The 144,179-nt window shown below is 43.6% G+C and overlaps 1 protein-coding gene across 1 annotated transcript; it reads left to right on the top strand.

Annotated features, from left to right (window-relative positions):
- The first annotated feature begins 41,003 nt into the window (after window positions 1-41,003).
- Window positions 41,004-108,465, top strand: COL6A3 (collagen type VI alpha 3 chain). Its single transcript, XM_058533281.1, has 43 exons — window positions 41,004-41,107; window positions 42,634-43,251; window positions 49,822-50,424; window positions 55,036-55,620; window positions 57,335-57,934; window positions 59,217-59,789; window positions 61,109-61,717; window positions 63,867-64,472; window positions 66,106-66,720; window positions 67,624-68,223; window positions 68,846-69,183; window positions 70,294-70,372; window positions 71,386-71,531; window positions 72,924-73,016; window positions 73,562-73,615; window positions 74,623-74,694; window positions 75,516-75,542; window positions 75,653-75,697; window positions 75,817-75,870; window positions 76,331-76,393; window positions 77,028-77,093; window positions 77,528-77,581; window positions 79,827-79,862; window positions 80,516-80,578; window positions 81,095-81,157; window positions 82,469-82,531; window positions 83,413-83,475; window positions 85,235-85,285; window positions 85,481-85,516; window positions 85,974-86,036; window positions 87,106-87,168; window positions 88,487-88,519; window positions 88,605-88,641; window positions 88,744-88,755; window positions 88,852-89,345; window positions 90,908-91,004; window positions 91,595-92,293; window positions 93,639-93,741; window positions 95,929-96,326; window positions 97,801-98,064; window positions 99,152-99,250; window positions 107,081-107,245; window positions 108,020-108,465. Exons 1-43 carry the CDS (start codon window positions 41,020-41,022, stop codon window positions 108,058-108,060), a joined length of 9,531 nt encoding a protein of 3,176 aa, XP_058389264.1. The 5' UTR covers window positions 41,004-41,019; the 3' UTR covers window positions 108,061-108,465.
- The last annotated feature ends 35,714 nt before the right edge of the window (window positions 108,466-144,179 follow it).

Below are 144,179 nucleotides of genomic sequence, written 5' to 3'. Positions count from 1 at the left end.
GGCCCACCCGTCTGCTCTTACTGTCTCCTCTGCTTGGGATGCCCTTCTCCCCGACTGCCTCCCCAATTTGGGAATCTCCTACACATCCTTCCACACCCAGTTCAGGCGTCTTCTCCAGGAAGGCTTTCATGACACCACTATCCTGGGTGCTTGTGAAGGATGCAGGTCCCCAGAAGTGAGTGACTGAATTACATACTCAAGGATGGGGGTGGCGTTGAGAGGGGAGCTTGCATTTTTAATAAGCTCCCAGGTGATTCGGCCTTGCAGCCAGCTTTATAATCACTGCTCTGCTCAAAGCAGCCTGCAAAGGCCATGCCTATTTATATACTTATTTTTTGGGTAAGCTTCATCAGTTCTTCAAACTTTCTCCCTGGAAATGAACTTTCCAAATCAACCTCAGATGCTGGATAAGACACCCCCAAATGAATATGCCTGACATGAAAAACAGGTCCTCGGCTGGTGTGACTGCCATGGTCTATAGGAGGATGAATGGACGGGCCTTGGGTGTCTGACATGTGGCTCAGAGAAGACCGCCTACACATTGCAGAGTGAACACAACTGACATCTCAAGGCGCTTTCTATGGGCCAGGGTTTGCTCCAACCCATCTTGTGTGTTAAGGCACACACATGATCCACACAGCACCCGTATGGGCAAGTATTCCCATTATCCTTACTTTACAGAGGAGGAAACTGAGACTTGGGCAGGTTAAGGACCTGGCTCCGGGTGACTCCCGGCAGTGGAATTTGATGAAGACATTCTGGCTCACACCTGTTCTAGGTCTGGCTCCCTGGAAGCAGAGCCTGAGATGATTCTCCTGCATATGACTGGTTAAGGGGTGCCCCAGGAGACATGTGTAAGGGAGGGAGGGAGGGACGCAGGAGAGGACAGGAAGGAAGGGAAGCCAGGGTGGGTTCGGTGACAGGCAGCCATGCTGGCTCTCACGGCAGCTCTGGAGCGCACATTGAATCTGTCCTGTAGCGCTTTGCACCCCTGCCTCTGCCAGTCTTTGGCTTTGGGCCTCCCCTCGGGAGGGGGGCACAACTTCCCAGCACTTCTGGGGAGGTGGCTCCCATTAATCAAGGACAATCATGCAGAGAAAGTTGCAGGTGAGAGCCTTTATCAGCTGCACCTGCAGCCACGGGGCGATGGGCTCCCCTGAACTGAGAAAGGGATCCCAGGGGCTGGGTGGGGAGCCCAACAGTGTGGCTGTAAGAGCCCTTATCCCTAAGCACTAGGCAGAAGTGTAACCCATCCTGACAGGTCTAAGGCTGGCCAGGGCAATTCTTTTTTTTTTTTTTGTGAGGAAGATTAACCCTGAGCTAATGTCTGTTGCCAATCTTCCTCTTTTTGCTTGAGGAAGATTGTCCCTGAACTAACATCTGTTCCAATCCTTCCTCTATTTTGTAGGTGGGACTCTGCCACAACATGACTCAACAAGTGACATGTAGGTCTGCACCCGGGATCCGAACCTGTGAACCCTGGGCTGCCGAAGTGGAGCGTGTGAACTTAACCACTATGCCACCAGGCTGGCCTCTCAGGGCAATTCTTGAAAGAGGAGTGATTCTGGAGTTTCTCCTGGGCTCCAGCATCCTGACGATGGCAGCCACCCATAGGTCTGATCACTAGGCGTCTGTCTACAGCTACCTGCAGGGGGTCCTTTCCTTGGGAATCAGAAGGTGACAAAAGGATGTCCTGAGAATGTGCAAGCCCTTCCTTTGCGCTGAGAACCATGTACATCTGTCTGGGTGTTGTATCTTTAGCCCCTCGCAGGTCCTGGCAGGTGAAAGCCCTGAGGGATGGCTTGGTTGTGTGAATGAATGAAGGAAGGAAGAAGGAAGCAATGCCACCAGCCTTGTTGCCACCAGGTTCCTGGCCATGCCACTGTGTGGAAGACCAAGGCTTCGATTTCTGCACCTTCTCAGTCTCTCTAGGACACAGGCTTGCAGCCCATCCACCACCTCTCCCAGAATTTGGCTGGCAGACTGGACATACATCCTGTGTGTCTCTTCAAGTGTTCACTGTTTCCTCAGGACGTAGCTGCTGCTGTGTGGATGAGAAGCGATGGGGCAGCTTTGGCATCCCCAGTCACCACTCAGGAGAGCTAGAGAGGTGGGCCGAGGAGAGGGCGTGGTGGGGACCCACTGGCATGGTCACGGTTACTGTTTATAGCATCTCGGCTGTTGCAGCCAGTGGAAAAAGGACTTCATCGTTGCTTATTAATCATGAATCAGTGGCCGCCCTTGCTAACGGCTTCCTCAGTGAATATCCCATTCACTTTGGCCCTGGAGGGAGGGCTGAGGTGGCAGCTGAAATGGGTGTGCCTGTGCCAGTTCCTATGAATGGCTGCCTGGCAGTCGTCTGCTCCTCTCCAGATGCCTCATCTACCCCAACTCAGCGCTCAGCCCCTCCCGGTCTGTGGCTGCGGTGGGTGGGCAGGAGGTGAGCTGGCTCTCCTTTGCTTGCTTCCATCCTTACTCATTGCCATGTCATCTTCCGGGTGCTTCTCCACCCACCTGCCAATGTCTCCCGGTGCTGAGCAGCCCACCTTCCTCCCTGCCTCTCCCAGCTTTATCCACCCTCCCTCTGAAGGGCACTGTGGCTCCTTCTCTCAGGTGCTCATCTTCCCCTGCAGGCCTGTTTGTCAGCGGGGTGCTGGTGCAGAGGTGAAAGCCAACGCCAGATGCATAGAGGTGACGACACAGTAGTCGAGAACAAACCCACTGGTGACCCTGTGCCAGTACAGAGGAAGTGATTGTCAAAGGTGCTCTGGGCAGAGAAGAAGGGAGAGGGCATTCCAGGCAGAGAGAACAGGACAAGAAGCTGTGAAATGCCAAGGCCCTTTACCTGTTCCATCTGCTAGAATGTTCTGTGGCCTTCAGAACTCTTTCATTTACTCCTCTCAACCAACCCCCATGACAACCCTGTGAGACCAGAAAGATGGGAGACTGCTTCTCGTTTTACCAGAAAGAAAACTGGAGCTCAGATGGAGTAACTGGCTCAGAGTCCCATGGCCAGTCACCAGGGAGCTGTGTCTACAATCCAAGTCCTTTCGTTCAAGCCAGAGGTGGTGCCACCACCCCGTGCCCTGCCCCTCACTTATTGATTGCTTGGTTGATACAGGTTCTGTGTTCTGTTCTGTTCTATCCTATTCTCCTCCTCCACTTCCCCCAGCTCTAAGTAACCACTATTCTTTTCGTTTCTATAGATTTGCCTCTTTGGACATTGCATATAAATGGAATCATGCAATATGTGATCTTTTGTGTCTGGCTTCTTTCACTTAGCGAAATATTTTCAAGGTTCTTACATGCTGTAGCATGTATCAGTACTTCATCCTTTTTAACACTAAATAATATTCCATTGTATTGATATGCCACATTTTATTTATCTACTCATCATTTGGTAGACAATTGGGTTGTTTCCACTTTTTGGATATTATGAATAATGCTGCTACGAACATTTTGTGCAAATTTTTGTGTAGATGTATGTTTTTATTTCTCTTTGGTATATACTTAGGAGTGGAGTTGCTGGCTCTTTGGTAACTCTATGTTTAACTTTTTGAGGAACTGCCAGACTGTTTTCCAAAGGATTCGCCAAAATGGTGCTTTTTACGTTCTCACCAGTAGTGTATGAGGCTTCCACTTTCTCCACATTCTCACCAATATCTATTATCATCTAAGCTATCCTAGCGGATGTGGAATGGTATCTCATTGTGGTTTTGTGTTGCATTTCCCTGATGGCTGAGGATGTTAGGCATCATTTCATACACTTATTGGCCGTTTATATAGCTTCTTTGGAGAAACTGCTTTTCAGATACTTTGCCCATTCTGAAAATATTGGATTGTCTTTATTATTGAATTTTAAGAGTTCATTTTGTATTCTAGATACAAATCCCTTATCAGATATATAATTTGCAAAGATTTTCTCCCATTCTGTGGGATGTCTTTTCACTTTCTTGAAGGTGTCTTTTGAAGCACAATAATTTTACAATCTGATGAAGTCCAATTTATCTATTTTTTTCTTTTGTTGATTGTTCTTTTAGAGTCATATCTAAGAAACCGTTACCTAATCCAAGGTCTTGAAGATTTACCCCTAGTTTTTTCCAAGAGTTTTGTAGTTTTAGCTCTTTCCTTTAAGTCTTTGATTCACTTTGAGTTAATTTTTGTATATGATGTATATAATGTGAGATAGTGGTCAAAGTTCATTCTTTTGGATGTGGATATCCAGTTGTCCCAATGACAATGATTGAAAAAACTATTCTTTTCCCTTGGAATTGTTTTGGCATCTTCGTTGAAAATCAGTTGAACGTAAATGTAAGGATTTATTTCTGGACCCCATTCTATTCCATTAATACGTCTATCCTTATGCAAGACCCATACCATCCTGATTACTGTTGTTTTTTGTAAATTTTGAAATCAGGAAGAATGAGCCCTCCAGCTTTGTACTACTTTTTCGGATTGATTTGACTATTCTGGGTCCCTTGCAAATCAATATGAATTTTATAATCAGCTTGTCAATTTCTACAAAGAAGTCATCCGGGATTCTGATAGGGATTAAAGTGAATCTATGGATAAGTTTGGGGAGTAGTGCCACCTTAACAGTATTGTCTTCCAATCCATAAACATGAGATGTCTTTCCATTTATATAATTCTTCTTTAATTTCATTCAACAATGTTTTATAGTTTTCAGAGTTTAAATTTGCACTCTTTTTGTTAAATGTATTTCTGTGTTTTATTCTTTTTGATGCTATTGTTGATTGTTAGAGATTTTCTACTTAGATAATCATGTCATCTGTGAACAAAGACAGTTTTATTTCTTCCATCTCAATCTATCTTTTATCTCGTTTTCTTGTCTTATTAGACTAGCTATGAATTCCAATGTGATGTTGAATAGAAATGGTGAGAGAGGACATCCTTTCTTTGTTCCTGATCTTAGGGGCAATGTGTTAGTTTCTCTCCACTAATTATGATGTTCTCAGAGGATTTTAGGTAGTTTCCCTCTATGCTTAGTTTGCTGAGAGTTTTTGTCCTGAATGGGTGTTGGATTTTGTTGAATATTTTCTCTGCATCAATTGATATGATCATATTATTTTTCTTCTTTAGCCTATCGATTTTCAAATGTTGAACAGGCTTGCATTCCTGAAGTAAATCCTACTTGGTCATAGTGTATATTGTTGGATTCAATTTGCTAATATTTTGTTGGGGATTTTTGCATCTGTGCTCATGAGAGATATTGGTCTCTAGTTTTCCTTTCTTGTAATGTCTTTATCTAGTTTTGGTATTATGGTCAAGCTGGCCTAATGGAATGAGTTCCAAAGTATTCCCTCTGCTTCTATTTTCTGGAAGAGACTGTGGAGAACTGGTATCATTTCTTCCTTACATGTTTGGGGGCATTCACCAGTAAAACCGTCTGGGACTGGTGCTTTTTTTTTGTTGGAAAGTTATTAGCTATTGTGTCCATTTCCTTAATAGATATGGGCCTATTCAGACGATCTGTTTCTCCTTGTATAAGTTTTGGTAGTTAGTGTTTTTCAAGGAATTGGTCCATTTAATCTAAGTTATCAAATTTGTGGACATGGAGTTGTTCAAAGTATTCCTTCATTATTCTTTTAATTTCCACGGAATCAGTACTGATGACACCTCTTTCATTTCTGATATTGATAATTTGTGTATTATCTCTCTTCCTTTTCCTGGTTAGCTTGGCTAGAAGTTTATCAATTTTATTGATCTTTTCAAAGAACCACCTTTTGTTTTGATTTTCTCTATGGTATTCCTGTTTTCAATTGCATCTATTTCTGCTCTAATTTTTATTATTTCTTTTCTTCTGTACTTAAGAAGAAAATTAAATTGCTCTTTCTCTAGTTTTCCAAAGTGGAAACTTAGATTATTGATTTTAGATTTTTCTTCTTTTCTAATATATGTATTTAATGCTACAAATTTCTCTCTAAGCACTATTTTGCATTGTATCACTCAAGTTTTTATAAATTTTATTTTCATTTAACTCAAAATATTTTAAATTTCTCTTGATACTTCTTTGAAGTATCTGTTATTTAGAAGTGTGTTTAATCTCTAAATGTTTGGAGATTTTCTAGCTATTTTTCTGCTATTGATTTACAGTTTAATTCCATAGTTTGTATGATTTCTATTTTTTTTTAAATTTACTAAGGTGTGTTTTAGGCCCAAAGTGTGGTCTATCTTTGTCACTATTCCATGTGAGTTTGAGAAAAATATTATTCTAATGTTGTGCAATGGAGCATTTTATAAATGTCAATTAGATCAAGTTTATTGATAGTGATATTCAGATGACCTATATCTTTACTGATTATCTGTTTGATTGATTTATCAATTACTGAAAAAAGGGGGTTGGAATCTTCAAGTGCAATTGAGGATTTGTTTATTTCTCCTTACAATTCTATCAGTTTTTGCCTCATATATTTTGATGCACTGTTATTAAGTGCATATATGTTAATGTTATTATCTCTTCTTGGAGAACTGACTCCTTTATCATTATGTAATGCTGTCTTTATATTTCTGATAATTTTCCTTCTTCAAAAGTCTGCTTTGTCTGAAATTAATATAGCTACTCCAACTTTCTTTTTTTTTTATAATTTTATTTAATTATTTTTTCCCCCAAAGCCCCAGCAGATAGTTGTATGTCACAGCTGCACATCCTTCCAGCCGCTGCATGTGGGATGTGGCCTCAGCATGGCCGGAGAAGCGGTGCATTGGTGCGCACCCGGGATTGAACCCGGGCCGCCAGCAGCGGAGCGCATGCACTCAACTGCCAAGCCACGGTGCCGGCCCTACTCCAACTTTCTTTTGATAAATGTTAGCATGGTATATCTTTGTCTATCCTATTACCATCAATTTATCTGAGTTTTTAAATTTAAATTAGGGTTCTTGTAGAAAACCTCTGGTTGGGTTTTTTATTTTTGTTTGTTTTAATCCACTCTGACAATCCTTATCTTTACTTGGTATATTTAGGCTATTCCCATTTTAAGTGATTATTGATATAGTTGGATTAATATCTACCATGTTTGTAACTGTTTTCTATTTATTGCAGTTGTTCTTTGTTTCTTTTCCCCTCTCTTTTCATGCTTTCTCTGGTCTTAATTGAGCGTTTTATGTGATTTTATTTTCTCTCTTCCAAAGGATATCAATTATACCTCTTTTAAAAAAAACTTAGTGGTTGTTCTAGAGTTTACCATACACGTTTACAAATAATCTGAGTCCACTTTAAAATAACGCTATACTGTCACACAGACAGTGCAGGTATCTTATAACAAAGTATTCCCAATTCCTCCCACCTGACCCTTATAGCATTGCTGTCATTCACTTCACCTCTGTATGCTATAACTACCTAACGCATTGTTGCTATTATTACTTTGAGCAGTTATCTATTATATCCACTAAGAATAAGAAAAATAAAAGACTTTGTTTTGCCTTCATTTATTCCTTCTCTGATGCTCTTCCTTTCCTTATGTAGATCAAAGTTTCTGAAATCCTGGCCTTCTTAAGCCGGAGGGATGATCTCAGGCTGGTGCTGGGAGAGGGTTAAGAAAGCCAGGTGCTATGGAGACAGAGGGATGGGGAACAAGGGCAAGAGGTGAGGAAGCAGAGTGGTCCAAGGTGATGGACTCCAATGGGGCCTTGGGGCTAAACTTGCTTTGGTTGGGTGCCTTCCTCTGGGAACTTGGGTGGATTAAGGGCACTGACCACCGCCAGAGTCCAATGGAGTTGTTCAATAGTCTTTGCTAAAAGTTCTTACCAATCTTGGGACAAACACATGGCTGTTTTGGGGCTAATGGGAGAAGAGAATTTTGCCCCCAACCCTGTACTTATTCTGCCTTTAATTTTTGTACATCAGAAGTCGATTACATACATATTCATTATCTTGGAGACTTGTGACCCCAAACAATTTTCTTAAAAGCTGTATTGAAACTTCAAACATTCTAATCTTAGATATGAACCCTTGGCTGGAAAGCTAGCAAGGAAGGCCAAAGGAAACTTGCTTCTTTCCCCATGAGGGTTGCAGGAATGTGACTCAGAGCCACTTAGGTGGTGTGGATGACATGAGGGAAAAAGCAAGGTTGAGTTGTTACGTGGAAGAAAAATCTCATTTCAGTGCATCTTCCAACAAAGATCGAAAGAATGAAGAACTGTCTATATTTTGAGGCTGAAAATGGGCAGAATAGACAAAAACTGAATGTTCTTTTCAGGAAGTTTGTGGTTAAGGGCGAGAGAATGTAGCAGCCCACAGGGAGAACTGTATAAAAATGAGAAGGTCATCAAGAGGGACCCTGTGAATCACAGGGCTGGGGAACCGGGAGGCTGAGTTCCGGTACTGAATCTGATGCTAGATCTTCCTGTGGCCTGGCAAGTCATGATCGTTTCCGGCCTTGGTTTTCTCGTCCGCAAAATGAAGAATTTGTAATAGATGTTCTCTCAGGAGGCCTTCAATTCTCAAATCCTCAAATTCTATGGATTGACACATTTTGACATGATATGAGGTTCTTGTTTTTCTGTTGCATCAGTGGTTTGAACAGACTCTTGGGATAAGACTGAAGAGCACGTTGAGAGTTAGCATTTGTCTCCTTTGCTGATGGACAGCATCCAATTAAACTATGAGGAGAAGTGGTTTAGATTGGCATGCATTTGTTCGCATGCTAGGAATTGAGGAAGCTTGATTTCCTTCCAGCTCTCTCACTGAATTAATCTCGGCAGATGTGGTATAGACGTGGTATTTTAAGAGGAGGGAGAAATAAGGAACATTGAGAAAGAATTCTGAATTGAGGAAGAAAGCAAAATGAGGGGTGGGTTGTGGGACTCTCTGTCCGAGCCCGTCTGACTCCCAGCACCTTTAGGCCTGAACTCTGGGTCTGGTTGATATCTTTCTTCATCTTCTTCTCTTGGGAAGACATGCAGGGTTCAACTGTCTGGGTTCAAATCATGGCTCTACCATTTATGAGATGGGTGAACTTGGGCAAATGTCTTCACTGCTCCAAGCCTCAGTTTCCACATCTGTAGATGCTAATGTTGACAGGGGTATCTCATGAGGTTGTCCTGAGGTTAGACGAGGCAAAGTATATGATGCCTTTGGTATTGGGCCTGCACTCAATGCTGGTCATTGTCACTTGATAAGGGTGACAGAAGTCCTCGCAGAGTGCTCAGATCCTACAGCAGATAAGGCTTCCTGACCTTGAACCCCACCTTTCAGGGATCTGACCTCCCCACAGACACTCAGAGAGCTGAGAACTTGATGATGACTCAAGGAGGCACCTGATGGCAGAGAGAGTTGGCATTATTGGGTGATGGAAAAGACCAAAATCAAAACCAAACCTCAACCAGAAGTAAGAGGTGAAACTCAGCCTGCCTTGTGTCCTGCCTTTACCAGAGCAGAGCAGGCAAGACTGTGTCTTTGCAGGAGACCCCCTAGCCATGCTGAGGGCCCAGCAGAAGCTTCTGGGACTGGGGGGGGATAGCCACTTTGGGAGGAGGCGAGAAAGGGGTTTCTAGTCAAAGGGATGAACAAAAACCACCCTAGAATGGCCAGGAAGGACCACTGTGACTAAGAGCTGCAGAACCTTTAACTGCCAAAGTACAGCTGTCTCTAGAACCAGGTAGGGCAAGTGGGAGGGTCTGGTTGGCACAACCTCACTGACATCTGGAAGCTCAGGTGTGGGGACTGGCATTGGGAAGTGATGAGCTATGATTTGGTGGTTTTCAACTGCTATGTCCTAACTCCCTCGGAGCTGAGCAATGTCCACGTCTGCGGAGTGGTAGTGCATGACAGAATGATTCCTTGACCCGCCTGCCTTTCAGGACTCTTAAAACTCATCCCAAATGTCCATCCTCAGTGGGAGTGTGGGCCAGTGAGATGCAACCCTGGCCTCGTGTCTCTGAAGGGTGGTTCTGGGGCTCTGCTCCCCTCCCCTTCCACAAGGATGGTTGTAATTTTTATGTACTTTATTCTCTTTCTGTATTCAACTTGTTTAAATTGATCAACAACTACAGAAGATTTGTTCATTATAACTTTTCTTGGTGACCACATTTTTAAAAAAATGGCAGATTAAATCAAAAGAGAATCTGAGCTGTATTGTGATATGTCGATTCTCTGGAAAGTTACTGTGAAATAGAATGACAGGTAATATCATGTGAGATACCAGGAAGAATCATTTCTTTTAGTAAATAGGGTTTTTAATAGACATTTTCCAAGAGCTCGTCCAGAACCTGGGGTGCAGATAAAAAGTGAAGGGCAGAATTTGACCCCGAGGAACACAAAGCTGGACGTATTTAAGGAAAAGAGGGCATGGACAGATAAGACACTTAGATCTTATGGAACTATCTTCCATTATCTTTGCAGTATGTAACTGCTGCAATTACTACAAACCTAGTCTCTTAGTCAGCTCTGCTGTGATAACAAACAATCCCCAAATCTCAGTGGCTTTCAACAGTGAATGTTTATGTCTTCATCATGTACATCAAAGTGGCTATGGGCTGACTGTTGGAGCTTTATTCCATGCATCCTGCAGTCTGGAGAAGCCTAACCTGGAAAAGCAGCTCTATTTTGGACACAATGGTTTTGTAGCAGGAGAGGAGAAAGTTAGAATTTTAGAGAAGTCTGTGGTGCATTTCTTACATATCACATCTTCTCACATACCATTGGCCCAAGCTAGTCATGTGGTCAAGTCTGACAGTGGGGTGGAATTATAACGTACATGAAGGTAGATGCTGTACGTTAATGGCAAATGGAGGGAATGTGTACTCTTCTACTGGGAAAGAGAAAAACATTAGGAGGACAAGAATACACTCTACCACACCCAACATGTTTTCCTCTCTTCCTTGTAAACAAGGGAAAAGTGGAGAATACTGGAACTTTCAGATTGACTTTGCATGATGCAACCGGCAGATCATTAGTGGGAATCCCTACATCTAATGCAGTGCCTACTGCTTAGTAGGTGTTTGTTGAAAGACTGAGAGAATGAAAAAAAGTAGACGTCGATGAGATTATTGTGTGTCCTGCTCTTCAGTAGCTGTTTCACGTGTGTTTTCTCAAATATTTTGAAACACAAAAGCTGCAGTGAATTTCATTAACAAAACAAGGTGCATTTGGGAAGCAGCTATCAAAATTATCTTTTGACCTTCTTTTCCAAGCAGAAAAATTCCTTGGAACACAGAAATGGCAGTTCATTTAGAATTAATGAAAACCAGATATTTACGGCAATGTTTAGAAGTGTTTGGAACCCTTCCCTAAATCAGCCCTTTGTCTTAGAAGAATGATTAAAAACACTCTTTGAAGGCATAGTGGCATGGCACAGATTATGGCTGTGTAAATATCAGGAACGATTTGTAAACAGCGTGGCTCTCTCTGGTGTGTGCCAGGCAGCATATGCAGAATCCCACACTACTCCTCAAACATCCGCTTCAGATAAACCACGGATGAAGTGTACTTATCAGTGTGATAAGGTTGGAATCTGTTTCACAAAACACAATCTGCCTGTTTTAATCGGGACAGAGACTCAGCTGTAGAAGAAAAGATTTAAAAAAAGCATTTTATTTTATTTATTTATTTTTTAAAATTTTTTGTTTATTGCAGTAACATTGGTTTATAACATTGTAAAAATTTCAGGTGTACATCATTGTACTTCTACTTCTGCATAGATTACATCATGTTCACCACCAAAATACTAATTACAACCCATCACCACACACATGTACCGAATTATCCTTTTCACCCTCCTCCCTCCCCCCTTCCCCTCTGGTAACCACCAATCCAATCTCTGTCCCTATGTGTTTGTTTATTGTTGTTATTATCTACTACTTAATGAAGGAAATCATACGGTATTTGACCTTCTCCCTCTGACTTATTTCACTTTGCATTATACCCTCAATGTCCATCCATGTTGTCACAAATGGCTGGTAAAGTGTTCTTTGGTTCCATTCAGGGTATTACTCACAATTACCTGCGAAGGCCGTTTTGAAGGGTATTGTGGATTTCAAAAAAGAGCATCAACATTTTTTTTTTTAATGATGGAAATATGTATATGAATTTATGCCCAGAAGTTTTTAATTTTAAGCCAAAAAATCCATTTCTCCAAATTGAAAAGTGGTGCCTTGGGACCTATAAACTTGAAGCTGTTATTGGGGACTTCTCTCCCAATTTTCCACCCTTTAATCATCTTCAGGAATTTTGGAAACTGAGTATCAAACCCAGAGCTAAGTTATGATTTTCTTCCGGATTTTGTTTTTCTTTCCTTTTGAAAGAGACGTATATTTTTTTTATTAACTAAAACTTAGCACCCTCTGTCCCACCCTCCTCGAAACCATTTTAACTGTTTTCATTCTTTCTTCTATTATTTGTCTCCTCTGTCTTTGTGAAATGCTTCTACTGTGCTCAGCTTTTTCAGTTGCAAATATCTTCTGACTTCCTTCCATGGAATCGAGTGCTCAGCTTTCTTATGTCCACCATTCTCCTCTTCCTATTGATAATTGTGTCACATGTTTTGGTTAAATAATTCTTCCGTGTTTACCTTATTATGAGAGTCACTAATGACCTCTTCTCTGGTTTGCTTGTCTATGCATATTTCTTCCTCAAACTCCTTTCAATAATCATCAACCACGGCGCTCATCTCTCTGTTTTCTAAGTTCCTGTGGGTCTCCCTTTTCGAACCTCCTCCCTCTTGTTCTGGTCCCAGCTGCACAAGCTGTGGTCCTTCGTCATCTTCTTGGAAATGCTGTTTTCCTGCATCTTCTGTTGGATTCCTGTCTTCCAAAGCCCTTGTTTTTCTCTTTCTTAATTTTTTTTCTCAATTTGGTGTAGCACATCCTTTAGTGGACTCCTGAGAAAAGGTACCAGGAAATAATTTTTTGAAATTTTGCCTAACGATGTCTTTATTCTACCCATACATTTAATTAATAGTTGGTTGGTTGTAGCAGCCTAGGATCCTAGCATCCTAGGAAGGAAATATTTATTTTTTTCCAGACTCTCAGGGCGTTGCTCCATTGTCTCCCTGTTTCTAGTATTGTTCTTGGGAATGTGTGGTAAGTCTTCTGACTTCTAATCTTTGGGTAAACCCTGCAATCTTTATTCTTTTTAACTTTCTGTAAGTTTTTAGGATCTCTTTATCATCAGTGTTTTGTGAAATGTCTCAGCGATGTGCCTCAGCAAGGATCCTTCTTCATTCATTGTTTCACTGTTCAATCGGGAAACTCAGATCTTCCAATTCTGGGATTTTTTCATATTATTTATCTGATAATTTCCTCCCTATTGTTTTCTGTTCTTTCATTCTGAGAACTCTATTTCTCAGATGTTCGACCTCCTGGATGGGCCCATAAATTTCTTGTCTTTCCTGTTTTATTTTCTCTCTTTGACTTTTTGTTATACTTTCTGCGGGATTTCCTCTAGTTAATCTTCCAAAAACTTCTAATGAAATTTTTAGTTTTGCTATGGTATTTTTTCCAGATTTATTGGAGCAGAATTGACAAATAAAAATTGTATATATTGAAGGTGTACAATGTGATAGCTTGATATACATATATACTGTGAAATGATTACCACTATCAAGCTAATTAACTTATCCACCACCTCACATAGTTATTTTTTTTTTGTAGTGAGATCACTTAAGATCTACTCTCTTGGCAAAATTTAAGTGTACAATACTGTTTTATTAACTATTGAAACCATGCTGTATATTAGATCCCCAGAACTTATTCAATTTATAACTGAGTTTGTACCACCATCTCCTCAAAATCTTTGACCAACGTCTCCCCATTTCCCCTTCCCCCCAACCGCTGGCAACCACTATTCTGCTCTCTGCTTCTGTGAGTTTGACTTTTTTAGAATCCACATATAAGTGAGATTTGCTGTGATATTTTTAATTTTTAAAAGATTTCTTATTCAGTAAATATTCTCACTTAAAAATAGCATCCTTTTTTTGTTTCATGGGTGCAATATTTTTTCTTTGATTTCTATGAATATTCATTACTACTCTGTAGATGTTTTCTCTGCTTCCTGCATTGTCTCTGTTTCCTCTAAGTTCCTTAACTAACAAACTAACTAATTAATTAATTTCTGTTTATTATATCTAACTAATTAATTAATTACGTCTGTTTCTTATTTAGGGGTTTTCCTAGAGGGCTAGACTAGTTGTTCGTATTTAAAGATGGGACATGAAAATCTAGTTGGAAGCTCCGTGTTCATGGATGGGGATTGCTGAATAACGGGTAGGGTGAAGACCAACCCATTTTTCTGTGGGACCCTTATATATCAGCATCTGAAGATGTTTTCTTTTGGTCCCATGAGTTTCTCCATGGAGGAACTTTCTGCTTTTCTGCTAGGAGAGTGTCACGTGTTGAATACCTCCCAAAAGAGGTATGTCCAAGTCCTACCCCTAGTACCTCCGAATGGGACCTTATTTGGAAATAGGGTTGTTGCAGATGTAATTAGTTAAGATGAGGTCACGCAGAATTAGGGGGGACCCCTAACCCTACATGACTGGCTTCCTTACAAAAAGAAAGCAGAGATACACAGGGAGAATGCCACATGATGACAGAGACAGGGATTGGACCAAAGAATGCCTGGAGCCACCAGAAGCTGGAAGAAGAAAGGGAGGATCCTCTTCTAGAGGATTTGGAGGGAGCCTGGCCCAGCTGACACCTTGATTTTGGACTTCCAACCTCTAGAATTGAAAGAGAATAAATTTCTGTTGTTTCAAGCCTCCTGTTGGTGGCACTTTGGTACAGCAGTTCTAGGAAACTACTCCAGAGAGTATTTCCCACTGCTGCTTGCTATGGGAGCTGAGGGGGCGAGGGGCGTGGAGGGGACACGTCCTCTTCAGTACAGAGACTTTACCTAACCCCTAACCCCAACTTCCATTGTTAGTTTAGGGTCTCACCCTTGCCCTATTCTGTGCCCCGTGTCCCCAGGCCTGGGGCATCTTTGGTTTCATTGCTCTTGAAGTTAACCTCCGAATTGATCCCTCTTGGGGTGAGGAAGGATCAGCATGGGGCAGGGATCTGGGGGCCTGCATCCTCCCCACTCAGCTTCCCAACTCATCCTTGTGCTTTCAGCCACAGCTCACTCTTGAAAAATTACCAGAACCTCCTGAGCCCAAGAGACCTGTGATAAATAAATGAAAAGCAATAGTACATATTTGAGTATATGAGGAAACCATTTGGTTTAAAACTAATTTGACCTGACCTTGTTTTTCCAAAAGGCCTTGCCGTGGCCTGTTGAGCATGCATTGTACACCTGCTTTAAACATTTACTATGTCCCAAAGACAAGAATGATGCTCCTAAAGATAGGGATGTAACCTCCTCCACATTGGCATTTCCTTTAGGATAAGCATCTCTCCCTAAACTAAGGATTAATTACTGACCTGCTGTGCTCACCTTATGACCACTCACCTTGTGACCACCTACCTGCTGTGCCAGCAAAGCAATCTCGTGACTATTGTAAATGGGACATTCCTGTCATATGTGATGTATGCTCTTTGTTCTAAGATGGTATATCACCACTCTGTACACCCCACTTTTTTGGTGCCCTTCCTTCCTGGGGAAAGGAAGGCCCCGAGCTGGACCTCAGATATGGCTCATAATAAACTCACTCCAACTTTGCTGTATAGATTGATTATGGATTATTTGCGTTGACACCTGCCTGCATATCAAATTTCTAGTTTTCAAGTCCCTCAGCCAAAGGTCACAGCGTCTAGAAATCCCTGAATTCTCCCAGAAGGAAGTGAGGGCGCCCTCTTCTGGCCTCCCCAGATTACTCTGTGCTTCCCTCAGGCCTCTTCCTTTAGCCTAAATCCCACCTGGAATATGCGATTCCGGAGGGATGTCTTCACGTCTGATTCATCTGGACATCACTTCCACTTCCTAGCACACCTCTTTTCCACACCATAGCCCCTCAGTGAACGTCTGCCGAATACATGAAGGAATTGAGACAACATTGAAGCTAAAATTAGCAGACATTTGACTTTATACCTAAGAGAAAATCAATTCTATGGCTAAAGTTGTTAAAGAAAGAATCAATCCACCCATTCTTTACAAATGGAAATTTATAGTTCAAAGTTAAGATAAAAAATGAGTCAAAATTGGAACTTCAGTGTAGTCCAATAATTATAAAACCAAACAAGTCCTTGCTAAAATTTCTGAATTCCAATCAACTGCAAAAAGTTTCTTGGCCCCTCTCACATTTGGGTTTGACATCCTCAAAATTAATCGCTGAGCATGGTTTATAGCTCATAAAATTCTAGGAAGAATGCTATATTTTTAACTGGGCAACTTTACACAAATTTTCCTAGAGCCAGCCTAGGGCTCGCATGTTATTTCTACTCAATGTGAGCTCCTCATTCCTCCAAATGGAGGGGGTAACATATTCCCCCCAAGTTACTAATTCAAGATAGATATAAAATTTCTCTTTTAGACATTTCTATGCAACACATTACAAGTTGTTTCCCATATACTTAAAGTCAAAAGACTCGCTTTAGGACTCCAAGTCCTTCCCCATGTCACCCTGGGTGCATGCGTTAGTCTGCATCGAATGTCTGGTTTCCATTGTAGACTTTTGAGTCCACGTGCCACTCAGTGACTTAACTTCCTGTCTGTTTGATTAGAAGAATGGATTGAAGAAAAGTCAAGGAAAATTAAGATGGGGTACATTTGTACTACAGCAGAAGTTATCATAGAATTACAGTGGTTGAGGCCGGCCCCGTGGCTTAGCGGTTAAGTGCGTGCACTCCCCTACTGGTGGCCCGGGTTTGGATCCCGGGCGTGCACCGACATACCACTTCTCCGGCCATGCTGAGGCTGCGTCCCACATACAGCAACTAGAAGGATGTGCAACTATGACATACAACTATCTACTGGGGCTTTGGGGCAAAAAAGGAGGAGGATTGGCAACAGACGTTAGCTCAGAGCTGGTCTTCCTCAGCAAAAAGAGGAGGATTAGCATGGATGTTAGCTCAGGGCTGATCTTTCTCACAAAAAAAAAAAAAAAAAAGAAATTACAGTGGTGACTACTGCAATGGCCTGCCTGATCTGCTAGCCCAGGATTCATGTTAGTAAGTTGCCCTGTGAACAGTTTTTATTAGTTTATCAGGCAGGACTCCTTTGGTGCAAGTGTCAGCAACCTAACTCGAATTAGTGTAAAAAAGGAACAATTTTTGGCTCCCATGATCAAAGTGAGAGTTGAGATGGGTAGGGAGGGACCAAACTACGGGGCAGGCTTGGTCTTAGGGCGTCTGGACCCAGGAAGCTGATGTTATTCTCTCTCCTTCTCTCCTCTGCTTTCGTCTCTCTGGCTGGCTTCCTCCCAACGGTGGCAAACATGGCAGTTCCTGGGATCATGTCAGAGAGGGCTCGAGGCTGACTGGCTCTGGATGAAAGATATCAGTCCCGGGGAAGGGCTGTTTGGACCGCTTGTGTCACATGCCCATCCCTGGATCAACCAGTAGAGGTGGTGCTGGAAGGTTCTGCAGGGAGATGGCAGCTCCCTGTTGAAGGACATGATGAAAGTAGAGGAAAGGTATTTCCTAAAAGAACGGAAATGCTGGACTAGACAAATGACCTAACAGACGCCCATCCACCGCCAGCACTGTATTTTTCTTCATCGTCTGCTCTGCTTTAGTGATTGGAGATGAAATGTCATTTAGCTTTAGACTCTCAGAAATTGCTGTAGCAGCATTATTTGAACAGTAGACTAGAGCAGAGGAAGGATTGCATCAATGTGCATATACCAAGTGCATGGGGAGTGGAGAGAAGGGGCAGCTAGCCCACCACATGTTTTCTGTTCTTGTCCCTGAGACTGGGGTTGGGTGGGGCTGGATCTAGAGGTGGAGAGTCAGAGGTTGCAGCCTGGGGCAGGGAAAGAAGTAGAGGCTAGGAATCAGGCAGAGGCAAATATGGTTGATACAGCCCCGGCTCCCGGGGGGGGGCAATGCTGGACCTGTCCTGACATTACTGCGCACAGCTACCGCTCATTCTGCAGGTGAGGAAGTTGAGCTGCAGAAAGCTACCAGAAAGCTGCCCAAGACCTGTGGTTCGTTAGTGGCAGAGAAGGGCCTCACTCCCAGACAGGCAGCTCACTTTCCACCAAGCAGCTGGAGGAAGCTTAAAACAGGCATGGGGATGGAATGAGGAATCCCAGCTGCTCTCCAGCTGTGGGGTCAGTGGAAACCTCAAATCCTCCTCCTTGGTTGGGCTCACACTCCTTCTCTTGAAATAATAGAGTTACTTCTTTAAAGCATTTCACTTTAAGCTGACTTTGGGATCTCACAAACTCCGTCTCCAATAAGATGAAACTCCGGCCTCACAATAACAAGCAAATCTATGAACATCATTGCAGATGAAGATGCTTGCTATGAGCTCTGGATGTAGCCAACTCTGCAGGCAAGCAGAAAAGGCTAGAGACTCTGCCCTCCACTCCCAGGCTCAGCCACTTCTAGGAATTTGATTTTTATCTTAAAGGCAGATATGCCCACTGACTTTTTTTACTTCCTTGCTCAGTGTTTCCTAAGCATTGGCCAGTGTAGGATTTAATGCACAGGATAGTCTGTGGGAACTCAGGAATAATATACTTTATTGGCACATGAAGGGACACTCAGGATAATTTTGATGGGACATGCTCTTTGACTGTGTGCTCTGACTATGAAATTGACCCCTCCCCACTCTCACTCAAGGGAGATGCCACTATTTCCCCCTTTGGTTAATGCCTCTGCAGAAATTAATGGGCAGCTGATGACAATGAGCTTTTCCTTTAACTTAGGCATATCACCATCTTTTAAGATTGGGGCATAATTATATAGAACTGGAACTTTTCTTTACCCATAATGCTGTAGTCTTCACGTCTGCTTGTTAGTTGCCTGTTTTGGTCTCGAGCGGTATCCTTGGGGCTGAGCAGTTGGGGGTGCCGACTGTGACCCAAAAAAGGTCTTTAAAGTATGCAAGGCCGTGGGACACCTCTTGACTCATCAAGGAATCATGAGCTCAGAAGGCTGAGCCCTTGCTGCACATATCTCTGAACTGGGGACAAAGGTCACAATGGTGGGCTCTGGCTTCCGTCAACTCTGTTAGTGCTACCAGTGCTTATTACGGGATGCTGGTGGTTATGGCGACGGGGATGGGGGTGGTGGTAGGGAACTGATCTGGGAGAGGATAATTATTAAAGATGTGAAATGGAAAAAGGCTTAGCTCATGTGGACTTCCAGAAGCTGACTCCTGTGATCTGGTTGTGAATCATCCAATTCTCTATTCCCAAGACGTCTGCCAGTAACATTTCTTAAGATTCCCCTGAGGTGGATCTCCATCTCAACTGACATGCTATTTACAATTGAAATGCGAGTCATCGAAATGGATCATGTGAGTTGTGTTATCTCTGTTCTCTTCTCCATCAGCATGGACTTACTATGTTGAATTAAAAGGAAGTGATGGCATTTGAGGAGAAATCATTTCACATGTCTTCTAAAAATGAATTCAAATACCATTGAAGTGTATTCTTCCATGTTATATTATAGCATCAATGAGATGTTGCAATTCATTGTAATAGTCTGTCTCTGTGTAGGTTGACTCTGTGTGTGTGCTAGTTTGATGAAGACTGCAAATGGAGATGGAATTTATCACAGGAAACGCCAAGAGAGGTGTACGAGAAGAACAGCAATAGAGGCTGTCTTATCAGGAGAAGAGACTCAAAGGCAGAGAGGCAACCAGGTACAGAAAAACCCATGTATGATTGAGCTAGAGACTAATTAAATACAATATTGCATCTGCAATCCCATTTAAGCCTAGTATTATTTCTATTTTGTCTGTCATAGAAATATATAAGCACAGGCTGTTAGAACTGAAAGAAACTTTAGAACTAATGTAATACACCTGTGCCAGTCGGGGTTCCATGCAGGAAAGAGAAACTGCTCTAGGTATTGTGAACAGAAAGGGATTCATTGCTGGGAATTATTAGGGAGGGCCAGAGGAATGGGCTTGAGACTGGGCCTCCGGGAATGACTCCCAGGACATCCTAACATGATCCTCTGGCCCTTTCTGGAAGGTGGGGAAACAAGGGGGCTGCACTAGAGAGGCTGACTTTAGGAATATACTGCACAGCTGCAAACCAGGGGTTAGGGAATGGAGACGGGGGCTCCTCAGCAACTGCGTGGATGCTGGAATGCGGAGTCTGGCTGCTAATGCCTTCCCAACTTCGCTGCAACTCCCTGGAGCCAGTGATAGGGCTCTGAGATGCTGAGCCAGCTACTCCTCCCCCCACTGCCCCTTAGCACTTGGGAAGCTGGAGTCACCCTTAGAATTCTGCCTACCATGCACACCTCAACATCTCCAGAAGAGGTAGCTCCCAGAAGCCAAGGGCAATCCTCCAAAAAGGGTGCAGAGTGAGCCAATAGCGGCTGATACCCACAGTGGCTGGGGGTGCGTGCCCTCAGCCCATGAAGGGGTCTGGGAGACGCTCCCCTAGCACCTCCACACCGTGCTTGCCAGCAGAGAAAAGATGAGCCAAAGTACAGAACAGTCAACCGGTGCCTTACGTCCACCTTCCATGTATCACAGCAGGGCATCTAAGGGGAAACCTACTCCCCACCCAGAGCCCTAACCACAAGGATCCTGGGAAATGGGGTTTGTAACTTTTTAAGTTGTGCAGAAGGAAATGAGAAGAGGTGCCAGGGCCAGTTCAGCCCCACATTTAAGGGGAAACTGAATTGAGAGATTCTGTGGCTCATAAGTTCCCTCCGGTGGGCCAGGCTTAGACCCGGGACCCTCAGGGTTTAGGTCAGGCTGACACTTGAGATGGTTTCCTCCTGGAACCAGGTGGCAGAGAGGAACTGGACATTTCAGTGAGAATCCCAAATCCCAGGGATTAAGTGAGAAAACCAGAGGAGCCAAAATGCTCTCTCTAGTGAGCACAAGGAAGGATATGGGAGGTTTGCCACCAATTGCCACCAGCTTCTGGAAGTTTCTGGAGCCACAGGCAGTGTTGGAGAGGGTCTCTAGATCATCAATGATTAATTACAGTTAAATATTATAGAGTACAATTCCTGATTGATCAGGGCGTTTTTATTTCTTTAAATCTTGTCCTAAATGATATGCGAAGCTTGTCATTTAAATAATAGTAATTGCAAATACCAAGGAGTATATATTCTTAGCTATTTTGAAAGAAAATAGTTGTATTTGTTTTGTGAAAGAGAACACACAGAAAGTGCTTGTTCAGTTGACCTCTGATAGCTGAGCTGCTTGGAACAGAAAGTTGTAAGCCAAGGTTGCCTCACTGGCAGTAGGTGATGTGCCTTGGAGAAATGGATGTCCCCACTGCTGAACTTGCAGACGCCAACCAGTGAAGTGGCAGAGAATGTCCCAGCTCCAAGGGGCCCAAGTCCGTGCCTGCCCTGTGGAGTGGGGACGCAGGTGGGAGAACTTGACCCCCCTCCCTGCATGGGGATGTCGTCCTCCCACACACCACATGGGCAATGTGGTTCCCACTCAGAGCCTCTGCTCATCTCTTCTCCATCACAGGCATGCACAGGGAAATGCCACAATCCAGGTCCCCATCCCTGTTCCCTAACCCGACGTTCTGAAGGGGCAGAGAAGGGGCGAGTCCTTTCACATACGAGTAAGGAGGCCTTGGAGCTGCAAGAGGCGAGCAGGCATTGCCACTCGTGTACTGTCTCCCCTTTTTCCCCAAATTGAAAGGAAATAATCCATGAAAAGGAGTCAATGATGTCTTTACTCTCCAAACTTGGCTTTGGAAGGATCTTAAAGTCAAAAGTACCCTTCAGATGTCTCTTGATATTTTGCCTTAACCGACTTTTTCTTTTTTCCTGAGGAAGGTTAGCCCTGAGCTAACACCCGTTGCCAATCTTCCTCATTTTTTGCTTGAGGAAGATTAGCCCTGGGCTAACATCTTTTGCCAGTCTTCCTCTACTTTATATGTGGGTCACTACCACAGCATGGCTGACAATTGGTGTAGGTCCGTGCCTGGGATCCGAACCTATGAACCTATGTGCTTGGGCTGCTGAAGCACAGTGCTTCGAACTTAACCACTACGCCACAGGACAGGCCTCTAACCAACTTTTCCCAGGGGCCACGTGATGGGAGAGCAGTGAGAAGTTTGGGGGTGTCCAAGGCCAGGGTTCCAACCTGAGCTCCACTATTCACCAGCTTTTTCTCCTCTATAAAGAGGGGCCATATCTCACCTGACAAAAAAATGAACATATTAATTTAAAAGGGCTTGGAGTGGTGATATTTGTGGTAAAAGAGATAACGTACATCAGTGTCATGGAATGGGCAAAGAGAGAACTTGTGTTAGAGAACTTGTGTTAGAGAAACACAAGTTCTTTCCCAAGAATCTCCTCAAAACTCTGAGCAAGACAAGCACACTCATTCCCTGTGTGTGTGTCCTTGAATGGGACCTTCAGCTTTGCAATCAGAATCATTAGATATAGAATCTAAAAAAAAGCGTAATCTCTTTTTCCTGTCTTTTCACTGGCAAACGGAGCTTTGGCTAGCGGAAATTCGAGGCAAATTTAATGGGTGGTTTTTATATTTGAAAGGGGAATTTATTAGGAGAAGTCTCAATTCAGAAACCTCAAGAAGAAATGGAAGGGTGTGGAGAGGGTGGAGGGGGGAGATCGCATTTCCTGTTTTCCTTTCAGATGATGTTGGAAAACATTGCAGAAAACCATGGATACCCACGAAAAAATTCCAAAATTCATTCTCTTTGCCGCCGAGGGCCCAGCCCAAAAGGTGATGAGTAGAAGTGGTGGATTTTTTTTTTTGAAAGAATTGGGGTTTGCAGGAGTCCAGCTAAATGCTTGTAGGGTAAAGACAGCATTCAGAGGGTGACATCAGCCTGCAGCGGGGGCCAGAAGCAACAGAGCACAGAGAGTCTGGTTTTCATTTACAGTTTCAGTCAGTCCCGCAGTGGGGAGGGGGAGAGGAGGGTTCGGGGGGAGGGGAGGAGGAGGAGGAGGAGCTGGAGGAAGCCCTGACTGTATCCCTGGATCTGGTCCAGTTTGGAGCTCGAACTTCCACCAAGGACGGCTCAGTTCTCCTGGGCTCCAGCCTCCTGCAGGGACCGCAAGGGGACCTTTCCTCCTCCACGCACGGAGTCCACTCTCCTGCAGAAAGAAAAGGAGACACAGCGATTGGGAAAAAAACATGCATCAGATTCCAACATAATTGAACATAGAAGCCCAGGGACATACACTTCTCCAGGTTTGCTCAGGGTAAGTGCGATTTCCCCTCTATTTCCCCGAGCGTGTGGGCGAGAAGCAAATGCTTTAAACCTGGGGACCATTTCTAGGTGGCTCTCACGTTCACTCTGTTAGAATCTGTACATGTTTCAGGTCTCCGGAAGATTCAGCTGGTTTTCTTTTCTCAGTTTGGGCAACGGCATTACTTAACTCGGTTAAAGCCGTGGATTGCCCAAGAGTCTAACTGGGTTCTGGGGTGTCACTGGCTGTCTCCGCTCCCCCTGTGCCGTCCTGACTGCAGTGTTGCTGGGCTCGTGATTTATCTGACGTCGTCTCCTCCTTCTAACACTCAGTTGGAATCTGCTTTGTTAGCAGAAGTGTCTCTGCCGAGGATTCTGAGAGCTACCTGTTGAGCGTACTTGGGGGGATTCTCTCCGTGCTCTCCCAGGTCAGCGCATCAGGCAAGTTTTCTGCCCTGGGGCTCACAAGGGCAGGGGCTGGTGGAGTACCACATCTGTTGCCTTTAGGGGACTAAGTGACTTTGGTGCCCAGGCTCAGGGCCAAGTCAAGAGTTACTCAGCCATGACCATCAGGGCCTCATCTTTTCAGGAACCTGAAGTCACTGCTGGAGTCTTTGTCCTCTGGGGTTGCTTAAAGGAGCTCAGGGGTCAGAGGCAGAGAAGAAAGTTGGTGTCTGGGCAGCATGCCCAGTGGATAAGGCAGGGCTCCTGGGGCCACGGTCTGGCCTGTATTTCCCAGATGTGGTGTGGGTGCCAAGCTGGGAGGCCCAAGGCCTGTTCCCTGGCCAGGAGGGTGGGGCTTGGGTCCTCTCTCGCCCAGGATGGAAAGTATTCCCTGACAGTTGCCAGCCTGCCTTGGGGACCTGTTTCAAGGGACTACTGTGTTAGAAAATGGGCTGGGATTGCAGCAGGATGGGGTCACTGAGAGGGCCCAGTGGGGTGTTGGGGAATGTGAATGAAAAATCAGCTTTTCACAGCAAGCCCACAGAGCTTACTGGTCTGGATCCCGAGAACAAACTGCTCTGAGCAGAGGAGAGTGTCCCGTGCCCAGTGGGAATGCAGGGGTGTTGACCCATGCCAGTGAGCTTCTCTCCCTATGCACAGTTAACTCCATACGAGAACCGTAGGATCTCAGAGTTGCAAAGGTGCTCAGAGCCTCTATGGACAGATCATTCTCAGCCTGGGGTCGCCCAACTTCCCAGGGAACCCATTCTCAGTACTTCAAAAAACTGAACAGAAATGGCTTTGAAATCAAGTAGTCTTTGTTCCTAACCAAAATTATGTTAAAAACCAGTTGATTGCTGGACGTGATTGGAAATTCTGAGTTCTTTGCTGGGCTAAAGATAACGGAAGTGATTCTTGGTTGGAAGCCACTCAGGCACGGTTCCCTGCTTTTAAAGATGAAGAATCGGGGGCTCTGACATGCAAAATTACTTGCTGAGGCCACAGAACCAGTAGGTGGCTGAGATGGCAGTGACATCTTTACCACTGCAGGACAGCAGATGACTGAGCAGTGAAGATCCCAAACTGACTGACATCTAGATTTGGAATATGCTATTTGATTTGTTCCCCCAGAAGATATTGTCATCCTGCCGCAGTCTATTAAAAGTAACGGGAAAATTGGTTTATGATCCCTAAGAGTCTACCGACTAAATGGGGAAAGGAGTGTGGGACAAGTGAGCTGGCCCACAGGGACGGACATTGGCTCTGTCCGTCCAGGGCACCCAGGGCACCTGAGCAGGTGTCTCTCATTCAGGCCACCTCTCGGGATGGGGGCTCAGGGGATGGGGGCCTGCATCTAGCTTAGTTCTTGTGTGGGCTGATTGCTGAGGGTGAAGGCATAGGGGTGGGGAGGTGTGGGGCTTTGTAGAAATTCAAGATACAGGAACGGTCATGTGGTCTGGATACCTTCTTTGTTGAGGCAAGGGTTTTCCATTCCCACAAGATTTATTTGTCTCTTTCCTCACTTACGGTAGTGAGAAAACCATTAAGAACCTTGAGTGGAGATGAGGACTTGGGAAAGAATAGCACAGCAGGGTGGTGAAGTGTGGCCATCTTGCCTTTTTCCTACAGGGGAATTGGAGGGTGTGGCCACTGCACCTCCCTGGGAATGGCCGGGGAAGCCTCTAGAACGTTAGTCCTTGGCCCTGGCTCTTCTCCCACTTGGGAGAGTCGGTGCCCCACCTCAGCATGCTGGTGGCTCTCAGGTGATGGGATATATGGCGCAGTCCAAACCGCCGGTTTTTAAGACACAAGATAAGCATCTTTCTGAATAGGAATTGTTTTTATTTCTGCACCTCCCCTTATTTCCAAGGTCTTTGGGATTCACTACATCTCATTCTGTTATCATAAGTGCTTTTTGTGATCTCATAGCTTAGCATTTAATACATTACTGATAACAAGCAGGAGGAAACCCCTCTATTCGGTTGATGGTGGATTTGTGGCTCCAGTGAGGCTCCCCTCCTGGCCTGAGTTTAGGGCTAGGAGGCCCCAGCCGCCGCTGCTCACAGCCGGCCTGCGATCACTCTCCCGCGCCTTCGATCGTTGGGGTTTTTGCCACCGAGGCCCCCTTAGTCTCCTTGCTCGGAGCGTTTAGAGGGCAGGATCAAGCACAGTCTTTCCCAGCAGTCTGTCACCGCCCACTTGTACGTGACATTCCACGTTTAGGATTTAAAATTCCCCGGCAGCTCACGAATTCCGCCGCAGGAAACTTTCTTGCAGGCATGCTAACAGCTTTAGCCAAAACTTTTACTTGAGACTTGTTTTTTGTCGCCGTTCTTTTTGGAAGAAGCTGAGGATATGCTGTCTCTTGGGGAAGAATCCCAGGCGGTGTCCCTCTGAATGGGACGTCGTGCCGCAGGCGGCGTTTCCACAGTGACCTCCAGGAGCAAACCTTTCAAGGAGTCTTAGCTGTGGAAAGCAGGCAGTAAAAACACATCACGGCTCCATAAATAGCTGACGATTTGAGGAGTAACCTGACGTATTAAAAAATCCTATTAGTAGCTGTAGCTAAGGAAATCAAAGCCCCAAATGAATCAAATTTTAAAGCAGGGAAGCTTAAAAAAGTTCCTGCTAATTCAGACAGTGGTGAACTAGACAGGGGTGGTTGTCTTCATCCCCGCATTTCTAGATGCGGTTTCTCTCTTCTCCATGCAAAAATTCTGGGAGGTAATCCTACCCTTTAAAGAAGAGACGCTGACTTGTCCCCTCTAAACCGTGGATAATGACCGTCTCAAATTCAGCGAGCGCCCCAGCGTCCCGCTTCACAAACAGGGGATCTCTTCAGGAATTCATTATGTTAACTTTTGAAAACATACTTTTTAATTCCTTCTGGTCTCGTAGGTCTATTTTCGGAAGGAGATGAAATTTTGGGTTAACACGTTCATCCTGGTACTAGTCTTTTCCGAAAATGCTGTCAGTTTTCCTTCCTCTAGAGGGCAGAGTATCCCTCCGCGCTCCAGACAAAACTCCAAGTGGGGCTGAGGAGTCGCTCAGGGTGGGGTTTTGGGGTTTGCAGGGGGTGAATTGATGTATGCTCAGAGGAGCTCGTGGGTGACGTTAGGACTGACCTAGAGACAGTTTCAATACATTAAAAAAATGACTGTTTCTAATATCTGAAGTAGACGTAAATTTAGTTTTGTTTTTTTTCCCTGCTCAGGTATGAATGTACTGAGGCGAAATTACCCCTTGAAACGAGGCATTCTGCACTCTAAAATAATTGCATTACAAGGGCATTAAGCAAATTAGAACTTTTAAAGGAAAGATTATTCACATATCTAATAAGAAAAGTTTAAATTGACATTTAATTAATGTGGTGTTTCAGAACCAAAGCAAGTTTGCGTATTGATATCATGCTGTATCCGTGTAGAATTTTAGAACTGGAATGGATGTTATAATGAACTAATCTAGAAACTCCCCAACTTTTCATTACCTGCCCTTTGCTATTTTCTTCTAATAAGCAACTTGTTTGAACATATTTTTTAAAATCCACACAAACTAAATGTCCCATTTTAAATATTTGTTAAAAAAATACATGACTGACCCTCAGACTTAGGATTGTCAGCCTGAGATAGATAGACATTGTTAGGATCTGGAATTACAGAATTCCAGCTCAGAGCAAAGAAACCCGACCCTCTGCTTGGTCTGGGTGTTTTTTAAATTTATTTAAGCTTAATAAGCCCTATTAGGTTCCATGGCATGGAGCTTTGGGGTCTAGGGAGGGGACAAAAATGACTATAGGCCCTGCCCTCTGGTTGGCAAATATATGATTTCCATTTGGCTATTTGAAATATCAAAAAATTACTGTCTTAGTGGATGCCTTCTCCCCACCCTTTATACTTCATATGGAGAAAGGGAGCCCAGGGAGTTGAATTACTGGTCTGAGGTCACAGAGCTAGTGGTGGAAGGAAAACCAAGGTTTCCTGGGCTCTCCCTCACATGTCAAGGTTTTGACATCTGGGACCCCCTGGATCAAGAGGCTACAAGTCTTTAAGAGTGTATCTTAGTGGGTCATGTGAAGAAAGTCACTTCTTTCCATTGACCAGTCTTCTCTGGAGTGGCATATTTTAAGTTTATTTAGCAGAGAGGTAATCGTTGTTAAAAAAAATCTGGAAAGAAAAAGGAGAGAAGAAAAATAAGACAAATATGAGAAGTTCTGCCAAACCCTCTCCCAAAGGCAAACTGTTTGTCTTTAGTAGGGGGCTGGCTGCGTTCAGCGTAGAGTAAGCCTGCTGTTCTCCTGAATTTTAAGATGAAATACAGAGAAAGATTTGCGAGTTTGGAGGGGCCTAGGAAAAATACAATGGGAAATATTTCTGTAAAATCCCCCTGGTTTGTGCTATGCATTAGGTTTTCATGGACCCAGAGCGTGGAGAATTGGCCACTGGAAGAAAGAACTTGTGGTCACCTTAATTTCAAAATTAAAAATTGAACAGCAGCTGGAGATGACTCAGGTCTCGAGGGAAGCCCATTCCAGGAAACTGGTTTTTCTCTTCTGGAATCTTCATCAGTTGTGTTAGTGGCCCAGCGTCGGTACCTGGAGATAGAGCCAGCTCAGCTAAGCCCACAGATTGCCCTGACGTGCACCAGGGGGCTCTCTGTTACTTGTGGGGGCAGCAGGAAACCTATCACCCGTCAGAGCCTTGGATAACAGATGGAAGAAAGTCGCAGAACCACTGCCTGTTAGAGCGTCAGACAATTAGCCTTATTTTACTCATAAAATAAGTGAGGCTGGGAGAGATTAACTGACCATTTCTCATAGAGACAGTAACAAAGTAGAATTTTTCCAGGCTGTTTCACTAAATCCAGTGATGATGATATTTTATCAGATGTTTCAACTTAATTTTTTAAAAAGTCTCTATTTTAAATAATTTTCTCTTCTAGACTTGATCACGAATCAGACTAGAAAACAAACAAATGTTTAATTTTTCCTTACAATATGAGAACATTTTAGCTACTTCGTCTGAGTGATTCTGCAATGGAACACCATGGTTCTGGAGAGGCCAGTAGCCCCGAAGTCCGTGGCCAGGAAAGAAAGAGAGGAGGATGGCTGCCAGGCGCTAACCTGGGGCCAACAGCACCATGTGTCACGGGGCTGGAATGAAATGAGCGTTTGTGCAATTTCTTTTGAAGCATTTTCTAAGGCACTCTCTTCCTTCACATTAAATCTGAACTAGTCTCTGCCTAGTGTTTACAATTAGCAGTATAAATGGAGAAAATGCCTTGTCTGGCTGCCTTATCTTTAAGAGGGTAAAATGTTTTTTACATTTGCATGCTGGCGTCTAGTTTTTCCAGCTACAGCAGATATGGAACTTTCTGCTTCATGGTTATTTGCTTGGACCCAAAGAATATATCTTTAAATAAATTTCCTAGTATGGGGGCAGTTAATTTGGAGGTTCTTCAGGTTGCCTTTGTCGGGTAAGGAAGCTACCCGGCAACAGTGCTCAGCACGTCTTCCCACGTGACCTCATTCAGGGAGGAGGCTACATGAGAGGGGAGGTCTCAACCCTCTCTTTCTGTATGGATCTCTTCAAATCATGAGCTGCTGACCAGGTATTGTTTTACTTGCTTTTGCTGGGAAGAGAGGAGATCTTGAGTCGGCTCCTCAGTGTCTAACAAGGACGCCAGTAGGTGGCAGCAAGGCCAAGTCAACACACACCATCAGAAGAGTTAAAATTTTGCTATCACAGAAAACATGTTCAGAGCCTAGATCAAATAGATAATTAACTGTTTACAGACATGTGTGCGTGGCTGATATTTTCTTCTCCAGTGCGTTTTAATAGAATGGAAATGCAAGATTCAAGAAAATGGTAAAAAACCAGCTTCCCATGTATTTCTTTTTTTTTAATAATTTTATTTATTTATTTATTTTTTCCCCCAAAGCCCCAGTAGATAGCTGTATGTCATAGCTGCACATCCCTCTAGTTGCTGCATGTGGGATGCGGCCTCAGCGTGGCCAGAGAAGCGGCATGTCGGTGCGCACCCGGGGTTCCGAACCCAGGCCGCCAGCAGCGGAACGCACGCACTTAACCGCTAAGCCACAGGGCCGGCCCCCATGTATTTCTTTGGAGGGGTTTTCTTGGAGTTATTCTAAATCATTTGCTTGTGAGGATTCCACCACAGCTCTTTCAGACAGCCACAACACGTAAAATTCCATTCTCCTCTTTCCCTAACCAGAGGACCTAATAAATCCTCTCTTAGCTCCTCTCTGGGGACAGAAATGGGGACTCCTTTCCCAGGATTCAAGCAAGAAAGGGGAGAAGAGAAAGAAAAAGAGAAAGAACTAGGGCAGTGGCAAGCTCAAGACCCTTAGAGTTTACTGAAATGGGACTTTTCGTTTCACAGAGAGTAACAGCTCTCTCGCTGTGGTCCTCCACTATTTCTGCAGCTCCCATTTCAAACCAGACAGTTAGGCGTTAACAGAAGTCATAGAACTTGATAGGAGAACCAGCCTGATTTTAAAAAGCACTGTTAGGAGAAGACCAAACAAATGGCTTCAAAATGAGAGCTCTGGATGTATTTAAGCCTTTGTTTTAAAATGATTTCCTTGTGTGCATGTGTGTGTCTCTTTTTTAAAAAAGATTTCCAGACATGGAAAATGAAAAAGCTTTTGAGTAGACTTAATGAAAACTAATTTCATGGAGTTGCAAAATCTCTTGAGAAAGTCTTTGGACTATGACTGAATACAGTTTAAGTCAAAGGGCCGTGTAAAGCAACTTTTGTGCAAAGAGGTATCTTTTTAAGTTTCAAGTGGACAGTTATGAAAAGGAAAAAGGCACCTCAAATCCTTTTTAGAATGAGGCAGAATAAAAAAAATTACTAGTGCTAAATAGAAAGATATGAATGAACATTTCGTGACGTTCTATTGTTGAATCTGTTGCCTTTAGGACACAGCATCTATGACACAAAGCAGCAGCCCACCCTACCCAACCCGAGGGTCTCAAGCAGGCAGTTCTGACTTGTTTTTTGTATTTGAAAGAACAGCAGCAGACAAATGGATTCTGTTGACACAGAATCTGTGGTTTGTCACCACCAAATAAGTCTATTTTTTCTCCAAAAGACATGGGGAGTTTCCTCGAGACTTGGGCCAAATCTGGTTCAGAATCCTGGGGTTCTTCCTCTGGGCTTTGGATAGACAGACTTTGTTAGCACTCTGGTTAGGATTCTGGGTCTATCGCGTTTTATCTAAGTGGCTTTGAGTAAATCACTTGGCCTCACCTGGTTTCAGTTTCCCAGCTATAAAATGGGGGGAAAAGCCATTGGGTTGCTGGGAAGAGGGTATGAAATCTACCTGTGAGATAGGTGCCCAGTAAATATTGTTTGTGCTCTCTTGTTTCTCTTTCCTAGGGGAGGGAGGAAGGAAGGATTTGTCAGAGGATAATGAGGGGAGTTGCTGCCTCCTTCCCCCTTATTAAAATGGATGAGCTGGGTGACCATTTGGGGAGATATTTGGCATCTTTTATTTTTATTTTTTATAATTTTTATTTATTTATTTTTTCCCCCAAAGCCCCAGCAGATAGTTGTAGGTCATAGCTGCACATCCTTCTAGTTGCTGTATGTGGGACGCAGCCTCAGCATGGCTGGAGAAACGGTGCGTCGGTGCGCGCCCGGGATCGAACCTGGGCTGCCAGCAGCGGAGTGCACGCACTTAACCGCTAAGCCACGGGGCCGGCCCGATATTTGACATCTTTTAATTTTCAAAATGAAAATATTCTCCAAAATTTGCTGCCAGGAACTTCACTTTTAAAAATTGGGACTCCAAGACATGATAAACAATCGAACAGATTTAATCACAAACAAAAACATTAACAAATATTTAACAGCTGGGCTAGGAATCCTTGGGCCACATGATGGGCTCCTAAGCATGATGGCAGGAAAAGTGTGTGGAGTGTTCTTCCCACCTGGGAATTCAGCTCAACCAAAGCATGTGTGTTCATTAGTCATCACTGGAGCCTGGATAACTCATTATTCCACAGACATTATCTCTTGCCCTTCCTTTACAGAGTTGGTAGACCTCCTCTCCTCTGCCCTCCCCTCTTTGCTCCTCCTCCTCTCCTTTCCCCTCCCCTCCCCTCCATTCCCTTCTCCACACTTCCCCTCTCCTCAATTTCTGGATAGATTTTGGAAAAGATAATTCCTGTGCATTGTATATTTATTTGATTACTTTATGTCCCAAAGGGAAGCACTTCATTTAGTGAGTTGCTTTTTTAAAGATTGGAAAATAAAAATCTTGACATATAATTTTCAACCTATTTAAAATTCATTTTCTCCTTAGAAGTAAGTTAAGTAATGCCTCGGAAAGACGTTATAGATTTCATCCTATTATGATTTAGATTTTATTGAGCTCTATCAAAGAGTAGAAAATTATGTTGGAATTTCTCCACAGGGAGCCCATTCCATGTTTAATATATGACAGAAGCAGTGGATCTGACGCTGTATGAGACATAGGGATGGTTAAAATCTCTTAGCAAAAACTGCTCAGGGTGCAACTCACCTACGTTCTCTGTCAAGGTTGTCTGAGAGGCGTCTACAGCTCTTCCCATCCCACACTCAGCAGTGGTCAGACAGGTCTCAGATCATGTCTTGTTTTTTTCCCTGTGGATTACATAGTCCAGTGCTTTGCGATGAGGCTCTGTAACATTTTGCTGTAATTCTCAAACCAAAATACTACTTAAAATCCTGCATGGATCAAATATTTAAAACGATTGAACTGGATCCCCCAGAAGATTTGCATTAAAACTTTTGATTGAAGCAGTGGGGACTTTAGTGGGGCATTAGCATAGATGCCTTTTAGAATCACATATGGGAACATGGATCCTATACCCAGAAAAACACACATATACAGATACAATTTTGCATACATTTGTGTGAGGTTCACAGATCCTTTGAAATCTGTGGATCCCATATTAAAAAATTGTTCTCAACCAATTATAGTATTTCTGGTTGTTCTGGAAAGGACAGCCTATAATTCTGGAAGGAATTTCAGCAAAGTTAAATAAAGTGGACAATTGTCCCATCAAATAGTTTTCTAGTTGGATGCTTATTGCTGATAGAAAAATACGATGTTTAATTTTAATAGAAAGAATCAAGAATAGCACATGTACAATACACTTTTACATCATTCTAAAGTGTATATCATCAATTGATGGAGAACACCCACAAAAATCACAGACGTTGCATTTGATTTTGTTTTTTTTAAAGAAAAACTTGGGAATAAGTCTAGCAGAGTGTGAGGGAGGAAAGTATGGCTGGATGGAAAGATCTGGAAGATTCTTAGCGTAGAACATGGGTTTGAGGGATTTCTAGAGAGCAAATGGTACAATGCTGGGGTTATGGGTGTGGGAGGTCATCCTCAATGGAGACAGTAGACCAACCAGCCAAGCAATGGGTTTCTACACTGCCCATGGTGTGACTTGGGCACTGGCCAGGACATAACTAGGACTTGAGGATACTGTGGAACCAAAGATGCTTTTCTGTGTTATCTAGATCCATGTCTAACACATATTAACCATTTTAAGCCAATAAGATTGGACTGTGCTTTGGGAATGTTGCCATCATCACCACTTGCACTCACTTCATTGCAGCAAGAAATACATTCTCTTGATGATTGGCCTCCTGATCATCATTAGAACAGCATTTCCTTCTCTCTGTTGATACGTTTCCAAGAGAAAGTTGTATTGACAGGTGTTTCTGTTTTAGCTGCTGAGATTGTGTCTTCAAGCTCTCAGAATTTGAATCACGGGGTGGATTTGTTTCATCATAGGTGATACTTTTTGTTGACTTTCCTTGGAAATCCAAAGCCACAGCGGCTCTTGGAATCCTTTCCCTAGTTTATGGTTTTATTTTTCTCTAGCTCACTAATTTTTGGCAGGCCAGCCTAGGGCCCACCTCTGTCCTGCTCTTCCTCACGGCTGGGCCACAGGATTCGGACTCTACCTCCTCCCTCTGCACCTGACCTCAAGCAGAAGGGATTTAATGGCAAAGCCCCGGGACTGAGCTGCAGGTTTTCTTTGTGCCCATTTCACCCATGTCCTTGGGTGGAAGGCTCAATGAGGGGCTGCTCCTTTGTTCTCCTTGGCCCTCCATGCCATCTTGCTAAGTAGTCCATCTGGACGCTAGTCCCCTGCCTCATTCATGACAAATCCACTTCTCTAATTAGCCGGACAGACTTTTCTCTGCTATCAATCTCTAGATGGAAGGTTGAGAACATTAGACCAGTAGAACATCGGCTTTATTAGCAATAGGGGGAAATGGAATTCCTACATTGTACAATGGACGACCATGAATAAAATCACTGGGCCCGTGGAGCATCTATTGGAAGGAAGATCAAGCAAGCTTAGGGCTTAGCTGGAGCTGATTTCATAGCTCAGATTATACCAGCGGGGGCAGAAAGAACATTTGCACTAGATCTCAATGTTTACCTCAGATTCTTCTTCACTTTGGTGAGACTCAAGTCTTCTTCCCCAAACCTTAACATTTTGCTGCCATATACTACTTTTCTTCTTCCTTTCCAAATATTATTTAGGAGCAAGGACAAATATTGTGCTATTTAGTTTTAGGGGCACATACACATGCTTTAAGAATATGTTTAGGGGCCGGCCCAGTGGCACAAGTGGTTAAGTGCATGCGCTCCACTGCGGTGGCCTGCGTTTCAGCGGTTCGGATCCTGGGTGCACACCAATGCACCGCTTGGCAAGCCATGCTGTGGCAGCATCCCATATAAAGTAGAGGAAGATGGGCATGGATGTTAGCCCAGGGCCAGTCTTCCTCAGCAAAAAGAGGAGGCTTGGGGGGCCGGCCCGGTGGCGCAAGCGGTTAAGTGCGCGCGCTCCGCTGCGGCGGCCCGGGGTTCGCTGGTTCGGATCCCGGGCGCGCACCGACGCACTGCTTGGTAAGCCATGCTGTGGCGGCGTCCCATATAAAGTGGAGGAAGATAGGCACCGATGTTAGCCCAGGGCCGTCTTCCTCAGCAAAAAAAAAAAAAAAGAGGAGGATTGGCGGATGTTAGCTCAGGGCTGATCTCCTCACAAAAAAAAAAAAAAAGAGGAGGCTTGGCAGATGTTAGCTCAGGGCCGATCTTCCTCCCCCCCGCCAAAAAAAAAGAAGATGTTTAGTTGCACTGTTTTCCCATTTTAGCTCTTAAATGCTATCACACTGCAAAAAAGAGATGCCACATTTATATCATTCCTGTTAAACCAATGGCTGGATTTTGGGGGTACATAGTTACCCATACTTTTAAAAACCATGAGTGATTTTTCCTGTCCCTTTTTTTTTGTTGTGGTAAAACACATACAATGTCAAATTTACCATCTTAACCATTTTTAAGTGAATAGTACAGTAGTGTTAATTATATGCACCTTGTTGTGCAACAGATCTCTAGAACTTATTTGTTTTGCAAAACTGAAACTCTGTACCCATTGAATAAGAACTCCCCATTTCTCCCTCCCCCTGTCCCCCTGGCAACCACCATTCCATTTTCCATTTCTAATAGTTTGACTATTTCAGATACCTCATATAATTAGAATTATGAAGTATGTGTCTTTTGTGACTGGCTTATTTCACTTATCATAATGTCCTCAAAGTTCATCCATGTTGTAGCCTATGAGACAATTACCTTCCTTTTTAAGGCTGAATAATATTCCATTGTATGGATACATCACATTTCCTTTATTCATTCATTCATTGATGGACATTTAGGTTGTTTCCACCTATTAGCTATTGTGAATAAGGCTGCAATAAACTTGAGTGTGTATATATCTCTTTGAAATCCTATTTTCAATTATTTTGTATATATACCCAGAGGTGGGATTGCTGGGTTATATGGTAATTCTATTTTTAATTTTTTGAGGAACATCCATGCTGTTTTCTATAGTGGCTGTACCATTTTACATTCCCACTGACAATACACAAGGGTTCCAATTCCCCTGCATTCTCATCAACACTTGCTGTTTTCTGTTTTTTTCTTCTTGGATAGTGGCCATCCTAATGGGTGTGAGTTGATATCTCATTATGGTTTTGACTTGCATTTCTCTGATGGTTAGTGATATTGAGCATCTTTTCATATGCTTGTTGCCATTAGTATATCTTCTTTGGAGAAATGTCTACTTAAATCCTTTACCCATTTTTAATGAGATTACTTGTTTTTTTTTTGTTGTTGAGTTGTGGGAGTTATTTGTATATTCTGGATATTAACCCCTTAGCAGATATATAGTTTGCAAATATTTTCTCCCATTGCGTTAGGTTGTCTTTTCACTCTGTTGATTGTTTCCTTTGCTGCATGGAAGTTTTTAAGTTTGATGTAGTCTCATTTGTCCATTCTTGCTTTTGTTGCCTGTGCTTTTATTGTCATATCCAAGAAATCATTGCAAATACAATATCATGAAGTTTTCCCACTTTATTTTCTTTTAGGAGTTTTATAGTGTCAGACCTTATTTTTAGATCTTTAATCCATTTTTAGTGTTTGAGTTAGGTTTTTTTTTTTTTTTTTTTTGGTGAGGAAGGTTAGCCCTGAGCTAACACCTGTTGCCAATCCTCCTCTTTTTGCTGAGGAAGATTGGCCCTGGTCTAACATCTGTGCCCATCTTCCTCTACTTTATGTGGGGCGCCACCACAGCATGGCTTGATGAGTGGTGTGCAGGTCCACGCCTGGGATCCAAGCCTGTGGACCCTGGGCTGCCAAAGCAGAGCATGCAAACTCAACCACTATGCCACTGGGCCAGCCCCTGAGTTAGTTTTTAAATGTGTCAGCTAAGGGTCCAGCTTCATTCTTTTGCATGTGGATATACAGTTTTTCCAGCACCATTTGTTGAAGAGACTATCCTTTCTTCATTGTGTAGCCTTGGCACCCTTATCAAATATCATTTGACCATACATGAGGGTTTATTTCTGAGAGCTCTGTTTTATTCCACTGTCTATATGTCTTTATTTAAGTACCATACTGTTTTAATTACTGTAGCTTTGTAGTATGTTTTGAAATCAGGAAATGTGAGTTCTCAGCTTTGTTTTTCTTTCTCAAGGTTTCTTTGGTTTTTCTGGGTCCTTTCAAATTCCATATGAATTTTAGAGTTTTTTTTTCTATTTCCACAAAAAATACCATTGGAATTTTGATAGGGATTGCATTGAATCTGTAGATTGCTTGGATAGTATGCATATTTTAACAATAGTAAGTCTTCCAATCCATGAACATGGGATGTCTTTCCGTTTATTTTTGTCTTCTTTAATTTCTTTCAGAAATGTTTTGCAGATTTCAATGTATAAGTCTTTCACCTCTCTGGTTAAGTTTATTCCTAAGTATTTTGCTCTTTTTATGCTATTGTAAATGCAATTGTTTTCTTAATTTCCTTTTCAGATTGTTCATTGTTAGTGTATAGAAATCCAACTGAGTTTTGTGTGTTGATTTTGTATACTGCAACTTTGCTGAAGTTGTTTATTAGTCCTAACAGGTTTTTTAAGCGGAATCTTTAGAGTTTTCTACATATAGGTTCATGTCATCTCCAAACACACTTAATTTAACTTCTTTCTTTCTAATTTGGATGCCTTTTATTTTTCTTGCCTAATTGCTCTGTCCAGGACTTCCAATACTATATTGAATAGATGTGGTGAGAGAAGGCATCCTTGCCTTGTTCCTGATCTTAAAAGGAAAGCTTTCAATTTTTTCACTATTGAGTATGATGTTACCTGTGAGCTTTTCATATATGGCCTTTATTATATTGAGGTAATTTCCTTCTATTCCTACTTTGTTAAGTATTTTTGTCAGGAAAGCATGTTGAATTTTGTAAAATGCTTTTTTTCTGCATCAATTGACCTGATCATATGGGTTTGGTCCTTCACTCTGTTAATGTGGCATTATGACATCGATTGATTTTTGTATGTTGAACCATACTTGAATTCCAGGAATAAATCCCACTTGGTAATATATAATATTTTTAATATGATGTTGAATTCAGTTTGCTAGTATTTAGTTGAGAATTTTTACATCAATATTCTTCAGGTATATTGGTCTGTAGTTTTCTTTTCTTGTAGTATCTTTGTCTGATTTTGGTATCAGGGTAATGCTGGCCTTACAAAATGAAAGTATGAAAGTATTCCCTCCTCTTCAATTTTTTGGAAGTGTTTGAGAGGGATTGGTGTTATTCTTCTTTAAGTGTTTGGTAAAACTCTCCAGTGAAGCCATCTGGTCCTGGGCTTTTTTGGGAGGTTTTTGATTACTGATTCAATCTCCTTACTCATTATAGGTCTATTCAGATTTTTAATTTCTTCATGATTCAGTCTGGAAATGGTATGTTTCTAGAAATTTACCCATTTCTTCTAGGTTATCCAATTCATTGGTGTATTCCTGCCCTCACTTCTTCCAGGTTTCATGAAGTCTTGTCAGCATTCTCTTCTCAGTAGTGATGATATTTCACAAGCCATTTCACATGGCTGATTTGCTCTCATTTCTCCTTGCCTCTCTCAGCAAAGACTCAAATCATTTGTGAGGTGGAGGTTATAAAACCAATTTAGAAGCATTTGGACTTTTAGGATTGTAAGATAGAAAAAAAAAATCTCATTTGAATATCTGCCATATACTTGAAAACCAGAGATAGATGTTTTTGATTGTCATTTACACTGATGCTGAATGTCTTTTCATGTTGTAATTCACTACAAGTCCTTATTTTTAACCTTCAAACCCTAACAATGAGCTATAAATGAGGATATAAATGAGATAACACAATCTCTATAGATTAAACCTATTTAGATTTCTTAAACCAAATAGGATTTCCCCCTTAATTGTAGTCTATACTATTTTCCAATATAAAATAGTACTTCCTGAAACTAAGCACAAGAAAAAATACCCAATAATATTAATTAGCACCCTGAAAGTTTATGTTGATGTCAGTATTGGCTCTGGCCCCTCCCCAGAGCCTCTTTGGAGAAACTTTGATCATCTACACATTTGAACCCTCTTACTTGGTCACTGGGAGGTGGTGAGATCTGCCATCAAGGGACATGGATTCCCACTTGTAGTTCATGGTGTCCAAAGGAACAGACATCCACAAACCCCCTGGCCTGGGTTGGGTAGAGACCTGGGCAGGTGGAGATGCCTTTAGCTAGTGCTTTAGAGCAGCAAGGACTTAACAAAATCAGACATCGGAATGAATAGCCCACTGCTCCTAAAATGTGCAACTTGTTTCACTGGATGTGAACAGTTGTTACTGAAGACAGATTTTGTGAAACATATGTTTGGGAAATTCTGGGTTAAATAAAGTGCAACAGGTTTCTTTACTTTGTTTTTTTACTTCTCAGAGCTATTATATGTTCATGTATATTGTAACCATCCCAGAAGGGACAGTTTAGCGCTTCCCAAACTCTATTGCTCATGGAAACCCTTCCTTTTTTCCCCTAGAATGTTTCATGAGTGTTCTATGGAATACACTTTGGGAAATGCTGGAAAAACCTACCTTGGAAGAAAATGGTAGTTAGAATTCACTTATTATCCATTCTGTGTCTGGCCTTTAACAAGCAGCCGGCTACACAATCCTCACAGGAAACTGGCAAGAGAGGTATTATTATTATTGCTCCCATGTTTGAGATGAGGAAACTGAGGCTTAAAGCAATTAAATGACCTGCCCAAGGTAGGGTATGGTGGATCCAGGACCCAGCACCTTGTCTTTCTCCAACATCATTGGATCCTTGTTTGATTTCTAAAAAGCTCCAAATTCAGGCTATTGAACTTGATTGATAAGTCATCATGGAGTATAAAAAATGTTTTTCTTCTTATCCTCTCCTCTTATTAACCTTCAGAGTGATGAGTGCCATTTGAGTGCCAAGGTGTCCCTTAATAGCTGTGTGACTTGGGCCCATTACTGTCTGATCCCCAATTTCTTCATTGTAAGCATGAGGATTAGCATCTACCTGGAAGGATAATGCAAAGATAAATGAGATAAATTATGAAAAATGGCTCTTGACACATATCAGGAGCTGAATAACTTTTGAAGAAAAAAATCTAATATAAAGAATTATTAAATAGCAGCAAAGGGGTTGTCCACTAAAGGACAAAGGAACATGAGGTCCAGGACATCAAAACCAGCAGTTTTATAACGCTCTAGCCAATTTCTTTTGGCAATGTTCCTCTCCTCTAACATTGTCACCCAAGTCCCTGGCCAGGGACCCCTGACCAGTCTGGGTAAGTGTATAAGAGTCGCCGGTATACACACCCAGCTGCAGCCAGGAGCAGCTCCGTGATTTGCGGGCCCAGTGCAAAATGAAAATGAAGGGCCCTGATCCGAAAGTTATTAAAAATTTCAATATAGGTACAGGAAAGCATTAAACCAAGTGTGGGGCCCTTCTGAGCATGGGGTCCTGTGGGACTGCACAGGTCACATACCTATGACCTAAGAAAAAGTTGGAGGGAACCAGAGCCTTGGGTCAAGAGGAGGAGAAAAGAGGTGCTGTCCTGGTAAAAGGACTTCAGCCCAGAAAGAGAACACCTAGGCCAGCTCTCTGAGGAGTTTTAAGGAGGCCTCAGCCCCCAAACTGATATCATTGGATTGGAGATTGGAGAATGAAGAGGCTGACATGAAGGTTTCGTGGGGGTGGGTACTTTCTGGTTTGGGGTGGGGAGAGAGTGCTGTTTGCAGGGAAAAGGTCTTGTGACACAGCCTTCTGAGCCCATCTGAACACTAGCCCGGCTGGTGGAGGTCCTGTTTGCAGCCACCAGCTGGCACGTGGGTGAGGGAGACCATGCAACAAGGCAGTTAGCCCTCAGGCCTAGCTTCACAGTCTTGCTAATTCAACATCCCTAGGCTTGTTCCATTCTTAGGTTGGGGATTGGCACACAGCAGGTTTTTGTTGGAGCAAAAGTGCTCAATATTAACAGAGAATGGCGAGATGCAAAATGGTCCCAGCTGCTGTGGTTGTGTTTGCACACGCTGTGCTTTGGGCAAAGCCTCCTTGCTCCCTGAAGCTGAAGCTGTCCTGTGGGATTCCTCCAATTGTGATTCACGAAGTTGAGCTGGGCCTGGCAAACCTGCAGCTTTCATGCCTATGAGCCGCTTACTCCCGACCCCTTCCCGTTCTGCCATTGGTTTAGTGACACCCTATTGTTGCCCACCTCGATTTGAGAGGAAAAAGGTTCAGTTGCACAGTTTTTAGCAAGGGTCAAAGTAGTACAAACACTAGGTTCAAAGATTCTCGTTTAGTCAAAACGATGTTTCATAGGAGAGATAAATTCTTGATTCATTAATTAGTGATCTGAGAGTCAAAAATCGATCATCCTCCTTTGCCCTGTTCTCTCTTGCAGGTTTGCACTTGGTGCTTAGACAAATTCAAAATGAGGAAACATCGACATTTGCCCTTAGTGGCCATCTTTTGCCTCTTTCTCTCAGGCTTTCCCTTCACTCGCGCCCAACAACAAGCAGGTAAGATCCAGAAACGTCTCTTAATGTCGTTAAAAGGAACAGAGTTCTCTGATTTTAGACCTTAGACGTCATGAGCTTGATATGGACTTAGATATGCTTTTAAGAGATAGCTGAGCCATTTATTACAGGATGTTCATGCAGTTTATAGATCTTTTCAGATTCTTTTTATCCAGTGAGAGATGGCTTATTTTTTTCTAAAACTCAGGTTTGATATCTTGGACTTGGTTTGCATGTGGTTTGTTTTTACATTGGGTGTGAACAGAATGTTTGTATCACAAATATTTTCCCATCTGAAGAGCTCTTCCACATTTCTGGCATTGGTTGGTCTCTGAGCACATACAATCAGGAGAAGGTAACTATTGAGAGGAAAATTTATTTTCTCTGAAAACAAACAAAGATCACCCTCTCTCTCTCTAACTCTGGACACAGAAAGACATTTTTCATCTAGAATCATCAAAACATCAGTTTCCCAAAACTGTTTAAAAAATCGATCCTGATTAACCCTATCAAGAATTTGCTTGCAGAGTTTTCGAAAAGTGATAAATGCTTCATGCATTATGAGCTCAGAAGGGTTGACTTGGGTCCCTTTCCTCCCCTGGGGAGCTGGGCCTCTGACATATTCTCCCGCCAGACCCGTAGTTCTTAGAAGGTGGGGAGCTGAACGCCATCTCAATGGAAGGAGAGCACTGGTTGGGGCGTTTGGGCAGCCCGAGGTAAGCAGAGCCCAGGAGACTGCTGTGTACAGCTAGCCTGGCCCACAGCTGCAGAAGGACATTTCCCAGCCACTGACAGCCTGGTGCTCTGAGCCTCCTGCTTTTACTTTTGAGGGAGAACTGGATTCATCTTTGAAAGAGATAAATAATGTTCCACATCTATGAAGGCTTTCCTGGCTCTGAAAAATATGCAGTAACTAGTTAGGGTATCTTTCTTCATGCTAAAAAGTCTGAAAAAAATGAGACTTTGTCCTTCTTTACATTTATACAAGTTTTCTTCACTTAAAGAAGACATATTTATTACATTTATTTTTTCCTTGTAAATTACACAAAGCATGGGATGTTAGTTCATGTAAAACAGTAGTAGTTTTCACTATTCCTTCCTGTCAAGGCCCAGTTTCAGACCTAAAACTGAAGAATGATTTCATAAAATGATAGTTGGTTATCTGTGATAGGATATCCTTCCAGTCTGATCAGGTGGGTCTTGGGGCTCAAACTGCCAAAAAGAATCAAGCTTGAGTTAAAGGACACCCCAGGGGATGTTTTTTTCCCATCTGGGGCTTCTACTGGTTCATGTATGGTGGTCATTGCATATGGAACTTGGGTCAATGACTGGGCACCAGCAGCTCTTGAGTCCATGTGTCCAGGTCCCTGCTTCTCAGGTAAGTCAGCCTACCTACCTGTATTGCTAGTGAGGTGCACATTATTTAGTAACAGCATAGTATAAACTGAATTAGCTTAGGAAGGCTTTGCACTGATAGGAAATAATTGCTTGAACAGGAGAAAAATCTAAACCAATGTCTTTTTTTAAAGATGTCAAAAGTGGTGCCGCTGCCGATATAATATTTCTAGTGGATTCCTCTTGGAGCATTGGAAAGGAACATTTCCAACTTGTTCGAGAGTTTCTGTATGATGTTATAAAATCTTTAGCTGTGGGAGAAAATGATTTCCATTTTGCTCTGGTCCAGTTCAACGGCAACCCACATACCGAGTTCCTGTTAAATACGTATCGTACTAAACAAGAAGTCCTCTCTCATATTTCCAACATGTCTTATATTGGGGGAAGCAATCAGACTGGAAAAGGATTAGAATACGTAATGCAAAATCACCTCACTCAGGCTGCTGGAAGCCGGGCCAGTGATGGAGTCCCTCAGGTTATCGTAGTGTTAACCGATGGACACTCGGAGAACGGCCTTGCTCTGCCTACAGCGGAACTTAAGTCTGCTGATGTTAACGTGTTTGCAATTGGAGTTGAGGATGCAGATGAAGGAGCGTTAAAAGAAATAGCAAGTGAACCGCTCAATATGCATGTTTTCAACCTAGAGAATTTTACCTCACTTCATGACATAGTAGGAAACTTAGTGTCCTGTGTGCATTCATCCGTGACTCCAGAAAGGGCTGGAGACACAGGGACCCTTAAAGACATCACAGGTAATGGCGACCTCGCCAAGCTGCTGCCTGCCTTGCTATTCTTTGGAGATAAGCTTGGCAACTGCTAGCATTAAAGCTATATTATGGCTAAAAGATGGCGGGTGGATAGGGAAGAGATGACTATTCACAGGTTTAAAAACAAAGGTTTGGATATTCTCTGTAGTCTCCTTCTAAAATAGAGCATTCACCTACAGCTGAGAGGAGTTCTTTGTTTTTGAAGCAATTAGTATTCTAACTCTAAAAAAACACATTCTGATATTATGATCCCACAAGAGTTGTTTCTACCTTCCTTGAAAAGAAAGCCTCAGCGTGGCTAGGTAGGCATCTGACAAAAACCTCTCCATTTGTTATTGGAACAAAGGGCCCGAGTCCTTTACAGAAAGCTCCATGTCTGGGAAAGCATGAGCTGAGGGGGAAAATGTGTGTCCACTTTTGTGTCCAATGGGATAACATACAGAGCTCCTCTCTTCTGCTCTATGGAATTTATTTCAGAGAATCGATGGAATTAGAATGGTAAGAAACCTTAGCTATGATCCAGTTCAAGTCTATTTTGAAGAAATTGAGGCATGGAGGGTAAGTGACTCGCAGCAGGTGACAGAATCGGAGCTGGAGGCCCTTATGTTTTTGCTCTGGGTCTGGTCTTCTTAATTCGCCATGTCATGGCCATGGCTGTGCCCATAGAGACTCTTCTGATTCAAATGACCCTCATCAGGGCCGCTCTGGAAGCATAGATAACGCATGGACATTACATTGATGTGTCATTGCACAGTGACATGTGAAGAACTAGTTGGCTGGCAAGTTATTCAACCAGTCAAACCCATTAGCCCTCTTTCCAGTGCTAAGTGCCTAAAAGACTGAGAGGGGAGAAATTTGACAAATAAAACAGCAAATGTATTGTACCGCAGCATTTTGACCAATGCCCAGGGCTAGGCTTACTCATTAGTGATGGGCAAGGCAGAAGGACCTCCCTTTGTCGGGAAAGGAGTCCAAGCAGCCATTTGACAGTTGATAGCAGAGAATTCTAGGAGAATGGGCAGGGAGTTAGGGTAAAATCAAGGATCTCAGGGGAGAGACGAACTCCTGAAGGAGAGACGCATGTCCTCTGAGATGGAGAGAAGGGAAGAGAAAGGGGCTGTGTTTCTAAGATTTTGAGGTGGATAGGAGGGAAGTTGAGAGAGTTCAGGTTGAGTTGGCATCAATCATCTCAACAAGAGATGACAGAGGAAGAGAGGCAGTGGTGTTTGGGACCTTGGAGACATTGGAGTTATTTTTGAACAGCTGCTGCAGGGCTGTGATGAAGGGATCACAAAATGTTCAGGAAGCAACTGCTGACTCGCAGTGATATTCAGTTGTTGCCAGAGATTATGAGCCTGTGGTCTTCTCCATTAGTGTGGCACCTGACCTTCTGCAGATATCTCAGGCACTCTTGGAATAAAAGGAGTTACCAGGTTTGGAGCTTGCAAAGAGAGAATAATAGAGAGGCAAGAAGATCTTCTTGGGAAGGAAATCCAGTATGGTAAATTTCTGAAATAGCCCGCCCTGGCTGGGCAGGGAAGTGGACGAGAGCTGGAATGGGTGGGGAGACTTCTGAAGAGCCAGAGGATGAGAGGCCAGGATGAGGGGGAAGAGCCCTAGAGGCAGCTGAGTGCGTAAACAGGGGGACACTGCCGTGTGTATGGAGGGAGACTTTGGAGGGCAGGTGGTGGGGGTGGAGGAGTTTCAACTGATGCTTGCAGAGTGGCCCTGATGTGCTTAGGGTGCAACAGGCAGAGGACCATTGGGGATGAGGAAGTTGGAGTCTTGAGAGGCTGGTGCTCAGGAGGGTTATCCGTATAGACGTTCGAGTCTGGAGATGACCACAGGGTGTGTGGTTGGACGCAGGCTGAGCGTGGTATAACTGAAATCATTTAGGAAGGTTGGAGAATCCCTTCAGTGTACAACAAGGAAGTGGATAATTTGATGAAAATAGTGAACGGACAAGCAGGCTAAGTAGGCATGCATGGCACAAGGTGATCATAGGGAGCAGGATTTATGGCCCACTTTTCTCCAAAACTTTTGAAAGTGGTTACCACCATGAGGATTTCAGAGACAGGAGGCAGGAGGTGAGGAGACAGGTGGAAAGTCAGTCTCTTGTTAATTCAAGATGGTAGAAGAAAGAGTTGGGATTTTGAGGCATAAATCAACCAATCTAAAGGACCACATGGGAGAGACCTATAGAAGGACAGAAGGGGCAGGAGGAGTCTAGAAGAAGGTAGAGCTTTCTAGATTGTGATCAGAATAACGGGGGAATTTTAGGTAAATAGTACTAGACATCAGTTTTTCATAACAGAGATTCAGAAAGCAAGGACAGGGAGTGAGATGACTAGATGTCAGGGGAAAGGAACCAGCTGTCTTAGGCAGGGAGAGCTTGGTTAAGAGAAGGGTTTCAGAACTAACCAACCCCAAGATATTTCAGAAGACTGTTTGTAAAATGGTTTCCCCAATGGTTGCTCACGATTTCAGCTCTGAGAGGAGTGGGAGTGCTAATGCCCTTATCAGTAGGTCTACTTCTAATAGAGAGGAGTGAATGACAGTCTGGATTATTTATATTTAACACTGAAAATGTTCCCTACTTCAAATGACATGCCTCACCTCTGTGTTACGACACATGTGTCAATTCTACCAGATTACAGGAAAAGGAGGTGGGACCCTTGAGAGCATCCCAAACCAAACACTCCAGGTTACAAGCAAATGACAAGAGCGTATCTATAATGACCTACTCTAGTCACTACAATATTTTTAGTATCAATAATTCACTGATCACCACATTTCTGAATATAGGGATAATAACTAACCCATGCCAAAAACAGTGAAGGGGGATCAGTGGAGAAATGGGACATCTTTTCTTTATTGATGTTTCAGCCAACTCAGGAAAAAGACTGGATAGTTGGCCTTTATGTTTAACCATTATATGAATAAACAAACAATCAGATTATCATATGAATGCTAAATGAGCCTATCAACATAGTGTGTTTCCATACAGATGATAAAACCTTTGTTTTTATGCCAGGAAAGCATCTCTGTCTTCTAGTGTCCAAGCCACTAGCAGCACCAGGGTGGAATATTAATCTGTTTATGTTGTCTTTTCTAATTAACTTCACTCTGCAATTCCTCTAGTATCATGTCCCACTGCATGTTTCACAGGAAAAAAAAATTCTCTGCTTATAGTCTTTGGGAAAGGTAGTTAGGAGAGCATTATAGAGATTGCTAATAAGTCAGGGCCATTTCTTCCCATTACCTGTCCACTAGGTAGCTTTTCCCCATAAATATATACAGTTATATGCTGCATAATGACAATTTGGTCAATGACGGACCATATATATGACAGTGGTTCCATAAGATTAGCACCATATAGCTGAGGTGTGTAGTAGGCTATATCATCTAGGTTTGTGTAAGTACACTCTATGATGTTCGCCCAATGATGAAATATCCTAATGATGAGTTTCTCAGAATGTATCCCCGTCGTTAAGCGACTCATGACTGTATATACATAAAATGTTAATGATCGCCACTGTTCTGAATGAATTCTACTCAAATAATCAACCTCTAAAAGCTGTGTTTTTTAAAATCCCCTTTATAAATGGATACAAGATAGGAAAACTTTATAGTGAAGTGACAGCCAAGGGTGATCTATGCGCAGTGAGGATTTCAGTATGAGCTCTCTTTTCTTTGCAAAATATATAGATTTCATAAACTTGTAATACCTATCCATAATTTTGTGTTTGTATAGGAGATACAGATGTGATATTTTTGATTTTTCTTAAAAAAAGGAAGCATCCTATGAGCTAAGGAAGGCATTGTGCCCACACTAATGTGCTCAGGAAGAGTGTTTCCAACGGTGTTGAGGGAGCTTATGATTTTTCCACGGACACTCCGAAACTGTTCCATAGAAAATGCCACAGAGGGTGTGATACATGAGCCATAAAAGCAGAAAACCAGACAACTTCACATTTTTAAATTTTAGATAGAGCTGATTATTCTTAGAGTTAATATTGATCATTGGTATGCCTTGCTGTATACAAGAACCCGTGGCTCTTGTGTCTATTTGAGGCTTCAGCTCTCCTGGATAACACAGCATGCCCTTGTGTGTCCCATCATTGTGTGCATAAGAGGACAATGTTGTTTTTTCAGTGATGACAAATTATCCAACATTTTTCTATGACTTGCTACTGTTCAGCTTTTTAGAAGAGAAATAATCAAGGCTTTTCCCTCAGGGTTCATTTATCTTATTTATACTATTGTAAATTACAATCAGAAAGTAAGTAATAAATGAATAAGGAATGTGTCATCCTATGATTTAGGTATCATTTTTCTATTATTGACCCTAGGATAATTGTTAATCCTTCTTTTAAATGTCTCAGTATGCTAAGTGGCAAATCTTCATTTGTCCCTTGGGGTCATTGGTTTAGGCCTGGGAAATGTTGAGGAACTTTGTGGTGTGATCTGCAGAGCCTCTGGTTCATGAGATGATGTGAGCATTTCTATGGCCTACTATGTAATTGACACTGCTGGTATTGCACCCTCCCGAAGATTCTTCAGGAATCTTATGTTTTAGCTAAAGAGTGGCAAGTGCTTTGGGATTCTTAGCAAAGGCCCAGTCTTACTTTTGCATGACAGTTATTAAAAACACAAGATCTTAATTACTGTAGCAAAAATTATCCTTCTCATAAGACCTTAGAAGATATTTCCAAGTTAGTATCTTATAAGATCTTACAAGATATTTTCAAGTTAATATCTTTCCCTGTGCAAGGAATTCATCTGCAAAGGTGTTGTCAGAGATTTTGTGTATGCAAGGGAGGAAATCGCAGTTCTGATTCTAGCAATCCCTGGCCTAGCTTGGCTAAGAATGTAATTTCACCATAGCAAAATTCTTCAATTTTGTATTCTGTTTTCATAGTAAAAATAAAAGCAATTTTGTTGGTACAAGGAAAAATTAATTTTAAATATAAAATGTTCAGTGTCATTAAAAAGACCAGAATGAATGCTCTCACATGTAGTGTTACAAAGATACCTCAAATATAGCTTCCTAAAATCCCAAAATATAAATATTGTATGTGCTCACATAAAATCTGTTCCTAACACACACTTAAGCTATTAAAAAACGTTTACTAGAATAATTTTGCTGTTCCTGTAGTTTAAATCAGTCTAATTTAAACATTCTAGCTGAGCCTGTGAGATATTCTACTCAAGTTTGTAGATTTATTGATGGCTGTTCCTCACTCAGTGCTTCTATGAAAACCCTATTCTCAGTAATGGAATGGAAATTTCATGTTTGCCTTTGTGGGGAGAAAAGAGATCTTGGTCATCTGTTTTTATGTCCATTTGTATAACCCCAGAGCTAATTCTGATTAAGGGTTTATTAGATGCTCCTGGTCTCCCTAGGCAATCAGTTTAGGATGTCATAAAAATAAGGTTGGATAATTATGTCATGACTGGTTTCATATCATCCTGCTTAACATCGTTCTGCATTATGTGATTGAATATAGAGGCAAAAATAAATGAACAAAACATCTAGCCCAGTCCCAGACCTGCAATTGAGTTTCATGCAACTAAACGTCATATGTGAAAAGAAAATCAAACCAAAAATTTATCAGGGTGTTTTTTAAATTAACTAATTTACTATTAATTCAATTAATTAATTAATTACTTTAAGTGTAGTTTGAATTCTTCCTTTCAAATTCAAAAAGTTGTGTGTATGTCGCCATTTTGGTTTTTAAAGAAAAAAAGAAGAGGGACTGGCCTGGTGGCGCAAGCAGTTAAGTGTGCATACTCTGCTGTAGTGGCCTGAGGTTCGCCGGTTCGGATCCCGGGCACGCACCGATGCACCGCTTGTGGAGCCATGCTGTGGCGGCGTGCCATATAAAGTAGAGGAAGATGGGCACGGATGTTAGCCCAGGGCCAGTTTTCCTCAGAAAAAAGAGGAGGATTGGCATCAGATGTTAGCTCAGGGCTGATCTTCCTCACAAAAAAAAAAAAAAGAAGAAACAACAGTTGCTCAAGGAATTGAGTGATTAACATCCTGGGATGATGAGTCACCAAACCCTGAATCTGAGATTCTGTTTTGTAGCAGTGGATTTGGACAAAAAAAATTCTTATAATCACTTGAGGATTGTAAAGGAAATGTCCAAAAATTAGAAGTCATCTTTGGACCTTTGTTAATGTACTCCTTTATTTTCTTCTGAAGTTATGGTAATGCAACTATATTTCTTTCCAAATTTAGTAGAAATTTCTAGAGTATGTACCCATGATTTCTCCCTTGGAAGTGTTTGGAAATTTAACTACTAAGATGGCACAAATGAAAATTTGATGAACACATTCCTGTTTTACACCATAATTTCTAAGAAGTTGCCTCTTATCCATTCAGAATGCAGAACTAAAAGAGAATTTCACGTTCCTTAATCAACATGTGTTTTGTTTGTCCATTTTTCGTGTTTCTTATTGGTTTCCAAAGAAACATGTCAGAACACTGAACGATGCATGTGGTTACTTGTTCTAATGCTTTCACATTTTTTGCATTTCTTTCTTTTAAAGCACAAGACTCTGCTGACATTATTTTCCTTATTGATGGATCAGACAACACCGGAAGTGTCAATTTCGCAGTCATTCGCGACTTCCTTGTAAATCTCATTGAGAGACTCTCAATTGGAACTCAGCAGATCCGAGTGGGGGTGGTCCAGTATAGTGATGAGCCCAGAACCATGTTCTCCTTGGACACCTACTCCACCAAGGCTCAGGTTCTGGATGCAGTGAAAGCCATTGGGTTCACTGGTGGGGAGTTGGCCAATGTCGGCCTTGCCCTTGATTTTGTGGTGGAGAATCACTTCACCCGGGCAGGGGGCAGCCGAGTGGAGGAAGGGGTTCCCCAGGTGCTGGTCCTCATAAGTGCCGGGCCTTCTAGTGACGAGATCCGCGACGGGGTGGTAGCACTGAAGCAGGCTAGCGTGTTCTCCTTTGGCCTCGGAGCCCAGGCCGCCTCCAAGGCAGAGCTTCAGCACATAGCTACCAATGACAACTTGGTGTTTACTGTCCCGGAATTCCGTAGCTTTGGGGACCTCCAGGAACAATTACTGCCGTACATTGTTGGCGTGGCCCAAAGGCACATTGTCTTGCAACCCCCAACCATTGTCACACAAGGTACGTATGCTCTTCTTGCCATCTGTGTGGGAGTGGGGTGTTTTGTGTGTTGGTTTTTTAAAAGTAAGGCGGGCACCTTACAGAATGATTCGCCTCAGGAGAACCTGTAAGTACCCACAGTCGAGCTCTTCTGAGATGAGCTAGCTCTTGGATGCAATGATTGTGATTGTTGCAGTGTTCGAAAAAACTAAAGATCTACGAGTTAGTGGAAAGCTCGTGTGAGAGCATGAGTCAAGAAAGCATACTTTTAAGGTTAATTCAACAAACCTGTTACTTTGAGATTATTGAATACCACTGTATTATATACTTATAATGCAGTCATCCTAAAAATGGATCTCAGGGCTCACTATAGTTCTGAGAAAATTACTCCAGAATAATGGCATTGGCTTCTAAAAGTCAGAATGTTAGGAGTGTGCTCATAGATACATGAGGGCTGCCCCCCCAGAGTCGCTTTTGTGCTGAGCATTGAGAGTTGCACTTCTGAAGGTAAGAAATAGCAAAGCACCCACTTGGTGGAATATTTACAAAAAACTCTTTTCCTGTGTTTATCAAATTTAGGAGTAGTTCTTCTGAGACATATACTCAAAGGGAGATCCCAATTGGAGTCATTTAAAAAACATAAAACTAACCGAGTCATGTAACAAATATACTTTTAACAAATGTGGGAGGTAGGATGTGAATTTCAAAATTTAAATAAGACTACAGTGTGCTTGATGCTGTGGCAGCTAAAAATCAGTCAGATCCAGTTGTACCAAGTTATGTTAACTGGTGATCTCGTCAGTCCATCAGAGATTTTATTACCAATGGTATTAGGCCTTTAGTTGGGTGAGGTAAATTAGGATTGATGTGAAATTACATCCTGAAAGTTCTCTCGATATTTCTAGACATCCCTCTGATTGGAATACAAACTGCTAAGATTTCTCCGGGATTGCATATTTCTGGAAACAAGCAAACAATTTCCATAGGTTTTGTAAAGGTTGAGGAAGCGCCAAGGCTGTGGTGGGAAGAGCTGGCCTTTGGTCCTGGGTCTTATGTTAACCACCTGTGTGATCCCCGGCAGGTCACACAACCTCTCTGGGCTCCAGTTTCTTGCATTTATGACAATGGAGTTACACTAGATGAAGATATTTCTCTTCCAGGAGAAGTCTCAAATTCTTTTTTATTTACGGGCAGCACATTGCCCTCATTTCAGTTTTCCCCAGATAACTGGAGTGTTCACTCCTCATTTACAAACATCATCTTTAATCTTTGTGATTAATTTGTAAATATTCAACAAATATTCTTGGCTATCTGGTATGTGCCAGACACTAAGCCAAGCACAGTGCTGGTGGATGAGACCAGCGGGCTGCTAGCCTGTTACAGTATAACGCGGAGATAGATAATAAAAATATAAACCAACGACCCGACAAAATGCTCCCCGAGTGTGATAAGTTAGATGAGGACTCTGAAGGGACTGTCGTGGGAAGAATGGGGGAGGAGAGCTTTGGAGACGGTGACCATGGAAGGCCAGGCTGAAAAGCTGCAGGATAGGAAGGAGACAAGTAGATGAAGAGCAGAGCGAGAAATATTCCAGGTGTGGTGGCCCTGTAACACGAGGACCCTGGCCCCCTCTCAGAGCTGCCGGAAGGCAGCAGGGCTGGAGCTCACTTGATATGCGGAAGCTGCAGAAGCAACTAGTTTAGGGGGCGCGCATCAACATCTTTATCGTGGGTACGTCAAGTCTGAGGTGAGCCCGAGTGTTGGGTACTGACATTCGCATGTGGGTTGAGAGGGGTGGTCTGGGAGTGTGGATGGGGAAGAACGAGGCCTCGGGGACCAGGCTGCAGGAACTGTACTGGTACAGCTGGGTAAGGAAAGGAATGTCCTGGAAAGGAACTTGGGGAGGAGCAGTCAGGGATCTGGGGAGACAGGAGTGGGTGGAGTGTCAGAAGCCAGGTGAGGACAACATGTCTCAAGGGTGCTTGGGCCCTGAACTGCTGAGAAGCTGAGTAGGATGCAGCCCAGGAGCACCCACTGCATGTGTCCATGTGGAGGTCACTGGTGGCCCTGGCAGATAGTCTCACTGGAGTGATGGTGGTGGTGTGGGGAAAAGGGATGGGAGAAGCATGGCCAGGGAAGACAAGTCTGACACTGGAGGTTGTGGTGTACGTGGTGGGTATTCACCTCTAGTGGTTTCTATTTTGTCGGTGACCTGAGGTGAGGTGGTTGTGTGGGAGGGGGAGTGGGAGAGGTTTGAGCAGAGAGCAGAGTATGAAATAGTCCTTCTGGAGGGTGGGAAAGGCAAGCTTGCCGGGGAAGCCCTGCCTGACCGCAGGCTGGTGTTGGTCACCCCTGTGCAGTCTGGGGGTTCCACACACCTGGTTCTGTGATTTTCTCAGGAATCTCCAGCTGCCTGCGTGACACAGGGGGAGGAGAGAGGAGCAGGGTGGAGGCTTTGTCAGGAGCGTCTGATGGAGGGAACAGACAAGGGAACTGAGGGCAAAGCCATGGAGATGGACCCCGTAGTGAGGGACCTGAAGCTGGAAAGGGGCAATTGAGAGTGAGGGGGAGGAGATTTGGGGCCTCGGTGTGGCTGAAGAAAGGGTGGAGCATGAGTGAGCTGGAAGGAAGAGGCCAGGCAGAGGGGGAGGTAAGTGAGATTTCAGAGGTGGGGCCATTTCTGGAGACAATAAAGCCCGGTGTGGCCCTAGAAGGAGGTGCTGGGGGGGCAGGGGTACATGCCTTATTGGAGATCATGGTCCCCAAGTCACTGAGAAGAGCAGCCTAAAAGTAGCCTCCAGTCACCCTAAGAGCAGAATGGAGAGGAAGGCAACACCAAGGACGGGTGACAGGGGTCTGGGGGTTTGAGGAGAGTTTGCTTGGAAAGAGTAGTGTGAGAGAGCGAGGACAGTCACTCCAGTCCTGGGCTTGCAAGGGCTGCAGGGGAAGTGGTGTCATGGGGGATATACTAGCGTTGGTCAACAGGGAGGTGAGGGCTGAAGCCCACTGATTAGCAGGACCTTCAGGCTCACCTCCCAACAAGGGTATTTCAAACCCAGTCAGAGCAGAACCGTGTGAAGGAGAGAAGACAGCTCTGTTTGGGTTGGTATTTCATGTCAGGAAGAAGGAAGTCTCCTGCTGGAGGGGAACGGGGGGTGCCACTCAACCAGATGAGGTGAGTCAGCCTGGGGGTCACGGGGAGAAAGGTGATCTGTGTTTCTATTCTTCTATCATATATGTTATGTACATCTTGTTAAATATAGGAATCTCTGCATTTATGGTATTAACATCAACTTCTACCTCTATGGTATAGAAGGGATGTGTGTGTGAGTGCATGTATCCAGGCGTGCTTACTGTCCTTGTACATGCATAAAAAGCACACATGTAGTTGACTGTATAGCAATACAGATGTCTTTTCTGTACCTAGGGAGAGAAGGAGAGGGAGAAGAAGAAGGCAGGGTGTGTGGTACTCATCGTCTTTCAGCACGCATGTGTAGTGAGAATTCCACTGCAGGTCTCTACAGAGAGTTTGAGGGCTTGGAATTCATTGTTTACAGCACAACTTGATGCCAAAGCAGTGTCCCCAAGTGCCTGTCCCTGGATGCTTTGAGTCTATGTGCTCATTTACAAGTGTTCACTTAAAGGGGAAGAGATGATGTCAGTAGAGTCAAAGGTCCAATGAATTTAAGTGTTATGTACAATCTATCTGACTGTATAGAGCAATGGAGGTCTCTTCGCATCCAGATAATTATTTAATAGATTGCAAACACTCCTGCCTCAGCTTTATTTATGTTCTCATAAGTCTTGGAAGCCATATCGGGTTTCTGGACTGGGTATTGTGGTCTGATACAGCTCTTTGTTCTGGAGACCCAGGTAGGCTACCTACACGTCGACACAGCAGGTGGACAGAAATTCATAATCACTTTGAGGCAGCGATCTTGTCGAGTCATTTTTGCTTTGTGGTTTGTCTTTAAGTTATCACAGTCTTAACATTTAACTTAGGACCCTCACCACACAAGTCTCTTAAACTAAAATACTCCTGTGCCACCTGCCGGTTTTGACATCAATCTCCTTTTTATAAGTTTTATGAAGCCAAGTAATTGGTGTTTTATCCTTCTTTGCCTGAAAAATCAAGTCGTGGAAACAGAACTGAAGGGAACGGGGACGTGTATGCTCTTTTAGCTTTTGCGCTTGGCGATAGGTGTTTGTAAAATCAAGATCGTGCAACAGAGGACCTTCTGAGCAGACACTGATCTTTAATTATTTGAGTTATGGCTTCATTCTGGCCTCTAAAATCCAAGCTGTAGATTTATGGTGGAAGAGAACTTCCTGACTTTTATAGTGACAACATGTTAAACAGGTGGCTACTAAAACTAAATTTGTTTTTGTGCAAATATTTTGTAAAAAGTACTAAGAATGCGTGGTGGGAGGAGGCCCACCTGCCATCCTATAGAGAGGGGTGCAGCTGTCACTAATGTGTATGTTGTGACAAAGTCCTCAGGGGCTCCCACTGACATCACATTGGCCAGAGCAAATGGGTGTGCCCCTTGACCGGAGTTAGCTGTGTAGAGAGTCCTAGTTGAATGTGATTGGTAAGGCCTTGCTACTCACCTTATAACGTTGTACCTACAGTCGTTGAAGTCAACAAGAGGGACATAGTTTTCCTCGTGGATGGCTCATCTGCACTGGGACAGAACAACTTCAATGCAATCCGTGACTTCATTGCCAGAGTCATCCAGAGGCTGGAAATCGGACAGGACCTTATCCAAGTGGCAGTGGCTCAGTATGCAGACACCGTGAGGCCAGAGTTTTATTTCAATAGCCACCCCAACAAAAAGGAAGCCGCAAATGCCGTGCGGAAAATGAAGTTCCTGGAAGGCCCGGCCCTCTACACGGGCTCTGCTCTGAACTTTGTTCGGGACAGTCTGTTCACTAGTGCGGCCGGCTACCGGGCCGCCGAGGGGGTCCCTAAGATTTTGGTGCTGATCACAGGTGGTAAGTCCCTAGATGAAATCAGCCAGCCTGCCCAGGAGCTGAAAAGAAATGGCATCATGGCCTTTGCCATTGGGAACAAGGTTGCCGACCAGGCTGAGCTGGAAGAGATTGCTTTCGATCCGTCCCTGGTGTTCATCCCTGCCGAGTTCCGAATCGCCCCTTTGCAAAGTATTCTGCCCAGCTTCCTGGCGCCTCTCAGAACCCTCTCTGGAACCACTGAAGGTATGATGGGGAGGGCGTCAGACACAGAGCAGGGTGGTGTCCAGGTACAGCCTTTGAGGAGCAAAACCACAAAGTTTTATTTGTGTTTAGCTAAGACAACAACTCTTAAATGATGGAAACAACAGCAACAAACAAGATTTATCTCAGGTTTTCTTTTCCCCTGAGTTGGGAATGGGGTGACTTAAAATGCCATAGGATATAATTGTGTGTCTTAAAATGTCAGACGATAAGAATTGTGAGACTTCAAATGTCATAAAACAAGAAATGTCTGACTTAAACCATAGGCCCAGGGGCCACCAAGCTTCTGGCCGTGGAGGTCACTTCTCAGTTCTTATCCCTCGTCAGGTCCCAGAGTTCTGTTGCCTCTTGTGACTCCTGCCCAGCATCCTCCCACCACCAAGATGTGGCCAGGTTCTTTCTTTCCTGAGTCCACTTCTAAATGGCCCAAACCTGGCCAGCATAGAACATTAACCCTCTATCCTCTCTCTTTAAGTGACTTCCTTCAACGGGATAGCATAGTGGGTGAATGGGTATGAAGATAGAAACCCAGTGGTTCTTCAAATCCCTCATTTAATATGATTATCAGTGAAAAGTTATTTTTAAAGACATTATAATGGTCTGTGAGCTTATGAATTGAATAGGTACAATTCACTGTCCTTATGAAGATGAATATCACGGAAACACGCTTTTCTGCCTCACACACTTTACCACTGGGAGATTGTTCAATGCATGACCCATGTTGCACGGATGCATGCTGTCTCAGGCTCTCTGGTCTTCTAAAAAGCCCACTTTCTCTCTTTTCCTTTTATTTCCTTAAAACTTCTAATCTACACTTTCATAGCCAAAGTCCCCTTTTATAGAACATAGGATAAAATTAGTTGTTAGGTTTAAATTTTGGTGAGACACCAGGGAAGAAACGGGAAATAATTTTTTTTCAAGGGCATATAATAAATATGTTGGGAAAAACTCTAATTTGAGAATTATACTTTTGATTCTTCTTATGTATGACCTCAGGCAAGAATAGCAAATAGTATCTTTGTGTTTTAACGTGTTTCTCTGAACCTCTAATCTCACTCTGGAGGGACTCCCATGGGTTGGATTCTTTCCAGGCAATACTGTGACTCCTGAGAAGAGAAGACCAATAGAGAGTGACAAATGGGTGATCCTAGGACTATTTTGGGATGAGAACAGCCTAATTTTATTAAATTTTTTTTAGCCTTACGGAACTCATGTTCTCATGTTAGCTTGGGCTAACACTTCTAATCTATCTCCAAGTGGAAATCTCTCTGTAAATGTCTAGAAGTGAACCCCAGAGGACCCAGTCTCGCACATGTAAACCTGGCTGTGACTGTGGTCATAAACACGAGTAATGCAGAAAGGCACAGCACCCTTGTAGAATTCATTTCCAGGGAAGAAATATTCATTTCAAGGATTCCCATCGTTTTTGTTGGTTGTAAACGTTCTAGCTTTTCACTGTGTGTCCGTTTGAGCCAACTTGGTTTTGTAAACTTGGCTATGAATATGCCTCACCAACACCAGCTGCCACTAGAGGAAAATATGCAGCCTTCTGCCATATTTTATGAGATGGTCGTGCTTTGCCTCACTGATTTTCTCTGTGTTCTGAATGTTGGCATGTGTGCACAGGTTGCAGGCACACATGATATACCCTTTGGGGTTGTGTATGTCTCACTTTGTTTTCTGTGCTCCACTGCAGTTCGCGTAAACAAAAGGGATATCATCTTTCTTTTGGATGGATCGTCCAACGTTGGAAAGACCAATTTCCCTTATGTGCGGGACTTTGTAATGAACCTAGTTAACAGCCTTGATATTGGAAGCGACAATTTTCATGTCGGTTTAGTACAATTTAGTGACACTCCGGTCACAGAGTTCTCCCTAAACACATACCAGACAAAGTCAGAATTGCTTGCTCACCTGAGGCAGCTGCAGCTCAAGGGGGGGTCGGGCCTGAACACGGGCTCAGCCCTAAGCTATGTCCATGCCAACCACTTCACCGAAGCTGGAGGCAGCAGAATCCGTGAACGTGTTCCACAGCTCCTGCTCCTGCTCACAGCCGGGCAGTCTGAGGACTCCTATTTGCAAGCTGCCAGTGCCCTCGCACGTGCGGGCGTCCTGACCTTTTGTGTGGGAGCTAGCCAGGCGAATAAGGCAGAGCTGGAGCAGATTGCTTTTAACCCCAGCCTGGTGTATCTCATGGATGATTTCAGCTCCCTGCCAGCTTTGCCTCAGCAGCTGATTCAGCCCCTAACCACATATGTTAGTGGAGGTGTGGAGGAAGTTGCCCTCGTCCAGCCAGGTAAAGCTCCCCGGACTGACTGCGCGGGGCTCCCTCTCCCCCTGACACCTCTCTACGGGCAGGTGGCCCAATCTGAACTCAAGAGCATGGTGCGCTGTAGAAAGACGATTGGCTCACTTTGGTTGAAGTGTTTTGAACGGGGGCTTGAGACACTGTACCAGCAAGCTTTAGATTCACTGTCTAAAGGGTGTTCATTAATGAGAGAAACTCTAGAAAATCCAGCTGATGTTCTGCCCATGTTATCCTACCCTTTATTTGGGAGCTTTACTTTTTTATTTACCCCAATACCTGTGAAGATTCTGGAGTGCAAATCCAGATGGAAATAGAGAGAGAGATAGAGAGAGATTGATTCTCTTTCATACATGAATACGCTTTGGGAGCATTTAAAATTTGAAATTACTTTTTATATGATTTTTTTATGTTCAAAATCTGTCATATCTAGAAAATTATTGATTATAAACCCAACAAAGGCTATATCTTTATGTGATGGTAAAATGGTTTTGAAAGGATGTCTGGATTATTATTATTATTATTATTGCATGTTATATAGCAGTGAGATATGAATGTATTAGGTCTACCAGCTTGATGACATCACATGATGGGTGGCAAGACTAAGCCAATTGAAACCTAATCAAAATAGTTCTAAGAACTGTTTGAACTGAAGGTAACGTTCATGTTATATCTCATACCCCTCGATGGGCTCTCATCTGTGTTTTTGCTGTCTAATCACAGCAGGTTGGAGAGCCTGACCCACAGAGTGATGATGGGCACTATTTTGGGTCCTAACCCATAATCTAAAATTTAAAGAAAAGATAATCCAATTAGAGCAGATGTGTGTCAACTCAGTTATCCTTGAGTGGTTAGCCCACATCAGCCTTTGTCACTAGAGACAGGTCAATTTTTAGCAAAAGGACAATAAGGACCACATTTTCAATAGTTTTATTCATAACAATTTGGAAACACTGTTCTCCTAGAGTGATTGCCACCTGATGCAGGAACAGATCCCTCTGGGGCTTTTCGTTGGCTCGCTTTGTTGGAGAAGCATGATGATGCTAGATTGGAGAGAATAATCTAGTTGTTATAGTCCTTTGCAAATATGCACTGTGTTGAAATGGGACATTTTAATGACAGCTGGTGTGGGCTTTCTCTTCTCTTGCTGGTACAGTGATCATCAGATGAATTTCACGAACTCCCGTTACTAAATGCTGGTGGTACTGGGCTGAAGTCAGTTTGGTGCTTATGTTCTCGTCCCTCATTGTGTCCTAACCTACTTTCGTTGTAGAGAGCAAGCGAGACATTCTGTTCCTCTTCGACGGCTCAGCCAACCTGGTGGGTCAGTTCCCTGCTGTGCGCGACTTTCTCTACAAGATTATCGATGAGCTAGATGTGAAACCCGATGGGACCCGGATTGCAGTGGCTCAGTACAGCGATGATGTCAGGGTGGAGTCCCGCTTTGATGAGCACCAGAATAAGCCTGAAATCCTGAATCTTGTGAAGAGAATGAAGATCAAGACAGGCAAAGCCCTCAACCTGGGCTATGCCCTGGACTATGCCCAGAGATACATTTTTGTGAAGTCTGCTGGAAGTCGGATCGAGGATGGAGTGCTTCAGTTCCTGGTGCTGCTGGTTGCGGGAAGGTCGTCTGACCGTGTAGACAGTCCAGCGCTCAACCTGAAACAGAGTGGTGTGGTGCCTTTCATATTCCAGGCCAAGAACGCAGACCCCACGGAGTTAGAGCTGATAGTGCCATCTCCTGCCTTTATTCTGACCGTGGAGTCAATTCCCAAGATTGGAGACCTTCAACCACAGATCGTGAACCTCTTAAAATCAGTGCAAAGCGGGGCACCAACACCAGGTATGGCATAGAACTTCTGGTTGCCTCTGTGGCCCAGTTCTCCCATGAATGAGTTGATGGTAGGCTGCTGGCTCAGGTCCTCAGATGGAATCAGGGTGATTATTTTTAGGGACATTAGAATATTTCATAATAAGATACATTATAAAGATTTAGACATATCAGTGGTTAAAAATCCTTTTAAAAAACACTATTTTTACTATATGCATAATAAAGGCCACATAACATGGTTACATTGTAGTTGAAACAGTTTTTATTTTCGTATTCCCCCAATGTCTTATTTCAAGTGGGTATCACTGTGTTATAATTCATTCGCTACATTCACTAAGAATATAAGGCTTTTGAGAGGCAGGTAAATTCCCACAATAAATGCTACATTAAAATTTCCAACTGCTAATCTACATTACCTTGACTTTGTGTTTGACCATTTTCCATTTGCTGATAAAAATGCAGTGAAAAGAGTAATTAGTTTCACTTAAAATCCTTTTGATTAAAAACTGAGAATCCAAAACTTCTACACTGACTATTGGGCCCATTCACTGTTTGTTTAGGATTGTAATACAGACATCTGGGTTACGTTTTTTCCTGTTAATCCACTGTGACTTGCAGCAAATCATTTGAAATCGCCTATCTATAAAATGCTAATGGTTATGCAGACTTTGCCATCCCACATCTCTGTCTCCCCAACTTTTTTTTCGTGAGTGCACCTTTGAAAGTTGACAATACTGCTCGAGCATTGAAAAATTCCAAAATAAAAGGGCTGTCTATTGGTGTATCAGTTTCCTATTGCCACTGTAACAAATTACCGCAAATTTAGTGGCTTAAAAAAGGATGAATTCATTGTCTTACAGTTTTAGAGCTCAGAAATCCAAAGCCAGTTTCACTGGGCTACAATCAATGGGTCAACAGATTTGCATTCCTTCTGGAAGTTCTAGTGGATCATCCATTTCCTTGCATTTTCCAGCTTCTAGAGCCTGCCTACATTCCTTGGCTCATGGCCCCTTCCTCCATCTTCGAAGCTAGCAGCGAAGCATCTTTTCTCTTCTCTGACCTCTGTTTCTATTCTTGTATCTTTCCCTCCTTCAGAATCCTCGTCTCCCTCTTACAGTGACACAAGATTGATTCCCCCATCCACCTGGATAATTGAGGCTAATCTCCCATCCCCCACATCCTTAATTTAATCACACCTGCAGAGTCCTTTTCACAAGTTCTGGGGATTCATAATTGGATATCTATGGGGCCCATAATTGAGCCCACCACAATTGGTATGAAATTGTTCCTCTTATGTTCTGTATGAGTCACCGAGGCTGTCTTCCTCCCAGTTTCAGGTGAAAAGGATGTGGTCTTTCTAATTGACGGCTCTGACGGTGTCAGGAGTGGCTTCCCTCTGTTGAAAGAGTTTGTCCAGAGAGTGGTGGAGAGCCTGGAGGTGGGCCCGGACCGGGTACGTGTGGCCCTGGTGCAGTACAGCGACCGGACCAAGCCCGAGTTTTACCTGAATTCATACATGGACCAGCAGAATGTGATCAGTGCCATACGCAGGCTGACCCTGCTGGGAGGGCCGACCCCCAACACGGGGGCTGCCCTGAACTTTGTCCTGAGAAATATCCTGATTGGCTCTGCTGGAAGCAGGATAGAAGAAGGCATCCCCCAGCTCCTGATTGTCCTCACGGCCGAAAGGTCTGGGGATGACGTGAGGGGTCCTTCGGTGGTCTTGAAGAGAGGAGGGGCAGTACCCATTGGCATTGGCATCGGGAACGCCGACATCACTGAGATGCAGACCATCTCCTTCATCCCAGACTTCGCCGTGGCCATTCCCACCTTCCAGCAGCTGGAGACCGTTCAACAGGTCATCTCCGAGAGAGTGACTCAGCTCAGCCGCGAAGAGCTGAGCAGGTTGAAGCCAGTTTTGCTGCCTACTGCAAGCCCAGGTAAGAAGGGGATTCTTTGGATCATTGTTATTTAAAACATCTGGGGCTCCTTGTTTGGACTGTGGGCTATAAGCTGTTCTGAATTTTGTTTCCTCTGCCATGTGGAGTGAAAATTAGAATTACATGAAGAATTAAGAACCATGTGCCTTTGGCCGTGGTGGTCAGAAATGGCAGAGGCTTGGGGAGATGCTAAGATTCATGTTTTTGGCCAAATTAAAATCTCAAAGAGAAGCATATGCTTGGTTTATAGCGCCGACTCCCTAACTGTGCATAAAGGCTTCTGTGTGGATATCTGAAGGGAGCAGTCATCTAATTGACAACATATTTCAGCATCAGATCTAAGCTGCCCCTGTAGGTCCAGCTGGAAGCCTTCCGTGGTCACAGAGAAAGCTTGACCATGGGTGCTCTGTCAAGCTGTAGCATAGCTTCTGAAATGTTGGTATTTCCAGGGCCAAAGTGTGAAGATTGCTTTTGAATTTGCTTGGTGCTGAAAAGTTAAGTGTCTTAGCTGGCAGGAAGGCCACTTGGCTCTTATGACTGTAGTTTATTCTGTTTCCCACTTCCTCTTCTCCTTTCCTAGGCCTGATACAATGAACTGAAAAATGGTAGGAGCCCTGGCTGCTGGGAAGGAAGGGGACTCAGACACATCCACCCCTCCGAAAATACCCACCAGGGACCTCTCTGGCACTTGGGTGGGGAGGGTCACAGTGGTGAAAAGGCAGCTGTGTCCTTGCCCTTGCTCTAGGAATACCATGTGCAGCCTTGGGGCTTGGGGAGGGGACTAGGAAAGGCAGGGGAAAAAACAAGGGAAGAGTAGAGCAAGTGAGAGAAGAGTCAGATGCAGGGCACAGTGCCCTTTGGGAGAAGGAGGGAGCTGAGGGTGCTGGCATGGGGCCACTGAGAGGGGATCAGCTTCTCCTCGCTGGGGTCCAGCACACAGCACAGCATGCCCCACAGGCTTCCATGGAACGTTCTGAAGGGTTTGTGATCAAATAAATTTAGGAAATAGTAGGATAAAAAAAGTGAGGGTTGTTTTTTTTCCACCCCTAATTGTTGTGTTTTGTGTATCTCAATACGGTAAGAGAATGCACCATTTCCCAAACGTATTTGACTGCAGGAGTCCCCTTCTATGATGTATCTTGAGGTCCCAGTGTTCCTGAGAATGCACTTTGGAAAGATTGTCACAGCATATGTGCAGCTTCTTTACTTCAAATACAAGCATATATTTCTACAATGATGCGATTCCTAGTCCATTTGTGCTCCCACTCTTCAAGGGGACTGTTTTCTACCTTCTTCTTTCTCCCTATCCTGCTTCTTCTATACTCTCTTCCTTCAGCTTACTCTGAGATGGTGATCTTGATTTCCATTTCACTGAGAAAATATAGTAAATTGGAAAAGAATCTTCCAGAAGCTCTACTCGATCTCTCCTCGTATTGATGTCTATATCTCAGCTTGCCCCCTGTTAGTAGGGCGAACTGTCTCTGCTTCCTCGGGCAGCCTCTCCTCTCACCTACTCAAGGGCATCATCTGCAATTCTTCTCTCTCCTGCATCATCAATTCTCCACTGAGGATGGGAAGGATGATTCCCTTCATGATGCAAACACATTGCTTTTTCTTCTCTTGTAAGAACTCTCTCGATGCTCTGCTTCCCCCTCCAGTAGCACTGGTCTCCTTTTAAAAGAGTTGTCTATACTCTCTATAGCTCCTTTCTGAACGCACTCCTATCTGTCGTTCCCTCTTGCCACTCCACAGAAAGTGCTCTTGTTAAGGTCCCTCCATCTGGCAAAACCCAGTGGTCAATTCTCAGGCGCCATTTTGATTGATCTGTGAGCACATATGTCACAGTTTATAGCCCCTCCTTCCTGAAACACCATCCCCACTTGGTGTAGACATGGCTCTTGTGTGTCTAGTCTCTGCCTTGCTCAGAGTTACTCTTCCTTATCTTTTGCTGGTTCCTCCCCTTCTCCCTGACTTGTAATCACTGAAATGCCAGGACTCACTCCTGGCACTGGTATTTTAATTATAATAGTCAGAATTAGGATACTTTGCCCCTCAGGTGACAATTCTATAATAAACTGGGAGGTGGTTTGTTAATGCTAAGAATTTGGTGCCAATGAAATTGAGGCCCACAATCATGTTTGATTTGCAGATGTTGGTAGCAAGAAGGACGTGGTCTTTCTCATCGATGGGTCCCAAAGTGCTGGCCCTGAGTTTCAGTACATCCGCAGCCTCATTGAGAGGTTGGTTGACTACATGGACGTGGGTTTTGACACGACCCGGGTGGCAGTCATCCAGTTCAGTGAGGACCCCAAGGTGGAATTCCTGCTGAATGCCCACTCCAGCAAGGATGAAGTGCAGAACGCAGTGAGGCGGCTGCGGCCCAAAGGTGGGAGGCAGATCAACATTGGGGGTGCCCTGGAGTACGTGTCAAAGAATATCTTCAAGAGACCACTGGGGAGCCGGATTGAAGAGGGTGTCCCTCAGTTCCTGGTCCTCATTTCGTCTGGGAAGTCTAGCGATGAGGTAGATGACTCGGCAGCAGAGCTCAAGCAGTTTGGTGTGGCGCCATTTACTATCGCAAAGAATGCAGACCCGGAGGAGCTGGTTAAGATCTCCTTGAGCCCTGAGTATGTGTTCTCAGTGAGCAGCTTCCGGGAGCTGCCCAGCCTGGAACAGAAACTGCTGACCCCCATCACGACCCTGACCTCAGAGCAGATACAGCAGATCCTGGCCAGTACTCGCTATCCTCCTCCAGGTAAGATTGGGTGTTTGTTGTTGTTGCTGTTCTCTGAGTATTTTTGATTTAAAAAATAACAGGCTCAAACATCTATAGTACCACGATAAATTAAATTAAAATGAAGGGACATCTGTGATTGAGCCAGTTGGGTCCATTGCTTGTTGCAGGGAGGAAGGATGCACATGATGGTGAACCATGAGGCATCTCATTAAGACGGTGCTAGAAAGAACTTATGACAGAATTTGAGCCTGTGGTAGGTGATGTTGAGGAAGGCTTAAGGAAATGGGGCTTTGCCCTAGATCGGATGTTGTCAAGAAGTTGAAGTAATTCTATGACTGGGTATCTTACTAAATCTTATAGCTAACTCTGTAATTGGTAAAGAAGCAGTGGTCACTCCTATTAGCCAGGACAGGGGAATGTTTGGTTATTTTTGTCTTCTTTTTGTCAGTGTTCGCATGTGATTACAGCGTGACCTCATTTCTGTCTTGATCCGTCATAGTCACAGCATGGCTTTCTCTGATATTCCGTGAAACCTTTTGTGTTCTACAGGAGAACCCAAGACCAGGCTGTGTGTGCTGGCCGGCTTGTCTCTTTCTCAATGTGAATGGTTCAATGTTGTGATTGGCTCAGCTTTGGCTGTGCTATGTTTTTACTATAAGTAGCCCAGTGGTTTGTGAGGCAAAAGACAGGTTGAATTGTTGAGTGGCAACATGGGAGTAGTTTAATAAAATGGCATCTGAGAAGTACCTAGAATTCTAACTAAGAGAAAAACATGGCTCATCTTTTCCAGAACTTTTTGATTAATTTTATAGTTAAAAATGGACTCATGTAAAGAAAATAGGGGAAATAATAGTGAAACTAAAAGCTTTGTATAAATGCTAGAGGTATAGAAGCAGAAAGAAATACTGTGAATCAAACACCTGGGGAGAGGTAGTGGCCTGTTGGGAGAGTTGGGATTCTCCAGGTGTCATTAGCTGAGTGGTGGCCTTGGATGTGGAGAAGACCTTTGACTTCAGCTGTCTCTCTCTTGTTGTACAACAAAGATGTTGGTCCAGGTGATCTTGACTCCTTCTGGTAGTTCATGATTCTGTAGATTATGGCAATAGAGGATTAGTGTCTAAATGCTGCTTACATTTTTAAAATTAGTTGTAAGCCAGACTGCAAAGCCAAAATTAAAATAGAGTAAACTCAGAAAGTTTTGGAGAACTTCACATATTTCAAGAAGCAAAAATTGTTTTGGTGAAAAAGGCCCAACTTTTAATACTTAATTTTAAAAAGCCCAAGACATAAACACTTGCACATTGGCTTATAATTTTAATGTTAATTAATATTATGGTGTAATATAATGCAAAGTTCAGAGTATGGTCATGTGTCGCTTAAAGACGGGGATACGTTCTGAGGAATGTGTTAGGTTATTTTGTCGTTGTGTGAACATCATAGAGTGTACTCACACAAGCCTAGATTGTATAGCCTATTACAAACCTAGGCTACATTGTACTAATCTTATGGGATCACTGTCGTATATGTGGTCCGTTGTTGACTGAAACATCATTATGTGGCACATGACTGTATAATTCGAAGTTCAGAAACAAAACCAGATGAGTGCCAGTTGTGTACTGAGTTTTCTTCCTTTTTTTTCTTTTATTCGCAGCTGTTGAGAGCGATGCTGCAGACATTGTTTTCTTAATCGATAGCTCTGACAGCGTGAGAGCTGATGGCCTTGCACACATTCGAGATTTTGTTAGCAGGATTGTTCAAAGACTCAACATTGGCCCCAATAAAGTGAGAATTGGTGTTGTGCAGTTCAGCAATGACGTCTTCCCTGAATTCTACCTGAAGACCTATAAATCCCAGGCCACCGTGCTAGACGCCATACGTCGCCTGAGGTTCAAAGGGGGCTCTCCGTTGAACACTGGCAAAGCTCTAGAACATGTGGCGAGAAATTTCTTTGTCAAGTCTGCTGGGAGCCGGATAGAAGACGGCGTACCCCAACATCTAGTTCTGTTTCTGGGTGGAAAATCCCAGGATGATGTTTCCAGGTATTCACAGGTGATAAGTTCCTCAGGGATTGTGAGTTTAGGGGTAGGAGACAGAAACATCGACAGAACAGAGCTGCAGACCATCACCAACGACCCCAGACTGGTCTTCACGGTGCGAGAGTTCAGAGAGCTCCCCAACATAGAAGAAAGGATCATGAACTCCTTTGGACCCTCGGGGGTCACTCCTGCACCTCCGGGAGTGGACACACCTTCTCCCTCACGGCCAGGTATGAGCTGTGGGACCAATTACTGCAGAGTGTGACAATTTTTTTAATTGAAAAAATGTAATTAGCATTCATTTGAATAATTTTCTTCTCTCAGAGGTGTTGCTGCAGATAATATTAGAAATTAAATACTGGAAAAATAATTCAGTTGAAATTGTAGAAGGAAATATATCCTAGAAAACATATGGTCATTGATTCTTCTATGAGGCTTCCATGAGCTTCCATAAGGTTCACTGTAGCCCCATCAAAAGGTTCTATAAAGGTGCACTGAGGGTTAACCACAGACTCATTGGCTCTCAGAATAGGATGGCATCTTTGAAGTTGGCCAGTTCATGCCCCTTTCAACTCCAGTCTTGATTGCTTGATTATAATTAGGAAAATAACCCCAAATACCATCAATTTTCAGCAGGCTCCCACAAAGCTCTCAGCATGCTGGCAGGCAATCCTCCAAGGGTGCATGGGGTCTGCTTCCCATTTTCCAATGTTTCTCCCAGCCCTTTCTTGCTCGCCTCTAGCACCTCTCCCCTCATCTCATGCCAATGATCACCATTTATTTTTGATCAGAAGAAAAGTGTTTAGTGGTATTTGCTAAAACACCTGAAATCATGGACCGTTGATCCATGGCATATTACTATTTGCAAGGGATAATTGGGACTCAGTTTCACTGAGTGTTTATGTCCCCTCTCCTTTTTGTTTAGATGATTTATTATTTATCTTCTTGTTTTTAGCATAGTGTTTTGAGGGCTGTGAATTCAGGAACTACAGAGGCTTGGAATAGAGCAAAGCTGTTACTGTGAATAAGTTACAGGAATGTCTTATTTCATTTATTTAAATTTACATTTTGTATATTTGTGTTCTGGATATGGAAACCAAATTTCTTCTTACTTTGATTTTAATCATTTTTAGAGAAAAATAAAGCAGACATTGTGTTCCTCTTGGATGGTTCCATCAATTTCCGGAGGGACAGTTTCCAGGAAGTGCTCCGTTTCGTGTCTGAAATTGTGGACACGCTTTATGAAGGGGGCGATTCCATCCAAGTGGGGCTGGTCCAGTACAACTCTGACCCGACTGACGAATTCTTCCTGAAGGACTTTTCCACCAAGCAGCAGATTATCGACGCCATCAACAAAGTGGTCTACAAAGGGGGCAGACACGCGAACACCAAGGTGGGCCTGGAGCACCTGAGGCTGAACCACTTCGTGCCGGAGGCGGGCAGCCGCCTGGATCAGAGGGTCCCTCAGATTGCCTTTGTGGTCACGGGAGGAAAGTCGGCAGAGGATGCTCAGGAGGCAAGCCTGGCACTCACCCAGAAAGGTGTCAAAGTGTTTGCGGTGGGCGTGAGGAACATCGACTCAGAGGAGGTTGGGAAGATAGCGTCCAACAGTGCCACAGCGTTCCGAGTGGGGAGCGTCCAGGAGCTGTCAGAACTGAGCGAGCAAGTTTTGGAAACTCTGCATGATGCAATGCATGAAACCTTATGTCCGGGTGTCACCGATGTTTCCAGAGGTAATCCCCTATAGGTGCATGTTTTCAATCCTGTCCTGTCGATGTTTGCAAGTTATTTAATTACCTAGGTCCCCAGTGCTGGCCTATGGACTCCTTATAGGTTGGGTCCTGGCTGTCACCTAGCTGTCCTGGCTGTCATCCCACCGTTATGGGATGTTTTTCCAGGGTAAGAGTGGAAGTCTGTCTTTTCTTGTTCTTACAAGATTTACTTTTTCCCCCTATTCTTTAATCCCCCAAATAATTCAGACTTATTGATCATTGTTTTGGTTTATAGGTTTATTAGATCTATTACATGAGATCAGGGTGTTTAAGTTCTCAAGTGTGTTTAATTTAAAGCACCAACTTGGGATGCAACTAAACACCAACTCTATATCACGCCCAAATTGATTAACAGCCCCACAAAAGCAAGCACATTAAAATGGCCCACAATTTTGGTTCCTAACAGTCAGCATCAGTTTCCCCTGTGAGACAGGCAGATCTAATTGCTTCTCCAAGCTCAAATGTAGATCTCATTGTGCCCTCGAGCAGGATGTCCCGGTCCATGCCTAGGGCTGTGCCTACTTGCTGACCTCATCTCAACAGCCTCGACTTAGGGCTCATCGCCTGCTTTTCCCCTTTATAGCCTGTAATCTGGATGTGATTCTGGGATTTGATGGCTCAAGTGATCAGAATGTATTTGTGAGTCAGAAGGGCCTTGAGTCCCAGCTAGACAACATCTTGAATAGAATCAGCCAGATGCAAAGAATCAGCTGCAGCGGTAGCCAGATGCCCACCGTGCGGGTGTCGGTGGTGGCCAACACACCCTTGGGGCCAGTGGAGGCCTTCGACTTTGCCGAGTACCAGCCAGAGCTGTTTGAGAAGTTCCGGAACATGCGCAACCAGCACCCCTACGTGCTCACTGCGGACACCCTGAAGGTCTATCAGAACAAGTTCAGGCAGTCCTCGCCCGACAGTGTGAAGGTGAGCAGGGCTCTCCCTGGTGTCAGCTTCCTGGGCGGTTGCTGGATTTTTAAGGGTCAGGAGGAACGCTTTGATGTCCGGAAGCCCCCTCCCCCGAACTCTTCTTTCGTAAGCGCTTTTCACGTTTGACGGCATTGGTAGTGCCTGCACGTAAAAGTCCTTTATCATCAACTTACCATAATAGCCTGAAATGTAATATCTTCCTTGTTTTACTTAAGCTCTAAAAAAAAATCCTGGAAATTAGTAATTAAATTCAATTAAATTGAATGAGTTGAATTTGTGATTAATTCATGTTTAATTGTAGTCCTACCCATTAAATATGTATGTTCTGTATTTATATATATTTTTTCTCTGTCTTGCTCTCTATGTGTGTGTGTACATACATACATATATAGTGTGTGTACACACACACACACACCCCATCAGTTTGTTAGGGCTGCCATAACAAAGTGCCGCAGACTGGGGGCTTAAACAACAGACATTTGTTCTCGCACAGTCCTGGAGGCTGGAAGTCCGAGATCAGAGTGTCGGCAGAGTTGGTTCCTCCTGAGGCCTCTCAACTTGGCTTGTAGATGGTGTCCTCTCCCTCTGTCTCCATATGGTCTTCCCTGTGTGTGTCTGTGTCCTAATCTCCTCTTCTTGGAAAGAGACCGGTCGTAGTGGATTAGGACCCCACCCTAATCACCTCATTTAACTTAATCACCTCTATAAAGACCCTATCTCCAAATACAGTCACACTCTGAGGTACTGGGGGTTAGAACTTTTTCAACAGAGGAATTGTAGAGGGACATAATTCAGCACATAACACACATACACACATGATTTCCAGAAACTATATCACATAAATAGGAGAATGAGATAAAACATTTTTATTTCCATTGTTGCTTGTGTTATTTAATAAATCAAGCACCACAATATACCCATTTATTTTATACCTCATTTATTGCACCATACCAAAGAACTATGAATGCGGGATGCTTGTTTCTCAATCTTGGCCCTCAGTTTCCTCGGCTGTAAGATGAGGGGTTTGAACTGGCTGTTCTCCCTTACAAGAGTCTGTGATGTTTCTTTTTAGTTTCCGCTGGGGTTTGATGCATGTTTTATTTTCAGGTGGTCATTCATTTTACTGATGGGGTGGATGGAGATCTGGCTGACTTAGAAAGAGCATCTGAGGCACTCCGAGAAGGAGGTAGGTTCCGGGGCTTTCTAAACGTGAGAAGTAAACCTGGGTGAAGCAGGCGCCCTGCTCTGCTGGAGAGAAACAGCTTTGCTAACGGAGTCCTCTGGGGGAGCAGCTTCTCTTGGGGGACTCCGTCTCCCAGCATCTTGCCCTCTGTGGCCTGCCCTGGGGCTGTGGGATGGGGCTAACAAGGATTCCTTAAGTAGCCTAGACAGCCTTATTACCAAGTCCTGGCACAGGCCCCACAGGTTCTCCGACTCATTCCAGGGGTAGAACATCCAGAAAGCATGATGCTTTTGCAAAAGAACGTGAAGTTTTGATTCATTTAGCTGCATCATGCAAACTAAGAATTAATTTTCTAGCCAAAAATATTGCCGTTTTGGTTTGCAGTTATCACAGCTCAAAAATACTGCAACATTAAGTAAAAATACACTTTAATATAAAATAAATAACAAAAGTGTGCTGTCCAAATTTAAGTTGACTGGGTAAGCAACGATGCCTGTTATCAGATGTAGTATTTGACTGTTTATCTGCTTTGGAATTGGGCAGCCCTGATTATCAAAAAGTGGATGCCAACACCAGAGGTTTAGGAAGAATTTATGGGATCATAATTTATCATAAGAACATTCTATGTATCAGCTTGCTTTTCCTGAGCAACGGTGACGAGATGGCTATTATCTGACTTTGGAGGTATGATATTTCCGTCCTCCTTACAGCATACCTGTGTTATGTAGGACCAGAGGTTGAGAATTTATGTATGAATGTACCTCATGGTGTCACCTCCTATATTTATGTTATTCAGTTTGTTGAAGTTGTTGACGTATCTGAAATAATTGCTCAGAGGACTCCAAAGTTCCAGTATATCAGTTCTTCAGAGCAGCTAACTAGTTTGATTAAACACGTTTCAGTTAAAAGCCAAATTTTATACTGAAGTTTTCTTTTAAAAAAAGTTAGGAGGAAAAAAGATGTTGTGGCTCTCGAATGCCTAGGTGAGCCTTGTTCAACTTTGCTTCTCCTCGCAGGTGTCCAAGCTCTGATCTTGGTGGGCCTTGAACGTGTAGCCAATTTGGAGCAGCTGATGCAGTTGGAGTTCGGGCGAGGATTCATGTACAACAGGCCCCTGAGGCTTAACTTGCTAGACCTGGATTATGAACTAGCTGAACAGCTTGTGAGTTTTTATGTCTCTATGCACAAACCGCTTTAGACACCACAGTCTTTGGCATCTCAAGATAATGAAGTCTCAATTCACCAGGCAAATGGGGGAGCCACCTCTGGGTGGGCAATTTAATTCATTTAAGTCACTTGGGAGCTGCCTTGCTGCCATAAAATTTGCGAGTCCTGGAAACAGAGATATCCAAGAGCAAGACAGACAAAGAGCTGGAAAATGGGCATCTAGGCACACTGATGTTGTCACCTTAGAATTTCCTCTGCTCCCTTTAATGCATGTCTTTTCATTCATAAGATTGCTGAGAAGGCATAACGTTGAGACTGACCCTCCCCAAACAGGAAACAGTGTCCACAGCATCTGAAAACTTACACAATGAAAACAAAAATATATAAGAAAAGAAAGCTCATTTCTGGGTGGAGAAGTGCTTCTATTGCCTTCTCTTATAGTTTCCATTGCCTGCACCCCTACAGGGCATCCAAATCCTCGTGAGTTCAGGCTCTCTCAGCTGGAGGTGTTAATTCCAGGTTTGGGAGCGGGGCGGGGGGGCTTTTGGGAGATGTGGGGCTGAGTGGTGAACTCAGAGATTCTTTTGGCAACAATGGACTATGAGACAAACTGACTCTGCCCGTTCCTTTCCTCCCACCTTCTTCCCAAGGCTGGAATTAGAATTTTTTTTATTGGGTGGGAAGAGGCTGAGTTAGTTGACAGATCTGGGACATGGGAGAAAGTGAAAACTCTAGGAAGCTCACTGCAAGAAAATGCATTTGACCACCCTCAGTTTAGCAGGTGCAAATGTAGTTTGGCTGTGTGCTTTCCCACATAAGGTCAGGGGCTGGGATGGGAAGGGGATGTTGAGGGTCTCTGATGGGTGTTAGAGGGCCTGGAGTTGTAGTGCTGTGGCTAAAAGGCGGGGCCACTGGTGTCTGCCCCACACCACGGCTGCTCCCGGGGCCTCCTCCAGGCTGGCACCATATTCCCTGACTCTGTCTGTGGTTCTGAGGAAGGACATATGGATCTCCATTTTAAAACCACATTCCATCCTGGCCATCTGCAATTGTTTGTTAGATTTTGCTCTTTGAAGCTTAAAAATATGTAAGTTGTAATTAAAAATTGAAACTTGAATATCTATATTGGAAACTTCTAGAAACAAGGCCCAGCCTGAGGTGACATTGTGAAGAAGATTTATTTTCCTTTGGTCACTCTTCACTCTCCCATTTGTGACTTCTCATTCCCACCCTGACCGCTAAGCCAGTCTGAGTGGGTGCCATGCCGGAGTGACTTCATCTCTCATGGTGAAATCCACATACGTCAGATATAGACCTTTACGACATATTTATGCTCTTTTTCCAGGAACTTATTGAGCTTTGAACTCTTTTTTTTTCATTTTGATAGGACAACATTGCTGAGAAAACTTGCTGTGGAGTCCCCTGCAAGTGCTCTGGACAGAGGGGAGACCGAGGGCCCATCGGCAGCATCGGGCCAAAGGTATGGTGGCTTTGCCCTTTCTTATACATGGGGCTAGATTTTGGAAGTCAGCAGTTACTTGGCTGGGTGATTTCTCTAATATCACAGCATGGAGATGCAGGAGGGAGAAGGAGGAGTATTCCCAGCCTGTAGGACAGGAGATCTGAGGAGCAGACCCATGTCTGAATGTTGCCACATTCTCCCTTCCCAAGGGGTGAGGGAATCCATTCTTTGGTACGTTGGTTCTCCATTTTATAAAATGACATTAAAACCAGTGGGCACCATTCATTGGCAGCCTCACTGTTGATGGTCAGCAGGGGTTCTGAGTGTCTGCCTCTTTGTTACGGGAGACTGACAGGATTTCTTGGTAGATCAAGATCCTTAAATATCCTGATGGAATAATTACACTCAGATAGTGACTGGAAAAACTAAGTTCAAGGGAACACCTAAAGCCGTGATAAATTTTAGCACTGCTCTGCCAAATGAAGGGGGATCAGGCAGATATTTAAATATAGAGCAAAGAAAACCACAGGATTTGACCAAGAAACTGATTTTCTTTGTTTTAGGGTATTCCTGGAGAAGATGGCTACCGAGGTTATCCTGGTGATGAGGGTGGACCCGTAAGTAAAAGTGTTTTAATCCTTAAATGCTATTCCTTCCTTATTCCTCATGTGTTGGGGTTGAATTGTGGAGTTCATAATCTGTTTGGTTTCCAAAGACTTTTCACTAGGAAAAAAATTAGTTTCTAACTTCCTTAACAACTTTACTCGGATTTCTTTGCTATGGACAATAGGACGATGATCTGAGCTCCACAAAGGTGGATATGGAGTGCAGGGTTTTTACTTCTTCTAGTTCAGAGGGAGGGATTCAGTGGCTTCTGAGACAGAGGGCCACCAATCATGGCATGCCCAGTGTCTACTAAATTCGGATGTCCCAGCAGAGGTGGGAGTGCGCCCAAGCCAGGGCTCAGGGAAATCTAATCAGGCCTGGAGGCGTTATGCCCTTTAAGGGAAATCGCCCAGAGGAGGTTTGCTGATTTGGGTTATCAGTGGCCAAGGGGTCCAGTTAGGGGGAAGTAGAAACTGCAGCAGGGCCTTTGGAAGGCAGAACCTGGAACAGAAGTGGTCTGAGAGGCATTGAGACACTAGAACAAGGCCCAGCCCTGGGATGGGGATAAAGGGTCCCTTGGGGAGGAGGTGAGGACACCAGGGTCCCAGCCAGCAGTGCTGAGTGTCAGGGCTGGGCCCAGTACCTCACTGGAGAGCTGGGAACCAGGGACTACGCAGAGGAGCAGTCAGGTTGAGATTCTCCATGGGGGCCCAGCACCCACCCACACCCGGTACCCAGAGGCCCACTCATCCTCAGCCCTCCAAGAGGTATCCTCTGTGGTGCAGACCTTCCCAGACCCCACTCCCTCCAGGGGAGGGCACTGCAGGTTCAAGGCCAGGCTCAGGTGCAGTGCATGGGCTGGGGCGGTCAGGGAAGCTGGAGGCTCCACTGGGCTCAGTCAGTATTCTAGCCAGTGGAATCTACTTTCTAGAGCATGCCTTCCACAATGATGCAAACGCAGTGGAGACACGATGGCAAGGAGCTCTTACCTGTAAAATGCCTTTGTTTCTCCTGACAGGGTGACCGGGGTCCACCTGGCGTGAACGGCACTCAAGGTTTCCAGGGCTGCCCTGGGCAGAGAGGAGTAAAGGTACAGTGGGGGGGACCCCGAAGTGTGGGGAGGGAACCACAGCATCCGGCCTGCTGGAAAGAGGGGGCTTAGAGGCATCTGCAAAAGTGACACACAGTTTCTCCAAATGCCTCCTGGGGAGGAAGGCTGCTGGGGTGGGGGGTGTTCTCTGCTCTCAGCATTCAGCAGCCAGTGGCCTCTCATGGGAAGGCAGCCCAAAGTCTGGCTCATTCGGGAGCACTGGCTTCACTGGGAAGGGGGCCTGAGAATGGAGAAATAGTTTCCTATGGAAACATGAAGCAGCCAGGGAACATTCGGGAGGACAGACAGAATGTGGGCCAGGGCAGGGCGGAGGAAGGTCAGCGCCCGGCGGCTTCAGCCCCTGGACTCTGCAAGGAGCCAGGGAAGTGGGGGAGCGAGAGAGGACTGCACGTACTAGAAGGTTGTTAGTGTGAAATACTTGCATTCAAGGGCTGATGAACTTTCTCTTCCATTTCCTGAAGTTTGAGAGAAGGTGCTGAAAGGAAGGGCCACCACACGGCATAGTTGTAAAGGGGCCTTGGAGCCCCTGTCCCTGGCTGTCAGGAGTCCCCCCCCCCCCCCCCGCCGCCCGCCGCCGCTCAGGGAGCCAAGATCTTCCAGTGCTCAGGTCCAGGCAAATTAGCTTTATGATCCCCCATGTGATGGGGAGGGAGGGATCCAAACAGACGAATCTCTAACATTGAATTTCAGATACTGTGGGGTTCAAGTCAGGGAGGGGGAGGGGACAGCCCTTAGCCTATTCTGCCACTGAGGGACCAGCCTCGAAGGCGCTAAGGTTTCCCCTCTCCCTTACCTTCCAGGGCTCTCGCGGATTCCCAGGAGAGAAGGTACTCAAGCTTGTTTTTGTTCTTTAAATTTAAAACTTTCTCAGTATTTCTCATTTTTCCTTTGCCAACATTGTTTTCTATACTCACCTGTGTGTCTTGTTCCCTCCCAGGGTGAATTAGGAGAAATTGGACTGGATGGTCTTGACGGTGAAGATGTAAGCAATTTCACAGTTTGTGTCCAAACTGCTTGTGGTCCTGAAGATTCCAGTGACTAATACCTCAGTCTGTGGTAGAAATTGTGCCAGGAGTGACATTTTATCGTTGTCTTTGGCAGGGAGACAAAGGATTGCCCGGGTCTTCTGGAGAGAAAGGCAGTCCTGGAAGAAGAGTAAGTATATTTCCATAGTGTTGCTATTATGGAGAAACTATAAACATTTCATTTAGGGAATATTTCTTTTACTCATGTATGTTAAGACCGCTTCCTCCAGGCAGCCTACCCTGACGTCCTCTGGGGGTACATCCTTGGTGTCTCCCATGTCCCTCGTCAGCTGTGATACATTATATTATCTTTTCTTGTTTGGAGAGTGTGTCTCATAGGGCAGGGACTGAGTGTGTTTTGTTTAAATAAATCCCCAGTGCCTGGCTCAGAGTGGGTCCCCAATAAATATTTGTGGATTGCCTGAACAAATCAGAAATATTTGGAAGTAATTTTACCTTTGTGGCAAATGAGCAAATGGTAAACACTGTTCTATTTAAGATTTATGAATCTAGGCATGCAATTTTAAGCACAAGATAAAACTCTGAAGTCTTATCTAATTTTTAGTTTCTGCTTGTGTTTTTTTATTTAGGGTGACAAAGGACCTAAGGGAGACCAAGGGGAGAGAGGAGATGTTGGAATTAGAGGTGACCCGGTAAGGATAACTCTTTAGGGACAATCTGTGACCCGAGTGTAGGGAAGAGGGTTCTGGGGAGAGGTGGCTTGAAAAGAAGAATTTTACTTTTGAAATTGCTTTAAAACGTGTTGATAAAGTATGTGGTTTGTACTTTTCTTAGAGTTTTGGGGTGGCTGGAGATGTGTTCGCCCTCTAGCTGCAAAGATCAGTGTTTGCAAGGCCCTACATGTGAAGACCTGACAAGTTTCCCTAAAATGTGGTCTCAGGACACTTCAGATTTGCTTTAGGAAAAGAGAAGAGTTCGTAGCTTTTCTTGTTTCAGGCTCTATAAAGCCTGTAGCTTTTTATAAATGACCGTCACTGGGCCGGCCTCTTCTCGTTCAGGCCAGGACGAGGCCAGAGCAAGCCTGGGGCACCGTCCTTCCTGGAGAGGAAGAACTGTTCCCCCTGTTGGGGCTGAGAGTGGTTGCTGACCCCAGGGTCAGGTTCTATCAGACTAGGGTGGATGTTCTCTGGGTGGGACGTGGCTGAAGGGACTGGCCCTCAGAGCCTTATACTCATATCATAACTAATATTTTTCTGACCACCCAATCCAGCAGCAGTGGCTTTCCTTGCATACACGGCTCATTTCCCTGACTCATGTTGTTTTCAGGGTAACTCAGGACGGGACAGCCAGCAGAGAGGACCCAAAGGAGAAACGGGAGACCTCGGGCCCATGGTATGGTGCTCCTCGTTCCTGGGCTCTCCCGTGCTGCGGGCCGGAGAAACAGAACTCACGTGGCTCGCCGGCACCGGCCGTAGAGACTGTGGGACTGGTCTTTAAGGCTGTGGAGCATGTGAGGTTGGGAGCAGGGGGCCCCGGGAAGCTGACCATGTGTGCCCATGAAGGAAGTTTCCACTGGGAACGGAAGCAACCCCTACTGAGAGGGGCTTCTTGGCAGAATTTGTGCCCCTTAGATATTTACGGAAAGTACTTGTTGAGCTGAAGGTTTGTGGGGGCGAGAATGCACCTAAGTCTAGTGCACCCCACAAAGTATCGACCATCCCTCTGTGTATAGATCCCTTTTCCCATAGTGTCTTGTGCAACATTCCAGAGTTAGATGTTCTTCTTTGCAGATGAGAATCTTACACCAGTTTTCTTCCCCATGCCAGGGTCTCCCTGGGAGTGATGGTGTATCTGGAAGTCCTGGAGAACCCGGGAAGGACGTGAGTGCCTCTTAGGGCTTTAAGGGGAGCGGGTGGGGGCTCTGCACTGATATTTAGCACATGACCCCCAAATCTGCCAGACGCTGCCTGGGGCGTTGTTACTCAGCAACTTTTTGTTTAGGAAATTTAAAGGGATTTCTGAAACCATCATCACTCAAATCTTGCTGCTGATGGAAATCTTTCATTCTCATTTACTCTGTACTCTGTCTCTTCTCCCTCTTGCTGTCCTGCTCCCTCTCATCCCAAAAAACATACTGAACAGATGCTTTTTAAAGTAATGTCTTTCCTGATTTTGAATATTTGGCCAGGTTTTATCCCACTAAATATTTAAAAAATCCAAACAGAAACACGAAAACTAGGGGATAGGGAAGAAGGGGCAGGAAGGCTGATAGGGTTGTATATTTGTGGTTGCTTTCATAATTGCTCGTTTTTTATGTGCTGCTGTAATTCAAGAGAGGACACTAGATTCAGTTTTCTAGTGAATTGCTTTTCGAAATTTCTTCTCCAAGGCATTTCAGATATGCCCATTGTAGATGAGCTGATTGCATGCCTAGTTTTTGAGTCTTGTGGAAGAATTGCTAAAGCCAAAGGGATAAAGATTATCTTTAAGAAGCCATTGGTATGCTTCCAGGGCCCAGGGAGAAGATGGTCTGGAAGCTCGTAAATCCCCAGGGGCAGTTCAGGATGCTGGGGGTGCCTAGGACGCTCTGCTCAGGAGCTGCCTGGGGCTGCGCAGCCAAGAACGGGGCACCCTCAGCTGTTTCCCCAGTGGCAGCGACATGTTTAGGGATCAGCAGCTGGATGATCAGAGGGTGTAGGCTGAGGTGAGGGGTCTTAAAAGAAATAAATTTCACCTGTAATCAGATGATATGCTATGGGCAAAAATTTGCTTTTAAAATTCAGAAGAAAACTTAAATTTTGAAAATGCTATCTTAAAAGGTTGGAGTATTATTTTTGAGTAATGTTGTTGAGCTATATAATGAAAAAGAAATGAGGAATACTCAATTGTTATAATATGCTATACAGCTCAGTTTGTGAGCAGAGCTAAAACTTGTTTTCATGAAATGACTTAAAATATAGTTGTCCATACAATTAGTTTTAATTCTATGCATAAGGTAGAAACTAGGGTTTGAATTCAGTACAGTGAAGTTTTGGTTGTCTTCCAATAGGACCTCACTATGCTGGGCTCACGCCAGGATGAAACGTGTCCCTCCCACTGGGCTACTCACTCCCAATACCACACCTTCATGGCATCCGCAGGCTGCCTCTGGCCTGAGCAATGAATCATTTATCACTGGGGGCCTCTGGTCATTGTCTAGGATGTCCCCTATGGGAGGGGCCGGCCAGACTGTTACTCTGTGGAGGAGTGGCCTGGCCCCTCCCCCCCGACTTGTCCATGTGTCGTCGTGGAAGGAGGCCAAGGTCTTCCGTTAAAGAAGCTGTCACTACAGTGAATAATTGCAAAACAGTCACCCCTGAAGATCACTGGGCTGGTCCATTGGGAGTGGAGAATGTGACTTGTGGGTTCATGCAACCGGTGGGCCAACCCATCTCAACTGGTTTGTTACAGTCTCCAGCATACCAACCCCTAACCTTGCGAAGATAGATCCAGGATCCAAACCTTTCCACTGAAGAGGAAGCAATCATAAAGTGGGAATTAATGGATTGCTTATGCAGTGAGACCACATTTATTTGAACTAAGGGTCACTTCTGGAGCATTGAGGCAGATGTTGCCAAGTCATGAGCCCAAATGCAGGACACCTTTTAGGTTCACATATGTGCACTTTGAATGCTTTGCTTAACTAAGTATGTGTTATATTTGGCCAGGAGAATTTGGAGAATTTGGGACTCTCTTCCATTACAATTAACATATTTCACTCCTTCTCCCTACAGTTAGGAAAATGGTAGAAAAATAGACAGGTTGACATTCCCATTTCACATTCCTTATTTGAAATTGGCTGGGATGGTGCAGCCGGAAGGAGTCATTATTTTGCTTGGCAGGCCTGAGGTAATTCTCAAAGCTTCCATTTGGATGGTGAACAGGGACAGCACAGAAGCACAACTGTCCCGAGGTGAGGGCGGGAGAGAGGGTGTCTTTTCAAGCGAGCTTCCTCAGGGGTGACGAGGCACAGTGCCTGGCACACAGCGGTGCCAGATGACTGTGTGGGTTGAGTCACAGACAGCCCTGGGCTCCGTCGCCAGCATCCCAACCTCCCCTTCACAGATTATGTGACTTCTTCCACAGGGCGGCGTTGGCCGAAGGGGACCAGCAGGAGCTAAGGTAAGCCTTAACTTGGCGCCTCTTTTCTGTCATCATAATCCAACTGACTGTGTGCTGTTAGGAGACTGTCCTCAAAGATACAATCCCACCCACGTGTTCAAAAATACTCTCTCCTTTGCCATCAGGGCTTGCAGCTTAGACAGCAGCTACCATCTTTTCTACCATCTCCTTAAATTTAGCCTCTTCTACAAAGACTTGTGAAAATGATTATGACAGTGGAAACAATTCTTAAAATGAAAATGACAATGGTGACAGGGGTAAGAAATGAAGGAAAAAAGATGGAGGTGACGGTGTCCTGGGTGTCTCTCCTCCATAATGTGTCCAATTATCTGGTCATCAGCAAGTCACATGTCTTGGTGTCAAAGTCTTCTCACCCGTGCAAGACAGGTTTGGGTCTCAAATATCCTCCTTTCACAAAGTCATCCTGAGGACAGGGTGAGGCAGGAGCGAGAAACAATTGTACGAGTGCAAAGTGACAACTGGCTCCACGTGTCAAATGTCTCTCCCTGGAGTTAGCGTGTCCATCTCTTCCAGTCCCCTAGTAGAGCTATGATTGTTTCCCCAGCCGCTTATCCAGACGTGATTATAGAACAGACTGATGATGTTGGTATAAACCATCCTGACCCCTCCCTACATCTTCTCTCATTCCAAAGGGCAGCAAGGGCGGTCTTGGCCAGCAGGGCACTGCGGGAGAGCAGGGGACCAGAGGTGCACAGGTCAGTACCCCCTGGTGTGATTGCATGCCTTGGGATATTTTCCCAGATGTCCTAGTATTTCTTTTCGTAATTGAGGTGACAGTCAATTTTACAAAATTGAACACAAAATTAATCTTTTTAAAGTGAACCATTTAGTGGCATTTAGTACCTTCACAACATTGTACAAACATCATCTCTATCTAGTTTCCAAACATTTTCATCATCCCCAAAGGAGACCCTGTACCCATTAGGCAGTCACACCCCCTTCCTCCAGCTCCTGGCAACCACTAGTTTCCTTTCTGTCTTTATGGATTTGCATATTCTGGACACTTCATATAAATGGAATCATTCAATAGGTGGCCTTTTGTGTCTGGATTCTTTCACTCAGCATAATATTTTTGAAGTTTATCCATGTTGTAGCATGTATCAGTGCTTCATTTCTTTTTATGGCTGAATAATATTCCATTGTCTGGATATTATGATGCTCATGGTGCGTCACCTTAACACAGCACTTACATTAAAATTTTACTTCTCCAGGGTCCACCTGGTTCCACCGGTCCTCCAGGGCTGATCGGTGAACAAGGCATTCCCGGACCTCGGGTAAGTCCATCTCGATTTCACCCCTCTCTTTAGCTAAACAGATAGCACATTGCCCCAGCGGGCTGAGAGTTTTCCGGGTGGTGTTACTGTGGACAGACTTTCCCCTTAGCCCAACTCTTTGGCAACACAGATGCTGGGTCCGACCTCAGTTCTTGCAGCAACTGGCTAGTTTACCCTGAGGAAGTAAGAGACCTTTTTTCTTGGTGCTCCAGGGGCTTCCAAGTCCCAGTGCTGCTCCTTCCAAACATGGGCCAGCTGGATGGTAAGCAAAGGAAGGATGTGTCTCATCTCAGAAGTCTTAGGATAGAGCTACATAAAATCTAACTAAATCTGCCCATATTTTCAGAATTTGCTGTATTTTTTCATATTGGGCTGCTGGAGATTGCCCCTGTGCTTCAGTATTTTGTGTCAGGAGCTCCCCATCCTCAAGTTCAACACAGAAGATGTTCCTTAAACTTGTTGTGACTGCAAACATCAACGTCGACCTTGGCTATTAGCCACGATGAGCAGAAACAAGTTGTCCTAGCTGAGCTGGGACCAGATGCCCTGGCACTACTTACCCTGGTGTCCCTTGTGTCTGATATGACATTGAGGGAGCCATCCTATCATTTGTGACAGAAATAATAAGGACGAATAAACTGCCAATGAACTGACCTGTTGCTATATAAATGCACAAAAATATTTTACAGTGCTTAGAAAGTCCTTCCCCAGTTTGAAATCTGATAAATACCTGTTTTTAAAGATTTTATGTTTTTTTTAAACATTTATTTAAGCTCTGATTAGTCAAGAATTTAAGTGGTTCAGGGGTGAGGGAAGCTCTCCAAATACATTAACAATAACAAATAGTGTCTACCATCCGGTTTTTGCCGTGTGCGTTAGGGTCATTTCTGGGCTCTGTAGGCTGCGTTACATTTTAAGAGCTATGTTCCTTCATTGGTTTATTCACTCCCTCAATGAATAAGTGTGTACAGGTATCCACACCTGTCAAATCAGGTGTTCACTGTGGAGGTGTGGAAAGGGCGAGGAGATAAAGCCATGTAAAATCTGGGTGTTTGTCCTCTAGTCAGGAACTCAGGAGATGTACATTAATTACTACAGCGTGCATACATTTGTGAAAACTGTCGCTGAGCGGTCATACTAATATTTTAGATTTGCACAGCCATCTGTATGCGTGTTTGCATTTCGGTCTCCAGCGCCAGGTGTGGCACGGCTTGCTGCAGTCTCTGACCTCCACAGGGGGAGAGACAGGGTGTAGACACACTGGCTGGAGGGTGACTATTTCCCTGACGCCCTTCTCTCCTTGCGCTCCAGGGAAGCGGAGGCACTGCAGGTGTCCCTGGAGAACGTGGCAGAACCGGTCCCCTGGGAAGAAAGGTTTGTCTTGACAAAGGTAGAGCTTGTTTCCTGAGGCCAGGACCCCGCCAGACCCTATGTCGCCACTCCATCATTTGTCAGTCTGTCCAGCTGCTTGGTTTACACGTCCCTCCTCCTTGCTTGTGGTCTTTCCCATCTCAGACTCCCCTGTTGATAGCTGGCTCGGCTGGTGGGATCACCATCCCCGCCTTGAAGGAACACACGGCGTTGGCTTTCTTATAGCCAGAACCTCCAGCGGCTGGTGGATTATCTGTTCCTTCCTCAGGGTGTGGTGGTGGAGCCACTAGTGGCCTCAGAGCCATTTGAGCAGATCAGTGGCACTTAGCACAGCTTCGGTATTGCACTGAACACACGTTCTCCCAACACCGGCAGTGCACACAGCAGCTCTGCTAGCTAATCCAAGGGCCCCAGACCTCGACTATTCTGGATAACAGCAGCTTGTTATATGAAGGCTGCCTGAGAACCTGCTTTCCACAAGCCTTGAGAAAAACTACTATTTATCATAACAGTCTGAAAGGGCAGCATTTTCTCAGTGAAAGAAGTGCATTCAAGTGAATCCAGAATTGTCTCGATGCCTCCTCTTGGGTTTCACCGCTGAGTTCAATGCCCAACAACTTTCACGGCTTCTTCTCTCCCTTCTTCCTCTCTTCCCCATCAGCATGTCCCCGTGCCCAGCACAAGCCTTCCTGGATTCTTTTCCAGGAGTCCACACATGAACGTTGCAATTAAAAAAAATCATTTTTATTAAGATTTAAAAGGTGAAACGAGCAGCTTGAAGCAAGCCTTCCAGTGACATCACTTAGAACAGAAGCAGAGCTCGGAATCACATTTTAAATCAGTCCCAGACCCACAGGTGTCTCAGCCTTGTTTCTCGTGTCTAGGGTGAGCCTGGAGAGCCAGGACCAAAGGGCGGACTCGGGAGCCGGGGCCCTCGTGGGGAGACGGTAAGATCAAGATGTGCTCAGGGCCAAGGCTGGCATGACTCTTCGCTGAAATGTTCAGGCAGCGGGGAGATGGGGCCTCGAGCTGGACTAGTCTTTGTCATTGCATCTTGGGTTAGTTCCAAATAGAGATAACTCGATAGTTTCTTCTTCTATTATTGGGGATGTGATTGAAAATAGTGAACCTGCTGCTTATAAGCAACAAATAAGTTTCAAAATAAAAACTTTCCTTTGAATGAGACATCCTAGTAATAGATATTATTACTTTGATAACTCATTTTTAAAATTGTTATTTAAAAACACTTTAACTTCTCACTAACAATAATTTTGTAGCATACATTTCTTTTTTTTTTTTAAATGGATTAAATATCTTTAATATTTTCCAAGTCAATGCTCCATTACAGAAGGTACACTAAAGAGTAAGTTACAAAACCAGCTGAAGACTATCAAAGAAACATACGATATAAGTAAACAATAGGAGAAGTTTGCAAAAACGTATTCTGGCAAGTCCATTATTCTGGAAGGTTTATATAAATCATGATGTATCCTAATACTGAAATTCTATGTGGCCATTAAAAACAATGATGTAGCTCTACTGACAATAAAAATGTACACAATATATTAAAAGCAAAGAGCCAATTACAAAACTGAGTACAATCTCATTTTGGGTTATTAAAAAAAAAAGATATGTATTTGTTCCTTCCCTCCCTCTCTCTCTCCTCACACATACACGCATGTTTCTTCCTGCAGGAAATAATTCTGAAAGGATGTAGCATACATTTCTATACAGGACAAAGAAATCTACAGTACGCTGGAAATTTTTCTAAAATGAGTCATTACACCTAAAAACAATATAAATGGACCAGGTTGATCTGACTGATATAATCCCAAAGCTTGAAAATATTTTTCTCATGTTTGTAATTTCTCTACAGTTAACTGAAGTTTAAAAATCCATTTTTTTTGCTCTTAGTCTCAGAAACAAAAGGGGAACAAAATCAAACTTTAAAATCGACTCAAACCACCTAATGACATCTCTTCCTGGTTCTGTTTCCATCAATCTGGGGGCAACAGCTCTTTAGCTGTTAATGTCCGTTTAAAACTATAAACGGACAGTAGCATGTTCGGTGCATGTATTAGAGATATAAATATGTATTTCATATAAATTCTTCTGATTCTTTTGAAATAATTAATGGTGTCCAGTTCTGAAAGCCACCCATGAGGGAGTGATAGGGATGGATCTGAGGGTACAGGGAGTCAGGCGTTTGGAAAGAAGGTAATCTAGAGGCATGACCTAGAAGGGTGGGAAGGGGCATGGGGGAGAGGAGGGTAAGGTCTGAGCACAGAAGGCTCAGGAGAGTATGAGAGATTGAGTCCCGTCTTCTTGCTTTGAAGAGAATCAAAGATTCATAGATGTGTAAGCCAAAATGGCCTTCAAGAGTCTTCTCAACTCTAAGATTCCCTGGTGCAATGAGTGTTTGATTTTACATTCAAACAGTATCTTTACCAATAGCTATTGTAGTTTTTTATATTGGTAATCTTCCAGCACTATTTTGCTGAAGAAGTCCTTTATGCTCACCCACCTACAGACATGGTCTTGTTTACACCTGGAGGATGGGGCTGGAGTAGGAACACTTCTTTGATCTGTACCTTGATTTGGGAACATTTCAGGGACTCAAGGACCCTCAGCACTGGGCTTTAGACAGAGATGGTTGTGATGTGCCTGACATGGGGACCTGCAGTAACGCCATCTTTCCACTCTTAGGGAGATGACGGGCGAGACGGAGTTGGTGGTGAAGGACGCAGAGGCAAAAAAGTATGTATCCAGAAAGAGTATTGAACTTCTGACATGTTGTATATTTAAAGAATTATCTCTCAAAATTTAATTGTAATAGAGTGACTTTTTTTCTCTTGATTGCTCTATGGATGTACTTTTTCTGCTCAGGAATAATTTATTTTAGATTAATTTAAACTGGGACCAAATATTGAGTCATTTATTTATCTTTTATAGGGAGAAAGAGGATTCCCTGGATATCCAGGTCCTAAGGTAAATATGCCCTAGTGGTAAAACATCACCATTGTTTTAGGATGAGTCTGATACGTCCATAGACTGAAAATCACAATATCTCAGTTCTAGTCTTGGGTCAGACACTTACTAATTAAGTGATCCTGGGAAAGACACCCCCCTCCAAGGCACTCCCTCTTCTATCAAATGGAGATGGCAATATGCACTTGTCACGGTGCTTGTGAGGATTAAATGAAATGGCACTGCCATAAAATACTTTGTAAACCTAGAAATGCTGTAATCTATAGGATATTATCCCTATGGGTTCAATAAGCTAAGGCTGAATCTACAAATGCCACCAGTGCACTAGTAATCCAGTGGAGAAGTAAATCAAAGTTAGCCATTTGGCTGTCCTGGGAAGTATGGTCCAGAACCCAGGACCCTCAGCTATACCTTCCACCCCAGAGCTTAATGTGCTGCTTCCTGGCTCTCTTCCCAGGGTATCCGTGGTGAACCAGGGACAGACGGAACACCAGGACCCAAAGGTGTCAGAGGCCGAAGGGTGAGTTTCCTGCACCTTGGCTGCAGGTGGAGAATGAGAACTTGTGCGGCAGCGTGATTGAACACTGACACCTCATTACTTCTTGGAAAATTATCCTTTCTCACTTGCAACGTGGCCAGTGATAGAATGGGGTGGAAGGAAAGAAATCCTAAGCCCTGGATTGATGTCCTCAGGACTCCCTGTGGTTGTGTCTGTGCTGTCCTCCTTCAGCTATGCTCACCTTACGGGGAGGCCCTGAGAGCCCTTCCTTTACACATCTCGAGGGTCACTAGCCCAAGGTCCGCTCTCAGCATAGCACAAGGGGGACTCGAGTCTCAGAATGAGTGATGTCAGAAGTCTGTGCAGTCCCATTCGGTCATGCCCACCAGACGGTGAGGCAGCAGGATTTCATGAGGTGCACGAAATGCTTACAAGGGCTCCAGGCTCAGAGGCGAGCCAAGCTGAGAACACGTGCACCTCTACCTCCCCACCGTGGTAAGACTCCTCTTCCTTAAGCTACTTTTGGTTCTGGGTTACTCTCTTTAGTGGATGTCTACTCATCCTCTTAAGATTGTTCTGAGTCTTGAATTAGCACATTGAGGTCTAGATACAGGTAAAAGTTTCTAAGTTATTTTTAGCTTAAAATATAGTTAAAATCTTTATAATTATCCTGTTAACTTGCTCAGTGAGGACAGTCAAATTAGATCATTTACTACTCAAGGTAGAGTTTTAAAACATTGGATTGGCTACCTATACAATGTAATTGTGTAGTGATCTAATTAACTGTCAGTTACTGATTTCTTGTGCATCTGTGGATCGTCTTATCAGCGGTTCTGGGGAAACCTTCTGTCTTATCTTTACCTGCCAGAGAACATAACTGTGGCGAGATGCACATCAATTTTTTTAAGGCCATTTGTCCCTACACTTAAATTTTGGAGACACTTAAGCTCTTTTGAAGTGAGAGATTTCTCATGGTGATGGGGGACATTGAACTATGTCACTGTCACCCTCTACCCCCCTTCCAACTGCAGGAGTTGAGAATTTTCCATCTTCTGCCACAATTGAGCAATGTTTGTTCTGCCCCTTCTAGGGAGATTCAGGACCTCCAGGGGCAGCTGGACAGAAGGGAGACCCTGGTTACCCTGGACCATCTGTAAGTACCTACCTAGTTCCAATTAAGCCGCCCGAGGGCTGGATACCTTATATGTGGTCCCCAAAAACTTCCTACTGTCTCCTTTATTCACAAAGAAAGTGTACTGCATTTTTGTTGTTATGGTTGTGTATTTTTGTTTTTTTTAAATCACTTCCCTCTGATACCACAATGGAGAAAAGAGCTTCTGAGTTTTAGAGTCACAAGAAATTTTAAAAAGAAGTTTCATGTGGAACTCGGTAGCCTAGGGCATGTCATAATTTGCCTTTATAATTTCGTGGTGTAGATTTGTTTGAAGTTTGTGTAGAGGACAAAAAATAGAGCAAATTTTAATACCTCTTGATTGCATCTTGTAGAATAGTATAATTATGTCAGACCTCAGTCTGGGGAATACTTCCGTTGGTCTATAAAATCCCCAAGGGAGCTACTGATTTTATGGCTTAAAGCCCGCTAGTCACCCTGCCACCTGGAGCCAGGAGGGCGTCCTTCTGCAGCCCTACCAGAAAATCTCTTCATTATGAACATCCTTGTTTCCTTATTTGAATGTCTCCATATAATGTCTCTGTACATTGAATTTTGATGAGGTTCAAAGAAGAATGGAAAAGATAACTCAGGAAATGGAAAATCACTCCTGGAAGGAAGGGTTGAGGGATTAGACTGGTGGGATCCAGGAGAAGAAGGCTGAGTAAGATACTGTTGCCTTTAAAGAGTGAAGCATTTAACGGGAGAGAGTTAAGCCAGTTACCGCAAGAGATGAGCTGGCAGAAACAGCATTATGGAAAGACACCTGACTGCACCGTGGGGTGACTGCTTGACCATCAGTGTGGCCACATATTAGGATGAGAGGCTGAGGGCCACCGTGGATCTGTCCCTGGAGCTCCTTGGGAATTGAATCCAGCCAGGATGCTTTAGACCTGGAGCTGATGGGGTTAGCTAAATGACTCCTGACTGTCCTTTCTGTGAACCGGATGTATTAAGTTGGCAGGTGAGGGAAGCTCTTCTCTCAGGAGAAGTGGTGTTTAGACTCAAGCTCTGATGTATAATTTACATTGATTTGCAATGAACCTCCAGGTTTTCAGGGTGTGAAGCTATTTATCTTGCAGGGGAAAGAAATACTTTTATCCTCAAAGTCTTTTCTCTTCTGCTCTTTGAACATAAAGTCAAATTGATAGGGAGAGCCTAAAGATGATCAAGGATCAAGGTCAGCCAAGGTCCCCCTTTGCTTCCTCTGCCATGTTTCTGGGTGCCAAGGACTGTTCCTTTATGCTCCACATCCCGCGTGTCTATGGTGCTTCTCAGCCTCTCCTTCCTTGTTTTACAGGGTCTCAAAGGCAACAGAGGCGACTCAGTTGATGTAAGTTACATGTGTGCAGCCCGAATCATTGCCGTGTAAGCCTTCTGTCTGCTCTCCTTACATCTTCTTTCCTTTCCTTTTACAGCAATGTGCCCTCGTCCAAAGCATCAAAGATAAATGTCGTAAGTACATGATTTTCTTCTGTCTATGCCATTCACGTTTTTGCATTTGAAATTCTCACATGGCAGACATGTCTTTCACTCTTCTCTTTGTTTCTTTTATAGCTTGCTGTTATGGTAAGTTAATTTCAGCAGTTTCACTTTCTTCTGAAGAACGAAGACTCCTTTTCCAGTAAGTAAAATTTGTCTTTGAAAACTCACCACTTCCTGCAGGACCCCTGGAATGCCCTGTCTTCCCCACGGAACTGGCCTTTGCTTTAGACACCTCCGAGGGGGTCACCCAAGACACGTTTAGCCTGATGAAGGATGTGCTCTTGAATATTGTGGGCAACTTGACCATTGCTGAGAGTAACTGCCCTCGGGGGGCCCGCGTGGCTGTGGTCAGCTATAACAACGAGGTGACCACGGAGATCCGGTTTGCTGACTCCAGGAAGAAGTCCGTCCTCCTGGAGAGGATTAAGAACCTTCAGGTGGCTCTGACATCCAAGCAACAGAGTCTGGAAACCGCCATGTCCTTCGTGGCCAGAAACACGTTTAAGCGAGTGAGGAACGGTTTCCTGATGAGGAAAGTGGCCGTTTTCTTCAGCGATAAACCCACGAGGGCGTCCCCACAGCTCAGAGAGGCTGTGCTAAAGCTTTCAGATGCAGGGATCACACCCTTATTCCTCACGAGACAGCTGGACCCGCAACTGGTCAACGCTTTGCAGGTCTGTGTTTTATCAGCTTTGTTGACATCGCCTTCTCTTCTTCTTGGGCTCTGAGAAGATTCTTAGGCACATCTGTGCCCTCCTTGATGGATTCATGCCCCATAGTTTCTAAAAGTCCTAAATAAGGCTGGTTGACTGAGAACTTCTCTAGTGAGATTTCCAGAACAGCCTTATGGCTCTGGTATTAGATTGACATTCAAATGCCTGTGACATACGTCCCTTCCCACATGTAGGAAGAGAATCTCCCAGGGCTGACCTAGGAGACCTACAGTCTCCTAGTGAGTCCCCCAAACATCAGTGACTCTAGCACTCCAGTCTGCACCCTTAATCAAACCTTTCTTCAGCCAGGCTGACATCCAAGGGTCAGCCTATGAAGTGGCCAAGTGCTCCCTGTCATTTGCTTAAATAACTTGTTTACTTATTATAATAATATATATAACAATTGATTAATTAATCAATTAATATTGACTCAGTGCCAATTTTTGTGGCACTTTTCAAGACGAGTGGGTGATGGGCACGAAGGGGATGAGTGAGACCAGGACCAGTGGTGAAGAGGCCTCACCTCCCGTTCCAGTCCACTCACTTTCTAGTTTTAAGTCACTGAAAGTAATGTGGTCATGTCACTTAACCACTCTGTGTCTTAGATTTCTCACCTGCAAAAGATGAGGTGGGGCTGAGATGGTCTCTAACGTCTTTCCTTCCAAACTGGATGTTCTATGGTTTTCTCACTGCCTATGTTGGCAAGCGATGGTTGGGTCATTGCCGCCATCTCTCAGGGTTTATTCTGCCAAACCACGGGCCAATTTGAAAACAGAGCTCTGGGCTTGGGAATCCAGCATAGGCTTCCAGCCACATGCTCTTGTAAGGGGTTCATTTACATCCATCTCCCCTTGTGCGGGCTGAGTGACCCAGAACCACACCCGTTTCTTAGCAGCATAGTTTCAGTAAGTTCGAAAAGTCAATTATTCATTCACTAATTAAATTTAATTGTTCACTAATAATTAGTGATGGGGTGCGAGGCTCTGTGATAAGCAGGACATTTTGAATCTTCTAGAAGTGATTTCATTACTTGCTTTGTCATTAAATCCATTTCTAGACCTGGGGGAGTGGAGAAGGGGTGGAGCTCACATTTGTCAGTTGCTATTATTATTGCTGAAAATGACGATAATATTTAGGTCCCGCTATTTGCTAGAGGCTATACCAGGCCCTTATACACATTATCTAATTTAATCCTTCAAATAACTCCTTTGGGAATTGACCATTATCCCCATTTTGCAGCTCAGGAAACTGAACCCCAGAGAGGTTAAATAATTTTCTGTCAGGTCCAGTAGAAAGTGCAGGAGTGGGATTTAAACTCCAGCTCATCACATCAGAAGGAAATCTATGTTTTCCTATTAAACTCAGTGCCTCCCCTTCTACTCTCCCTTCCAAAAAAATGAGAAGATATTGCCTATTGGAAAATATATTTTATTGATGTGACTCTAATTTATTCCTCAGCTATATTTTCAAATACTTCCTTGTCAGGGACACTCCTATCAAGCATTTCCTTTTGTTTAACCCAGATCAATAACACAGCGGTGGGACATGCGCTTGTCCTGCCCACTAGGGGAGACCTCGCAGACTTCTTGAGGAACGTCCTGACTTGTCACGTTTGCTTGGGTAAGGTGCTTCTCTGACAAGAAAATCTGTCCAGCGGCAATTGCGAAACATGCTGTCTATAGAGTGACATTTGAGTGAATAATCATCATTTGTATAAAGAGCTTGAGCTGCATGAAGATTCATAAAGCTTTGTATTGACCAGTGTAAATACTACATAAGTAGTTTCCATATTTAAAGTGACTCCTCAAAACAGAGCTTCTCTCTGATGGAGGAATGAGTAGTTTTATATGTAATAGAGGAGAAAGTGGGCTCTGCTTACATATTGACCTAGGAGTGTAGAATTTAATTACCTGGCTTTGTGACTTTCTAGAATATATTTCTTCAAAGAGTGGCAAAGAATGAGGTACTTTCTCTTTTGTTTTTTAAATGCCAATGCCATAGTATACCAAGAGGATTTTAGCTTACCGATTTGTTTCATCTAGTAAGTATTAAGTGATGAAAACTGAAATCTGGTGACAATAATTCAGTATGATATAAATGGGTTTCTATATTATGTGACAATTTTAATTACCCCAGACTCTCAGCAGATTGATGGGCAATATCTTGCTGTAGGAGTTACAGAATAAATGGGCTACCATGCTTCTTTCTAGACATCTGCAACATTGACCCATCCTGTGGATTTGGCAGCTGGAGGCCTTCCTTCAGGGACAGGAGAGCAGCAGGCAGCAGTGTGGACATCGACATGGCTTTCCTCTTAGATAGCTCTGAGTCCACCACTCCTTTCCAGTTCAATGAGATGAAGAAGTACATAGGGTACCTGGTCAGACAGCTGGACATGAGCCCCGACCCTAAGGCCTCCCAGCACTTTGCACGAGTGGCAGTGGTGCAGCACGCGCCCTATGAGTCCGTGGGGAATGCCAGTGTGCCGCCCGTGAAGGTGGAATTCTCCCTGACTGACTATGGCTCCAAGGAGAAGCTGGTGAACTTCCTAGGCAGCAGAATGACACAGCTGCAGGGGACCAGGGCTTTGGGCAGCGCCATTGACTACACCATAGAGAACGTCTTTGAAAGCGCACCCAACCCACGGGACCTGAAAATCATGGTTCTGATGCTGACGGGTGAGGTGCAGAAGGAGCAGCTGGAGGAGGCCCAGAGAGTCATCTTGCAGGCCAAATGCAAGGGCTATTTCTTCGTGATTCTGGGCATTGGCAGGAAGGTGAATGTCAAGGAGGTGTATAGCTTTGCCAGTGAGCCAAATGATGTCTTCTTCAAACTAGTGGATAAGCCGACCGAGCTCAACGAGGAGCCTCTGATGCGCTTCGGGAGGCTGTTGCCATCCTTTGTCAGCAGTAAGTCCTGCATCGGACAGTGTGGGCCCTGGCTGTGGCTTTCTGCCAGCCCGCATCCTTGGGCTATCAGGGATGGGGGACAGCAGCATGGAAAAGACAACAATCGTGCTGACATTGTCTTGTCATTCATTCAACAAATATATCTCTACTCCTACTGTGTCCCACACACACTTTTAGGAGCCAAGGTTGGCAGTGAACACACAGACAGAAATTGCTGTCCTTGTTCACTCATCTATTCAACCAAATTTGACTGGGCACCTCCCAGCCACGGACACTGTGTCTCTGAGAGTTTACAATCTAGGTGGATGAATGAGTCAAGTGCACATTTATTACGCATGACACAATATGCTGGCATGTCATAGAGAAGTGCATCCTAATGGGGCATTGGGGAAGCTTCTAGAAGGAGTTGCATTGATCTAGACTTAGCCACAGCCCCACTTTTGGATACCTCTGGGCCTTTGTCACTATCGCTCCCTCTCCCCAGAATGCTCTCCACCTCTGCTTTAGCAGCAAATCCACATTCATCTTCAAAACTTATCTCCAGCTGCCCCTGCTCACCATGGAGGCTCCCCACTCCCAAAGATTGCTCATCATTACTCTGGATGCTATACATTCTGCATCTATTACATGGCCCATTGGTCATTCATTTATGGGTCTGTGGTCCCAGTATGGTCCTTGAAGAGGTATATCATTCACTACTGTGTTCCCCAGAGCCTGGTACAGTGCATGGCCCAGAGTTGGCACAGGAAAGTAGCTAACAAATAAGGGAGATATATAAAGTATAAATAAACATGTGTATATGGAGAGTTTATTATTCAAGGGACAGATGAAGTCTAAGAAAACAGTATTCACATTTGTGATGGCCTGTCCCCCAAACATTTTAGGGAAAAAATGTGAAGCAAGGGTAAGCTAACAAGTTCACCCAGGGGCCATTGTCACTGTGTTCAGAAGATTTAAAACAAAAGTTTGTTAAACATAGCATTGAGAAAATATTAAAACTAATTTGATTATAATTTGGTGTTCAAGAGCTTAGATACTTGCTAAAAATCTGCACTTGATTTTTCTTCTATTCCTGTCTTCCCCCTCACATTGAGTAATTATTATCTTTAACCTAATCATCCAAATATTGCCAAACAGAAGATATTGGCTTAAAATGTTTTGTAAATCAAGTACCATTATACTTAATGTTTAAAATCACTGGATTTAGCTTGTCTGGAAGAATTAATTAATTCAGCAAATATTTATAGTTACCTACTATGTGATCCATTTAACTCATTAGCAAATTGATTTTAATTTGCAAGTGACTCACATGCACTTAAAATATTTTTCCTCTGTTTCTCTCTAGGTGAAAATGCTTTTTACTTGTCCCCAGATATCAGGAAACAATGTGATTGGTTCCAAGGGGACCAACCAGCAAAGAATCTTGTCAAGTTTGGTCACAAACAAATGTAAGTGATTATAATAATTGTCTCAAAAATTACAGTGCTGGAGGGGACATAGAGGTCCTCCAACCAATGCCTAACTTTATGGGGTGAGGGCGTTGAAATCCAGAAAACATGATTTCTGAAAGGTCATGTGGGGCATACTTTTTGAAGAATCTGCTGTATCTGTTAGCTTTTGCTGCATAACAAATTGCTTGAAACTTAGTGGCTTAAAACAACAACTATTTATTTAATTTGCAATTCTGTGGGTTAGCAATTTTTGCTTGGGTTCAGCTGGGCAGTTCTTCTGGGATCTTATGTGTTTGTGGTCAGCTGCTGGTCAGCTGTGGACTGGTAGTCTAGGGTGGTCTCAACCGTATGGTTCACCTCTGCCCCATGTGGCCTCTCATTCTCTGGTAGGAAAGCCTGGCTTTGTCCACAAGGTGACTGTGCAGGGTTCCGTGAGAGAAAGAAGAAGTGTGCAGGGTCTCTTGAGGCCTAGGCTAGAACCAGCACGCTGTTACTTCTGCCATATTATATTGGCCAAAGCTTGTCCAAAGACCAGCCTAGTTAGATTCAAGGGTGGAGAACTAGACTTGGTGGGAGGACTTGCCACATCACATTATAAAAGGCATTGGTACAGAAAGGGTGGGTAATTTGGGCCATATGTCCAAATGTTCTACCATATCTGGTGTGAAATGATTTTATATAGAAGGATTGGATACATTAAGCAAAAAAATGGACTTCAAATCTTCTTAAAATGATTGATGCTGTAATAACACAGGTGATGGTAGTAACAATAGGAGGCAACATGCATGTGGTACTAGGAAGACTAAGGAGAGGGTTGGGAGATGGGTGGGATGTGGTACCCATGGTGATGCTGGCTGCCTGGCACGTGCTCAGTGGCCTTATGCCCAACTCCATCTTTGGTGCCAACTGCAGGAGCAGAGAGGAGGGCAGTGTGGCCCTGTGACAGAGGGTTAGGCGGGAGGGACATGGTGGCAGGAACTGAGCTCAGGCAATGTGCCAGCAATCAGTGCCCCTCAAGAGAATGCCACAGTTTGTCATGCTTTGGGGGAGGTAAGCATTCTGACCATTGCACCCAGATGATGCGAGTTCAAATTGTCCTTGAAAAATGAATATCCGGCTTACTTCTGGCTGACCTCCAAGGTGGGGAAAGAGAGCTCATCTCTTCCTACTGCACACCCTTCTCTCTCTCACCCTTAAGTCCTTTGGCTCTTGCCTTTGTCTTCAGAGAGAATGTTCCAAATCTCGCCTACTAGATTGAGAATCATTAGTAAGGCAGCCGTGACAGTTTTTTGGTACTGTGATGCTAGTCTTGCTTAATCTAGGTTCACAGATTCTCTTTTTCTAGCCTTCAATTATCTTTATTATTTCTCTGGAACATTCCCTAAAGTTGGCTCAACCTTGTCTTTAGGAGAACAGAAAGAACAAGGTAACCTAGTATTTGCAGTTTTATGAAATCAACTTGAAAATATACTGCATATGACATGTAGCATGATATATCTATAAAATAATGAATGTTCATCTCAGGGCAAGAAATGGACAAAGGCTGGATCTGTCCCCTTGTGTCTGCTTGATTACATTACATTGCTATTCTCTTTTGGGATTCAAAATAGATCAAGAAAGTATAAAAAACAATCACACACACTCAAATTAATCCAAACAAAAATATACAATGAGCCCTGGAAGTGAAACAGTATACACTGACTTTTTAATTTTCTAGCTCAACATGGCTGGAGGGGATACTTTCTTATCATGAGAGTAGCTACTAACTGATTTTATTTAATTTTTGGTGTATATGTTTCAGTTGGTTAATTTTTATAATTAGACTATTGCTCAAGTATTATTTTGTTATCAATAATATTAATAATTATTATAATATTATTGTCTCTTTACTCTCTTTCTGCTTTTATTTTATAAATTGAAAATAAAAAGTCGGATGTATCTATAGAACATTATGGGCTTCATTTCTAATGATTCTATTGTTTTACTGCTGTTCAATATCTTTTCTGTGGCACAGATACTGAAAAGAAGGAATTTAATACATGCACTACTATACAGAAGATATAAGAACTACTGCATGCGTTTTGCTAAAACAGCCAATTTTGCATAGTTCATGGGGTTACGTCTTTGTCTATTTCAGATAGCAGGCAAAAATATGTATGGTTGAAACAATATTTGTTTTAACAGAAATGTTCCAAATAATGTTACTTCAAGGCCTACATCCAAACCAGTGACCACAACGAAGCCAGTGACCACCACAGAACCAGTGACCACCACCACAAAACCAGTATCTGTGGTAAACCTCCCGGCCTCAAGGCCAGCTGTTGCAAAACCGGCCGTTGCAAAGCAGGCCATTGCAAAGCAGGCTGCTGCGAGACCTGTGGCTGCAAGGCCTGTGGCTGCCAAGCTGGAGGCCATGAAGACGGCCACAGTGAAACCTGCAGTGGCTGTGAAGCCTACAGCAGCAAAGCCAGCAGCTGTAAGGCCCCTTGCTGCTGCCAAACCTGTGGCCCCAAAGCCTGAGGCCCCCAGGCCCCAGGCAGCCAGACTGGCCGCCACCAAGCCAGCCACTGCGAATCTCGTGGGTAAGAAAGCCGCCATTCGGGCTGCCGACTTGTGACATCCGCATTTACTGGGTCCAGGGCATGTCCCTCAAAGCCTGTTTACAAAGCAATCAAAATACAGCCATTGATGTGAGATTTGCACATCTAGATGATGTATTTTAAAAGGTGCTGATCAGAGCATGGAATTGTCAAAACATTGTTTTTTTTCTATATTAGAAAGCAGTCTTCGTCGTACGACCCTTTGGGAGGCTGGCGAGTTCCATATAAAGGGCTCGTGAAATGAGTCTCACGCTCCCTTCCGCCTCCCTTCTCTCACTCCCCACCCTGTGCTCCGAACCTTGCTTTGGGGTCAGGGCAGCTTCTCATTCTCTCTGGGATGTCAGCCGGGGGCATGGCCCACTTCTCCTGAAAATCCAGTTGTCTTAAGCTAAAGGGATGGGATCTGAGTAGAAGTAGGGTTTCAGATCCCATTTCGGGAGTAAGAGAGAGAAAGAAAAAGCCTGTCCTTAACTCTTAGGCAATGAGAGGCTGTTTCTACACTTGGGTTCTGGAGCCAGACCTGCCTCCCTTCGAATCTGACTCCAGAAGATCTGGAGGGAGCTTTGTAATTACAAACTTTGTCCCTGCTATGAAGCATATACGCATAGAAAAGAGGCCCCATGCTCTGCACTGTGGCAATATCGGGGTGTTTAGTTTAACCAAAATGTGGGGAAAGTGGGAACCTGGATGATCGTCCTCCCCTACAGACTGAACCACGTGCTCGTACTGTCCATGAGAAAATCCTTCCAGATCGAGTTAGATATAAGTGAGAAAATCCTTCCAGATCGAGTTAGATATAAGTGAGAAAATCCTTCCAGATCGAGTTAGATATAAGTGAGAAAATCCTTCCAGATCGAGTTAGATATAAGGGGAGGGCGGGCTTAATGAGACCCAGAGTGTGTCATTTTTTTTCCTCAAAGATGCTAGAAGGTACCATAGTGGATCACAAACTGTTTATAAAGGTGAAGGCAGAATGTATGTGCTCACGAAACAATGGAAATTTTCTTCATTTTATGAACAGAGAGAAAACAGAGATTCCTTTAAAAGAATTTCGTGTCACGCCCTAAAGTTTCATGACATAATATATTTTAAGTTATGGGCTCATTTTGCATTGGACACTTCACTTTAGATTAGCACACTGGAACCTGTATTTTCAAAGTATCTCCTTAAATGGAGAGATTTTCAATAGGGAAAAAAAAGGTAGTTATGTTCCTTGCTGATGAATAATGAGATTTTTAACTACTGTGAATTTCACACTTCTTGTATGCTGGTGGGTTACGGGACCAATGTTGCTCAGGAGCTTGAACAAGAAATTAGTTCCTTGCCTCGCCTAAATTTCAGATCACCTTTCTATTGATACATCTCAGGTTACATCTCTTGCTTCTATGTTACAGTTATTTAGGGTTTTATTTTTCGTCTCCACTCTCTCCTCACTCTGCTTTGATCTATCTTCCAGTTAAGGCATCCCGAGAGGTCCAGGTGTCTGAGATTACAGAGAACAGCGCCAAACTCCACTGGGAGAGGCCTGAACCGCCCAGTCCCTATTACTATGACCTCACTGTCACCTCGGCCCACGATCAGTCCCTGGTTCTGAAGCAGAACCTCACGGTCACAGACCGAGTCATCGGGGGCCTGCTCGCCGGGCAGACCTACCATGTCACAGTGATCTGCTACCTGAGGTCTCAGGTCAAAGCCACCTACCAAGGAAGTTTCAGTACAAGTAAGTACATGGTCGGTTAAAGAAAAGTCAGTACCTGATCTCTTCTTGGAGTATCAAATGGGACATAAAGGGAACAATTCTTATTCATTGAATCTGTTCTGAAATAGCAACGAGGTTAAAACAAAATCCTGGGTGTTTTTGGTTGCACCCAACTTTATAAATTACCAAAGGAAAATGGGATGTCTTGTGAACTATTGTCCTGCCCTTGGGGTCCTGGGCTACTCTATGGAGGAAACCAGATCCCTTCAGCCTGAGTGCAGCCCCTTCTCTGGGAAAAAGAAATATGCCCTGGTAATCTGGCTGGGGGTCTTGACTGTCCACGATGATCGTGTGTCAGAAGCACGTTTCCATGTTCAGTGAACAAAACATACCATGGAGTCACTGGCTCCTTAGGGAGTAAGCGAGGAGTCCAGGAAGTCTCATCACCCTAGGGGCCCTGGGACATTCACAGCCACTGCAGAAAGGGCATCAACATTTCCCTCCCCTGGTCCCACCAGGCTCAGGCTCTGCCCTCTACCATCTGTTGTCCACCCCCTCTCCTCCACCTCACTGAGGCCTGCCCTTGCATGCTTTTCCAGTCTCTCTTAATTACTCATGCCATCCGCCTCTCCTGTCTAAGTTCTTCTGGATTCCGCCTCCCATTCTTCTTGACCCCTGCTGCTCCTGGGATGTGGAAAGGGAGGCTCACATCCTCTTCTCTTTGGGCCAATGTTATGCAGATCAAGGAACCATATTGAGGAAAGGGAATCCCATCAGTCACCAAGGACTAGGCCCATGAAGATATGAGTCCAAAGACACATCCAACCCCAGGCTTCTATTTTCTTGGATGGCAGCAACAGAAGTTAAATGGGAGATGAGAGAATTTGTTCAAAATTTCAGGCATATCCTCGATTTGATAGTTAAGAGATGAATTCAGCTTGTAGACATCAGATGGTGTATGTAGAGACTTCTTGGGTCTCTGTGTTTCAATGGCTCGCTCTTATATAAGACATTAATCCAGAAAGGCAAGCTTGCCTCAGTCCTTAAGGATTCCTAAGCCCTTCAATTTCTGAGTTACCTACTGGCTGCATATATTTTTCTTTTATAGAGAAAACTCTGCCTCCGCCTCCACAACCAGCAAGGTCAGCTTCTAGTTCAACCATCAATCTAATGGTGAGCACAGAACCGTTGGCTGGAAGTGACACTGGTGAGTTGTGAAAATATTAGATCCATTAATGGCACTAAGAGAGTATTCTTCCAAACACTTTAAGCCCGCTGAAGTCTTGATTCTAGGTGATCTGCCTGGGTTCTAATTCTCAGGCTAGGCATGACTTCTATAGGGAAAGTTCCAAATCTGCTCTGCGTGGCCCAACATGGTCTTATTCTGCATATTCCAAGTTGTAAATTGTGACTTACGTTGCCTGTCACCGGGCTCTTAGAGAAAATCAGATGGGAGTTACTTCTGGGGCTATAGCCAGGAATCACGTATCTGTTAGTCATTTCCCCTGTGCTTCATGTTGGGACTAGAGTTGATTTGTGGTCTGTGATGCTGCAAAGAGTAGGGTTTCATCCACTCAGTAATTTAATCTAATAAAAAATTGCTTAGAAGAACATAAGATAAACCAGATTGGAACTCATGAAATACATGAGTTTGGAAGTGACCCCTGGGAAGTTCTGGTCCTAATTCCCTGACCACACGCCCTGGCTCAGTCTGTCATCCCACTGTCTCTGTGCCTGAGCCCTAGTGTGTGCACAGTTTCTGTTAAATCAGTGACGAGTGTTACTCGCTTTTGTGCCCAGGCAGTGGAACTCTGCGAGACCTGTAACCATCATCCAGCAGAGCCCGAGCTTAGATTGTTCGTCCGTGAGAAACTGATAGTCAATACGCTTTGTTCGAGACTATTTGGCAAATGATGTTGGTCCTAATATCCAAAATCAAAATTCCACGGGCACTTAGATATATTATTGTCGTATAGATCCCAAAGCAAAAAGTTTCCACTAACAATGGGGACAATTTAGTGTTTTTTGGTGCGTTGGCCACAGTCTGGCAGAGGAAAGCATAACTCTACAGTGTCTATCTCCATAGTGGATTACGATAAAAGGTGTATGTTGGGCACCTAGCTGTGTCTGTATTGCACTAGGTGGAGAAGCAGCTGTGCTTTCTCAATGTGTATTGCATTGTCACAAGCAACAGCACGTTATTTTGTGAGCTATCATGTACGTATTCATCATTCTGCTCTTTCCACTGTAAGTTTTTAAAATGATGTTTGTTTCTCATCTTCCCCTTTCTGTAGAGTGTGCACCCTATCTCGTCTGTGTTCACATAAAATTAGATGGGTCCAGGTGTCTTCTTATTCCACACACCCATCTCTTTGGGGCCACTTGAGAGAAGAGGCCTCTTGTTTCTTTTAGTTGTTTCTAGAAGGAATCTTCTCTATTGCTAGAATGCCTAATTTCATTGATAAACTTTCCCTGTCTATATACATGTATATGTATCTATCTCTATATCTATATCTACATTTATCTATCAACTATCAATTTTCTATCTATCTATCATCTTTCAATCATCCCTTTGTAGGGCCACAACCCATACTGATGTGTGGCATCAGGGGTTACTGGAAAGAAGGTAACCAAGTGAATGCAGGAATTGTGAAACTATTACACACATAGACGTGTAATAAGGTTAAAGAAATGGACTATGTACAGAACTGAAAAATACTTAAAATAGTTTGCTTTTGGAAACAAGTTTAGGAATTGGTCCATGTTAGAGACATTCATGTATTTTTCAACCTCTGTAGCCTTTCCAGTGGAAAGATTGACAGAAGAACAAATTACTTCTTCTTGGTATAAATTAAGAGGAACGATTCAGGTGTTCATGGTACATTGGGCCATTAAACTTAACTTCTTAGGGACTGTATAAAAAGATTTTATAAAACCTTTAATGTTATAATTTTCAAATCAAACTAAAAAAAAGTGGAAGTAGGGATGTGGAGTGAGGGTTTGGGATGGAGAGGAAAACTTAAGTCGTAACCCATTTGATTTCTGCTCAGAAGAAGTTGTCTGAGACCTGTATCACGGGCCCGTGGATAAGCCTTTGTCATCTGCACTGGGGTACACTGTGGCTCCTCCCCACTCCAGCTCCCTCCCTCAGTCACCTCCATCAGGCTTCCCAACATGGTGCTTGAGCTCAGAGAGAAGCCACAACGGACTCACTAGGATTTCTCCAAAGATATGTGTCAGGAGAGATTCCACTCTAAATTCAAGGTCACTGACATCTGTGTGTCTTGTTTCCCACTCATTCGTAGCTTTACTCCTCTTTGAGTGTGGGAAATGTAAAATTTCTAGTAAATTCAGTGCTTCATTGGGAGAAAATGACTAAGAGTAAACTACACAGTGAGATTTGGGGGTGCTTTTGGTTCTCTTATGTGTGGTCCAGAAGAGATAAGATTATCTAAACAGTGCTTAGTTGATATAAACAACACAATCTTTGAACAAGAATCTGGCTGGGCTGTTTTGTTTTGTTTTTTAATACTGAGTCACAGGTTCAAAATTAGGACAGTGTTTTCAATCTAGACCTGTCACACTTAGGTCTCCTTGTTCCATGTGATGGAGAGAAAAGTGTTCTTGAAGTTGGGTCTCGTGTTTCTTTCAGGGCGACAGGTAGTTTGACAGAGATGACTCTAACCCTTTCTCCTTCATTCTGATCAGTACATAACCCTCAAGCCCAGGCCTTGAATGGCCTTTCACCATTTCATGAGTGTGTGTACACACACATGGGTGTGTATTTCCCACCTAGTGTTTCAGTCAGGGTGAAGATATAAATTATGTGCTTTTTTTTAAGAACAAGGACCTGCATAATCGATCCCTAGCCACACAGTGTCAAAATAGCGCTTTCCTTGGAGAAGGTGCTTAATACACATTTGCTCAATGAACGTATGTAAGTGTGTACACTCCTACACAGGCCATTTTTGAGATCTCTTTTTGAATTAAGTTAATTGGATATTTACTTTAAAATGTTAACATTCAAAATGTGTAAACAGAATTAGGAGATGAAAGTTTGTCTTTCTCCCTCCCGAAAACCTCCCTTCCCTCCTCCCACTGTAATCAAGTCATTTTAGAAATTTTCCCCAGGGGGATAAAACATTTTAATGATATTTGTATTTTTGCAGATGAAAAAAGGAGTGACAACTCATCACTTTATTAAATAACTTTTAAAAAATATGGTAACTATATTCTTAGTAGTTGCACGTACATTTTGCGTCAAAATATCAATTACCACAATATGCATTATTTCTGCAAAGATGTATTTTCTAGACAATTCAGGCAAATTAAGTTTTAAAACTAGCTTTTATATGTGGACGTGAATGCAGTTTAATTCCTCTCATTTTCTGCAGCACCAATTAATTAGAAACACAGTTTGTGTTTACAGAAATGCATCTCTTTCTTAGTATTAAATATTAGATACTTTTCCTGGCTTCTTTATGCTTTATTCCTCCTCCATGAATAAAAGATTCACTGGGTTGTGATGCTATTTTAAGTAGTCTAACGAAAGAGAAGAAGAGTGAGCAGTTTTAACACTTGAGGTTTCATTGCATATGTTAATGTTTGCCCATTTTGAAATTCATATTTAATAGACACTTCTTTAACAGGAATTTGACACAGGCACATCATGAGAGGACAGTCTACTGAAGGGATTCTTTGTCCCCCAAATGAGGACTGGGCCTGTTTGGTATATTGCAAAGCAAGGCCCAGGCTGTGAGATGAAGGTTGATGACATCAGCAGACCTATAGCATCATTACTAACCACTCAGGATTCCAGGCTTTGCAATATGACGTGATTCCATTTTACATGGTTAATACTTGTATTTTCCTCAACAAAACAAAACAAATCCCCACAAAAAGATTCCACCCTACTTTTTGTTTTCCTCAGTATCTAAAAGAATCATACCCACTTTTCTGTGATACATTTGCTGCCTATAAATGGCAAGGAGAAGCAATTAAACGAATCTTTCGGTGATTATCACAGCCTTAAAAAAGCATTGAATGTGCTAGGCATTTTTGTAGCATGCTTTGTTACTGCTAGTTTCAAGAGTGCTGTGTAGTTGCTAATTTTGATTTTAGGGTTTTGTCACCGTTTTTCTCCTCCTCCTTCTCATTTTTGGCTAAAAAGAAGCCTCGGATAGATATTTTCTATGCATATTATTACTAAAGCTAAGACTCTCTGAAGTTTCTAAACAACAAAAATCTAACTCAGAAAATTTACCTTTTGTAATATTACAAAATGACTTCTAAATTATAAGGATTACAAAATAATCCTTACAAGAGAGCCAAAATAACTAACAAAATGTGTAGCGTTCTTTTTTACTTATTCTAGAAATTAGCAATCCGTAGAAATGATCACATTTTTGTTTGAGCAGGCATTACTGGGTCAACAATACAGCTGTGAAGGAAATAAGTTCACCAATGTTTTACTTATTTTATTGATTCTAAGATGCGCACTTCTGAAATTGAAATGTGACTTACAATTGATGGCATGTCATGGTTTATTGGCAGTGTTTTGTCTTACTTTGTGAAATATAAGATAATAGTGCATCACAAAATTAAGATCTTGAATTTGGTGAAATATAGTATTTGGTTGCCCATGTTCCACCATAAATTATAGCATTGGCTGGCACAAAATGATATAATGGGGAAAATATATGACTTTATGTTAACAATAATTTAAAGAACTAACTTAACCCCACAAGCTGAGGTAAATTAAATAGCTCCAAATATTTTCTCTACCTGGTTAAAAAGAAATAGCCATCTCCAAGGCCGTGTGTTTATTGCTGCATGAGGATGTATCTAAGTCAGTTGCAATGTTCGGTTTATAATGAGCATCAAAGGGTATTTGGCATTTTTTATTGTGAAGTATAAAAATCTTATTAAAAAAAAGTCTATTGGTCAAGATCTGAAAGAGCAAAGGGTCCAAAACTTAACCACAACTACATTTAAAATAAAGTAAAAAATACAAAAAGTTTCTTTGGTATCTTTTGAGCCAGTCAATGCTCCAAATGTAGATGCAGGAAAGTTTTTTAAATTCATGAAAATCATACCTGCTTCTGAGCTCTGGCAGCACTTTACACCCTATCAACAGTGTTGGGTCTGAAGGATTAAACCTTCTTCTTGTTTTTGAAACCATTAAACTGATGAGGAACATATTTACATATATTTACAATTGTGGCATAAACACTTCCCATCCCCCCAGTTTTGCTCAAGGAGGCATTTCAATAGTGATGACTTACTGGTTTGGAAAATGTCAAAGTTCATGCCTTTAAAAATGCTTTTAGACACTATAGAAATCTCGAAGGACACACTCATGCATCACATGGGTGCACACACACATCTTTATTACAAAAATGGACCATGTTTCCTAGGGTGCCTTCCACCCCATGGTTCTAGGACGTACTAGCTTGACTCCTGCGGCTTCTGTGAACACAAGAGATTCTCAAAACAGGGTTTTTCCAGACATTACACTGGCATCAGTTTCCTCTTGTATTTGGATGCTCACTGAAGCCCTGTGACCAGTCACTATTTCACCAGGAAGTTTCCCAAGACGGTGGTCTGAATCTGGCAGCCCTTCAAGTCTTTCTTTTAAAAATAAAACTTATTTACATTGTTATTCTAGGCTAACGTGAACCAGGAAAGATTATTGATAATTTTCACTTCCTATTGTCTTTTAGACTTCCATTGGGTTCTCAGTATAGGGAGGAGAAAATTAATGAATGTGCAGTGAGACACTCCTCTCAGATCAAAGAGAGAACTCCAGGCTCCCCCTAGACTCATGCCCAAAGGGGCAAACTGATTTTGGAGGGAAAACATGAACAGCTGTTGTGTCCAAAGACTTGTTCCAGGGCAAAGCTTATGAGGTCCAACCATCAGTCTTTGGACTACAAGACATTTTAATTTTTTTGGCTTTAACATGGCTGTTTTAGTATCTGTAGACATGGCTTAGGTGAGTTCAGCCTAAATGACGTGTTTCAGAAATCAAGGTGATGAGAGTTTAAAACTATCAGACTTCTTAAGAACATAAAATGGCCCATTTTCATGCTTTAAAAATGGAGAATCTCAGGTTTTTGTCTTTGAACCGTGTGGGGCCCTCATTAGTGTATGTCTCTTGGTTTTCCAAATGTCTGTTTGTCCACAGTAACAGTACCCTTATATTCCATTTGTAAACCTTACAGGGTCTTAGCAGTGACTTTTGCTGGAATAAAGTGTGTAAAATGCAAGAGTAATAGTTGCCTACTGGAGAGTCAAGGTGGGAATGGAAGGAAGCTGGAAAAGCCAGTCAGTCAGGGAGCAGGGTGTCCTGCTGCAGGGCTGCCTCCAGGCTGGCTGTCCTGGGGTCTGGGCAGACTTCTTACGTCTGCTTCAGACGAGCCCAGAGGAGTGAGGATGGAACAGCTAAACACAGATGGCCAGGACTGAGTGCACGAGGAACAAACAAAATGGAACAAACAGGCCGTTTGGGGGATGCTCTGGGGAGGAAAGGAGAGGGGATGAGTCAACCGTTAGGCCCGAGCCTCACGCTAATAGGGGAACGCACCAGTAAACAAGGGAAAAGTTTGGTAGTTGAATAGTCTTGCCTTGCTCAGGCCTTTCCATGACATTCTTTGAAAGCCAGACATCAGTTATTGGCACATCTGAGAAGAAGGAAGTTGTTTTCGTAAATTCTCATTTTATTCTGTCTTCATTGGGTCTTCAAAGGCTCTTGGTAGTGCCACTGGCTTTCTGGGCCTCTAAGAGGGTCTGTAAATAGGAGAGGTTATAGTTGTGGAGCCACCAATTTTCATGCTTGGGTGACCTCTGCGGGAGTGTGTTAGACCAATTGTGAGCCTCAATCCTGTGCTCCTTTGAGTCTGGTCTGTTATGGTTGACCCAAGCTTTGGCTCTCTACCTAAAGACTGAGGTTTTCCTTTTACTCCTTGGTATCAATCAGAACTGCAGATGCTCACCACCTCTGCAGCTCTGAGCAACCCACGGAGCTGGGGATAAAGGCCCATGGAGATGTCAGCCCTGTGTGGGGAGGCCAGGTGATTCAGGCATGTCAGCAACTCACGTAAACACATAGCATTATCCATTCTAGAGAGTTTTGTCAAAAGAAGGTTTACATTTTTCAAACTTTCCAATAACGGTTGACATTAATGCTTCTCTTTCCCAGGACAATCTGGAGTTTGCCAGAACACTCTGTAAACAGAAGTTTTACTGTGTGAGAACTGTAAATGTTTCTTTCCAGGCATTGAAGAGACCATAGCTTTGACTTTGCAGCTGGACTGCGTTAGAAGTATGCATTTAAAACATAAACTTCCTTAACTGGAAAAAGAATGCTTCTCTGTCTTCAAATAGCTTTGCTCTGTAACATTTTTGCTGTTGTGAATTTTACATCAGTGTTAGCGCTTCTTTTTACTTACTTGTTTAACTTGGCAGGTCACAAAGGCGCTTGGCTACACGCAAACGTGTGCACACATATACACACACTCATAAAGGATTTTTATTTTCCACTTTAACTTTTATTTTTTGTCTACTTGGCTTGTACTGAAATATATGGCCTTCTTTTTGAACTACTCTCTGACTGAACTTAATTGCTATTTTGCAAGGAGTAGAAAACTCCAAGGTTTTAAAATTCAGTTTCTTCTCCGAGGTTTTAGCATTGATGGAATTGGAGAGTAAATGGCCCAGGACTGGAAATGGAAAAACGCAGTTCATTTCATCTTAAATTATCCAATAATGGTAGCCAACATTTGGAATTCTGAGGGCAGTTTTTAAAATACTTTCATCGATCTGATTGCATTTATTGCTCACAAAGCTACAGGTGGTTCTTATGTCCATTTGACAGTGAGGAAACTGAGGCCTGGTGAGGGTAAGGGAGCGTTCATCCTTGAAACTCTTCTCTTTTCTGTCTCTGACAGCATTGTGACTAGATCTTCAGCCTCTCGTGCTGGGAGCAGAATAACTTGCACGTTCTAATTAATGCTCTTTTCTCATCTTATTATTAAAGATATATGTAAGTTGCCAAAAGAAGAAGGAACTTGCAGGAAATTTATGTTAAAATGGTACTATGATTCAGAGACCAAAAGCTGTGCCAGATTCTGGTATGGAGGCTGCGGTGGAAACAAAAACAGATTTGAGTCACAGAAAGAATGTGAAAAGGTTTGCGCTCCTGGTAAGTGATTGTTCTTTTGTGTTTGTGGCTTTTGCAAATAAGATAAAAGACCTAGGCCAATAATTTACCTTTTTAAGATATTTGAATTACAATGATTATGATATATGTGAAAAAGAAGATAAATTGTATCTTCAGATAAGGAAGATATGCAAATAAAAGACGTGAAATTAATTTTCTGAATTATTTCCTAAAAAACATACTTGTATACTTATATTCTTGCCAATGAAGAAACACATGGCCAACTACTCCTCACTCTTCAGAAATGTTACTAAGTCCCTGTTACTTATAAAGTATTGTGACAAAGATGATTATTAGGAAAATAATATAATGAATAATTATGATAACACCAAAGATAAGTAACCCCTATATATTCATCTTTAAATAATTTTGCTTCCTCTAAATAATAATGTTGACATTTGGGCCATCCAATATCTCCATTATGTTGGGCAACTCAACTGGTAATAAAATCAGAACTGCTTCACCGAGAGGCTGGGGCCAATGCCAGAATGGAAGGGTTCACTTTGCATCTAGTCCTGGCAGTCGATGCCAGGTGAGAGCATGGGCTCAGATTTCACAGAGAGCCCCAAACTCCAGGCCAAGAAGCTCCTGGGGAACCACTGAAGGTATTGAGCAGAAAAGTGAGATTAGGGATGAAAACAAGAGGCCATAGAACATTTTCATGAGAAATATAATTCTTTTCGTTCAGTAATGTGGCTTTTCCCCCTCCTCTTCTCTCCCACCCTCACCCCACCCACCTCCTCCATCCATGCTCAGTGCTTGTCAACCCTGGAGTCATCGCTGCAATTGGGACCTAAGCATGGCCGACTGGTGACACATACCTCTTGAAGAAGGAGTTAGCCATTTGCAAGTCGTCTTTGTAGAAGCTCTGGGTGTAGATTCCCTTGCACTGTACCATTTCATGCTTTGATTTACACTCGAACTTGGAGGGAAACGTTCTGCGCATGACCTATCAATATGGTGCTAAATGTGTCTGTGGACCCAACGCTCTCTGTCTCCAGGCAGTTATATTGTATACTTTGAACGTCGTGTAATAGTTACCCACTGCTGGTGTTTATGTGAACATTTCTGTAAATTCTAATTCCCTCTGGAGTTTCACGTTATGCCTGTTTCAGGCATATGCAAGGTCTAGAAAATAACCCCAAACTTCACAGCTACTCTGTATACTTCTGCTTGCTTCGTTTCTTCCCCTCTTGATTAAGCATGACTTTAGATGGAAAGCCTGTGTATGGGAATCCAACTTTTTCATTTTCCCCCCAATTTCCCGGATTAGATTTCGAGCTAATTTCCTTTTTCTAAAGCCTCTAACAAATGATCTAGTTAGAAGGAAGCAAAATCTCTTAATCTTTGTGCACTGTTGTGGGACCAATGCCTTAATTAAAGAATGAGAAGAAAGTCATCATAGAGAATATTTTTGGCATTCCTCTAACGTTGTGTGGGTTTTTTTTTTTTTTTTGTGCGGGGGGGGGTTTAATTTTAATTTTAAAATTTTTAGGAAATTTATACAAAGAAACTTTTTAATAAAGTATATTGAAAGTGTCATGGGTTTGATGTTATTGGCTGTTTGTTTCCATAGCACCTGTTGTCAGAATCACCCCAGACCAGGGCAATTGGGCCTGGTCCAGGCCCATGGTCCTGGGCACCACTCTTTTGTTTCCATTGGAGGGAGCAAAGTGCTCTATCAGACAGTGTGCCAGGAGACCAGGTGGATTCAGCCCACTTGCATTTGGGCGCTACATGGCCAGGTGGATCGCATTCCTTGCTTAGGGACCCCAAGAGTCTTTCTGGTCTTAAGAGCCAGACTGGCTTTCATCCTTTCCTCTAACTTCTGTTTGGGCCCCAGAGCCTTGGCCTCCTTCCTTGCCTCTTTAAAATAATTGTTTCCCGGGGGTTCAGTTTGCTCCCACCGCACAGTGGCTGAGAGATGAAAATCGGCTGGCCCAGCCCTCCCCATCCCTTTTCTGGAGTCTCAAAAACAAAGCATAAAGTCTTCTTTTTTTCTTTCCTTAAAGACCTTTTTCTTCTTTTTTCAGACATAACATAAGGAACAAACAAATACATATTTAGATGGTACCTGAATTTCACTTAGGAAGGAAACTGAATTTGTCAAAACCTATCTACTCTGATAAGAGTTTCTGGCAGAGCTACAGGGACCTTGGTTGTGGGCAGAACTGTTTTACATAAGATCGGGGATGAAGCTATCAGTTAATCTACTGAGAGGAGAGAGAGGAGGAGAGTGTGTAGAGTCCCAGGGAGATGAGGGGAGACTGGAGGTCGCAAAGACCATTCCCTGTGATTTCCACCCAGATCTTTGCAATTTCCAAATTCTCCAAATGCACTCAAATTGAGTGCATCTGCATAGAAACTGGTGGGAGAACTGAGTTTTGCACCTGAGTCAATGTGGGAGAAAGTCAAGATGACAGGGAGAAGTGGAAGGATGGCAGGGCAGAGGAGACTTCTACTGGAAATTTGCAGGAATCTGGGGGAGGACTCTGGACTTCATAATCCCTGATTTTGGGGATTGAGTTTACCCTCATCTTGTTGGGACTGAGCCCAATTGAGTATCAGGGCAGTTTCAGGAGGAAATTGCAAAGCTTTCGGGACTCCTGAGAAGCTCTCCCAGTCGGGGGGCCCCTGGACCACCTCTGTCCTCCAGGTCATGCTGATCCCCTCCCTATCTTTGAAAGGCCCCCTTTTAGCATGAGGCCAACCCAGTGGACCCACAAAGAGCCCAGTGATGATCATTCATTCCTTCTAAGTGGCTATTAACCTAGGTGGAAAACGTGCATTCTGTGCTTTTCTCAGTGACAGTCATCCCAAAGTTCTCCAGCCCATGGGAACAGCACCCATCCACACACATAGGCCTGCATTCCTCCCCTCAGGCTATGTGGGTGTTCAAGCCAAGTTTATTCCGTTGGAGCAAAGACACATATGTAGTGGGGCTGGAGAAAGGGAGCTGTACTGGTGTAGTGGATGGAATACAAACCATGAAATATCTGCATTCGTTTCCTGGGGCTGCCATAACCAAGTACCACAAATTGCGTGGCTTGAAACAACAGAAATTTATTCTCTCACGGCTCTGGGGGCTGGAAGTCCAAAATCAAGATGTTGGCAGGACCATGCTGCCTCTGAAACCCATAAGGGAATCTTTCCTTGCTTCTTCCTACTTGCTGGTGATTCTTTGGTTGCAGCCCCATCACTCTGATCTCTGCCTCCATCTCCACATGGCTCCTTCCTGTGTCCACTGCCCTCATATGGCCATCTTCTTATAAGGACACCATTCACACTGGATTAGGGCCCACCCCACTCTAGCATGATCTCATCTTAACTAATTATATCTGCAAGGGCCCTATTTCCAAATAAGGTCACATCCTGAGGTATAGGGAGTTAGGACCTCAATATATCTTTTTGGGGAGACATAATTCAACCCATAACACAGTTTTCACATTTCCAATACCTGCTCCCAACTCTGCTAAGTTGATCCACCACTAACAGTTAGGTAGCAGCTCTAGTGAAGAGATTTCAGCTGAATTCTGTCACTTCCTAGTCACTTTTGGGTATTAAAACCATCACTACTGGATCTTAAGGCTGAGTCCTCTTCATTTTAAAACTTAAGTCTCAGATACTATTCACAGCCTTTCCACTGTGAACCTGTGAACCCCAGTGCAGGCTGGACTCAGGGTACTCGATGACGTTTGAGTGGAGACATCTATGGCTCGCTCTCCTGCATGTTCCTCTTTATCCTCCAGGCTCATAGACTTCTGCATTGGAGCTCCTCACTGGACTCCTGGGGCAAGGTTGGAATTGATTTTCTGTTTCTGCCGCTGCTCTCTCTGACCCTGCCCTGCCGTTGGTTCCTTCTGCACCAAGGTCCCCATGTTGGCTCTCTCTTGGGGCATATTGGTTCTCTGGAAGAGTCCGTGGAGGCGTAGCTTGGGCAATCCAGCTTTTGTGAATCTCTTCCTCCCCTCTCACAGCCCCTTGTTGGGGGAAGTCCTCCTCCCAGGCTCTTGGTGCTGAAGTGTCTTTGTCCAGTAGACCATCCTCTTAGGATACAGTGTAAAGCAAGTTAGCTCACGTCCAGCTGCCTTCTTGGGTTACATGATGCACAGAAAACTAACATGACCTTGCCGCATCAACTGGCCTCCCTCTTTCCACTCAACCACTGAGCTGCCCCCGCAGGGCCACTGGTCAAGCACATGGTCAGTTGAGCGCAGATCTCCAGCCCCTGACTCCGTGGTGGCGGGAGGGAATGACTCAGACTATCCCGCATCCCAAACTGCGAGTGTTCCTCTTAGGGCTTTGTCTTCAGGGAGGGGTCAGTTGAATGTCCCTTCCTGCTGCCACAGGGAGTGAGTGTCCTCCTTCCCCATGGAAGGTGAAAGAAGAGCGTGGCCTCTTTACAAGCACTGCATTGCCCTTGAAAGACCACCGTGACCTTCTCTCCTGGTCCTCTTCTACCTCAGCAGTGACTGTGGTATACTCAGTGCAGTGTGCTCTGAGCTGGGACCTTTGGTGGTCCAGTCTGGGAAAACGGGATCCACCAGGCACCCAATACCAGCCTCTTGTAGGAGCTTAATAAGCAAAGAGCTCTGGGCCCCACCCCCTTAGCCATGGGTGGAACACCGCATTTCCCCTCCTTGCCCCCCGCCCCCCTAGAAAGAAGACTTGGCACCCCAAGGCACCCCAATAGTGTGTGTGAATCTGCCTCTGCTACATGTTAGTGACAAATGGGCATCTTACAGAAGACTTCTTGAGGGAATGGGAGAGAAGGTTCATCACACATTCCATGGTTTGACTTCACACAAATGCCATTTAACAAGCTGTCTCAGGCCCAAAGTCCCCCAACAGTTACCTCAAATCACCCCCTCCTCCACCCTCACTCAGCTGCTTAAAATCCCCTCCATCCTCACGGCGGATCAGGCCTTCCGCTTGGCGTGGGCGCCTTGACTGGGAAAACGAAAGCCCAAGAGATAGCGGAAGGGTGGGTGTCTTGTGTGAGGTCTATTCACCCCATCACATTAAAAAAAAATCAACTTTACATATAATAAAATGCAGTCTTTTGTGTGTATTGTTTGATGAGCTTTGACGAATGAATATACCCATGTGACCCTCAGCACAATCCCGATGTGCATTTCCATTATCCCATCTGGCAGTGTGTGTAAGAGCATTGAGAGCTTTTATAACTTTTCTCCCAGTAAATTTATATGTAGAAATTTATCCTAAGGAAGCAATCGAAGATGCACAAAGATTATGTTCAAGGATATTCAATATGGTACTATTTGCAATGACGGAAATGAGTTAGGGATCATCAAAATGGCCAACAAGAGGGGCATGCTTAAACATACCATGCTTCACCAACAGAAGAAAAAGATGGATGGCTATTAACTGTGTCATAGTGTTGGCAAATTGCCCAGGCAATTAATCAGTCGATGTTTATCATAGAAAGTCAAAAAAGGATACAAATATGTATATTTAATATGATAATTTCATATATATATGTGTACATGCACACACACAAATATGTGTTTCTCTTTTGCAAATTAAAAATACTAAAAGCAAATACAACAAAATTTAAGCAACGGCTATTTTGATATGGTGATTGAAATGTTCTTTAAATGTCTCTACACTTGATTTTGTTTTCTAAAATAAACGTGTTATCTCTAGCAAATCGTTATTTTAAATTAAAAGATATTTTCATATATGAATTGCACTATTTGTAAATTTAAATTGTTTTATAATCTGTGCTTATGGAACCACTTAACCATTCATTCCTTTGTTCCACAAGTCCACAATATTTGTTGAATATTTATCACCAGATCCAGGTCTAGGCGCTGGAAATGCAGTTCTCCTGGAATTGACGTAGTTGGGGGGACCAGACAACACAAATACATCTATGAAACGTTAGGAGTGGGAAGTGCCGAGGAGAAGAATAACCACGGCTGCCTTTCCTATTTCCTTGTTTTCCTATCTCGCTCTTATGCAATTAGTACCTGGTGGCCCCGAGGAAGAGAAAACCCAGACTTTGGGTGAGCCTGAGGGCACACACCCCGCTGTGGCCATACCTTAGATCCAAACCAGGGACGCTCGACGTGCAGAGCCAAGACCTGCTGGAGGGAGGGCTGCCGTCCTAAGAACCCCACTGGGCCACAGGAACAGTCCTGAGGATGCTTTCCCTTCCCACACTCCTAGACCCTCATCTTGAAGTTGCTTTCCCCCCAATATTGGTTATAAAATGGAGTGGTGGAGTAATGAACGGGCTCGGCCACACTAGATTCTCAATTTTACAGGAAGATCTCGTTTCCATGTAATTCTGTTTTGTTCTACAGAGACAGTTGGTTATATTAATTCATTTGACAGACTCTGAACATGTCGTATGTGCGGCTCTGGGCTTCTGGGATACGTTAGTGATCAAACCGACTGATCCCTGCCACCAATGGGCTGGCATTCTCATGGCAGGAGACAAACAAAATGCAAGAGACGTGATGAAGGAGCCAATGATGTGCTGCCATGGCAGACGACAATGGCTGCGGGACAGAGAAGGCAGAACAAGCAGGGCTGGCAGAGCTTTGGTGGAGCGACTACCAAATTTCAGTAGGGTGACCACCGTGGGCCTTGTTGAGAAGGTGACTTTGAAAAAACGCCTGAAAAAGGTGAAGGAGGCCTCCAAGCAGATAACTGAGGAGAGAGTTTTGCGCAGAGGGGACCCTGAGAGTAAGGAGAGTGCCTCAAATGTAGGAGGAAGGCCGTGGGCTGGGCTGTGGCCAGAGAGGGAAAGGGGCCATAGGGCCACTGGCGGCTTGGGTAAGTCTGCCGGCTTTTACTCAGTGGCACTGGAGCCATTGTTCAGCAGCTCATTCAAGAGGACAGACAGGATCTTCTATGAGTTTTAAGGGATGCCCTGGCTGCTGTGTGTAGACAAGATGCCAGAGCAGCGAGGTGACACCAGTGACGAGGCTGTGGCAGAAATTCAGATGAGCGGTGGTGGTGGACAAGAATAGAGCTAGAGTAGAGGAAATGAAGTGTAGGCTCTGGGTACATTTTGATCTAAAAGATGCAAGAATTGATATAATTTTGGTGCTCAGTGTTTCACATTTATTCCCACAAAGGAACGAAAACAAAACCCTGTGATAGATCATCTGTCCTGACTTTGTGTTCAGCAAACTGTGGTCTGAGCTGCAGGACTCCTGACCTCTGACAGCTGGGGACCTTTCCAAGACCTGTCCTTTGCCAGACCATGCCATGGACTCTGCATCCTTCTTTGAACCCTGGCATGCCCGTGACCCGAAAGCCCATCCAGTTCTTTCCATGGCAGTCTCAAAGAACTTCCAGCCTGGGTGTGTGGAGGTGGCTTGCCGGTAAAGAACACCTGCTTTGGATTTTGTGAGCAAGAACTAAACTATTGGTACTGAGGTTTTGGGCTGTTCTAGCATGACCTTAATTACACAGTTCACCTCTATCCAGTAGCAGCTGTGTGTCAGGCACTGTACTGGGCACTTCACACACATTATCTCAGGCAGTGCTGTCTGGTAGGGTGGTGGTCATTATCCTAGTTTTACAGATGATGAAAGAGAGGGTCAGAGTGGTCCAGTTCACCCAGTGATGACCTAATGGAGGCTGTATCTCAGCAAGTCATCCTGACCCAGAAGCTCTCCCAGAGCTCCCAAGGACGTATGGGTTCCTGTAGGAGCCTCACTGTCATTCTCCAGGGGCTTCGGATTGGATCTGAGCTGAGCTGGATCTGAGCTCTGGCTCCATGTCTTCTCCCAGCACAAAGCATACCCTCCTCAGCACCCTACCCGAGACATGCTATTACTCTCAGTGGACAGAAAGTCTCGCTAGCCGTCCCTCTTCCTTTTATTACAGTTTCTCCTATCTCTTTTTCATTGTCCGGAGCTGCTTTGCTCGGGGAGGGACTCAGAGAAGCTGGACCTTCTGGCTTATGTTTACAGCCTGTGCAGAGGGTGGCCTGCTTGGGCTTCAGAGGCCGAGTCATTGGGACATCTGTTTGGACTCCACTATTAGTACATTTCGGTCCTTCCGTCATCATCTCTGTTGGATTTGTGAATATAAGTGCCTTCTGCTCCTCACTCCCTGGCCCTTTACAACTTTCTACATAATTAAAAAAAAAATCACAACAACTGCGAATGGGTGCCAATCTTTCTGTAGGAAGCCAATATTATGAACCCTCAAGATCAACTTTAAATTTCTTCCCCCAAGGTGATTCATTTTTAGAGAATGGTTCAGATTTCCCTGCCAAATTTCCCTTGCTGTCAGATTTCCAGCTGGACCTAGCTGTTCTTTAGGAGCCAGGTTCTCCAGGTCCATCCATCCGGGCGCAGCTTCTGGAGAAGTTGGGGGCTGCCGATGGTGCCGAGTCTCTGGGCCACGGTCCAAGTGCTGCCCAATGGTCGGTTTCTTATCTGACTTTAATTTGCTGGTCTGAGCTTTGATGCTGACTGGCCTCCCGCCTTCCCTCGGAGCTGAAGTGCTGGTTGCAAGCTGTTCTTAGCACCATCAGATTCCCAGGAGGTCTTCCTGTTTGTTTGGAACCATGACTCCAAAGTTGGACAGTCCTTCAGAGGTCCTGAGACCCAGCGTGGAACCAGTTCAAGGATCCTTTTCCACATTATTCCTGATTGCAAAAGAGTGAAACACTGAAGAAGTAGTATTTTAAAATCCAGTCACGATAGCCCAAAGACATTTGATAGTGAGTGGGCAATGTGAAACAACCAAAGAAGAAAGAAACTTTGTGCATACTGAGGACAACTTCCAAAGAATATTCGCCCTGGGAAATAGATACGGTTTTCCTGCCTTAAGCCAGAGGTGTCCGTGAAAACCTTCAGGCCACTGTTGCAAAAAATCATCTAGTAGAAGAGGTTTTGGCATCCACAGATGGAACTAGCCAAGTATGCTTGAATTCAAAAGGAGTGCTGAAGATCTAGTACTTGCACAAATTCTCCAGAAGATGTTAGAAACAGAAATAGCACAATACAAAAAAAATTGGTGTAGCCTACATACTTGAGAAAGAATATTTCTGTTTTTAAAGACTCAAATTAGAGCAGTTGTGTTTGAAAGGAGTTCTGGTTCAAGGAATTGCCGGGCCTTTTGTGAACCAGTCTTGGTTTGGGGTCCTCTAAAAGCAGCCCCCGACTAAGTTTTCATTGCAGCTAGTTTGTTTGGGAAGGTATCTGGGGAGGGAATTGAGAAGCAAGACAGAGAAAAGTCAACAAAAGGTGCATTAATTTTGAAGGTTTCCACTCTAGCTGCAGTGACAGTGAACACTGGGGCTCCATCCCACTGGGGACCCACCAGGAATTGGGGAGAACGCTATAAGGAAGAGGAAGTTGGAGAAGATGGAGAGTTGAACCAGATATTGGCCATGGAGATGGAAAAGCGAGGATGGGTTTGGACTTATTTTGGGAGTAGAATCAACAGGACTTGCTTATGAATTAGACATGTGGGTAAGAAAAATAAACGAAATGGTTGATGAAGCCTTTTATCGAGATGAGGAAAGATAGGGGAGGAATGGCGTTTTGGGGCTGCCATTTGCTTCTTTTTAGAGGTGGGGTAGTATAATCAAGAGTTCTCTCAGATGCATTTTAATTTGAGATGCCTCTTGAACTTTCAAGTGGTGAGTCAGGAAGGCAGTTGACGTTCAGGCGAGGGGCTGGGGCTAGGGGTATAAATTTTGGCAGTTTGGGAATATGTAATATTTTAAGCAATGAGTCCAGATGAGATGACCTAGTTTGCGAGAGTAGGTAAGGAAGAGGAAGGGAGTCAGGAGAAGGCTCTGGGCATGCTCACAGTTAGAGGCTCAGCAGAGGAGACAGGCCCAGCCCAAGAGGCTAAGAAGGAGCGCCCAGAACAATAAGAAGAAAACCAAGAGAGAAGGTGTCACGGAAAGCCTGAAAAGAAACTGTTTCCAGAAAATGGAGTGTTCAACTGCATTGAATGTTGCTGAGACGAGGGCAGGGCAGTCTAGAGAAGATTCATGTAGATGTTGACACGTGTATTAGATGCCCTCAGCAGCCAGGGAACTGAATCTCAACTGGAATTGGCTTGCCCCATGAGGACATTTTTATCTCCACTTCATAGGAAATCCAGGGCATGGGCTTTGGGATTGGTCGATTAGATGACATCATCAAGGATCCAGGTTCTTTCCTTCTCTCTCTGCTATTTTCAGTGTGGGCTCCACGCTCAGGTTGGTAGCAAGATGATCTCATTGAACACAATATTTAAAGGATAAGGAAGACCATCTCTCACGACAGTGAGAAAGCGTCTCGAGTAGCTCCCCAGCAGACATCGTGGCATTCCATTGGTTAGAATTGGCTCACGTGGCCTGTCCTAAGCCAATCATTGGCAAGACGACTGACTGACATTACTCTTAGACAAGCAAGCCCACCTCCCTTTAGGCCCGGTAACCTGAAGATCCCTGGGCTCTGGTGAGGAGGATGTGCGCTGAGTGTATCCAGTGTGTGCATGGCTTCGTGTGTATGCATCCATGACACATGATGATATGTGCCATTTAACAAACCCTGTGTAGTTTGTCTAACGGTAGAAACTTTATTCTTCTAAATTAATTCTGGATGTTTTCCAAAGAAAAAACAGAACAACAGAAACAAAGCTTGACAACTTCTGTTAAAGGGAAGCACATGAACTAAGGGACCTACTGACATTTAGAGTCTACTGTGGTCCCTCACCTGTGGCCCAGGAAACTCGCGACTGTCAACTCAACTGTCTCAAGGAGGCACCTGCTTTGGTGCATCTCTCGATTTGGAAGTCGGTGGTCTGTATCCGACACTCTAGCCTGCACATAATTCCCCATCTTCCTGATTTTCTGGTGGCCTTCACTAATCCCTGGGCCAGATCGAAAGCTGGTGACCAATGACAATGTTTTGGAAAACAGTATGGTGGTTGAGTATGAGTGTAGGGGTGTGCAAAAAGACTTCAAGAATTTCTCCATCTTTGTTTTTCTCTACTTTAAAGGGGCAAAAGAGGGCTTTGGCAGTACAGCGCTTGGCCCCTATTTAGGCACAATAAATAGTTTGTTGAATTTCCCACCTAGTCAAGGAAATTAGTGCTACTCATGATAAGATACAACTTCAGGATAGTGAAAATAAATATTAACCATTTCCAGAAACAAAAACTTATGCTTACATTTTATACTATTCAGAATAAATACATTCTAATTCTGTTCTGTTCTATTCTATTCTATTCTATTCTATTCTATTCTATTGTCTTAGAATATATTCAGAAAACCATTTCCTTCTGTGAAATCGCCCTGGGAAAGGCCTGAACTGAGGACTGGGTCTGTTTAGTGTCAAGCTCTAACCAACTGGCCAAACAGCTTTGATTTGTAAAGTAAATGTCTGAAGGGAGTTTATACGAGTGGCTCTAAAGTCTCGGCCACAAATGAATCACCCAGGGATTGTCTTTCCTCAGACGACCAGAATGCAACCTATCTATCGGCTCAAATCCTCACCCTTATTTGAGTTTCAAAATAAAAACCTATTTTCACTTAAAGGGTGCTCATATGCAGGTTCCAGTTAGTTCACTTGTCCCCGAAGAGCTCTCTAGGATGGAAATTTGTCCTCCGCCTGGGGTCCATGCTCTTGTCCCTGTAGCCATCAGATTTGACTTTCTCATGCCTTTTAAGGAAACGCACTCGGCCCCTGGAAGCGTTTCAGCTGCTGCATTCCAGTTTGTGCACATGGAACCCATTGCCTGCCATTTAGCAGGAGAGCATCTGCCAGCGTGGCAGAGAGGAGGGCTAAAAATAGACGGGTGTAGTTCAATAGGCTTCGCTGGGGCAGCCCGTTTTCATCTACTGTGGAAATATAGGAACTGTCTGCTGGGTCTCATTGGGACTCTGTAATTCCCTTGTTTGGCAGAAGTTGTTACTCAAACTCCACCCGAAATTAATTTTTGGTTTTCAGAGAGGAGCTTCACCAGCATGGATCTCCTCAGGCCACTCCCTCTTGTAATCACCCTGACAGTGAGGCTGATGCCTTCTTAGGCTCCTGGCCCCCAGGGTCCCCCTCTTTCTCACTACATCTTTCAAAGTGGCTGGAATGGAATAGTGCCAAGGAAATGTGTTAGCAGCCAGAGTAGCCACTGTGACTTAATTTCAGAGACCACCCCCGTCTTGATCCCCTGTGTCTGTGTGGAGCTCATTCAGTCTTCTTGCATTAGATGGGGTCACAGATATAAATGCCTTCAAGAGCCGGGCAGGTTTCATAGATGAGTAAGTCAGAGGAGGGACAGCTAGGGTTTGAGGCACATAGGGAGAAATGCCCATCTTACAAGTTTAAAGATTTTAATACACTGCTGCCAAATAAATGTCCTCTAAGCAAATCTGGCCCCGAGTCACCAGTTTGCAATCTCTGGTTTAGAGGCGCTGAGTTAAAATTCCTTGTTGCTGTATCTGGTCTACTGTATACAACTGGGCATTTTGCAGCTTCGGCCTGGAAATGGACCCTTCTTGACCTCAGGATCATTGAATGTGACCCCAACAGAAGGACGGGACAGATGACAAGGTCTGGAGGTCTTATGGTAAACAAGTACCTGACTGTGAGATTTGTCATTGTCGTTTGAAGATTCACTGTGTTCAGCAATGCTGTTTTCATAAATAATGAACAGAGACCTGATGCAATGCAGTGTGTCCTGGATATGCTGAACATTCAGGGCCACAAGGAAAGAGGAGACCAACCTGCGACGTGAGCCAAATGCCGAACACATTTTTATAAACGAAGTGCCTGGACAAAGAAGCTTCTGGAAGGGAAGCTACAGACCAGGTCCTCCTTCTCAAACCAGGCTTGGGGATTTGGCCTCTTCTGGTCATCACCATATCTGGCAATTATAAAATCCAAGTAGATTTAAGAACTGTCATGCTTGAGTGGATGGGAGTAGGTGTGCGTTTTAATGTCTAACAACAATTGTGGTGTTTGTTACCTCTTGGTGCTGTGTGCTATGTGTGTGTCGCTCTGCTGGACTCTGTGTTGACAATGATGAATACGATAGTCTTTGTCTAACTGGTCTAGTAGGGAAAACAGACTTGGACTCAATAATTGCAGTGCAACATGGCAAGAGCTTTGACAAAGGCATGCAAATGACTGAGATGCCCTCTGTGAACCAGGCCCTGTGAAAGGCGGTAGGAATAAGAAAATGAAAAATTTTGGCCCTTTTTCTTAACTACCATTTAGAGGCAGATGTACAGACAAGTAAATACAAGATAATATTTGTTCCAATGGAGGTGAGAATAAAGAAGAGTGGGAGTTGAGGAGAAGCACATTTGAGTCTCCCTGGGAACACCAGGGGAGACCTAAAGGTGGGGCTGGAACGTTAGCAGGGTCTAGAAATATGAGGCATCTCTGCTCAGTGTGTACCTGAGCACATGCAAATGATTGAAGGCTTTGGAGAGAGGAAGGTGTTCGGGAGACATGACCTTTGTTATTGCTGGACCTTTCTGAGATGGTAGAGATGAGGCTGGACAAAGAGACAAAGAGTAAGTCTTAAAGGGCCCTGCTTGTCATGCAAAAGAGTTTTTGTTTAATGCAGTGAAGGCAAAGTGACATTGACTAAAAACTTAAGCAGGCAAATGACATGATTATATTTCAGTATAGCAGGACAATCTACTCCCCACTTTCTATTGTCATGAACTGTTAGGTTTATGTCAACGGGAGCAGGGAGGTAGGGAAGGAGGCTATTAACAGTCTAGCTAAAGATGATAAAGGCCCTAACCAGGGCCGTGCCACTGGGGTGGGAAGGAGCAGAGAGATCCAAGAGATGCAGAGACAATGAGAGAACTCTGTGGCTGGCTCGATGTGGCTGGTAGGGAGAAGGGTGAACTGACGATGACTTCCAGTTGTCTGGGTTATAGAACTGGGTGCATGGCGGAACCATTCCTTGAGACGGGGGACACATGAAGAGTTATAGAGTGGTCAGGAAAATTATGACTCCTGGTTTTGAGGTTCTTATGGTGCGTAAGCTAAGAAGCAAGACTTAGAGCCACACATCTGAAGCAGAGAAAGGAAGTCAGCTGGGCGATAGATTTGGGAGGAATCCCTGTACAGTCAAAGCCTTGGATACAAGTGCTATTGACCAGAGAGACAGACTGTAGAGAGCAAAGAGAAAGAAGGCAGCCACTGGGGAACATCAGCACATAAGGGTAGAGCCAGGGGCAGAACCTTCAGTGGGATTCACAGGGAATGGGAGAGAGGAAGCCGGAGACCAAAGTAGATTCTGGAAACCAGGGGCTGGAGGAGGAGAGAATTTCAAGAAGGAGAAGGTGGTCAGCAGTGTCCAGTGTTTAGTTGTCACTTACTAAATAGATCACAGTGGTGTTTCTTGTTGCTGATGGTCATTCTGCAGCATCATTTTAACACAGGCGTGATCTTTCGTAGATGTGCATGAACCACAGCTATACCATCTCACTTTTTTAGACACCTACATTATTTCCACTGTTTCACTATACAAACCACACAGTGATAAGTAACCTTGTGCATAGATATTTACACAATTATCTTTTTGTTACTTCTGAGCAAATGATAAGAAATGGAATATATGGACCAAAGACCAAATGCATCCTTGTCTTTTGGTATGCATCATCAAATTGCCCGCCAGAAAAGTTACACCAATTTATGCTCCTGCTAATTGTCTTTGAAATGTCTTATCTGTCTGATAAGGATGTATTTGTTTTATTAAATTTGGTAATTTGGTATATGAGAATTTATGTTGCATTATCCTCATTTTAAAAATTATTAGTGAAGTTAAAATTTTAAACAAACTGAATTTATTCTAAATAGTTGTAAAAAGACTGACAGTAACATACACAATGGCTTTTCAAGGCCAGGGACTGGGCTCTCTGCTGACACACATCACATTTAATCCTCTCAGTGCTGATGTGAGCTCTTCATTTTGTAGGCAGGGCATTGGAGGCTCAGAGAGGTTTCTTAATTGACCTGAGTTGCACAGCTGCTAAGTGGACACATTGGCTTTTGAATTCAACACAGTCTGAAAGTCTGTCTTGCCAGCTTGTGCTCTTTGTCTATTTTTTATTTTTGCTTATTTATTATTCTATGTTAAAGATTTCTTTACTTATTGAATGACTTTCACAAATATTGTGTGTTTTTAAAGTACTTACTATTTTCCTTTTATGTGGTTTTGAATTTTCCTGAACTCATATCTATCATTTTTTTTCTACCTTACAAACTACATCTCTGTTGCCGTGCTTATAAATGCCATCTCTATTTCCAGGTTAAGAAACCGTGTAATAGATGCTGTTTGGGCATCCGCCCAGGCCTTGGACCCCTTCGCTGAGAATTGCCCTGTGGCCCCACCCCTCTAGTGTCAGAAGCCATGTCTTACTCACGGAACCTCAGCAAAGGGCAAAATCTCCAGGTCAGCTGTTAATCACTAGAAGCAAAGTAAGTTTCCATTATCACATTAGGCAGTCAGGGGCTTAAGCGTGGTTGGCTCAGAGATCTCAGGCTGTGGCACAGATATGATGGGTACCACAAACTGAAATTGAGAGGCAGCTCACCAAGGTTCTGTTGCCAGGGAAACCCCAGGTGTTGTGAACTGAGGCCTCAGGTTTCTCAGCATCTCAGGTTATCCCTGGGCCTAAGTGCCAAGGGGCCAATCCCAGTTCTAAGTGGCCTGCAAATGGAGAATAAGAGAGGCCTCCAAAAATGAGGGCACAGCAGCAGTAGCACTATGGCATAAGATCACATCTGTCCCCAGCCTCGCCCTTCTGCTTGCAGGATGCCCAGACCAGGAGCATGTCTTTCTCTTTCCTTGGTGCAGGGCATGGGAGAAGTGACTCTTGGTGCCACTTCTAGCTTTTGTTTCTTGATTCTGATACTCCAGAGTTTAGGTTTCTTTTCCTTTTGTTAGGAGCAGTGCTTTGTTTGGTTGAAACACGCAGGGGCTCGGAGTGTTGAATTAGGCCGCTTGTGAGTTCCACAAGCAGCCCAGAAGCTGTGCTGTAGGGCTCTTCAGTGGTTAGCGTGAGGTTAATCTGAGAGTTTGCATCATCGTTCATCAGTGCCCAGAGTCTCCTCCCACATGCTCTCTACATCTCCCCATTAGACCGTCCCCAACTTCTTCCCTCCTTCCCAACACTTTCCCCTGTGCCTTCTGAATCACCTCTATCATCAGGAAACTCCTCTTATATCTTCAATAAATTTTTCATAATGATATTTTTCTCCTATTCCCCTTACTTGAAAACTGGCTTTCTGCTAAGGGGAATGCTCTCTGCCTTAGTCCTCTCAAGGGTTTTTCTTCGAATCCCAGCTATGCCAGCTCTGGAAGGATGGGTTTGCCATCTTTGCTCCCCATCACCACTCTCCAGAGCTGTTCCTGCCCCTCCTCCTCTTCGCCCTCATGAAATCCACTCCCTTCCATTTGATTTGTCATCTGCCCACCTCTTTGTCACTCCCCTCATTGCACTCTCCTCCACCCCAATAACTGTGACCATCCTCGGAGATGGCAATGTTCATCCCCAAACCATGTCCCAATAACATTTCTGCAGGCATATCTCCATCTCAGATACTGGTTCGGTGACCCTGACCTGTGGCAGTGAGGAAGCACCCAGTGGCTGGGTGCCAGAAAAGAGATCTGGTGAGTAGGTGTCTGGTGGGACCTTTCCAGTGAAATGCTCTCTATGGAATGCGTTGCCTCCTATGAGCCCATAAATTCCAAGTAAAACTATAAAAAAGGGACACTCTAAGAAATTGATTAGTTCAAAGTTGGTATGGAACCAAAGCAAAGTCACACCACGCAGATGGGAGAAGATCAAGGCTGGAGGCCAGTGGGGTGAAAACCGACATCTGGGTTTCAGTAATTTCCATATCTATCTGTAATTCCTTATTATTCCATGAGTCTTTGGGATCAAGGGTTTGGATTAGTTCGTGTGCATGTCCCTCATAGACCACAGAGCCTCTTGCTCAAAGAGCCTGCATGGAACGGTGAGTGAATGAGCGCCTGTTGGCTGCTAGGTGGTGAAGGACACTAGGACATCTCTAGGGACAGTTGGGGCTATGTGCCAAAGTCCTGCTGAGGTCAAACTGGCCTCAAGTACAAGGGCTGCCAGCCAAGTATCTGATCTGATGCCAACTTGAGGACATTGCCTTGTCTCCCCACTACATTGGAGGTCGGAGTGGTTGTGTAGACCGTTTGGAGGCTCCTATTCATCTTTTTCAAGTAAAGCATTGGAATTAGAATTGCCATCTTATTTCATTACTATCTCTCCGTTCTTTTCAGCTGTATTCCATAATCATTAGTCTTCAAATTATTTTTATTTTATTCCCCTTGAATCATTTCAAAACTTTATTTTTGTAATCTTTTAATCCTTTCTAACGGCATCTTGGTTGTTCCTAAGCCCAATTGAGGCTACTTCATTTTGACTTTCTAGTTTGTTTACTTGTTCTTCTCATTTCTTTGAAAATTAACTTTGTAAACCTCAGGACTTGTATCTTTCAAATTTATTTTTACTGCTATTAGCTTCTTTTAATTAAAGACTTTTTAGTTTATCATAAGACAGACACGTGGAACCAGCATACGGGGACCAGCTGTGAGGCTGTTATGTGTCTCTTTGATCCAGCACAGCCAGGCCTTCCCAAACTTTCTGTGGACGTAAGGGAGCTGTGAGGAGCCAATGACAAGCCTCAACTGGATGGAGTCAGAGCAGAGTTCCTGCAGATTCTGGAGCCTGTCCACATCTCCTTGAGCACACAAGGACTCTCCTTTTGGAAACAGCTCCTGTCATGCTAGTGAGCACAAGGTGGTCATGCCACCCAGGTTACCAGTCACCAACCGGATGTTACCCAGCCCACTTGGACACGAAGTCAAGTGCACCCAGCACTGCTCCATCATTCAGTGGAAGATCAGAGTTGGTGCAAGCAGGATCTGCAGACACAGGAACCTGGCATGAGCAAGTCGCTCACATTCCTACATCTGTCACAATGCTATGACTTCTTCAACCCACCCTATGACAGTTTACAAGGGAGAAGAAAAATAGAGCTTGACACATCTCTGCAAGATGTGTCAATGCCATGTGGCAGGAGACTGATGCCCTGTTAAGTTCTTATCTGGGGTACCCCCAGGGACAGCAGAGAAAGGAAACTTCCTAAAGGCAGAACTCTGAGCAATCATCTCGTTCACTTAGCATGGAGTAGCTCTAACAGGGAGGAGAATAACAACTAGTGTTTCACTAGGCACTGTGTGCTTCTCACATTTACTGCTATTGTGGTAATCGGGGTGAAGAAATGGCAAGAGAGGAGGATATATGCTGATTCACGCGCAGTGACACGAGAGTCCGGGACTCACAATGAGCAGGACTGGACTATTAGAGACAAAGAGGTTTGGGCGAAAAGGCTGGTCTTTTGGAAATGAGCCTAGAAGCTGAGAATATCCACATCCTACCTGAAAGCCCTCCCAAAGACCCCAATGCAGGGGATTCTCTTAGTCACTAGGTGGATGGGATGACTCATCCTGGGGATCTTTTTATCTTTTTTCCTCCAATGATCAATGGCTAAAAAACCAAGTGGCCCTGGAGCTTATGATAAAGCCTATGTATGGGATCCATGATATGGACTCTGATTCATCAAGCCTGGCCTGCCATTGTCGCTATTGTGTGGTCTACTGGTCAGCAAATTGTAGCCAACCCTGAACTCCTGATGCGACATTTTAAGGAACCAACCAACAACTCCATGGCCATCTGATAACACTGATCTCATTCCACCATGAGGAAACAATTATTTGTCCTATTTGGAACAGACAGTTATTCTGAATTTGGGTTTGCTTTTCCTGGTTACCATGTTCTGCCAGCACCACCATCCCTGGACTTATCAAATGGCTTATTCATTGTCACGGGATGCCACATAGCATTGCTTCTAAAGGGAATCACTTTACAGCAAATGAAGTTTCACTGGTTTTATCATGTACCCATGGCCCGGAAGCAATCGACCTTGTAGAAGAAATGGTGAATCAGTTTGAAGGGGTCAGGTTACGGTGAAGTACTAAACAAGTCCAAACATAACAATGGTCTATTTCTCACTCATATTTCAGGTCCAACCCAGCCTGGGCTCAGGCTAACAGAGGTTTCATCTTGACAAATGCTTCCACAGTTACCAAGGTAGGAAAAAAAAAGATAAGTCAACTCACACCCTGACACGTTATCACTTCCACTTATATGTCATTGGTCAAATCAAGGCACAAGGCCAGACTTAAATTCTACGGTGTGATGAAGGACCTTCCCACTAGGTGGCTGGAAGGAAAGGAGAATGTATATGATCATCCTAAGGACTACTATAAACAGCTTACTGCAAACTCAGATCTGTGCCAGTTGGGGACTGTGAATTTCTGGTGTTGTCCTACAGGCTGTGCTATATATTCTTAGCCAGAGACCAACATATGGTGCTGTTTCTTCCGTAACTGGTATATAATTCTAAGAACAATGAGGTGGAAGGGGATGTGTAATTTTCCACAAGTATCCCTGATAACCTGATTGCATTTTTTCCTTTGTGTTGCCATGTTACTGGGATCTGCTGGGATAGAGATTTTAGTATACTAGGGAGGACTGCTTTTTCCAGTCTTACAACAATGGTTCCATCCACTGAGTAGGAAATAATGCTGCTACTTGGCCATTTAGGGTTCCTCATGCTACCGAGCTAACCAGCAAAGAAGTGGGTTATAGTGCCTGCATGATTGAGCCTGACTCTTAAGGGTAAATAAGATATTTGCTACAAGTGGGTGGAGAAGAGCATGGATGCAGCCCACACAATTCTCTCCTGTGCTTCCCTGGACCACCAAGAACAGTGATTAAGGTTAACTGAAAAGTATTGCAATTCTATAGGGCAAAACCACCAAGGACTCAGACTCCTTAGCCACGAAGGTTAAGGCTCCTTCCAGGCTAAGATCCTCAACCAACTGAATTCATCGGTTGTAACAAATGTACCACATTAATGCAAGATGTTACTAATAAGGGAAACTGTGTGCTTGTGGGGGATATACAAGCACTCTCGTCAATACTTTCTGCTCACTTTTTCCATAAACCTAAAACTGATCTAAAAAATAAAGTCTACTAATTAAAAAAACTAAAAAGCAAGTGACATTCTAATGGGAAAACATTAACTTGGGGGTGTGTTCTTTGGAGAACGCCCGTGTAAAGGGTGTGTGAACATTGGGTAGTTGAAGAGGTTTGCTACAGTGGACAGTTGTCATTTTTTGGCAGCTCAGCATCCTCTCTTGTTCCAAACAGCATGCCTTTTTCTTTGGAACAGCAACTCTGGTGCTCATCTTCATCCACAGGGCCAAAGGGCAAGAACTTCTCACCGTCCTGGTTTAGCCAGAGGCTGGCTGTGATAGTCATTAAGGCTGACCATAATCCCATGGCAGAGTCACCTCTCTCTAACCCCTGAGGTTAGGTGTGGCCGTGACTTGATTTGGCCAATGATAACGTGAGTGAAACTGGCACGCCACCCTTTGAGGTAGATGTTTGAAGATGACACGATGGCCCACACTCCCTTTTCCTGCCTCTACAATTGAGGAAGTAAATCATAATGTGGGCCTCCATTAACCTAGATCCTGAGGAGTAGGGTGAGCAGAGCTCCCTGGTTGGCCATACAGCACTAGCAAGAAATACAGTGTGGTTCTCGTAAGCGTGCAGCATTGAAAGCATCAATGCTACTTAACCCCATCTAGTGAAATATGACCCTGACAACACCTTCGACTGATAAAGGCTGACTAAAATGCAACCTTGAAGGATTAAATTAAGGGTAGAACCATCACTCCCATTGCATGTTCAGATATATGTGAATACATATATTGAAAAGCAAGGAGGAAGGATTCCACAGTAGTACTCCTGGTTATGGGAAAGTATGTGATTTTTGCTTCTCTGTGTTTCTGATGCCGGAGTTGGTTTTATTTTGGTATTTTCATAATTTGTTCATCATGGATTTTGTTGCATTTATTTTGACTTTTTAAAATATTGGTTTAAAATATGGTTTGTCTTGGTTGCTGAGGTTTTGGTGCCCCCTTAAATTTTGTGACCAAGGTGAGTGACTCATCTGCCTTACCCTAGTCCCACTCTCCTTCTGCCCATCACCAATGTCCTCTTGCAGCTGGTACATCTCCGTGGTGTCAGAGCCCAGGACTGCTTTACTGTTGTATAAACACCACCTGGTAGAGCCCTTAGCCTATTGTAGGAACTCAGTGGGCCTTTGTTGATAAATGGATGTATAATTATTTAATAATAATAACAATATTGATATAATAATATAATATTAATATATTAATGTATATTAATGTATAATATAATGTATATTAATATTATCTTAATGATATTGTCAATATAATAATAACAGTAATAATAATAATGATAATAATAAAGCACTGTGCTCACAGGGCAGAAGTGAAGTGGGTGATGGGGCAGAATGAGCTCTGAGCCCCTCCTTTCTCGACTCTTCCTAACCATGCTCACTTTGACCTCCTCCCTTGGGTGGATCAGTTCTCATCCTTCCTGGGCCACTTCTGACCAGGGCAAGAGATGTCAGCATCCTTGGTGCATCACCTGGCAGGGTCCTGAATTATTCTTCTGCCTTATATCCAATTCCTGCTTCCCCAGCCCCTAGTGACACCTATTTGGTGTAACTGAGCCCCTCCACATTTCCCTGCCTGAGGCTGCCACTCATCCTGAGTCCAGAGCTCAGCCCCAACCCCAGTCTCCTGGCTGAGGTCTTGATTCCTGCCCTACTCCTGCTCCATCCAGGATCACTGGGTTTTGGTTCCTCTGCTCCAGTTTCTACCTGCAGATTACCTGAGCCAGGTGGACGAGGACCTCCAGTGCCTCCTGTTCTGGATGTGAGCTGACACACTTGCAAACCAACCTGATGGCTCTTTCTTGGGTAGTCTCATCTGCTTGGACATGTCTGAATGCGCTTCTCCCGTTTGAGCATAAGCCACGGGTCTTCCTGGCTTCCGCCAACCGTATCTGATTCCTCCCTAACTCTATAGCTTGTGTGGCTAGTATCTTAATCTCCAGTGTGCTTTGTGCCGGAGTCTTCTTGATAGTAATCAGAAAGGGAAACAACAGTGGTGCAGGCTCAGGTAGGCATTTTCAGTAATAGAGAAGATGGCAAGACTTGAGTTTAGAGGTTGGAGTCAGCTTGTCACCCTGGAAAGGGTCTGGAGTTAGAGGGAAACAGCATGGGCTTTGGAGTAGGGCAGAGTGGGTTTGAATCTGCCCTTTGGTGTAGCGCAGAGTGAGTTTAGAGGTTGGAGGCAGCTCATCACACTGGAAAGAGTCTGGAGTTAGAGAGAAATGGCATGGGTTTTGGAGTAGGGCAGAGTGGGTTTGAATCTCAGCTTGGGCTCTGAATATTGGTGGAGCACCAAGGAACCTTCTTAACCTCTAAGCTCCAGTTTTCTCAGCTGCAAAAGGGGTTCATTGAGCTAATGTATGTGGAATGTTCTCTGTAAAGGGCACAGTTCAAAATAATTTTTTGTTTTAAATCTTTAGTGAATATTTACTTCTGCTATTATAGAACACTATTTTTCCTCATTATCAAAAGGTATTACGAATACTACGATTAAATCTGGAAGCTACTTCACATTTGTTAATTCTTATCTTCGTAAAGAGTGAATGGTCTCACTGCACCCTACTTTTAAATGACTTCTTATCTTAAGTTTGGGAATTTTGTTATCGTAAATACAGACAAGTTCAGTTTATTCTAGAGTGCTTATACATATACGGGTTTACTTTAACTAGAAGTAGATCTGCTGGGGATTGTGATATAATGACTGAAAGCTCAACACCATGAGGAATGTTAAGCTTGAGATCAAAGGCAATATTCAGTCATCTGTGGAAGCTGGTCTTGTGTGAATTAGCCACGATTCATCGCAAGGAAAACATTTGTTGCTGTGTTAGTCATGGAAAATCCTGTGGTCTAGCCTGGCTTTGGAGTTGGCAATTTCATATACGTTACTTCACTTAACCTCACAGCAGTTCTATAAGGAAGGTATAATTGTGGAGAAGGTACTATGTTGAAGAAGGTTCTGATGGTGGAGAAGGTATTATGGTGAAGAAGGTACTATGGCGAAGAAGGTACAATGATTAAGTAGGTACGATGAACCCATTTTACAGATGAGGAAATTAAGTTGTGAGACTTGGAGTGGCCAGGTCACACACTTGATAAGGGAGGAGTGCTGGTCTTTGCCTGTGATCCTTGTTTCACCACATCTCACACATCTCCAATTAGCTGCTCTGTGTGTTTGGATGAGAGGTGGAGAAAACACACCCTCATCCTCCTTGTTGGTCACCTCCTGGGTTATTGAATGGCACCAACTAGCAGGTGTGACTATACACACATGATAGGTATCCTTTTAAGGTGATTGGCCGACTTCTTTCTTTGGACGAACCATCCCAAAGATGCCAGAGCTATGGCTTAAGCACTATCAGAAATACCAATTGGGTTGTAAAGTATGAAACTTGTTCTATTAAAACAAAGCAGGATTAACTGTGGGGATTACTATTATTAACGTTTTTAGCTATATGAATTGTTCGTAACTCCCAAACTGTACATACATAGTAGGTGCATTTTTAAGGAACTTATTGCAACTAGAACTTCCCTGAGGTTTGCACCCATTTGTATGGCGTTCCTGAACTGGTTGACGATATTGAGGCAGGGCCATGAAAGGTGTGCTTGGATGATGTCAAGATTGCCTCAAATACAGAGTGCTGGAAGGTGCGTCTGTGGTTTTCACAGCACAAGTTCATTATCTCAGCTAAATTGATGCTCACCACAACCCAGGGAGACAGGCAGAGCAGATACTATGTTCATTTCATTGGCAGGACACTGGGGAAGCTCAGGAACATGTCCAAAGGCATAGAAGGCAGATCTGGTTATATGCCTCTGATCTTTGATTCTTTGTTTCCATAATATGAAGGAAATAATTGTAATTTCTGTAAGGTTACTGGTTTGAAATCATTCCTATCACTGCATTTCACTCAGTGGGAGATCTGGGGTAAATAACTACTCTATATACAGCTGGGATCCACTAGATCCACTACCCAGATCTCATTTCCTTCTTTCACAGGAGTTTAGCTGGGAAATGTGGTTGACAGAGTGCCTCGTCTGTTCTTCATCAAGGCATTTGGCAAACTTTTTATGATCTACTTGTGGACGTGCTGGAGAACTATGGGATGGAGTCTGGCTAATGGTGTCCAGAGGAACTGTTGACTCAGTAACCCAAAAGCTTTTGGTATTTGGGTGTTGCAAAACTCTGTCCCCAATTCTAGATTGTTCAGCATTTTTATCAGTGCCATGGACAGAAACACAGAAGTCACTATTTTCACATTTATAGATGGCATGAAACTGGGAGAGAGAGTGATGAGACCTTGATAGAAGGGGGCGGAGTCTGTAAAAATACACTTTAAAAGGCATAAATGTAAATACTTTTATTTGAGTCTGCTCCTCCAAATCCCACAAATGAACTTACCTCCCAATAGAGGATAAAGAAATAGTAGTTTAGTAGTAGCATGTTGGAAATATCTTAACGATTCTAACCAATATTAATATCAGTTAAATCTGAATACACACTGTGATGTACCTACTGAAAAGCTAGTTTGAGCTCATGTGAGTTGATAGAAATATGGAATCTAGGTGGAGGTCTGATTAGACCACACCTAAGGAATTGCCACTCCGTGAGGAGCCCATAGGGAAAGCATAGTCTGTGTAGAGACTGTGCCCAGAGTGTGGCAGTGGTGCCGGCCCCTGACCTGCGAGGATGGTTGAAGGAACCAGAGCTCTCCATGTGGCAAAGAGAAGATGCAGGTGTCAGAGGTCATTGGTTATTCCCTTCACATCTCTGAAAAGCTTTCTGATAGAGGAAAGATTATGCTTGTCCTCTTTACCCCTAAGATTTAAAACCAGACAGATAGATGGTAGATGAGGTGGGCTGCATAGGGCTGGGATTGGTTCTCTATTCCAGACTCTACAAACAGTTGGAAGAGAAGCCTGCAGATGAGGCTTTGACCACAGGACTTTGATGCTTACTAGGAGAGTTTACTCAGGAAATGCTCCATGGCAGAGATGAAAGTCATGCTGAGCTTTGAAGAATGAGGAGACTTTGGATGCAGGAGGCTTGAAGCGTCTTAAGAAGTCGTTCAAGGGGCAGAAAGAGCAGCATGATAATCAGATGAGAGGCTGGAGAACGTGATGGTCATAAATATGAGTTTTGTAGTCAGACTCATGTTTGAATCCAAACTCTGCCATTTGCTGGCTATGCAACCTTGATGTTGTAGATAGAATGAGGCCCACTCCCCCCACCAAAAAAATGAGGACATCCACGTCCTAATTCCTGGAATCTGTCAGTATGTCACATTGCATAACAAAGGGGAATTAAGGTTGCAGATGGAATTAAGTTTGCTAAACAGTAGATAGGGAGAGTATCTTGGACTATCCAGGTGGGCCCAATATAATCACAAGGGTCTTTAAAAGTGAAAGAGGGAGGCAGAAGATCAGAGTCAGAGAGCGATACATGATAACGGAAGCAAGGTCAGGGAGATACCATGTGGCTGGCTTTGAAGGTGGTGGAAGGAGGCCAGGAGGCAAGGGATGCTGGCAGCTCTAAAGAAGGAAAGGGCAAGGACTCAGATTCTCCCTCAGAGCCCTCAGGAAGGAACTCCATCCTGCCACACCTTGATTTTCACCCGTAAGACCCATGTCAGGCTTCTAACTCCCCAAAATGTGAAGAAATAGATTTGTGTTTTTTGAAGCCACTACGTTTGTGGTATTTGTTATAGCAGCAATAGAAAATGAATACATTGGTGTTAGTTTGACCTCTCTGAGCCATTTTTTCCATGTGTAAAATAGAGATATTAATAATATCTACTTCTTAGAATTCTTGCAAGTATAGTACCTAGTGCCTTACTTGACATATTGTGTATGTTCAGCAAAAAAATCATCATCATCATTATTATGAAAGACATTTTGATGTGTGAGTTTTCCCCCAACTTCCTTTAGCTGTCACAAAAACCTATAACAGTAATCAATATACTCCTCCACCAACTTGTGGGATCTCCTAATATAGCCCTTACTTCCCCTGCATCAGAAAATATCACCACTATCATGTAGATCCACAGCTACCTGACTCCTTCATTCAAATTTCTGGAGCAAGACTAATTGGCTCAGCTGCCCAGTTTGGGTCAAGTACCTACTTACCCACTCCTAACATGATTGACTGTATGGATCACAGGAAAAGGTAATTTCTAGAAAAGTGGGGCTAAGCAAGTTGTCTAGTCTAGTCTAGAGTCCACTGCTTGGCTGCTTAGTACACACGTGTGTGCACCCACATACAAACATACACCCCCCCACACACACATACACACCCAATTATTGCATCCAGAGGTAATATCACAGAGCTGCTGCTGCTCTCCAAGTATAGGATTTCTGATCAAAACCGATTCTTTCCATGCACAGTCTTGATATGGTGCAGATGTAAGTCCTCACCACCTGCAATGTGGGCACTAGATGTCTATCACATCTGATGTGAACTGGTGGAGACAAAACAAGATGGAAATTGGGAAGCACCACCCATTGGTCAAAGGTCCAGAGCACACGTTGCTTTCTTCTGGACAGAAAAAGCAATGCATATCTCTTTGTTGACACATTGCCCTGGATGTTTGACCAAACTCCTTGGTAAGTCCATCTAGTGGGCATAGCTTCTGCCTGTTTGAACAATTTCCTTGTTCTAGTATCCTTCTGGGCAGATTTAAGAGAGGAAAAGGAAAGATTTTCTTGCAGTGTGTTGTGTGTATACTACTCATCAGTCTAATCCATTCCTGGGGTGCATAGAAGGTGGGGCAAGATGGGGGTGCATCCTGGAGATTGATGGAAAAATCTCAAGACTCTTTTAGCTAAGCTTAGGAGTTTTCTGGTGACCTAACTACGTAAAATATTGAAAAATTCCATTCTCTTTTATTTTTAAGGTATATATTTGTAAATTTTCAATGTCAGAAATGTTGGATAATCATGATTTTTATTCACCAGGTCCATTAAAGGAAATTGTCTATGCTTGGGTAAAAAGCTTTTGGGCTTTTTAATCTCCTTAGTTCTGAATTTAATGATCTGCAGGAGGTGTGCATGGGGAAAATAAACAGGGGTGTGAGTCTTGGTGGATTTGTTCTCTAATATGCCCTGGACTATAGCCCCAGCCTTCACAGCTTACATTCAAATTAAATTCGCTTATGTTCATTTTGTCCTTCATTTAACATAAATTTGTTGAATGTCTTCCATGTCCCAGCCATTGTTCTAGCATTGTGAATATAACCGTGAACAAAACAAAGTTGCTGTTTTCAAGTAGCTTACATTTTAGTGGAAGAATACTAGACAGAGATTGCAAGCTGTTCAGCAAAATCCAGTCTCCCCTTCTTTGGACACCCATCAAAACTCTATTTCCAAAGGTCGCTTAAAGTTATGTACGGCCTTATGCCCAAGTCCTTTTCAATCAAATGGGCAACAGTGATATGTCCCAATTCCAGGCTTGGACATTGAAAACCTCCCATGCACATCTCTCCATGTCTTGTTATCTTCTATTTACTGGGTTCAGGCGATGATGGAGCCTCAGAATGGAAGGACTATAGATCCCCGAATGACTGCACGGAGGAGTGCTGAACTGCCATCCTGAATACCTACCCAGCCTGTTAGGAGAGCAAGAAATAAAACTTTTATTACATTGAAACATTACATGTTTGAGTCTATTTGTTATACATAAGTTTAACTTACTCTAAATAAATATACAAGGTAGGCAAATATATAAAATGTTTAGTGGTGATAACTGCGAAGCAGAAAAATATCGCAGAGTAGGAGAATTGAGTGATGTGTGTATTAGAGTGCGTGTGTTTTATAAATGATACTGGAGGAAGGCCTTTCTGAAAAAAGCCATTTGAGCAGATAACTGAAGGAAGTGAAGATGCGAGCCAGCTTTGAGAATATCTGACGGAGGGGAGGGGTGGTGGTGACGAGGGAGCAGTTCGGGCGGAAGCAACCACAGATACAAAGGCTCTGAGATAGGTGTGTGTTTGGTTGGGGCCCCAAGGAGCTAGCATCTTCAACTCCTCTGCCTCCTCCCAGGTATCCTCATCCCAGTTATGAGGATCTTTTATTTTTCTTGTTGGTACTTCAACTTCAGCTTTAGAAATGGTGCCTTGTTTACCTAAAACTTAGCATTATTATGTTGCAGGATATCGGGAGAAAGAACTTCTCTTAACAAATAATAAACTTGCCCTGCTGTTATTTTTCTGCTTCCAGGCAGTCACCTTGGACTGGAGCTTACATTCTCTTTCAGCTCCTTACCAAAGGCAGTAAGAGGGAGTCAAAACATTTTGATACCATGATATTTACTGCCAAGTATTCTAAAGCACTGTCTTCAGTAGGTATGTGATCTGAGCCCAGGAGATAAGAGGAGCTGTCAATTTTCCTTGGCAGGATGGAAAGATCTTGAGGACTATCATCCCATCTCTATTTAGCCAATTCCGTATGTTAGAATCAGTTACTTGCCATTAATTTCTGATTTTTCTTAGTTATCAATATTTTAGTTACAAATAACAGAAATACTAAGCAATAGGGGAATTTTTTGATGACTGTTGAGCTGGCTTATAGAATTCAAAGAGTAGATTCATAGACTAAATACTATCTGGATAATGTCTTTTTGTATAAATAATCAATCAATTAATTTTCTGTTTTATTCTGCGTATAGTTGCTTCGCCATGATATAGGCATCCACCAGGGACACAGTAAAAATGGTACAAATTATATTAAAGAAACCAAATCAGTGAAAAAGATATTTGCAAAATAAGAGACTGAAGAAAGAAAAAACAGGGTAGAGGTGATAACCAAATTTTAAGGCATCCATAGGAGAGAAGACGAGGGGACATATTTATGCCAACAATATAAAAAATGTACAAGACCCTGGGCATCACTTTTTTTGCACTGCACAACATATTAGCAGCATTGCAAATGGAATAATGGCATAGGCCCGGGAGTCCAATTGACTAGTGTTCCAATACCAGATTTACTACTTAAGACCTGTGCATTCTTGGGCAAATTATTTAACTTCATAGAGTTATTGTAAGGATTCAAAAATACAATTCTTATAAAATACTTTCCAAAGTACTTGGAATTTATTAGCTCCCAAATAAGTATTATATTTAATTTCAATACATTTTAGAATCAAGATCTCTATCCAATTATCCCTCACAAGGATCTGTCTCTTAACTGTCCCTGTTCCTAAAGGCTCTGTTATCTCTACCCCAACTCTGGAGAGTAGAAAGATAATGAGGCTAGGAAATAGGCTTGATATTTTCCTTTTCCTGAGCCATGGTTTCCTTTCTGTGGACACACGGTGGGACTTATGAGCTCCCATATATAGCCCAACCATCTTGCAGGTAGTGGGTCCAGACAATGAGTTCTGGCCAAGGAACATGGGTGAGTGGAATCCTTTTGAGATGATGAAAAGCCATGCTCTTTTCTTCATCTCTCCGTGGTGAACATGAAGGCCCCATCATCTTGATGGTGTAGCTACAAAATCGTGGAGACTACATTAGCCTGGGTCCCTGAGCGGCTGTGTGGAGCAGAGGTCCCTGTTGTACTTTATAGGACACGTAATGTGAGTGAGAAATAAATTTTTGTCGTATTAAGTTCCTGAAATTTTGGAGTTGTTAGTTGCTGAAGCATAATTTAGCCCACCCTCCCACCCCTGCTGCCCCACTAATATACCACTTGGAAAATGATAGAGAAAGACTAGTTGATGTCTCACATTCTAAGAATCTACATTTCAACAAAATGCTATCATTGACAAGAACCTCACTACCATCTTTATGTCTGCCACTTCAGTGTCACTCTTTGCAGGGAGAGAAATTTTCTAATGCATCTTTTACACGCCAGCACCTGGCAAATGTTTTGCACCTAATAAATATCAAGAATGGTCATTGACTATTCCTCATATTGGTTATTGCCCAATAATATGACTCAAGAACTAGAACAGGACTCAGTGCCCTTTACCTTAACTCGCACTTTTATTTTCTTATTTAAATTCCTCTGAAGTCATTGGTATTATGACCATAGGAAAAACCTGTGACCGGTGAATTTTTAGGTAAAAATACTTTGACATATTCATTTTATTTCTCCTATGATATAAGTTAGTTAAGAGAAATCTATGCATATCACATGATTCCATGAAAAATTTCAAATTGGAGCTAGTTTTTTTTAACTTTAATTCCACATAGAGGAATTAAAAAAATTCTTGGGAGTTTACCGTGAAGCCATAGAGTGCAGCACTGAAACATACCAGAAGTACTGAGAAAAGAGACAATGTTTGGAAAAACTTGAAAATAGCTATAATAGTTTTATTTACTTAATTTCTCTGTGCCTCAGTTTGCCCATCTGTGAAATGAGGATAATTTTACAGTTAAAGAAACTAAACAGTTGAATCAGATGCTTAAGAGCATAGACTGTGCCAAACTGTCTGGGTTCTCCTCCCAGGACTCCCATTACCAGCTGTTTGGGAAAGTTACTTATCTTCTCTGTGCCTTAGTTTCCTCACCTGTAAAATAAGGCTCATAGTACCTATTTTGTAATATTGTTGTAAGAATTAAATGAGTTAACATTTCAGGCATGATCTGGCACATAGCTATGATTATGTGTTAACTACCTTTACTTCTGCAAAGTTTATTTAAAATATTAAATATCATATCCTCTTAATCCTATATATATGTACTTCCGGTTTTTCACTGCTTTTATTATTATAAACTCGCATGTTTTACAAAACTCTAAATTTAATGCAATTTGTTTTAAATGCCTTTTCAAATAAATTCTACTTTTGTCTACTTTTCAAAAATAAAAATTGAGAAAATTATCAACTTAGAAGATGGCAGCCTCCTCAAAACGACGTGGAAGGGAAACAGTTCTTCTAAAAAAGGAGATACACTGAGTAAACAGTCCCCAAAGTGGTCCCGAGCGTGTTCCAGATGAGTAATGATTTATGAACAGGAAATCTGGGTCGGCTGGGCTTCAGTTAAACAGTGTGGGTAGATGAGAACCAGATGTTTGACCTTCATCTCGGAGGCCCACAGAGTGAGCAGCATGAAGAGGCGACTGAGAGGAGGGAGGAGAGGGAGAGACTAGCAGACGAGGAGACAACGGAGGGGCGCATGTGACACAGAGAACACGCAGAGAGAGGAAGGAGGATGGGGGAGAGAGAGGGGAGAGAGAGTGAGAAGGAGAGTCAGCCAGGCAGGCAATAATGGAAATAAAACACCCTCCAAAGTCAACTCATAAAATGTTTCATCAGCCAGAAAACCTGGTGCTTGTTTAGGACATACATTATGTTTTAACATGTGTTCCCATGGAAATCGGCTGAAAATGTTCAGACATTTTTATTAACTTGGAATACAGAGACCCTACGTGTGTGTGAGTGTGTATAAATACACACAATGTAGTTGAACATATATTTCAATGAAATACCTCTTCTCTTCCAATTAAATCTGTGAAAGAGTCCAGTTTCCTAAAAGCTGAAAACAAGACTGACTTTTAATGGGATTCTAGCACACAGAAGGAAATTTAAGTGTGTATTCTTCTTGATTGCCATACTGTCTAAAACAAAGGAAATCAGAGATCTGGAGGAGGGAGTGGCAAGCTACAGCCTGTGGGCCAGTTTTGGCCCATAGACTGTTTTCGTACAGTCTACAGGTTAGGAATTGTTTTACATCTTTAAAGGAGTGTGAAAACAAAAAGAAGAAGAAGAAAAAGAAGAACGTGAAACAGGCTTGTGTTTAGCCCACAAAACCCAAAATATTTGCTATCTGGTTCTTTACAGAAAAGTCTGCTAACCCCTGACGTAGACTATAACACAATTGCAAGTGAAGCTGGCATATATAATAACTTGGCAGCTTGATAATAATTGCTTCAAATAAAACAATTCTTAGAAATATTTGTATCGACCCATAGAGTGTCGGTTGGGTTAAAGTTCACTGTATCACTTCGTGCTAACCCACTGTACTTAAAAATGGGCAAAGGGAACACGCAGCGCACATGGGTGGGAAGGCAGAGATGGAAAGGTTCTCTTTGGCCGCATTGCAGGGAAAGCACATGATGTTCTGAGTCTGTGTAGAGTTGTGTCAACTCCCAAGTTCAGAGCTGGCACTCACCTTTCAAACCTCGTAAAGGAGAATGAGCAATGAGTGTGAAAAGTCACAGAAGAATGCCTCTGGGGTTTTGGAGAGACTTAAGAAGAAGGCACACAAAGAAGGGCATGCACCAGATTATAACCTTGCTTAGACAAAAGTGACTCTGATCAGCGGCCAGCCCAGTGGCGTAGCGGTTAAGTTTGCACGCTCCGCTTCGGTGGCCCGGGGCTTGCAGGTTCGGGTCTCGGGCACGGACTGATGTACCGCTTGTCAAGCCATGCTGTGGCAGTGTCCTATATAACGTAGAGGAAGATGGGCACGGGTGTTAGCCCAGGGCTAATCATCCTCAGCAAAATAAGAGGAGGATTGGCAATGGATGTTAGCTCAGGGCTAATCTGCCTCATAAAACAAACAAGCAAACAAAAAAAGAGACTCTGATCAAATTGTGATGAGAATAATAACATAGTAAACAAAAACAGTAATTAAGCTAATGGAAACTAAAAATTTGGGTGTTTAGAGCATGCCAGGCATTGTGCTAAGCACTCATGATGGCTTTCTGAGGTTACAGGCCTTCCCCCAATAAATCTCTTGCACATCAGATCCTCGCTTGGCATCTGCTTCTTGAAGGTCATGGACTAACACAAAGGCCAAAACTTGAAAGTGGAGCAAGTGTGAACCAGGTGAATAGGATTGGGTTCAGTGATGAGTGTTCTAGGCAGAGGAACTGCACATCCAAAGGTCAGGTGGGAGAATGCTCAAAGAGCTTTCAAAGGACTGAATGCCACTACACACCTGTTAGAATGGCCAAAATCTGGAACACTGACCACAGCTGGCGAGGATGTGGAGCCATAGGAACTCGCATTCATTGCTAATAAGAATGCAAAATGGTAGAGCCACCTTGAAAGACAGTTTAACACTTGTTACAACGCTAAACATACTTTTACTATATGGTCTAGCAAGTGAGCTCCTTGTTGTTTACCGCGTGGAACTGGAAACTTATGTCCACACAAAAATCTGCACAAGGAAGTTTATAGCAGCTTTATACATAATTGCCAAAACTTGGAAGTAACTAAGATGTCCTTCAGTAGGTGAATGGATAAATAAACTGTGGTACATCCAGACAGTGAAATATTATTCACTGCTAAAAAGACATGAGCTATCAAGCCATGCAAAGACATGGAGGAAGCTTAAAAGCATATTACTAAGTGCAAGAAGCCAATCTGAAAAGGCTAGATACCTCATGATTCCAGCTATACGACATTCTGGAAAAAGCCAAACTATGGAGACAGTAAAAAGATTAGTGGTTGCCAGGAGTTAGGGAGGAGGGAGGGATGAATAGGCAGAGCATAGAATATTTTTGAGGCAGTGAAACTGCTCTATATGATACTATAATGGTGGATACATGGTCATTACACATTTGTCCAAACCCAGAGAATGCACAACACCAAGGGTAAACCCTAACATAAACTATGGACTCTGGGTGATGATGATCTGTCAATGTAGGTTCACCAGTTGTAACAAATGGACCATGCTGGTGGGGGAGGTTGATAATGGGGGAGGCTGTGCACGTGTGGGGAAGGGGCACATGGGGAACCTCTGTACCTTCCTCTCAATTTTGCTGTGAACCTAAAACTGCTCTAAAAAATAAAGTCTATTACAGAAAGAAAAGGACTGAAAGCAATCTAGAATGCTTGCAGCTGAGAGAGTGGGGAAGCCAGTGGAGAGAAATGAGACTAAGGGCAGAATCCTAGGCACCATCCTAAGGATTTTGGTCTCTATCCGGAAACAATGGTAACCCACTAAAGGATTCCATGTAGGGAAGTGACAGTTTTCATTTTAAAAAGATCTTTATAGACACGATAGTTAGAATAGATTTATGGGGTATAAGGGAGGCTGCGTGGAGACCACTGAGGAAGCAATAATAGAAGTTTCATAGCAGAGACAATGGTGGGTATGGAAGAGATAGCATGCATAATATTGGAGAAATACATAAAACTGATGATATATTGCATGTGGAGAGAAAAGTCAAAGATAGCTTCAGATTTTTGTTTTGAGCAAGAGGCTGGATGATGACCTCATCCACCAGCAAGCCTCTGAGGATAGAAGCAGGGTTTCTTTTGGGGAGTGGGCATGGAGGATGAGCTCAGTTTTGAGCATGTTGAATTTGAGGTGCCAGTTAGACAGCTAAGGGGAGCTATCAAGAAGATAGTGAGATTTTGTGGGTCTGGAACTCAGGAAAAGGAGTGGGCTAGAGATGGAGACTTTAGGGTATTCAGTCCCTAGATGATGTTTGAAGTAATGGCACAGACGAGATTGCACAGGTAGAGAGTTTAGCATGAAGTGGATGGGCTTAGGCAGTCCTGAGGGACTTTGGCATTTAAGGTTAGAAGAGGTGGAGCAGGAGAAGGAGACTGCCAAGGAGCTGAGAAGACGATGTAGGGAGTCAGTGTCCTACAAACCGAGGTGTCGTGAGAGTGTGGATGGGGACCCCTAATAACACACTTAGGGGTGGGGGAAGAGTCTTTAAGGAAGTGAGGGAGTTACCCCAATGAAGACGCATAATTTAGGCAGAGGCAACAGCGTGTATGAATGCATGAAGCAGGGATGGGAATGAGCATGGATTTACATGGGAAACTGCAAATTAGTAAGAATGATGGGAGAGTAGGGTGCTGGATGAGGAGGGGCAAGACTTGATGCTAAAAGAGATGGAGGGCAGATCCTAAAGGGCTCTCTGTTCCATTTGAGGAAAGTGTGAACTCTGTTCTGAAATCTGCTGTGCTCCATCTGAGTATTTTAAGCAGGGATGTAGCATGATCCAATTTACATTTAAGGATGCTCACCCTAGCAGTCCTGTGGCTATTAGATGGGAGGGATTGATACAAGAAGGCCAAAGGAGGGCTCTGCCAGAATTTGGGCAAGAAGTGACAAGGATTGCACTGAGACAGTGGCAGTGGTGAAGGTGGTGGGGGAGGCGGACTCCAGAGATATGTAGGAAATAGCATGGATAGGAATTGCAGTTAAATATCTTATACCTTAAGAAGTTCAAATTTAAAAATTTCTCTCTCATATACTTTATTCTTAGAGAACTAGATTATTAACTAAAGCTTATCAGTAACAGTCCAGGTATAAATCATCAAGTGGAAAAGTCATTCCTTTAAGGATGTTGAGTAACAGGTGTTATAGGTTGGTGCTACCATAGCTCTTTTTGGAAACCACCATGCATCTATCTCCATTTAACGCATTTCCCATACAAGAGATAGCCAAAATTATTAAATGTTTTTCCTCAGCCACGGGGGTACAATACTATCTATCTTAATACCATTATAAGCAGGTTGTCACTGAATACAAATACCTCGTGATATGCAAATTCACTAAAAAATCCTGTCTTCCCAAGTTAAAAGCACTAATCAGAATTGCTAAAGCATAAGCTGTTAATGCTTCTAGACAAGTCATCCTGATACAGCTCAATTCTATTTCAAAGATGTAAAAATTCAGCCTGATCACACCTGGAGCACAAATATGGCCATAATGAAGTTGTTATGGCCCATGAGGGAATTTGCTAAGGCAGTGTAGCATGAGTTTCATCACCTGCCAGCATTTGCTGCTAAGAATTCTGTGAAATTTCCTTATATAAAAACAAATATTCCTGGATTACTTCAAACACTCAACATGCTCACTTTTAGGTTGGGTAAGATGAAGGTGATATGAGAGGGGTGGGAGATGGACAGTGATCATCATTCTCATCTCTGCCAGGACTGTGATAAAGGATGTGGATGGCAGGACCCTCCCTTCTGCGGCCTCTGTCTGGATCCAGACGCACAGGGCAGGCCTTGGGCTGAAATGGGAAACTTGGAAACGTCCAGTCATCATCAGAGGCCCCACCGCTTGTCCCAACTCTGCTCCAGGGTAGACAGACCCTGTGTCTTCCACCTACACAACTCAGTCACAGCTGTGGAGCTGGTGCTGTGCTTTGCTGATTGAATAACGTCGGCTTCCAGCAGCAGGTGGTCCCTCTCTCCTCTACTCTAGGTATTTCTGCTTCTCAATTTAGATGCTCATGATTAAGTGGGATGTTTCCTTCCTTCCTCCTTCTCTCCCTCCCTCCTTCCTTTCTTCCTCCCTTCCCTCTTTCCTTCCTTCCTCCCTCTATCGCTCCCTCCCTCCCTCCCTCCCTTCCACAAATATTTGGGTATCTTATGTCCCAAGTACTAGCGATACACCAGTAAACAAACCTTCAAAAATCTCTGTCCTCACAGAATTTGTGTTCTAGTATGGGAGATAATTCAATACAATCTTAAGTGAATTAATTTAGGTGACTTTTGCCTTGTAGTGGGACCTGAAGACCTGCCTTTGAATCTTCACTCTGTTCACTTTCTGTATGATTTAAGTCACTTCATGTCTCTGAGCTTTCATTTACAAAATGCCTGGGAGGATTAAGTGTTTTCCCAAAATGTGCACTGCCGCACAAGTTACTGTCTTATTATCCACTTAAACATAACTGAAACGGCAGATCCTGCAAGCTCGATGGCATTTAAATGGTGGTTGGATTTCTAAATCCTATAATCCAGTACCCTGTGTGTGGGCTCTTTTCTCTTTGAGATGAGATACCAGTAATTTCCAAATTGAGGTCAAAGAACTTGGAAATGAGTTTCCTGGGATCACCCCCAAACCAGCCTGTTTTTTGAGAAATCCTACCACCTAGAAGTAGCTGAGTTTCTGCCTGAGCCG

The sequence above is a fragment of the Diceros bicornis genome, chromosome 37 (assembly GCF_020826845.1).
Source record: "Diceros bicornis minor isolate mBicDic1 chromosome 37, mDicBic1.mat.cur, whole genome shotgun sequence".
Taxonomy (NCBI): Eukaryota; Metazoa; Chordata; class Mammalia; order Perissodactyla; family Rhinocerotidae; genus Diceros; species Diceros bicornis.
The sequence above is the reverse complement of the archived record's forward strand: the minus strand, read 5'-3'. Positions and strand labels throughout refer to the sequence as shown.

Bases quoted from the DNA above. Each gene is read 5' to 3' on its own strand.
- COL6A3 (XM_058533281.1), top strand. From the start codon at position 41,020: ATGAGGAAACATCGACATTTGCCCTTAGTGGCCATCTTTTGCCTCTTT. The intron at 41,108-42,633 runs GTAAGATCCAGA...CTTTTTTTAAAG, and splicing joins TCGCGCCCAACAACAAGCAG to ATGTCAAAAGTGGTGCCGCT. The intron at 75,543-75,652 runs GTACTCAAGCTT...GTTCCCTCCCAG, and splicing joins GCGGATTCCCAGGAGAGAAG to GGTGAATTAGGAGAAATTGG.